The sequence below is a fragment of the Rhinolophus sinicus genome, chromosome 14, assembly GCF_057876585.1.
Source record: "Rhinolophus sinicus isolate RSI-liver-muscle chromosome 14, RSI-T2T, whole genome shotgun sequence".
In the NCBI taxonomy this organism is placed as follows: domain Eukaryota; kingdom Metazoa; phylum Chordata; class Mammalia; order Chiroptera; family Rhinolophidae; genus Rhinolophus; species Rhinolophus sinicus.
Window position 1 is genome coordinate 145,395,705 of NC_142514.1, and position 143,766 is coordinate 145,539,470.

Below are 143,766 nucleotides of genomic sequence, written 5' to 3' on the forward strand. Positions count from 1 at the left end.
GCACCACCTGCGGGGGGGACCTGAGCTGGGGTGGGGAGGCTGGCGCAGATTCCAGTGCTTTGTCCCGGGACAGGGTGGGGGCCAGCCCGGCCCAACCCTGAGGGGCAGGGGTTCGGTTCCAGCCTGGCCTCTCCTGGGCCCCTGGGTCCCGGTGCTGGGTTACACCTCCTCCCCCATTGGGCCACTTTGTCCTCCCTGGGGTGTCATCTGTCGGGCAGTGTGTCCTTGGGGCAGTTCAGTCCCATCCCCCCTCATGCCTTTGGGGTTTCCTGCTTGGGAAGGGGCTGGAGGGGCATCAGCTGGACGGTGAGAGATACCCGTGGGATCGGAAGGGGAGCTGCTGCCGCTGTGCAGAGCCTCCCTCTTCAGGTGAGTGTCTGTGCCCCGAGTGTGTGTGTGTGTGTGTGTGTGTGTGTGTGTGTGTGTGGTGGGGGGGGACAGAGAAAGGGCAGGACTGAGATCTGGGAGCCCCGTTGGCCAAGCTTCTCACCACCCCACCACTTTTACTCCAGCCCCTTGTGGCACCACCCCCAACCTCTGTCTAGGAGGCCGCAGTGAAGTGGGCTGGTAGTCCCTGGAGCGTCTGGTACTAGTTGGCAGTCTTTGGGATGAAGCTTTTAATGGGATGTGGCCTGGGTAGTGGAGCATGGACAGCCATTGTGGTGCGCGGTGAGCTTGGATTAAATAGGCAAATTGGGGCCTGGTGCACTGGCAGCCTGTTTTTGTGAATAGTTAAATGGAATACATACATCTATTTGTTTACGTATGGTCTATGGGTGCTTTTACACTACAGCCTCAGAGTTGAACACAGCTCAGAATTCAAGCCTCAAATATTTACTGTCTGGCCCTTTAAGAAGATGTTTGCCCACCCCCTCAGCTATTCCGCAGTGCAAGATCCCCTTTACCCTGCATGTGTCCATTCTCTTCCTTTCCCCCCACACCTGGGCACATTCCCTTCCTCCTCACTCTGCATCCCCCACACACCTGGCTTACCTCTCAGGCTGAGTGCTCTCTACATCTGGGCACTTTACCTTGGAGACAGACCACTCCCCTCACATTGCCTCACTACTTTCTCTGGCAAGAAAGGAAAATGATTGGGGCAACAGGAATTACAGAATCCAATAGGATATGTGAGAGCTGAGGGCTGAGCCGCTGCAGCATCCTTGCCTGACCCCAAGATGAAAATATGTCCCTTCCCAGGCCACAGGAGCAGAGTGAGTTAGCTGATGGTGAGCACAGCTTCTCTGGGACCCCCAAATCTATCACAGCACCTGAGAGGCTGAGCAGGCCAGTTCTGGGTGTGGGCTTCCTGTCACCTCTCCCTGTGGGTTGGGTCATGAGCAGGTGAGAAAACTGAGGTCCCAGTGGAGTGGGGGAGACCCTGCTGAAGGAGCAGATAATTGTGGGGTGCCAGTATTCCCTGGAGGGACGTAGGAGCTCCAGAGGCACAGCCCCTACCCTGCCTGCTACCCAGCGGCTTCCAGACCCTGGGGCCCATAGTGTCTCTTTCTTCCAAGCCCCAAGCTTTTGTGAACAAAGCCGAACCCCTTTCCTTGGCTCCCCTTTGCACAGCTGAGTTCAGGGGTCTGTTTCACGAGAAGGAGAGAAACAGGGAGACCCCAGGTCCTGAAGACAGAGCTGCATTCCTGCTGTCACTAGGTGGCACCCTTGAGGTGTCGGCGCCTGCTAGGGAGGGAGCTGAGTGTTGTGACACTTGCCTGCTGTTCACCTGTCCAGTTTCAGCCTAAAAGGCTGTGATCTCATACACTCTGAATCCCACCAGGCCTTACCAGCTCTGTCTGCCCCCAAGGCAGCTCATCAACATCTCCAGACTCTGAGCACTTTTACTTGGGACATGAGAAGGGGCCATCAGGGACTACCTGCAGTTGTAGTGATCTGTCACTACCTGCCTATTATCCTCTTTCCCCACAGGACTCCTTGAGGGCAGGGACTGTCTTATTTCCTGGCACAGTGGAGAGGGCACAAGGTGGTGAATGATACGCAAACAGGAGAGAATGTTGCCATCACTGTTTGCCACCGTAATGTGTCTTGTGAATGCTCTTTAGTATCCAGCTACCTCACTGGGAAGCAGGGGAAAGGACCCAAGCACATGTGTACCCTGGGAGGAGACCCAGCTCAGGCCATTCCAGGAAACTCCTAGTCTAACGGAACAACTGTGTGTGTCTGTCCAGGGGTCCCAGACAAAGGCTTAGAGTACTACATCTGTGTGGGGGAAGCCAGCCACGCCCCCAACCCCACCATCCTCCCAGCAACTGCTTTTGACAGCTAGGGACAGTGTCCACAAGGGACCCCCCACCCAGCCCCCGGAGGGATGGACAGTGTGAATAATGTCTGAAGTCTGGATCCAGCTTAGAGGCCCTGGATGATGGGTGGGCATCCCTTCCCGTGGCCATTCCTAGGAAGAAGGGTGGGTGTTTCTGTTGACTGTGTTCCATGGAGTGGGCAGAGGCCACACCAGCTTGGGCTCTTGGGAAGGGGCCCCTTGAAGAATCCTCTCCCTGATGGGCTGACATGAGGTGCCATTTCCCTGCCTAGAACAGGCTCCAGAGTAAAACTGGCATTGCTCACCGGTGTAATTACTGGTTTGGGTTCGATTTCCATTCAAAACAGTAATCCCAGCCCGAGCTGGGTGTCAGATCTGAAGGTTGATTATTAGTAACACTTATCAACAGCCTCTCAGCTTCAGGCAATTATAGCTAATCTGCCATTCCTGCTCCCAGTCGCGCAAAACTGCCAGCCTCTTCCCTGCTCGCCCACTCCATTCTCCTGTCTTCTTCTCCCTTCCCCTCCCTTTAGCAGCCAGCCTGAGGGAGGGCAGGAGATGGAAGCCCCCTTCTGAGTCACTGTCACCCCCGTATGTATGGAGGGGGCCCATGTGCTTGCTAGTCACCTGTGATCCCCAATAGCAGCAATCTTTAAGTTGCAAAGTCTTGTGAAATGTGAATCTGATTCTGTCAGAACTGAGAGGAATCCCTGCACTTTGCAGACTCCTGGCTCCTTGTCACACGATGCATTTTCACTGCATCAGGGTCCCTCCTGCCCCTGACTCAGTCTGTCTTCCCCTCCAGGCCTGAGACTAGTAAGGCAAGTGAGGCATTTACCTTAGGTACAAATTTTAAGGGACTGTCACAAAGCTCAGTAATCCAGAGAATATTTAATGTAGTAACTTTTAAAAATCAAAATGAATGCAAAAACATCCATAATGAACAAAATCAAAATTTCTTAAAGACAGGATCTAACCCTGGATTGCAGTACTTGGCCTTACTTGCCTCACCTTAATTCCAGCACTGTCTTAATTTAAACTTAAAAAAAATGTAGGGTATTTTTGCATCCATTTTGATTTGAATATTATTTATCTTGATCACTAAGTTGTTTGGCACCACCTTAAATTTTGCACCCCAGGTGAGTGCCTCATTCAACTCACCCTAGTCCTGGCCCTGATCCCCGACTTCCTGTTGGGCTCTACACCCCTGCTCCCTTCAGTTCTCCCTGCCTACTATCTCAGATTGGGGGCTCAGCTTCTATATGAGCTGGGGCCCCACCATGGGTTCTCCCTCCTGAATGCCCATCCTCCAGTCCATCCCTCTGGACCTGCTTCATCATTGGACACCTCCAAGAGGACTTGCAGGTTGCCATGGTAACTGCTGTGGTAATTTGAGGACAGAACATGCTGGGTTTGCTCCACTCCTACAATCACGTCCTGCCAGGGCCGGATAAGTGCAGGTATGCCTGACAGAGTCCCTGCTGCACGAATCTCAAAGGAAGCTAAAACATTGCTGGATGTGTATGGAGATGGAGAAAATTACATTTACCTGAATCCCTCCCAGGGGAAGGACAGCGTGTGGCTAATGGAAGACTGGTGATGTTTGTGACAGGGAGGCGAAACGCGGAAGTAAACATGGATGCTGGCTAACCAGCCTTCTGCAGAGGGTAGGTCTGATTCCCTGAATGGTTTTGTTTTGCTGAGCAACACCTGTAAGCTGAGGCACACCTGTCACCAAAGAATGCCCTCCCCGCCCCTCCCCCCCGCAACCCTACCTGGGTTGTGCTCAGCTTATCTAAAGGTTAAACAAACATTTCAGAAAGATCCTTGTTGAAGGGGTGCCCAGGATGCCAAATCATATGTGGGACTTGAGGCAGTGTCATGTGAAGGTCCAGGCCTATGTCACTTGGCCACTCAGTGTCCCAGGGCGGGCCATCACAGTGGGAGACCCAAGAGTCTCAGGTGGAATGCGTCAGAAGCACTCCGCCCTTGCTATTCTCCACCATCTCCCTTCTGAGGCCTCCATAGCACCGCAGAGCTGGCACACTCCGGCCACCCCGCCTGGAAGTGTCATCCAATGTGTTCTGTGCCACTGACTGGGCAAGTCACTTCCCCTTGAGCCTCAGTTTCCTCTTCTGTTAAATCTGAATAATAATGCCCTCCTTTGAAGGCTGAGCTCACCATTAAAAGAGCTAACATATGTATAAGTGCTCTAAAACTGCAAAGTGCTGTGACAGACCGAAGAGTCATGTTCTGCAGGGCCCTGGAAGACAGAACCAGAACCAAAGGGATGTGTTTGGGCTCGAGGTGAAGAAAAAATGGCTGATGGCAGAGGTGGAGGGCCCACTCTGGAAAGAGTGCACACCCTGATGCTGCAGCTCGGGCAAGAAGGGGACCAGGGAGGGAACTGCTTGAGAAAGTGCTGGCCTGAGTATTGGCTTTGAGCTGCCCTTTGATTCTGACTGGAAAGTTCCATTCTGCCCACAGCAGGACAGAAGACATCTGAGTGTTTATGAGAGATGCAGGGATGAGGTCTCCATTTCCAGGTGGGCACACACATACACTGCCCCACCTGGAAGCTGCTGTGTGCAGTATATCTGCGCAGAATCCCTCCGTGCGGCCTTTTCAATGCTGGTTTTGGAGCTTTGAGGCTTGTTGCAAAGTGGACAGAACAGCAGACTGAGAATTGGGAGACGTGGCTCTGACCCTTCCTCCCTTTGAGCCTGATTGTCACCATCTGTGTCATGAAGGGTAAGGGATGAGATGCCCTTCTCAGCTGACAGTCTGGGGTTCTGTTTTCTGGAGGCCATGAGAGTTGACAGAATGGGCTCACCTTTGCACTTTTCTCCCCAGCCACTTACAGTCTCCTCACATGTCTTTGTCTGCTTGGGAGACCTAGGGGCTCAGGTCTTCAGCGTCCAGTCAGAGTGGAATGAGCAATGTCTGGTTTTGCATCTAGGCATCATTTTCCCCTCAGAAATTTGAAGCTGAATCCCAAAGATTCCTAATTATTATTCTAAGTGTTCATGGACAATCTGGGTACAATTTTTATGAGTGTGGCCAAGGATGGACGGGAAAGGGGAAGAGGTGGGGCGGGAGGTAGGGAAGAGAGAGGTGGGGGTGACATGGCCTGGGAGTTAGGGTGAGTACCCCATAGTACGTGAGGCTGGAGCAGCTATCAGGACTCGGGCAGAGCACAGCAGCTTAGCCTGTCCTGAGGCAGTGGGGAGCTTCTGAAGGTGTAGGCGGGGGTGGGAGACATAATCAGATTTGCATTTAGGAGGCAGCTCACTCTGGTGTCAGTTAGAGGCTGGATTGAGAGGAGCAAGTTGGAGGCAGACACCATCCTGATGCCAGGTTCTGGGCAACAGACAGGGCAGCCCTCCCGAGGATGTGGGTCAAGGGACGAGGGTGAGTGCAGTTGGGAGATGCTTGGTAAGTGACTTCAGAAGGGCTTGATAGTTGTCTGCAAGGGCAGAGAGGGTTGTCAGGGGAAAGCAGGAAGTTGCTCTGGTGCCTGGGGGGCTGGATGTGTCACTCACAAAGACAGAATATATAAAATGAATGCTCAGACGCACAGGAAGTCCCAGGCTGCATACCTCAGTGTGAGGTGCTGTGGGACAGCTAGGGCGATGTGTCCAGAGAGCAGGTAGATGGAAAGGTCTAGAGCAGGGGTGTCCAAACTTTTTTCAGCATTTTTCACCAAAGGCCATATGCGGTAAACTACACAAACAGCCGGGCCACTCACTCGAGGTGAAGCACGTATTGCCTCACCTGGTTTATTTAAGTAAACTAAACATATTTTTGGAATTTGCTGCGGGCCAGTTAACAATGGATCATGGGCCGCAGTTGGCCCACGGGCCGCAGTTTGGACACCCCTGGTCTAGAGTTTAGGAGAGGGGTGGGTCCATGATGCAAGTGTGGGCACTCTATGTAAGAGTGTGGGAGATGAAGCCCTGTGAGGGGATAAGGCCACTCAGGTGCACTTTAGGGGGAATGAGAGAAAAAGAGGCTAAGAACACAGACAAGGAAACCCTAAATCCCACATCAGTCCCTCAGGGGGACAATGCACATATCCCCCAGCACAGAGCCTGCTCCTGACTCCTAGCACAGGGCTGGTCACAGAGAGCGTCAGTGACTGTGGCCTCTGGCTGTGGTTCCTTCAGATAGGGCCTTTGTCCTCAGTGCACCTGGCTCTCCCTGGGTTGCTGTAGTAACCACAGATGCAGGGATACACAGTTTGTATTGCTATGGAAACAAGCAGTTGGGCATCCATGAGTGGCATGGCCAGTGAGGCCTTGGGGATTCAGTCTGCTCCTGTAGAGCTTAGGAGGGAGACTATGACCAACAGAGAGGGTTTCCACTGTGCTAATGAATCAGAGATGGTTGTTAGTTCAACTGTTGTCACGGTGATGGAGGAAGATACCCAAGTGGACTGTGCTAATCTCAGCACTGAGCCAGTGACACAAGGAAGTACACCACGCTCCAGGTCTTTGTGTGCAGTCCCTCCAGGACCAGCCCCCAAACTCACCCCATCCTCTGGCCACCATGGGGCCCAGGACCCCTTTGCTTTCTTTCTGGATTTGCACGCTTTTGCCAAGACAGGGATTTTGTTCCCAGGAGGCACTCCCCGGCCCATGGGATCTCAGCATTCAAAGCAACACAGGAAACTTGGGCCCCTGAAACGGGGCCACCGAAGAGATCCAGATCGGTAAGCATTCAACACCCCTGCCTTTAGCCCACGGACCCCACATCACATCCACTCCACGCCCTCCCGATGACCTCACCCGTTTGCCGTTCTAAGGCCTCCCCTTCCCCATTGCCACATGGGATCCCACCACCCAGGCCTTCCAAAGCCTCGGGCTCTATAGACAGGGAAACCAGGAGGCTTTGTTCCTCTCCCTGCCCAGGATCTCAGGGGGTTCCTTTATCATAGAGTGAGGCCTCTGCCCTTGGCGGCTCCACATGGCTTCCCTCTGCCTGTTCTGGTGGGCTCCTTCCAGCCTCCACCCCCGCCCCCCATGTTTCATTCCCACAGCTCTGGTTCTTACCGCTCTCATTCTGGGCTGCCTGCCTGCTGTCCCAGGCCCCACAGAGTGAGCACCCGACGGAAGTCCCTCCACCCCGATCCCACTTAACTCCCACCTGAAGCGACTGAGACCGAGGCCCTGAAGGAGGCCTTGAGTGACCGCAATCTGGCCAGGCAAGGGGCAGGAATGACGAGGTGAGGCAATATGGGCGTGGAGTCACCCCTGCTTTTCCTCCTCAGGAGAACAACCAGGAGGAGGTACTGGAAGGAAGGAAGGGACATCGTTCGGTGAGCTGGCAGGGGAGAAGGGAGCACTGACTGGGGAAGGACCATCCACAGGAGACTGTGTGGGGAGGTGGTGGGCAAGACATGGGCGGATCAGGGGCGGACCCCATATGTGCTGGGGTGCGTGTGTGTCAAATGGGGTCCAGGGGAGGGTGTGACCCCTAAGCAAACTCTGCACTCATGTGGCTGTTATGGCCTTGGTTTGTTCCTCCTGGATCCTCCCGTGGTCCTTTTGCCCCACCAGCCAGGTGGTGCTGAAGAGAGTGCCCAGAGTTCTGTGCTCGGCTCCCCAGCCTGTCCTGCGACTCTCAGCCAGGCCTTCCCTGGACCACTGAGGACATTCCTTCCCACTGTCTGAGTACCCAGACCTGCCTCACTGGCACCCTCAGGCCTGTCTCCTACAGTAAGGAGATGTGTCTGTCAGGACTCCTGACCAGGACTTTATTTGTGTCCTACTGATGGCAGGGTCCCTAGGATGTATTTTTTGGCACAAAGGATGGGCAGAAATAGCTGCCCTGTGAAGGAGGGGACTCAGCCCTGTGTACAGATGAGAAAGATGCTGGGATCCTCTCCCCAGGTGCAGCATGGCTGCTGAAGATTCCCCAGTGCCTGAAGAATCTGCTTGCCCTTCCAGGGTCCAGGCCAGAAAAATAGGGGGCATCTGGGGCTCTGTTTTGCCTCCTCATGGGTGTTGGTCTTGGGTTTCTGATGGGGTCTGTGATGATGGGGTCCTAAAAAGGAAGCTCTGTGCAGAGCCATGGGTCTCAGGTATGGCCCCATAACCGGGACCTCCTGTGTCCTCCTTTTCTACACATAGCTTCAAACCAGGTTGACTTTTTAACCTGTAGAAAATCTCATGAAGAGAAATGGGAGGAGTGGTGTATCACTTGAGCAAACCTCAGAGGCTCTTGGGAAGGAGGGGGAGGAGGAGAATGAAGGGTGCAAGTAGTGCAACCCAGGGGGATGACTCTGCTGCATGACTCTAATGAGGCTGGAAGACTTCAGCTCCTCTGTCTTCTGCAGCTGCTGCATTTTGCCCTTTGTGAGCTGATGAGTCTCCTTTCTGCACCCACCACCCATATGCTGTTAAGTTTGCAAGAGCCTTTGAGATGCCACATCCAACCCCTTGTTTAACAGGCAAAACCGAGGCCTCAGAGCAGGGTCACACTGCAAGTTCATAGCAGAGTCAGGACTAGAAAGCAGGCCTCCTGCTCAAGGCTCTTTCTCTGAACTACAGACCAGGGAGCCAGCCTCGCTGTGTGGGAGGCAAGAGCCTTGCTGGAAATGAGTGGTCCTTTGGTTTGACCTTGCTTCCTGTGAACGGAGGCCCTGGGCACACGGTGGTCTATGTATCTGTAGCTGATGGCTGGCTGGCAGGGACTCCAGGCCATACTGGGTTTTGGGGGTGATACCCTTTCTGGGATTTGGTGCCTCTCTACTTTACCCAGGGCCCCCAACACCACTCTGGTTATTCCATGTTGAAAAGCTCTACCACTATCCCTTAAAAACTGCATTGATTCAAGATGCTGCCAACAAGTGTGATGTTTCACCCATTGTGGTCAGTCCTGTGTGAGCACACAGTGCTGTCAGTGGATGGAAAAGGGAAATGAGAACCAGGTGGACTCAGGGTTGAGAGCTGTGTTATAGGGACGCATCTCTGCAGGTTGGGAATAGTCATAATTAATGGCAAAGTTAGATGATCCAGCCATGTAGTGACATAGCATTCTTTCTCTCCTCTGTATTTTCTTTGGGCCCATTTTCCTGGTTCCTTCCGTTTGTAACCCAGTTAAGAAACAAAACAAAATTACCAAGGTATTTCCTACCCTTTTAATCCCAACCTATTGAACTCAAAGTGAGTGTTTGTTATCTCCACTTCCTCACCTCCTGCTGAGTCCTCAATCCACTGCAACCTGATTTCTGCCCCCACTTCATCACTGGTGTTTCCCACGCCTCCAGTCAAGTCTCCAGTCATTCTTAACGGTAAATCCGGAAGTCTTTCAATTCCTAGTTGATCTCTCAGCAGCATTTGACGTAGCTGAGTGCACTCTGCCTTTTGAAGCATTCTTCCCTTGCATCCTGTGACCCCACACTCTCCTTTTCTACCTGCCATTCTGTTAATTATTTCTGTTTTCTTCATGAGATTTTCTTCTTTTCACCCTGGAAATAAATGCTGGTGTGTCTCAGGATTCTGCCCTGGCCTTCTTTTCTCCCTTACACTGATCCCATTGATTACCCTGGCTTCAACTTCCATCTAGCTGGCGACTCAAGTTGCTCCCTAGACCTTTCTTCTTCATTTTTTCTTTTCAGTTCTATCAGTTTTTGCTTCACGTGTATTGAAGCATTGTTCTTGGCTACATAAACATGTAAGATTATGTGTCCTCTTAAGAGCTTAACCCCTTCATCAATATGATATATCTTTATTGCTGGTAGTATTTCTTGTTCTGAAGTCTAGTTGGTCTGAGATTAATATAATTGCTCCAGCTTTATGTTGATTAGTGTTTGTATGGCGTATCTTTTTCCATTCTTTTAATCTCTCTGTATTTAAAGTTGGTTTCTTTTAGAAAACATATATGTAATTGCATCATTTTTATCCAATCTGACAATTTGGCTTTTTATTTGGAGTGTTCAGATATTTAATTTACATTAAATATCAATATGGTTGAGTTTAAATCTACCATCTTGCCATTAGGATTCTATTTCCCCCACTTGTTCTTTGTCCCCTTTTTCTTCTTTTCTTGCTTTCTTTGAGAGTGGGTATTTTTTATGATTTTGTTTTTTCTCCATTTTTAGCTTGTTAGTAGAAATTCTTTTTTGATTATATTTGTTTTTCTTAGTGATTACTCTATGGTTTACCATATACATCTTCAACTTACCACAGTCTACCTTAATATAATATTATACCACTCCTCGTATATTACAAAAACCTTACACGAGTGTACTTCCATTTCTTCTCCTTGTCTTTTGAGCTGTTATTGTTATACATTTTGCATTTACCTATGATATAAACCCAACAATACATTATGATTGTTTTACTTTAAATAGTCAGTTATCTCTTGAAAAAAACTTTATTGGGATATAATTCGTATACCATATAATTTACCTATTTATAAAGTACAATACAGTGGGTTTTTAATTGTGCAACCATCACCACAATCAATTTTAGAATATTTTCATTTACTCCCCTACAAAAAACCCATCACCATTAGCAGTCACTCCCCTTTCTTCTACCCACTCCCAGCCCTACACAACTGCTAATTTACTTTCTATCTTTATAGATTTGCCTATTGTGAACATTTCATATAAATGGAATCATATATGTCATCTTTTGTGACTGGCTTCTTGCCTTAGCATAATGTTTTCAAGATTCATTCATGTTGTAGCATGTCTCAATACTTCATTTTTTTCATTGCCAAATAGTGTTCTACTGTGTGGACATACCACATTTTGCTTATCGATTCATCAGTTGATGGACATTTGAGTTGTTTCCACTTTTTACCTATTATAAATGATGCTGCTATGAACATTTGCAGACATGTTTCATTTCTCTTGGGTATATACCTAGGAATAGAACTTCTGGGAAACTCTTTGTTCAACCTTTTGAGAAACCACCAGACTGTTTTCCAAAGGGACTGGGAACCACCAGACTGTTTTCCCATTCCCACCAGCAGTATATAAGGATTGCAATTCATTTACATCCTTGCCATTACATATTTTATCTGTGATTTTGATCATAGCCATCTTGGTGAGTGTGAAATGGTAGCTCATTGTGGTTTTGACTTGTATTTACCTGATGAAAAATAATGACTAATGATGTGCCTATAGCCATTTGTATATCTTCTTTGGAAAAAATGTTTATTCAAATCTTTTGCCCAGTTTTTACATGGGTTGTTTGTCTTTTTATTATTGAGTTATAAACATTCTTTATATATTCTAGATACAAGTCCTTTATCAAACAATGATTCGCAAATGTTTTATACCATTCTGTTGGTTGTCTTTTCACTTTCATGATAGTGAAACACAAAGGTTTTAAGTTTTACCACACAAAAGTTTTAAATTTTGATTAAATATATCTATTTTTTTCTTTTGTTGCTTGTACTTTTGGTGTCATATCTAAGAAATCATTGCTTAATCCAAGGTTACAAAGATTTATGCCTATGTTTTCTTAGAGTTTTATGGTTTTAGGTCTTACATTTAGGTCTTTTATTAATTCTGAGTTAATTTTTGTATACCTGTGGTGTGAGGTAGAGGATCCCAAGTCATTCTCATTTTGGCTATTTCTTTGTCCCAGCACCATTTGCTGAAAAAAACTATTATTCCCCTATAAAATAGTCTTGGCATCCTTGCCAAAAATCAGTTGACTTTAAATGTGAGTTTATTACTAGACTCTCAATTCTACTGTGTTGATTTGTGTGCCTTATACTAATACTTCACTGTCTTGATTATTGTAGCTTTATCATAAATTGTGGAGTCAGGAAGTGTGAGCTTTCCAAATTTATACTTTTTCAAGATTGTTTTGGCTATGCTGGGTCCCTTAAATTTGCATACAAGTATGAATTTTAGGAACAGCTTGTCAATTTCTGCAAAGAAACCAGCTGGTATTCTGATGGGGATTGAGTGAATCTGTGTATCAATTTGGGAGTATTGCCACTTTAACAATATTTAATATTCTGACCCATAAACACAGGATACCTTTTTATTTATTTAGGTCTTATTTCATATTTTTCAAAGTAGCTTCCAATGAATAGTCTTACACTTATTTTTTTAATTCACTTCTCAGTATTTTATCATTGTTGATGCTCTTGTAAACTGAATTGTTTTCTTCATTTCATTTTTGGATTGTTCACGGCAAGTGTGTAGAAATATAACTGATTTTGTATATTGTTCTTATATCCTGCAAGCTTGCTGAACTTGTTTATTAGTTATAATAGTTTTTTAGTGAATACCTTAGGGTTTTTTTTTTATACAAAATCATGTCATCTCTGAATAGAGACAGTTTTACTTCCTCCTTTCTAATTTGGATGCCTTTTATTTCATTTTTCCCCCCTAATTGCCTTGGTTAGAACTTTCAGTGCAATGTTGAATAGATTGGTCAAGAGTGAGTATCCTTGTTTTGATCTCAGGGGGGATGCCTTCAATCTTGCACTTTTAAGTATGATCTTAGTGTTTGCTTTTTAGTAGATGTCCCTTGTCAGGGTGAGAAAATCCCCTCCTAATTCTAGTTTTTTGAATGATTTTATCATGAAAGGGTGTCAAATTTTTTCTGTATCTACTGAGATGATTAAATGGTTTTGTCCTTTATTCTACTGATATTGTGTATTATATTAATTGATTTAATAAATTAATAAAGATAAGACAACTTTGCATCCTTGGGATAAATCCTACTTGGTCAAGATATATAATCCTTTGTATATGTTGCTGCATTTAGTTTGTTATTTTGTTTGATTTTAATGAGAAAAAAATTATTTCACATGAACCTGCATATTTACCATTTCCAATGCTCTTCATACTATATATATTCAAACTGGCATCTAGTCTCATTTTCCTTCTCCCTGAAGGACTTATTTTGACATTTTGTGTAGTGCTGATCTGCTGGTGATGCGTTCTCTTAGCGTTTATTTGTATGAAGCAGCCTTTATTTTGCTTTCATCTTTGAAAGGTACTTTGTCCCAAAATAAAAATTGACAGTTTTTTTTTTTTTCATTTTTCTTTCAGTGTCTTAAAGATGTTGCTCTACTGTCTTCTGGTTTGCAATGTTTCTGATGAGAAGTGTGCTGCTTTTTTCCCTTTGCTCCTGTTTGCAGTGTCAGCCCCCACCCCCTTTTCTGGCTGCTTTTTAAGATTTTCTCTTTATCACTGGTTTTCAAAATTTGATTATAAGGTATTTGGTGTAGTTTTCTTAATATTTCTTCTGCTTGAGGTCTTTTGAGATTGTTGGATTTTTCTGTTTATAGTTTTCATCAAATTTGAAAAACATTTGGGTATTATTTCCTCAAATATTTTTTCTACCTCTTCCTTTTTTTCCTGCCTCCCCCTTCCTTTTGTTTTTCTATAACTAATTACATGTATGTTAGACTGCTTGATGTTGTTCCACAAGTCACTGATACTTTGGGTTTTCTTTTTTAAGTATTTTTTCACACTGAGTTTTATTTTGGAATATTTCTATTTCTATATCTTTGAATTCACTGGTCTTTTCTTCTGTGGTGTCTAATTCTGTGCCAGGCCACACTGAAGCCGGAGTTATTTTTCCAAAGCTGATATAATCATATCATCCCCCCTCTTAATGTTTTTCAGTAGCTTCTTTAAATCTTTAGCATAAAGCCCAATCTTAGTGGAGATAAAAGGCTCTTTCCTGGTTGGTTCCAGTTATGCTCTCAGGCATCTTCTCATCTCCTGCCTTTCCTTCCACCATCAGCACCAGTCTCACAAACTTACATGCTGTCTTCCATTTCAGGGCTTTACCTGTGGTCCCTTCCATATCTTCACCTGATAAAATTTCTCATCATTCTTTAGAACTTGATATCACCTTCTCCAGGAAGCCTATTCAGATGTTCTCAGTTACACACAGTGCTAAACTCTGTAAGTCTTAGTCAACTTTAATCATGGGTTATATTTGAATCAGCTGCTGGGCTATGACCTCTCTGAGGGTAAGATCCTGTCTTGCTTGGTTCTATACTCTTAGTGGAGGGCCAGAGTGCATGCTCAGTATAAGTGCACTGAATGAATGAAAACTGACTATGGAGGCATGGCTGGCTGAAACGAAGAGACCCAAGACCAGTTGCCCTTCAACGGTCTGGATGTCCTCAGGGCTTTCAGGCCCAGAGCAGAAGGACTCAGTGCACCAGACTCCCTCCCAGAGCTGGGTAGTACTAGGCTTGTGGGTTGGTGCTGTCTCCCTGCTCTACTCCACAGGGGCTAGACCTCCTGTGGCTGCATTTATCACTGCTTCAGAGGGAGCCCTGCTGTATCACCCCAGCCTGCATGGGCCTGAGTCCTGGGAAAGGTCTTGGGGTGGCTGGACTTTAGGCTCCACAGTAAAGCCATCTCTTGTGTGAGGAAATTGTGCCACAGAAAGCCTGATGTGTCACAGGGAATTCTTTTTGAAAAGAGATTTTAGAATAGGATGTGCTAAAGGACTTTGATGACTGGGACATGCCACCATACAATCTAACTCTGCTAGGAAAGGTCTCACTTGCTCCTCCATTTTAAAAATTACATACTTTACTATCATTTGATTATAAGCTCCATGAAGGCAGGGACCATGTCTGTCTTTTTCATTGTTATGTCCTCAGCCTCCAGTGCATATACACAGTAAGCACTCAAATAATTATTGAATGGATAATAATAGCCACAATTTACTGAGGATTTATAGTATATCACACAAGGTTCTATGCCATTTACACATATTAACTCATGTAACAGTCACAACCACCATATGTTCTTGTTCTCATTTTGCTGCTGAAGAAACTGGGACACAGAATGATTAAGTAAATTGTCCAAGGTCATATTGTCACATAGGTGGTGAGAAAAGCTTTCAAAAACTTGTATTCTTAATCTCTGTTGAATGAATGAATGAATAAATGGATGAATGAATGTCCTGATTTATAGTATCTACAAAAGGGGACCATAATAGATAAAAGTGTACTTCCTAAAACAAGCATCAGAACATCAGACTTCCCATAATTTGGACTATTCCTACTCAATATCAATTAATATATCTCTCTGTATTACATGTATATAGTGTTATATAATTACCGTGTTTCCCCGACAATAAGACCTAGCTGGACAATCAGCTCTAATGCATCTTTTGGAGCAAAAATTAATATAAAACCAAGTATTATATTATATTATATTATATTATATTATATTATACCTGGTCTTATAGTAAAATAAGACCGGGTATTATATTACATTATATTATACCCAATCTTATATTATAGTAAAATAAGACTGGGTCTTATATTAATTTTTGCTCCAAAAGCATTAGAGCTGATTGTCTGGCTAGGTCTTATTTTTGGAGAAACACAGTATATATAATATGCAACTAAATATAGAAGTACTATAAGTATGAAGTAATATTTACACATAGTATTTATCATTACTGTTAACACTGTGATCTTATTGCATGCCAGGCTTCGTATTAAGTGTTTTCATTTAACATTTGTAATTATGTGAAATAGGTGTTAGCATCCCTGGGAATTGTTATGCTGTAGGTAAGGCTGAGGGAGGATAAGCCCAAGGTCACAGAGCTTATTACAGAGCAGAATTTGGGCCCACATCTATTTGACTCTACATCTGCACTCTTAAGGGCTTTGCCATACTCCCTCTCCCATAGTCCAGCTAAAGCCTGGCCACCTGGGGCTTTCTAAGCTCTTTCTCTCCCAGGAAGCTTCCAAATCCTAGGGCATGGTCCTTACTTTACAATCCTACCCAAGGTGGACTGTCAGTGCCTGAGCAGGTTTTCCCAGGTCCTGTCCAGTAGGGAAAGCTGAAGCTTGGACAGTTCAGACACTCGTTGGTAGTCCCAGTACGAATTTAAGGGGTGCCATATTGGAGCCCACCCTAGATTAACAGAATCAGAATCTCTGGGAATGTGGCCCAAGAATCTGAATTTTTAAATAGCTCCCCAAGTAACCAATGTCCAGACAGATTTGGGAACCACTGGCGGTCCAGGCTCAGGAAAGAGGAATTAGACACTCAAGAAAGAAGTGGTGGTCTCTTGCCCAGGCCAACTTTACAACACCTGTTAGCATCATGATGGCATCATGTGTTGTGAACATATATTGTAAATTAACATTACAAAAATTTTAAACCATATGTTCACTGTAGTAAATTTGGAATATATGATATAAAGAAGAAAAGTAAGAGTACCTATAATCCCAACACCCAGAGGTAACTCCTGTTAATATTTTTATTTATTTCGATTTTTAAACTTTTTTGAAGTACATATAGTATGCATAACAATGCACAAATTTTAAGTGCACAGCTAATGAATTTTCACAGCTGACCACAGTCATGTTAAGAAAACACAGACTGAAAAGCAGACATTGCCAGCACCGCAGACATTCTCTTTGAGCACCTTGCTGGTAACTGCTCCCTCCTAAATAAGTTCTCCTGACTCCTAACATCACACATTAATTTTCCCTCTGTTTGACTTTTATATAAATGGAATAATTCATTATCTACTCTTTGCGTTTGGTTTATTTTGCTCAATATTGTATTTGTGAGATTCGTCTGTGTTAGGCATATAGTCCTCGGGTAGTTAGTTCATTGCTGCTGTACAGTATTTAACTGTGTGACCATAGCACAATTTATATGTCCATTCTACTGATGATGGGCATTTGGGCAGTTGAAAGCATTTGGCAATTGTGACTAGTGCCGCTATGAATATTCTTGGGCCTGTTTCCTGGTGCACGTGTACACACATTTCTGCGGGGGGGGGGGGGTGCCTAGGAGCAGAGTTGCTGAGTTTTATGTTCATCCTTGTCGATTCTGCCAGTTTTCCAAAATGGTTCTACCCATATGCTTCACCAGCAGCATCTGAGTCCTGGTTGCTCCATAGCCTCACCAAAACTTAGGCTTCTCTGTCTTTTTGTTTCAGCCGTTCTGGTGAGTGTGTAGTGGATGGTATTGTGGTTTTACTTTGCATTTCCCTGGTGAGTGATGAAGTTGAGCATCTTTTCCTGCATGCATTTCTTTTTAATCTTTTACTTATGTACCCACCCCTGGTAATCCTTAGTTCATTTTAAAAAAGAAAGAAAAGGAAAAGGAAGAAGGCCAAACCATAAAGCAAATGTGTGTGTGTGTGTGTGTGTGTATTTTGAGTAAAGTACTATGTTATCTTTCCCTTCAGTGAAGTACGTCATCTTAAAAATAAGTTCTAACTGTAAGACCTTGAAGAAAATGCATGCTCTGCCGTTGTTCCGTCTTTTAGCTCTTTCTTCTTTGCTCTGCTCAATCATTTAATTTTAGTTGCTGCACCAACAGCACTTGTATCCATTTGGGGATGCATTTTTATAAACTTTGCATTAATATTCTTTAAAGAAAGGCTATTGTGACAAAGGAAAGCTTCAGCTCAGGGTGAGGAAGGAAGCCTTGGGTGGCTAATGCCCAGAACTCGTTACCACTGTTGTTCCTCTGGGAGCTTCCAGTAGGGAGCTTTGCTGAGTGGAATGGACTGGAGTGGTGAGCATTGCAGAGTAGATTATAAAAATAAGGTTGTTTTGTTTTGTGTTGTTACTACAGAAAAGTGTTTCTTAATTGAAAAAAATAGGTTTAAACTCTCTTTAGGTGTTATTTTGGGAAAAAATCTATTTGGGTGCTATCTGAAAAAAATATGCAGCATGAGTGTGTTCACAAGTAGGAATTGCATATGCGTGTGTGTGTGCATATATCCTTTTAACAAAGTTGTGCAGAATGTTTTGTCATCTAAATTTTCACGCAACATATTTTCCCCATATCATTAAATGTAATTAGAAAAACATTGTTTTCAGTGGCTGTTGAATAGTTCTTTTTATGGACTTACTGAAATTTATTTAACCATTCTCCTATTTTACTTCAATTTCTAATTCTCAATGACGAACATCTTTGTATATACATCTCCATGCTCATTTGATTACTTTCTTAGAATAGCTTCAGAGAATTGAAATTAATGGCTCAAAAAGAATGACTATCTGAAAGATATTCATGAAAGTTCTTTGATACACTGACGTGGCCACATTTCCTTCCAGAAAAACTACCCGTCCTCACTCTCCCCCAGTACATGAAATGCCTCGCTCAGTGCACATCTGCCAACTTCGCATTTACTTCAATTGCAGTGTCTCTTGCCATATAGGAGACTGTCGTTTTTAACCTAATGAAATATGTATGGTTTCTGGATTTAGGACCATGCTTAGAAAAGCTCCCCTACTCTCTACACATGATTAGAAAAAACTATTCTCTAACATTTTCTATGTGTAGTTTTCTCTTTTTCTTTTTCCTAATAAATCTTTGATCCATCTGTAATTTTTTTTGTATATGAAATGAGGGAGGGGTAACTAACCCCCCACCCTACCCCCACCAATAGCAAGTTGATCTCTAAACCATTTAGTAAATAGTGCAACATTCTTCAGTGTCTTGCAAGGCCATCTTTATCATATACCAGTTTCCTCTGCAGACCTGGATCTGTTTCCACATTGCATTAGTCTGTGTAGTCATTCTCTAGTCAGTACCGTTATTTTTTGGTTATTTCAGATTCATATTACAGTTTGATAGATGGTGTGCTAGTGCCTCCTTATTCTTTTTCTTTTACAAGATTTTCTTGGCTGTCTTGGAAAGTTGGCTTATTTTTGCAGATGAATCTTGGAATAAATTCATCCAGTTAAAAAGAAAAAGTTCTACTGCACTTGTGATTAGAATGGCATCAAATCTATAAAATTCATTTGACAAAATTACAATGCCATCCAGGAATAGAGGCTGCATCTCCTTTTATTAAGGGTGTTTGTATAGTTTGCATTCTTAGAGTTTTAGTGTGTTTTCATGTATCTGAGACATATCTTGTGAAGTTTTCCTAGATATGTTATTGTTTTCTGTTGCTTTGGTGAATAAGGTCCTTGTTATAATATTTTTAACTATGTGTTTCTGCTACGTAGGAAAGTTATTTAGAGTTGGTGTGTCAGAGCTGGAGTCAGTATGTCAGAGATAAAAGGGTTAGGGTGTTGTGTCACCCTCACTGAGCCCTGCGAACACTGAGGCCAGAGGGTTGGAGATTTGCCCCAAGCTGCAAGGTGAGTCATGGCCAGTTTGAGTCTGGAGCCCAGCCTGTGTCCACTGGAAACCCTCCAAGTTAGACAAAGAGAAGGACTTGTTGTAACTCATTAGTCAGGAAGCCAACTGCTGTTGCCATGGAAACCTGAAGGCAACATCTTCTGGGAGGACCAGGATGCAGAATTCAGAGAGAACAAGCTGCACTAGGGTGGAGCCAGTCTCGGATGGCCCATCTCTGGGCCTCTGAGTGTGTGTGTGTGTGTGTGTGTGTGTGTGTGTGTGTGTGTGTGAGACACTTTCTAAAGAGGGAGGTGGCCACCTCACCTTTAGTGCTCAAAGGCCTGGTCCATTACTCTGGATCATTGCAGGGTGGTGCTGTAAGAAAGGGTGAGGTGCATGGAGATGGCTTCCCTGTGTCCATCAGGGCCCAGTCCAAAGCTGCTCTTAGAGCTGGACAGAAGTGTTCTGGGCAGAAGTGTTGACATCTGCCCTTCATGGGCCCTGGAACCCAGCTGGCATCTGACTTGGACACTGACTTCTCCTCCATCAGATGATGGGGTAGCCACACAGACATTGGGGTGATAGGAGCAGAGACAGCCCTTTACCCCAGGACTCACGCTGCTGCCGATGGGCCAGAGGGCAAGGACAATGCAGAAGTAGAGGATGATGGTCTGGGGACTGGACGGGCTGACCTGCAGGTGGAGCTGAGCATTGGGACCGCCAAGGACAGAGTGTGCCTCTGCCACAGCCTCAGTCTGGCATGACACAGGCAGGGGTCACCCCAAGGAGTCCCGCGAGCACCTGCGGAGTTTGTGGCTGAGCCCTGACTTCCCTGTTCACCTTCCCGCCGGCCCTCCCACCACAATCCTATGCCTCTAGTCCTCTGGTCCCTCCCGGTGAGCCCAGGAGAGCCTGAGCTCAGCATTCATTGCAGCCTGAGAAACGCCTGTGTGTTCTTATGGAGGCCTGCTCAGGCTGGGCAGGCACGGGAGAAGCTTCCTGAAGCAGGTAGGCATCTTAGTTTGGGGTTGGGGTGCTGCGGAGAACAGGAAGGAGAAGGAGCCACCTGTGGTACCTAAGGCTGGAAAACAAAGGTGTTTAGCTAGCAGACCTTGTCCCATCCCTTCCCAAACCTTGGTTGGCCTCCCGTGCCTCAGGCCAGGGCCTGACCTCCTGGGAAGTGAGCTGTCACCCCAGGGAAGCTCACCCCATCTTTCCTGCCTTATGCCACCAGGATCCACATTATGTTTCTGATCCAGGAAGTGGGCTTAGGGGGCTGGTGTGGGGGTTGTCTTCTGTCTTGGAACATGGGGGTGATATGGGAATTGCTGGAGTGTGTGAGCCCTGTGTATAAGATGGGCATGTTTGAGGCCTGTGATACGTGAGCGTGGGGAGAACTAGAGGTAAGTGATTGTATATATACATGCATAGTGTGTGCATGTATGTGTGGGTAGGGGAGGAAGTATGTGTGTTATGTCTGGAGTGTGGCTATGTGGTAATCTGGATGGGGGTGTGTGGCGGGTAGGGTGAGGTATCCACTGATGTGGGAAATGCCTTGAGTGAGGATAATTGGTATTTGGTGGAGGGTATGCATGTATGACGTATATGAAGGGTTTCAGGTATATATGCATGTATGAGTATTGTGGTTTAGGTATGTGGATAATGCGTGTGTATGAGATATAACTGGAGGTCAAATATGTATGTGAAGTCCCTGGGGTGAGGTATACACGTAAGCTTGTCTACGGATAGTATAGGAGGGGCTGACGTTATTGTATGTGGTGTGGTTTGGGAGCGGGAGGGTTATGTGTGGGTCCAAAATATGCGCATGGTATGTCTGAGGTAATGGCTGTGTTGGGAAGTGATGGAAATGAACCAACGCATGAGTGTGCAAAGTGTGTGCAGAAGGGGTAAGGGGGCACGTAATCCTCCCCACACTTAGGAGTTGGTGGGCATGATTTCCCCTCCAAATTGAGGAACCTGAAGCTCCGTGGGGAAACAAGCACCGTCCCACCTCTGGCAGCTCACAACCTAGACCCTAGAGGGTTCGGGGAGGGAGCTGGCCTCTGGTGGACCAGTGGGTTTTGGTGGGTCATGTTCAGTTCTTCAGGATTACTGTACTGGAGCTGGCTCGCATTGGCTCACGAGAATCAATTGCCCAATAAAGGAGCATTTTTGTAAGCCAGTTGTTAAACATAGCTGTTATTAAGAATTAAATTATTGTTTTGTTGTTTGTCTAGACTAAAAACATGATGGAAAAAATGTTACTAACACAGATTAAATTTTGAAGCTTGTCATGTCTATAGCTGCTTCATGTGACTAGCACAAAATATTAAAGAAATATTCTTGCAGTGTTCAAAAACTATTAACCAATATAGCACAGAAGCCACTCTAATCACTGATGAATGAGTGACGTTCTGACATGTCTTTGTTGTTTCACTTTAATCTTACTTGTTAAATGAAAATATCAACCAACATTCAAGTTGGAACGACACTCATTTGTCATTGCAACCATGGGTTGGCTCCAGATAAAAAGTAAGGCAAAAATCAATGAACGCATTGATTTCTCAGACAATCATCTGGCTATGTGGAATTTTTGTTTGTAAATTATGTGCTATCCATCCTTTATATCACCCAAATGTATAATAAACATATGTATCCATACAGGCCAACATTTCTGGGAGAGCTGGATTAAGCATCACTGTTGAAAGCTCCCGAGTAAGCGCTATGTTACTTACAGTCCTCACATGTCGCCTTCATTGTACATGGGCTGAGGTGAGGGGGGTAGGTGTAACCTGCAGAGGCACTGGGAGCAGCTTCTCAGATTTCCAGACAAGCTGTGGCTTGTCACTAGCTTAGCTGTGACCTCCGCCTGGGCATTGGGGCTCACCCGGAGGGCCCATTCACTCAGCACGCACGGTCTCAGCCCCTTGTCTGTGCCAGGTGCCAGGGACTTACAGGGAAGGGGAAGACATGATCCCTGCCTGCATGGAGCTCCCGGCCCAGAGCAGGAGACACCCAGGCACAGACAGTTACTCCCTGCAGAGCATGGGGTAAAAAGGAGGCAACTCGCCCAGCTGGAGAAGGAGGGAGGTGGGGACAAGGGGAGTTGGCTTGATATTGGTATTCCACCTAGAACAGTGTTTCTCAGCAGTTAGTGCACAGCACCCATGGGAACTCTGCTGAAAATGCAGTCTCTGTTGGTGGGTCTGGGCAGGGCAGGGACCAGGAGTCTGCAGTATGCCAAGGGATGGTGAAGCAGGTGAGCCTCAGGCCACACTTGGAGAAACATTGATCTGGGGAGAGAAGAGGGTGTGTGCAGAGGCAGAGAGCTGAGAAAGAGCAAGTTCCGTTGGGAGATCTGCAAGGAGACTGTCAAGGTAGCAAAGCAGAGGCGGGCCAGGCTGGGAGGGCAGAGAGAGGCAGGAGACAGAGCGGGGCAGCTCACGCAGCCTTGTAAGCCTCATGAAGGGGTTTGAGTTCTGTCTTGTGGAAGGAGGAGCCGTGGGAGGATCCTTGTTCGCAGACAAGTTCTCTGCTCAGATTGACTGAAAAGTGTGATGCTTGTGGAGCAGGCAGAATGGGAGGTGGGGATTGGAAGGAGGCTGGAGATATAGGAGGCCTGAACCCAGGCAGAGAAAGCACAGGGGGCTGATCGGAGGGCTTCTCGGGCCAAACGAAGGCGAGAGGAGTTAGGTAGCATCTAGGTTTCTGGGGTGATTGAGTAAATAGGAGGGCCATTCCTGTTGTCAGAAAACACAGGAGGAAGAGCAGGTCTGGAGTGAGATAAGTTCGGTTTTGGAGCTGGAGACTTAGGAATGCTTCTGGAGGGACTCAGGGGAGCCATTAGGACAGTGGGGGAGCCATGGGAGTGGAGAGGTCACCTGGGGCAACACAGAATGAGAAGAGTGTCAGAATAGGTGCCCGGGTCCAGTCCTGAAGGGCCAGGAATGTGGTGCCTGTCTTGGCGTCATTTCTGGGAGGGGTGGCCCACCAGTCGCCAGGTCTCTCCACGCCCGAGAGCCAGAGAGTGGGTGAGAGGTCGGAGGAGTTCAGAACCACGGTCAGGGTGGCTGACGCCTTCGGCGAGGAGCTGGCGGTCACAGTGGTTAGGAGTCATGGGGCCTCAGTTCTAGCGCAAGTCCTGGCTCTGCTACCAAGTTGCCGTGTGACCTTTGGCAAATTACTACCTACTCTGGGCCTCAGCTTCTTCATCTGCAAATGGGAAGGTTGGATCAGACCAGTGACTTTCAAATGACATTTGGAGCCCCAAAGTCACCCAGAAGTATCTCCAGGGAATCACTGGGAAGAAGGGAAGAGGCGGAGGGTGTGGCTCTCTAGCCCCCACCCTCCCCCCAGCTTCATCCAGAACCACTTGCCTTTATGTCTCCTCTGTTGGCTGCCAGCTGGGTCAGAGGATCCCAAGTCTGTGAAGCCTTGTCAACACAGACACTGATGGAGCCTGAAGAGTAATGAAACATGAGGAGAAAACCAAATATTCCCATAGAGATATTGTGTGAGCCTCAATGCCCATTTCCCACGTAGCACGGCTGCCCTTATGCTCACGGTTATATCGGACTCGGCTCTGCCTACTTGTGGGCAATTTCATCAGTTGATGCAGCTCAGCTTGCTCCCCCTTCCTGGCAGGTGGGCCACCAGCCTCAGCCATCAGTGTGCCCTGAGTGGGGTCCATGTGACACTGCCCTTTCCCACAGCTTCCAAGGACAATGTAGAGTGAGGCTGAAGCTCCAAGGGAGCCTCCCTGCCCCTTACCACTCTCTGTCCATTGTTTTTACAAAGACAGAGCAAGGATTCTCTAAACAGGACACAAACACTTGGGTTCTTTCCAAAGCCTGGCCCCAGGGACAGTGCCCACCATGTACTGGAGGCCTCAGTGGGTAGTACCCTGTTTCCCCCGACCCAACCCACCTTCCCCCAAATACCCCTGACAGCTGGGCACTAACAGTCAAGTGGAGGTGAGGCTGGGCCTAGGTCAGGGGAGGGCAGTGAGAGGAAAGGCCCTAAGAGGGGACAGAAATATCCTTCCAGGGCTCCCACAGGGAAAATGAGGACCTTTCAAGTTTATATGGCCTCATATCCCTGTGAAGCCCATGCCTGGCTCCCCTCCATCAAGGCAGAGCCTCTGAGCTGCCCACACCCTTGCTATGGGACCCTGTGGTGATGGAGTCTGCTCAGAGGGGCCAGAGGTCACCCTTATTTGTCCTGTGCCCCGTCAAGCCCAAGCTCATGTCCCAGCATGCACTTCCTCCCCATTGGTGGGAAGATTGTCCTGCCCTTGCCCCACCCTCTAAGGGATCTAGACCCCCAGATTAGGCCACACTGGGCCCAAGGACTCCAGGCTTGAAGACAGTGCCTTTGTGGAGCTCCAAGGTCCCCCAGGTCTCTACTACCTCGGGAACAATTTGGAGGAAGATCTCAGCGGAAGTGGCCTCCTCCCTGTTACCTCAGTATACTAGCTAGGGTTCAGGAAGTTGCTCCAGGGCCATTGGGAAAAGCCTCCCTAGCCCCCCTCTTTTCCCTGGAGTCCCTCTCTGATCCTCCCCTTGCTCTCTTGGTTCCTCAGGACCATGGAGGCCACTTCAACCAGTTCTCACTTTGCAGGGTGGTTGGATCGGGGCAGGGGTGACGACTCTCGGTGTTTCCTGATAACAGGCTGGGGGACTCAAGCACCAATGTGAAGCTGAAGAGAGTCGTGGAGACAGGGGGCGGTGAGACGGAGTCTGCCCAGGCCATGCCCGTGGCCAGGGTGTGGCCTTGGGCCTGGGGAGGGTCGCTGTTTGAGAGGAGGACGCAGCTTTATAAAATGACTCCGTAAGTATGGCCTGGGCAGGCGGGTCCACAGGCCCCACTGCCCTCCCTGGGACATGGGTGTGGACCAGGAGGCACCTGTAATAGGTGACTCTGCAGCATGCACTGGGGAACCCAGATTGCTGGGAGGCTACCAGTGTCAGGGAAGTGCAAGTGCTGGGGCCAGGGCAGAGGCTGGCTCTGGGCTTCTGGGGAATCAGGGAGCCCAGGTGCTCTCAGCAGCCCGTGGAGGGTCTGCCCCGATGTTCTAGGCCCCTGGGCTTGAGGCCTTCCCTTGAAAGGTGCGTGTGTGTGTGTGTGTGTGTGTACATGTGAAGGGCTGCAGTCTCTGCCATGACTGCTGAGTGTAATCTGGCCTTTAGCCCAAAATAAGAGCCCTGTGAACTCAGGAACCCAGGAAGGCAGGCCCATGATTTTTTTGCAAGGCATCAAGGCTCCAGAATGGTGATTTGCCTCATAGGAACCTCTGGGAGAGTTTTGAAAAATACACATTCTCAGACCCCACCCCCATAGATTCTAGGATGGGACCCAGGAATCTCTAATTTTTAAAGCCCTCCGGGTGGTTTTTTTTTTATTATTATTGTTTTTTAAATTTTTTATTGGAGAACAGTGTGTTTCTCCAGGGCCCATCAGCTCCAAATAGTTGTCCTTCAATCTAGTTGTGGAGGGCGCAGCTCAGCTCCAAGTCCAGTTACTGTTTTCAATCTGTAGTTGCAGGGGGCGTAGCCCACCATCCCATGCAGGAATTGAACCGGCAACCTTGTTATTAAGAGCTCGCACTCTAACCAACTGAGCCATCCGGCTGCCCACCCCCCAGGTGGTTTGATGGATAGCTGTAGCTGGGTGAGGAAACCATCGCTCTAGGGGGACACAGACGCTGGGCCAGTCTTACTGTAGGTGTGTGGAAGCCCAGGCCTCTGCCTGCAGTGCCACCATTAGACACGCATACGTTGACTCTTGAAGATGTTCTGGTCATCCAGAATCTCATGGGAGAGGAAGACCCAACGTGTTCTCAATAACCTCTTCCTGCAGCACAGAGGACAAAGAATGGCGCAGAGGCAGGCCCTTGAGGGACAAAGACTCAAGAAGGAGAAGGGTGAAGCCTAAGGAGAAAGGATTCCTGCATCCCAGGGTCCGGGGCCTCATGCGCAGTCCTCTGGCTCTCAGAGCCCAGGGCACTGGGTCCACACCAGCCCCAGCACAGCCCCCATCCAGTCCCGTGGGCAAGCCTGGTTCTTTTTGTACAAACACAAGGGAAAGAGAAGAGAGGTTAAAGACAGGAATTCTTGGAAGGTGAGCATGCTCGAGGGTAGTTATGAAATTTCATCAACGGAGTTCCTTTTTAACATTTTTAATCTTTTAAAAAAAGAACCCACTTAATTTAAAATGACCTCTAAAGCCCTCCTAATTAACATGAAGGTTACTGACTTAAATGAATCAACATGAAGTAACCAAGTGAACATTTATATGGTGAAGCTGGAGTCTGAGTTGGTCTGAGTGGTTTATTTCCCGTCTGGCCTGCCCAGGGACACATACTCATTTCTCCCGACACTACACACGTCCACACCTCCTAGCTGTAGAGTGTCCTAGGTGCTCACTCGACCCAATTTGCTTAGTCAGTCCCCAAGTGCTGAACCCTTGGGCTCTTTCCAATTTCTTGCTGTTATAAATATCACTGCTATGAATATCTCTGTACAAATTACTTCCTTAGTATTTTACTGGGAAGCATTCCCCAAGTGGAATTACTAGGTTAAAGGGCATGAGCAATTTTATAGTTCTTGTCACATTACTAGATAGTCTTGTGGAAATATTGAATCCCTTTACCACGGCACCAATTATGTATAGTTGACCTCATGGCTGTCCCATATTAAGGTTCATTGTTTTTATTTATTTGGAGCTGTGTTATTTTGTTTTGATATTCCCCTTTTGGCCATATTGTTAAGGAGTGGTGCTGTAAATTTGTTTTCAGTGTGTATTACTGTCATGATTGGTAGAGTGAGGCATTCTCTGAAGGACCCTGAGGACCTGATGGGCATTATTGGTCCTGCAGGGGTTATGGTGGGACCAGTCCTGAGTTGGAGAGCTGGACTGGGGCTGGGAAATGGAAAGTGTTGAGTTTCTAGACTTACTCAGTCCTCAGCACCCAGCAGTAGGGCAGCAGGCACACCAGAGCCACAGTTCAGGTGTCCTGAGGCAGAGCAGTGAGTGTGCTTTGAAAGCAGCAGTACTTGTGCCGAGTGGAGGGGACTGAGATAACAGAGAGAGGGAAAAACCGTGGCCCCATGCTCATCCTCGACCTGACGGGCTCTGCCGGGGGTCGGCACAGCCACCTGCTCTAGCTGTGGTCTTCTCGTGCGCAGATTGTCATGTGGTGCTTGTGGCTGTGGCCATGGGGAGAAATCACATTTGGGGCTTTGTACTACACTTGCTGGTTGTCGTGATCCTGATGACCATTGGGGAACTACACCAAGAGTTTGTCCACTGCCTGTCAAACCAGGGCTTTGATGGTGGCCAGAGAGGCTAGCTAGGTAAGGCCAGGAGGTCTGGGCTGTCATATCTTGGTTGAAATCCAACCATGGGGAGTTTTGGACAAGGAGTATGTTAGGGAACATTGACTCAAGTAGGGTTCAAGACAGTGGCCTGCATGTAATGTCAGGAGGGCTCATCAGTGATATCAGTGACTTAAGACAGAGACAGTGAGGTTCAGGGGCATGAAACCTGGTGATAGAAACTGGGGGTCATGGCTGGTGTGGTCAGGGCAATGGGGCATCCTGGGAGCTCAGAAGAGATAGGCCAGATAAGGGAGGAGAGTAAGTCCAGGCACATGTGGCTGATGGGCAGATGAAATCAGTGTCAAAGGACTCAGAAAACTTGAGAACAAAGAGTCAGATATGGACACTCAAGGTATTCTGGGTAGGATGGAGCAGTATGGCAGTTTTTGCAACCAAAGGGGTCTTGGTGTCCCCGTACCAAGGGCCTATCCATGTTAGAGCAGACATTGGGGGAGGGGAAGACACAGGGTCAGAATAAGATACAGACAATAGGGCCCCACCTCTTGGAGGGGAATTGTCATGGGAAACTGGCCAGGGTATCAACATTCCAGCCTAGCACCTGGATTTGGGGCAGGACTCCTGCAGAGGTCAGGGACATCGGGCTGAGGGTGAAGCATGAATGTTGCTGGGGTAGCAGGGAGCTGTCCTGAGATCACCAACGTCCTACAGGCTTTCGGCAGGAAGCAAACCCCCTTTCCCTTTCATTCTTGGCCTGTTGCTCATGGCGCCAGGGCTTGAGTGGGGCTGGGGCAGGTGGTAATGGACAGAGGAGACATGGCAGGGCCAGGACCACTCAAATGGCAACTAGAGAAGTGGTTTGGTGCAGCAGAAGTGTGGGGTTTCGATTTAGATAAGCTGGTCTGATCCTGGCTCTATACATTACTGGGTGACCTCAGTTTAACATCTGTGAGCCTCAACTTCCTCTTCTGTAAAATGGGGATATTCGTTATAAAGTGGTTGAAATGATTAAAACAGAAAAGAATACATGAAAGTGCTCAGCACAGATAGTTGTTTCTCAGCAAATGCCAGTTTCCTTCCTTTTGCCTCCTCTAGTACCTAGAGCAGGGTCGAGTGGCTCTGTAGGACCAGGCAGACTTACACCCTAGGCCTTGGACTGGGGAGTGAGGAAGCTGGGGGAGGTAGAGAGGGGACAGCATGCTCTCCAGTAAGTCCAGGAGCAGAGCTGGAATAGAACCTCAGCTTCTGGTTAATCTGACCTGGGGGTCATGGTGAATTTAGCCACGTGGACATACAACATGGGAAACAGCAAGTGGATGGGTAATCCTTGCAAGTTTATGAGCCTTGGTTTCCTTATCTGAAAAATGGGTATTTTAACACCTTGCTTCCAGAATCGTGTGAAGACTAGCGATAATGCATGGAAAGCACTAGCACTGCTCGTGCGCATAATAGGAGGCCCATACGCGTGTATATATATATATATATATATATATATATATATATATATATATATATATATATATATATATATGTGATAGTGTGGTTTCTGTGGCTGCTGACACCTCTATGAACCTCAGAATCATGTGAGGGGTTTCTCTCTCCAGCTTGGGGTTTTACAGACATGAACAGGGCATATGCGTGGGGATTGTGCTCTGGCTGGTTCTGTGGCTAATCGTGTCATCCTAGTGTTGGCTGAGGGGGGTGGGGGCTTCCCGAGATCCCTGGGACCTTTGGGGGTTCTGAGGATACTGCCAGGGGGCAGAATGGGCACATAGAAGTTCTTTTCTGAGAGTGGCAAGTGCCAGCGTCTACTCAGGCACTGGGCTGAGGTCTCACTTGGCACATGGTGGGGCAGCCTTTTCCCCTGTAGGAGCGTTACCAGAGGCAGGCAGCATGGAGATGGAGGGAGTCAGGAGGGGCGCAGCACTGTCAAGCGTGGGTGAGGATGGAGGTGACAAGCATGTCTTTGCAATCCAGAGGGAGCTGGGCCTGGGTTTGGTTCCTGGACCCGTCAGCTACCTGTGCCCTGGTCCTGATCCCAGGCCTGCCCTGTTACTGTGCACCGAGGACTGGGTCGTGGACCTCACTCTTCTCTGGGGGCAGAAGGACCATGCAGAGGGTCCAGATAGCAGGGGAGAGTCACCCTGAGGCTGCTTCAGACTTCCCCCATGGGTCTCCCTAATGGGTACCACAGCTCTGGGGCAAGAGGATTCTGGGGTTCTGAATCCCAGCCTATCACCTGCAAGTGGGAGACCTAGGGCAAGTCTAGTGTATCTGACTTGTAGTCTCCCTTCCCAGAAAATGCCTTCATGGGTCAGTCGTTGTGCTTGTGTTAGACATGCAGCGTGGGGCAGAATCAGACCTGGTCCCTGGGCCACTGAGCTCATGGTCTAGGAACTAGATTAGTTATTACATCAGTCATAGCTGCTGGTGTTTAGGGACCTCAGCGGTGGTTACAAAAGCACTCTGAGGGGTTGGGAAGCCACGTGTAACTGCCAGGTGTATAGCCCGTGCACTTTGCAAATAGCTTGCAGTCCCCATCCCCTCGGGATCTGTCTGGACCTGCCAGGATCTTCTGGGAAACCTGTGCAGCCCTCTCCTCAGTATGTGTGTACACACACACACACACACACACACGCATACACACACAGCCATCATCGTGTAAAGATGGGGCTCCACCCTCTCACTCTGTCTCTGACCTCCATTCTGAACTTCTCACTCCAGCTGGCTCTACTCCTGCTTCCTGATTGGCTCCCTACTCTCACAGTATTTGTCCGTCAGAAGTTGCTAGTTTGTCAGTGGCCTCAGCCCATAATTCTGACACTAACTAGGTCCTGCTTTTCCAGGTTACAGTCTGGGTCCCCTTTCCTGCAACAAAGTGTAGTAACAGCCACTCTTTATTGAGCATTTAGGAGCTAGTGCAATGGGATTGTTGAGGAGCTGCTTTTTTCCCCAGTTTACTCTCCTGTCCAGCAGGGTCAAGGAGAGCACCTAAACAAGTAACATAGCCCTGGGTTTGCTCCCTGCCTCTGCTCCTTGTTAGTTCTGTGAACTTGGGCAAGTTGCTTTACCTTCTGAAATCTGTTTCCTGATCTGTAAAATGGGAATAATAATAGTGCCTTCTCTACAGGGCTGCCGTAGAGCTTAAATGAGGCCCTGTATGTGAAGCTTTTAGCACAGTGCCCAGCACATAGTAGGTGTTTAATAAATGTTAGCCTCTGTTAATATTTTGTGCCTAAGAAAATATTTGGAGTAGACAACAGGAAGAATCACCCTCATTTATACTCGTACACTCAGCAAATATTTACTGATCTTCTTTGTCCTGGGGACTGGAGATACAGCAGGGAGCAAAACAGGAAAATCCCTGCTTAGGGAGCTTATCGCCTCCTAGTTTCCACAGCCACAGACTCACGCCTCTGCTGTCAGCCCTGTCCTCTCCGCTGAGGCAGCCTTCCCTGCTCTGTCTCCTTCAGCATCAGCCTCCGCCCACCCTCAGGACTCCCTGAATTTCATCTCCTGACCCCTCCTCTCACCAAGCTGGGCTTTTCCACTCACCTGGACTGCGGTGTCCTACAGACACTCAAACCGAGCTCATCCAAACTGGAACTCACCACATCCAACCCCCTCTCAAACCTACTCCTCCCCTTCTATTCCCTGAGGGGGTCCCTGTCCACTCCTGCCCCACCTCAAACATGCAACTGTCCCATCATCTTCTTCATCATCACCACTTAGAGAGCAGTTACTTAGGCACTGTTCGAAAGGCTTTCGTTCATTACGTTATTTAATCTCTTGGTATCTTTAAGAAGTAGTTCCAGTTGTTTGAAGATGAGAAAACAAGCCAGAACAGTGAAATATTAGGTTGGTGCAAAAGTAATTGCAGTTTTTGCAATTGTTTTTAACCTTTTAAACCACAATTACATTTGCACAACCTCATAAATACCCAAGGTCACACAGCAAGTCGGTGGCTGAGCCAGGATTAGGAGCTCCGACAGTCTGGCCTCAGAAGCTGTCTCCAGAGGCTGAGCCTTTCCGACCGCTGTGCAACCCTGCTTGAGTCCTGTGGGCTCCCCTCAGCTGGACCACTCACCCCAGTCCCCTGCTCGGCCATAGGCCAGGCCATGCTGGCCTGGGATATTGACAAGCCCACTCGCTGGTATCCCTGCTTTGCTACGGACCCTGTCCCAAGGGCTGCCTGTGGTCTCCCCACCCCACAGGTGGGACAGTGTCATTTTTCCCATGGCAATAACCCCTGTGATTTTCTGTTCTTGAGAGATTCAAGACCAAACACTCAGCCTGGCCCCAAATAACTACTCCATACCTTACTCATTCCCTGCTTGACACCATCCACCCTAACACTCTCCCGCCTCTGGTGTCTCCCTTTCCCACTGTACCTTTATTAAATGTATATTCAGCCTCAAATGCCATGTCCTCAAATGCTACAGAGTCCTGCTGACCCCGTGGCCAGACTCCATTGCCCTCTGGCCCCACGACTCTGCACCATCACCACTTGCTGGGCTGATTCACTCTGGGCTTATCGTTTGCTGTGTCTACATCCACCTGTGTCCTCCACTGCCCTGTGATTTTTACAGGCTGGTACCATGTCTTATTCATCTCTGGCTCCCAGGGACTAACAGGGTTAGGAACAGAGCACGTTTTGCCACTGAAATGACCAGAGCTGGCCTACCTACGCTGTCACTTGGCAATTTGGGATAGGAAAGGTCTGAGTGTCTTTCTTTCCCCCATCTAGTGCTACTGTAGAAACCAGAAACTGGGACTGATTCCCAGATTGTTGCATCCCAGAATTAATGAAATAGGAAGGCCAGTCGAGGTCACCTGTGTTAATCCTTTATCTTTGAAATGCTGGGCTGAGGCCCAGAAGGGGAAAGACCTAGCCCAGATCACTCAGCAGGGAGAAGTCGTGACTAGAATTCAGACCCCTGGCTTCTAGCCCAGGGTACTTTCTGCTTTGCTGAACTGTTCTATCTTTTCTTTGCTATTTCTCCACATCAACCACCTACTGTAGTAACCACAGTTACTTAAACTGAAAAACAACCACAATCTCATAGCTCTGGAATGTTTTCTTTTCCCATTCCAGGTAACCACATTCACACATTTGTCATCACAACTTTATACTCTCATTTTCTTATTTAGTATTTTTTGTAACATTTAAATTAAGTTCTTATAGAGAATGCAGTATGTTTCTGGGTTGTTTTTATCCATTGACGTTCATGTGAGATTCGTGTCTGTTACCACATTGTTTTAGTTTTGGTCACTTTATAATTTTTTTTAATATCTAGTGGAACTGATCCTCCTCTCATTAACCATAATGATGAGAATTTTCTTTGCTTCTCTTACCTACGTTTTATTTTCTTCCAGATAATCTTTACCTGGATTATGTAGAGGAATTAAGGGCAGGGAAATCGTTTATCCCAGGCTGACCTACTCTTGGGCATTGAAGGTCAATTGGACACTCTTAACTCACAGCTCTGAAAACGGAAAAGAGGCAATTGACTGGGTGAAATAGGCAAAAAAGGAAGTAGTCGCTCCAACTCCCTGTCCACCCACCTCCCTACTGCTGCTGTGCTGGGACATAGGGCAAGGTTCCCTCAGAGCGCACACATGCTCCCTAGGAATGCATGTAGCTGGGTGCTGGTCATGGCTCAGCGATTACGGCTTGCCCTGAGATGGGGAGCCCCCGGTCAGCTTCCTGTGTAGGATGGGGAGTCTGGGGAGCAGGCCCTACTCTGTGTCCTGTGAACATGCACCCCGGTGCTCTGCAGCATTCCCACCTCCCCAGGGGATTCCTGTGGAGTCTGGCTCCACCCCTAGATGTTTTTGCTTTGGTGTAAGACTCTGCCTCTCACTGCCGGCTCTCCCAAAGTTGTTATCTCAAAAACAACACCTTACCTCTTCCTAGCCTATTTACTCCTGAGAGCACTCACTTGAGGTACAAAGTGGACACGTAATGAATATCACCAACCCAGCTGCTTTGTGTGAGACAAAATTTAGCAACACTGTTGATCGACACTAGCCAGCAAATGAAGGTAGTCACTTTGGCTTTCTAATTATAGAACCTGCACTCACAAATGGTGTTGGAGCTTGCCCTCCGGTCCTTAGATCATCACCAAAGGGAACCACAGGAAATCCCTGTACATTATCAGGTTTCTGAATCCCTTTTGAATTTGGCTTTGGACTAAATGAACTCTAATTTAGGAAGAATTACTATCTTAAAAATAATCATATCATGTAGGAATATAGTAGGAATCTCCATTTATTCAAGTTCTTTTTATAAATCTCGGTTATATTTTATAATTTTCTTCCTGTGGATCACAAATAAGTCTCTTTAATATTATTTTAAAACATTTCATGCATAATCTTGTCATTGTAGATGAGCTATCTTTCTCATTTTCATTCTGTAAATGGTTATTATTTTATAATAGTAATAGAAATGTTACTGACTATTTTCTTTTTATCGGGTGACTTTATTGAACTTTCTGAATCAATTCCATCATTGATTCCTTTTAGTTTTCTCAGGATCCCAGTACAGAGCATCACTTGCAATAATATAAATTATGACTCCACCTTTCTACTATAGTAGACTAATGACTGTACATCAATGTCACCCTCAGGAACTTCAAAAAAAATACTGGTAGTTGGCCTGGCTCCATTCCCATTGAACCACAACTTTGGGGTCAGCAGTAGGGCCTGGGACCCCCCGGGGCCGAAGGGTAGATTCCAGATCGAGTAGACAAAATCTGCAGTGGTGGGAGAACGTGCGCTTGGCTTGTCTGAAAGCAGACCAGTGTGGTCGCAGAACAGAAGCTGAATCAGCTTTGTAGACTCTTACAATTTTTGGTCTGTGAACAAAGGATGTCAGTGAAGGATTTTAAGCAGCGGGGCCATGGTAGATTTGCATTATGAACAGATCACTCTCGCTGCCATGTGAGAGCAGGATCCAAGGAGGCCAGAGGGAAAGGGGGTGTAGATCATTATATAACAAGTAACTCATACATCTCCTTACTATGTGCCCGGTGCTAGGTGAAGTGGTTTACATGTATTAACTCTTAAGAAGCCCCCAGGTACACAGGGACTTCATGGCAGCGCCTTGTTTGAAACCACAGATCTGGCTCGAGTCTGCACTCTGAAGCATCCTAGCTTTTCACAGATGAAGTAGTTTGGATGAGGATTTTAAGCAGCCTTGAAGACGGTGAGAAGAGGACCGATTAAAAAGATACTTAGGATTTAATATCAACTGGACCTGGTGGTGGATTGGATATTGGAGGGAGGGGAAAATCAAAGTACCAGTTTTCCCCCACACCTGTGGCCATTTGGAGTTTCTCTGGGACTTGTCTGTTCACATTTCCATTGGCTTGTTCAGATGTGCTTATCACCTCTTTTCTGTTTCATGGGAAGGGAGGGAAGGAATTCAAACCCACTTTCCAGGGTACATTCTGCACCTCCCATCTGTCTTCTGGGTATCTGACTGGTAAGAAATGAGTCCCTGCACATCACACCTTTTGTTTGGGAGTGTGGGAGGGAGCTGTGCCTGCTGTGAGTGTAGTGTTCTTTACTCAGCTGTCCCAGGGAAGTGTGTAGTGGAATGTGAGACATGGGTGTCCTTTTCATGTAAATTGTCAGGCAGGGCCCTAGATAATGGAATGTTAGTGATACTGGGGGCCTTTGACATTAATCCAACCCTCTCACCTTATGGATTGATGCACTAAGGCCAAAAAAACTGGGAAGAGATTTGTCTGTGGTCATGTAGGAGGCCAGGGACTTGGGCCTAAATCTCAGATTTCCCAACACCGCAGACACAAAAAGCATCTTCGGATCAAGTGATGATGTTAGCCAGTGACATCAGCAAGTGTCTGGTCATCTGCCCTCGTGGGGGCCAGGGGTGGATCTTACTTTGTGTCAGAGCCAAGAGGTGGGGTGCGGCAAAGTTAAGAATATGCTCCGTTGAGCCAGAGCAATGGCTACTGATAGCTCATGGAAACCAGACGGGCTGAGATGCGAGTATAATGAGCTGGGACCCAATACAGAGAGATCCCTAGGGCACTTTGGAACAGGTAGTCAAGAAGCTGGGGCACAGTGGAAGGTGACCTGTGCTAGAGAAATACACAGCACCTCCCAGGGCCCTGCCCACTGGGTAATGGAGGCCTCAGAAGTCCATTCTGAGGACCAACACAGCTTTCCTGTCTCCAGGGAGACCCCAGAAGTCCCAGTGTGAGGGCCACGACAGGGCCATCTGGCTGGCAATACTCAGTTCAGAATTCGGGAGCTCGTCTCACTGAGAGGAGCCCCTGCCCCCAGGGCACCCACTCCCTGCTAGCCTCAGGGTGGCAGGATCAGGAAGGATCAGGGTGAGCGGTGCCTGCAGAGGAGACATGGGGGAAAGGTGGGCAATGATGAGGACCGGGAATCAGGGAGAGACATCTGAAGCAACCTGGAGTCAGAGGTAGATACTGCCCGCCCCCCCAGCCCACCAGCCCTGGGTGTGATCTCACCCAAAGAAGTCTAAAAAGGGGGCTGCACATGGCCTCCTCCCCGTGCGAGTGGAGAAACTAAGGTGCCCCCTCCTCCCTCCTAGAGCCCAGGCAGGGCAGCGGCTGGGACTGCCTGTTCTCATCCTCATCCGAGATGGGCCCTGGCCCCTGAGCTGAGGCTGAGTAAATCCTTGCTGTTGTGACCACCCACAGTGCTTATGCTTCTCTCTGTATAATAATAGCTCCTCAGGTTGGCTGTGAGCAATCAATGAGATAATACATGTAATGCTTCGCACAGTGCCAGCCCTACTCGAAGGCTTAATAAGTAGGAGCTCTAATTACTAAATGTTGTCACATCTCCGCGGTGCTTTGGACTTTCGACACAGCGGTCACAGGTTCACGTTTCTTCTCTCACTTCAGCCTCACACACCCTGTGCTGTAGACAACATATGCATTGTCCCCACTTAACAGATGAGGAAACCGAGGCAAGCCCACTGAGAGGTCCCTGGCCACCCAGTGAGTTAGCATCACAGAGAGGACAAGAATTCAGCTCTCCTAAGTCTAGCATGTTCTCACTGCTGTGTGATTCTTCTCTAAAATACAAAACTTTTATCCTTGTTTCAGGTTTGCACAAACTATAATCATCGTCTTTTGTCTCCTAACAGCCCTGCTATTGGAGAAATTTTTTAGTGCTGGAAGGTAGTCTTTGCGATTGGTTCACCTGCTGTTTTTCATGGGGCACAGAGAGGCTACATAACAAGGTCACACAGCACATTAGCAACAGAGGCAGGACTGGAATCTGGATGTTCTTTCCTCTATACCTGCTGCTTCTATAAGTCTTGGAATTTTTATCCCCATTTCAGAGATGGGAAAACCAAGCCAGAGAGATAAAACAACTTGACTAATCCCATAGCACCACCTTTCAGGACGTTGCTTCTTTAGTGACCTGGTGGCCTTCGAGTCTGATATTTATGAACCATTAGCAGCAAAAGAAAAGGGCCATGGAGCGGAAAGATGATGTCTGGGGGTCATAAACTTTGCCAACAGTTTAAATTGCATTTCTGGGTCTGATTCCTCTTGTTAGAGAGACGAGTTTGTGAATTCAGAGTAGGATTGTTTAAAATGCATTTCACATTTTAAATAACCATGGCTTTCTTATATGAGGGGGAAAAAACCAGGTCAAAAATGCAAACTCACAGGCTTTTCTGAAAGGTTACAAAATAAAATGTTCTTTGCTGGAGGATGTAAAGGCAGAGCCTCTCTGTTTGACAAAGGATAGGGCTCTGCCAGATAAATCCTGCATTATGAACAAATGAGAGCTCTCTCTGTCTCTTCCTGATCAGCTTAATTCCTGTAGCTTATCTGCAAATCCAATAATGCTGGTAAAACAAACCCCTCCTGCAGGCTGAGGCAGGGCCTGGGGCTCCTCCCCAAAAGCCTTTCCTATGTATAACCTTAGCCCCTTCTCCTTGGAGAGCTGGCCTTAGGAGCCCTGTGAGGACATGGGCAGAAGAACTTGACTGGCAATGGTGGAAGCTTCCCCAGGACTAGGCTGCTGTGCGTCACCTGTGGGTCTCCCAGTCCCCAGCCTGGGGCCCTCTGAGCAGGAAACACTCAGCAGACCCTCAATGGAGCTGGCAAAGTGGGGGAGGAGCAGATATTGAGGTTCAGCTCCCTTCTCCCAGTTCTCCTGCACTCCTCCAAGGTAAAGAACCTGGCTCAAAATTTCAGGCGGTTTTTTATGCCCACATGCATTAGACTGTGGCCACTTGGGTGTCCTCTTGGTAATACTACACTTAACTAAGGATATTTCAACTGCACGGCTTTTAAAATAGTATTTATTTATTTGTTTGTTTGCTTGTTTACCACACCCACTGTGCACCGACAGTGTTTACTGTCTGTCTCCCCAACCATGGTGGTTGGGGTGTTGTCGGTGCTGTTTAGGGGTCACTAGGAGATCACAAGAGCCAAAAGCTGGAGTTAAGAGGTAGCCCGAGCACCTGGAAGGGGCAGCCACATGGAAAGCAAGATGTGGTCCCTAGGATGGACTAGCTGGTAACACGCATCTGTCTTTCTCACCCTGGGCAACCAGTATGTGCCAGAGCGTGGAGCGTTTCTTTATAGGACTTGACACTTCCCTACAATATTGTATCCCATCTCATAAACCTGTTAATCTGTCATTAAATTACCTGGAAAGAATGCTTATGATCAATCCTGTGAACATAGAATTGGTTACTTAAACCACGTCCCAAGTGACAGACATCGTGTAGCCCCCACTTCTGCCAATTTCCCCATGAGAAATACAGCTGTGATGACTCTCTCTGTACATAAACTTTTGACTCCGTCGCGTATTTCCCTTGGCTAGTTTTCTAGAACAGGAATTACTGAGTCAAAGGGCTAAGGCTGTATCATGTGGCTTTCTCTAGAGGACAGCAGTTAAGCCTGTGGGCTCCAGAACACTCTGCTGCCTGAGTTGGAATTTGAACTTTTCCACTTATTATCAGTGTGACTTTGAGCAGGTTATGTAACCTCCTCTTCTTCATCTGTAAAATGGGGATAATAATAGTACCTACTTCACAATGTTGTTGTAAGGATTAAATGAGAGAAGCCATGTGTAACTGTTAGCTTGGAGAGGCATGACTCATGCAATGTAATCATAAAGCAAACCTTATTTTTGTCTCCTGTGTTATCTTTACTTTTATTCTATGGGGCTGTCCCCCACCACCCCCACAAACCTAGATGAAGTTGAGGGTAAGGCAGGCCCATGGCTTTTCTGGTCATTTGCAGGTAATCAAAAGTCATTCTGTCAGTAGTTCATATGTCCTGTCTATTATAATTTTAAAAATCTTTCAATTTCAGTGACAAACTCCTCTTGCCCATCACAGTCTGCTGCAGGCCAGTCCTATGGGAGAGGGTCCAGCTTGCAATTCTGACCCTTTCCAGAGTCTAAGGTGAAGTTAGGGTGTAGGGAGAGGGGAGGAAACAGGAGAGGAGGGGAGGGGCAAGAAATTTCTTTCCTGACTGATACTCTGATGAGCCAGTGTCACACTCTCTGGGCCTCTCACTGGGGTGCTTCTGTGGGTTCTTAGAGACCATTCCATCACTAGGGTGTCCCCCATGTACAGGTCCCTTGATGTGGGTGATGCTCTCTCCCCATAGCTTCATATACCACGGTGGTTCCTTTCTCAGGTGCTGGGAAACCTGGTCTTATTCCTTCCCCTGGTGTCACCTCCCCCCACAAAGGGGCCCTCTTTGACCAGCATCTATGACAATCACTTCTGGCCTTCATGTTGAAACCCCCATTGGATCACAGGAAATGCTTAAGTATCCTTTGCCCCGCAAACCTGGCTGCTACGGTTGACCCTGAAGCAGTAGCATCCTCTTGGCCATGAGGGCAGCCAGCTGCCACCCGTTCTTTGGATCTGCCAGGCATGAATCAGTTGCCCATGTATTGTGGCCCCAGCACTACGTGGTCACATATGAAGCTCTCTTAAGGAATCTCCTTCAAGCCCTACTCTCTGGATTTGAGGTGAAAGCCATAGCACCCTTCACCATTCCCACTTTAGGGGTCACTGGACGCTGAGGGCTCTCTCCAAAATTCCTCTTAAACCTCCAACAACTCTTTCTTCAGCCTCACTTTTTTTTTACGTACTAGGGATGGATGCAGACCCAGGTTTTTTCACTGCCTCTTTTCCAAGTCTCATTTGGTGTTATCTCACCTCACTTTGGAATGTGATACCTATTAGCTCAGAGCCTCAGTTGGAGAGCTCCATGTCATCATCCCATGCCCATATTTTTATGGAACATGTAAAGGAGTGCCTGGCATGGAGCATGTACTCAACAAATGACAGTCATGAATGATCCGATCTCACAGGCTCTGCATTTGCATTCACTTCATCACCATTACATTTGGTTTTATCCCTATTACCTTGTTTTATGCTTTACAAGTTTTATGTTTCCTTTAAACTATGCTTGTGGTTTCTTTCCTTTCTTTTTTTTTTTTTCTTGGTGTGGAGATTTTTATTTGCTATTATCTTTTGCAGTGATTTGGAAAATAGACATTGTTTCCAATGCTACTAGTGGTTGCCCTACATTTTTCAAAGACGTCAGTAAGCCTATGTTATCTTACTTTAATCATGTGTAACGGGACAGTGGTCTTTGTATATTCTGCAATTATGTAAATGGGAATTTCAGAGGGTGCTATCTGGCTGCCCACAGTTATGCTACCATCTTGGCATGATGTCTGCTTTGAAAAGGCACGGGCGCTGGTTTAAGGCCTGCTTGTCTCTGTCTAGGCTTTCCCAATAGCCAGCTAGCAGTTTTCAGTACCTCTGGCCTTTTCTCCCTTTATCCTCCATTTTGCTCTCAATTGTTGTCTTTCTAAAAGGCACGCCTGGTCAGGTTACACTTGGCTTATAACCCGTTAGTGATTCTCCTTGGCTATAGAATGAAATCCAAACTCCCCAGCCTGGTTGGTGTGCAGGGTGCCATGTGATCTGGCCCTTCCTTAACTTTCTAGGCCCATCTCTTGCCACACTGAACCATTTACTTATCTGCCACCACAGTGGTTTTCGAGTGCATTGGTCACACACTCTCACATCCCCGTGCCTTTGCTCACATCATCCTCTCTGGCTGGAATGCCCTTTTGCCAAAAAGTTTAGCACAGCTCCTAGCCAGTCAGAGAATCTTGGTAACTGTTAAGCTTCCGTCTATCTTTCTTATCAGTCTATCAAAATTCTACTCACCCTTCAAGGCCAAACTGTCATTCTTTTTAATTCTCAGGCATTAATTTAATTCTCAGGAAGGGCTTGTCCTGACCTGACTTCCCTCCCACTGGTTCCATTGACTGCCCTCCCTCTGTGCCCCCTCTCCCAGCATTGTGTACACCTGTATTATAACACCAGCACCTTGGTGCTTCCCATCTCTCCTGCCAGACTGGCAGCTCCCTGAGAGCAGGACTGAGCCTGATGGCTGCCAAAGCCCTCATGGACCTTTGAGCCTGGTTTGGATCTAGTTAATGTTTGATTGATTTGAATTACCTTCCGTAGCCTGCAAATATACAGCACCAAACTACTAGGCAGGGCATCTTGGGACTTGGTGCCCAATCTGAATAGATATTCATTTATTATTCATATCCTTTTGCTTCCAAAGTTGACTAGAGGTGGCCCAGACTCAATAAAAATGTTAAATTAGAAGTAGAAAATTTAAGACTCCACATGGAAATAGCAAGTTGCCAAAATGCTAACTTTTTTCCTTGGGTGAACTAGTCTTGCCGAGGCGAGCTTGCCCTGGGGTGCAAGGTGGGGAGCTGGGGGCTGGGGTGGCAGATGTGACGGTCTCCTTTAGGCTGCTTCAGTCCCCATGCATTCCTTCACCTCCCCCCCCCCCCCCCCCCCCCCGCACAAACCATGGCCGCGTTTGAAAATGCCTATGATGCAACGAAGATAATTTAAATTCACAGCAAATATCCCATCCTTGCACGATTTGGGCAGGTGGTGAGGAGGGTGTGTTGGTCCTGCTGTGTGGCAGTGTTTCAGAAGGGATAACCTTGTTTCTAGGGCTAAATTTGAAAAGCTTAGTCCCTTCTTCAAGGGTCACTATATAGCACAGTTGTTTTTTAACCATGGCCTAGTACAGTAGTTTTCACATGGTTTTTGATGGGAGACAAGGGCATACACTTAAAATGTCAACCCAGGAAGCCTTTGAGCAGGAAAACCCATCGCCAATTCTGAATTGAGTGTGCTCACACACCCCTTGGAACTAACAGAAGCACGCACTTCGTCCCTCCCCATGCACACACATTAACGTGCCATCCAAAAAATACTCTTTTGCCGAGCCATTCAAACTGCAGGGCCACCTCACACACACACACATACACACACACACACTCATGCATACTCACGCACACTCATGCATACTCACACACACTGATGCATACACTAGCGCACTGTCCCACTAGTTCCCACATACCCCATGTCCACACACACAGCCTCTGCAGGAAGAGGGACATGGAGATCCGTCTTATTTCTGCACCTCACTCTGCTTCCAGAGTTTGCTCCCTTAGGACAGAACCTAAAGCGTCTATTTAATAGATTCAATTACTTCAGGCTCCTGAGACTTTCCAACTTGATTCTGATTGCTTTAAGGTGTCAGATAATTTGGGAATAAAGGGGAAAAGCAGCCTTAAATTCTTGAAGGGGAAGGCTTCCAGGCTCTAGTCAGCTGCTGATTGCAGCTTTGGGAGGGGCAGTCTGGAGGGCGGGGCTGGCCTCTTGTTTCTCTGCAGGGCTCTGTCCGCGGGTCCTAGGTCTTGCAGGACAGGGGCCTCAGGTAGTGCTTTTCCATGCTGCCTTGGCTTATAAGGCAGGGATGAGTCCCTTTCCTGGGAGCCTGACCAGTGAAAACAGACACCTAGGTCAAGTGTCCCAGCAGGCAAGCAACAGCCCAACTTTCTGCTCCTGCACCCCACTCCAGGGTGATTATTTTGTCTGCTCTCTGCCTTCAGAGACAGTGATAGTTCGTGGAGGTTGAAATAATCAGAAGCCACAGCCTTCAGAGTGTCCATGCTGTACCAGACAGAGATGGATCTGGTGGATGTGTCCTGCACTCTGGAAGCCTGGACAGACAGGCTGGGTGTTTGTGCGTGCATGTGTACTACATGAACTGTGATAGGCAGGAAAGAAGCTAAGGGCAACATCTCTGGACCCAGACGGCTTGTGTGTGAATCCTAGCTTCACCACTGTCCAGCTTTGTGACTTGGGGCAAGAGCTTTGCCTTCTCTGTGCCTCACTTTCTTCTGCTGTAAAATGGGTATAATAGCACCTACGATGGTTGTGAGGATGAAATGAGTTACAGTATATAGATACACCTAACACCACGCCTGACTGATGCTTAGCAAATGCTCCAAATAGCTTGGTTATTGTTTTTATAGTTAAAGGCAAGGCTAAAAGGCTGGAAGAGTCCTGGGTGGAGTCCTGGCTGTGGACCCAGGGCAGCAGGATGTGGCTCTCCCTCAGGCCAGCTGGCTGTTCTCACACTTTCTCCCACCCGGTCATGATGGCCTTTTTAGCATCAGAGGAACCCGATGTGAACACTCTTCTGGCATGGTTGGATGGTGGTGGGGTGCGCATGAGGACGCCTACATGTAATGTGCAGACTGCATGGCAGCAGACCCCTCCCTGATCACCTGACTTCTCCGCGCTTCCACACCCCAACTCCCCACCCCCCACCCCCTTGTGGATTCCCTGCCCTACACCTCAACAGCCCATGCCTTGCTTTAACGTTTAAAAGTTGGTGCTGGTCACCAACAGGACCCCCTCAGCACTTGGAGACTTTGTTGAGAGGTCTTTGCTTCTTTTAATTGTGGCCCCTAAAAAGGGCTTTGGAGGACAGAGACTCTGGTTCCATTTTAGCTCCATCAGCTTCCTAGCTCGCTATGTTAGCCTTTCCAAGGCTTTATTCTATGGGAACTAAAGATAAGTACTTGCCTCTCAAGGCTATTGTGTAGATTAAATAATATAACTTTATAAGGGCCGGGAATGTAGTTGACAGTAAATGTTGTCCTCTTGACTGCTATAGCTTAGACACGGGAAGGACTCGTCTGCCATGAGGAAACACCTTTACTAAAACTGAAGAAGGTTCCTTGGGGCCCCTTTTGGTATCTGCTGGCATCATCTCCTTTCCGCACAACCGGATCCCACGCCCCACTTCTCCCCCTTCTCACCCCCAATAGGAGCAGCGGTTTCCCATCCCTTCATGGAGATAGGTAGGTAGGTAGGTGTTAGAATCATCCCTGTTTCACAGAGTAAGGAACTGAGGCTCGGAGGTTGGGGGAGCTGCCCTCCATTGGCAAGGTGGGCACTGTCGCGAGGGCCGGCGTAGTCACGTGTGTGGAGTCTGGATCCGGGAGGTTTCAGGAAGGGGGCTGGAGCGTTTGGGACACCGAGTCGCCTTGGGGGTGGGGTCTCCTCTGGGGCGGGGCGAGGGAAGAGGGGCGGGCACCGCAGCCAAGCTGCGCTCTAGTCCTTTGCGCTGGCTGAACCCTTTTAGCCGCGCAGGGCGGCGGGGCCCATCTCTCCCGCTTCCACGCGCGCGCGCGCGCGCGCGCCGCCCTCCCGCCAGCGGCGGACAGGAGCTCTCCAGCGCTTCTCCCATCGTACCGCGCCGGCAGCCGCTCGCCGAGCAGGCGGCGGGGGCCCTGGCGTGCAGCGCGGGCCTTAGTGGGGCCCAGCGCCCCGGCCCGGGAGGATGCGGCCCTTGGCGGCCCGGGAGCTGAGCAGGGCCCCCGCGCCGGCCCCCGCGGGCCCCGGCCTCCGGAGCCGCAGCCACCGCCCCGCCCCTGAGAGACATGACTTCCAAGCCGCATTCCGACTGGATTCCCTACAGGTACGCGGGCGCCGACCCCCCCTTCTCTTCAACTCAGGGGGCGCGGCCCACCACGCTTTAACGCTGAGGACGTGGGGTAGGGTCGAGGGCACCAGGCCGGGGGCTGGCAGGAAACACCGGGCCGGGGCACCTATACCCTCCTCTTCTAGCCCAACACCGGGGGCGTGGGTTGGAGGCTCTGGTCCTTCCCACCCCAACTTTGGGGGCCGGGGAGGATTGACTCTGCTCTCCCTGCTGTCTCTATCAACCGCCGGGGTTGCTGGAAGGGGCCAGTGCTCTCGGCTTGCGTGGGCTTTAAAACTGGGTCTAGCAGCTTCATGTGGCCGCCCGGGGAGGGAGCGTACACTGCCGTGAGCCCCCTCCTAGGCCCAGTTCCCCGGGTCACATGGCAGTGTAGCCAGGATAGCTGTGCGCACACGCGCGATCTGCAGGCATGCACCCACAGGACGTCCGCGCACTGGGCCACAGACGCTCCTGCTGGTCGCTTCACACACTCACACCGACAATTCCTGGAGACAGTTATTCGGAACCAAGAGCACAAGCGTCTGATATATGCATGCACCATGTATCCCCCCCCCCACACACACATGCTCACACAGGTGCAATGCTACATGTCTGTGCACATACACATCATGTATTTGGAGAATACCTGACACCTACTACCCATTCACAGGTACTACTCACATCTTGCAGAGACTCAGAAATCCACTTGCTAACAGATCTACACCAACGTACAATACCTAGAACTGCTTTTCCATGTGCAAGAGCACTCAAGAACCCAGGCACACTAAGGGAAGCACAGCCACCCTGTGTTCCCAGATATTGTCATCTGTCCCAAGGAGAGCTGGGCTTTCCCACCTATGTGGAGGTCAGGTGGGGGAGGGGTCTCTGGGGCTTCACATTGGTGCAGGCCTTTCCCCATCCACTCTACCCCATTCTCTCCATTACCTCTGGAAAGGAGCTCATCGCCATGGCAGCACTGATTCTTGGCCACCATTGGCTCCTTGGTTGCCATGGGCTACAGGACTGTCTCTAGGTCTCCCAGACAAGCATGTGTGTAAAAAGGGTCCCAGATTTCTAGGGTCCACTATGTTCTTGCCCACCCAGGTATACATGCCTGTGGGTGGTAGGAACAGACCTTCAGGATCCATCTTGTAACACAGTCTGCATTCGAGAAAGGACCTGATTCCAGTCACTGATGGAAAATTATTCTGACAGAGCCCTTCTGTGAGTCTGTCCAGACAGCATCCAAAATGGAAACCAGCTGAAACTGCCTGAGGCTCATTAAAGTTGATCTTTCTACAAACAAGCACCTGTCACTGGCCTGGGGATTCAGGGTTTCTCTTGAGAAATGTCTCTAATCTTGGTTCCTTTGGGGGCATCAGAGCTTCCCACGTTAGAATTTGTGGGTGCCCTTCCCACCAACACACACACACACACACACTACACAACACACATGCACACACACAAGTCACCCATAGGGTTTCCTGTGGACATATGCAGTCACATCTCAGAGTCTCACATAGACCAGGGAGATACTCCCATCAGGACTGGAGCTGGGCTGACTCAAAAGAGCTGTCACCCTGCACAGGGCATCTAGGCTGGGGGCACAGGTAGTTTCTGGAGCATCCTGGCTTTCTTGACACGTGCGAGCTGACCTTCTAGAAGACAGTGCAGCCCCACAAAGTACCGCTGACTTTTCCTTGCCACCCAGCAGAGGTGCCTGGATAGCGTGTGGGCTGAGTGGCCTCTGGTGCTGTGGAAGTACTTGTATGGGGATGCACGTGCAGGGTGGTGGCCACAGACCCACTTCGGAGGGAGGGACGGGCAGCACTTGTGGCTGTGGAGATGATGGTGTGTTTAGGATTTGGCAGACTGGGGGCCAGGCTGGCTCATGGTTCAAGGAAGCCTCTCCCAGGAGCCAAGGACCAAAGCAAGTTGTAGAGTGATTGCACGAGTCTTAGAAAAAGTCTCCCTCAAATTGGGGAGGCTTAAGCCTGCCTCTGGGAAAGGGGGACCTAGGGAGATGGAGTGATCTCTGGGAAATGGCTCTGTCCTCCAGTGGATGCCTGGGGTACTGCATTGTGCAAGGTGTGATTTGGCACTTGCTAGCCCAGGCCCACCTCCTGACCCCCAGCTCCACACCCATTCTTTTCTTGTACTCCACCTGGAGTACAGAATCCTGCCACCCTGGAAGCCTAGCCCTGTGGCCCTGCCCTGCTTGCTCTGCCATTGCTCTATCACCCTGCCTTCTTTGTGGCAGGGAGGGTAAGTGGATAGCTGGGGGCAGGCTGTAGTCAGAAGTCACCAGAATCTCTCCTGCCTCACTGGGTTCTTCCTGAATATGCACTGAGTCCAGGAAAGCCCCGGGCCCAAGCCCAGACTTGGGGTTGTCGGCTTCCAGAATGGGGAGGCCTGGGCTGAGAGGAGGAGAAGCACAATGCCTCTTGCATTCACTGGACTGCTGATTGCAGTCCCAACCACGTGCCTATTGGATCACAGAGAAAACGGGGGCAGAAGGCGGACAAGGCAGTTTTCTTGCAGATGAGGGGGATGGGCACATGTGCACATGCTTTGGTGTGAAGTTTCCCTAATGTGTCATTTGGTTTGGGGGCAAGAAGTGCATGGATTTCTTGTTAGCTCTTGCTGGTGGGGGTTCTCTCTCTGTGATGGTTATACCTTCATTCCCTCGGCCTGGCTCCTTTTCTTTGAAACAATGACAGTTGTTGATAATCTTCTTCAGGGTAATTGTAGCTCAGTTTATAATGATCATGTATTAATCTCACGTTCTGACTTAGAAGGGAGCCATTTCATGTACAAAGTTTGACAATTGCAATGATTTTTGCCTTTTATTTTTTTCTATTATTACAACTAATTCCATTTCTGCCATATTCTCTTCACTTCTGTTCTTGAGGAGTGTTAAATGCCCCTAGTTCATGACCTTACAACCTTTTATGGATTGTAGGTGGAGCACTGAGCAAGAAGAAGGGCCGTGCTGGGTGGGAATGATGGTTCGCCCTGTCCTCAGTGCTGTCTGTGTGGTCCTGCCGCCATTGCCTGGTGCCTCCATCACCAGGCCATGAACTCCTGGAGAGCAGGAACCTCATCTGGTGCTTGGCGGTGAGCCTGCATGACCCAGCATAGAGAAGATGCCCACTGCTTTGTATCAAAGTGGCATCCCCAGGCAGCCGGTAGGACTTCCTGGCTTGCCTGGCCCCACACCAGGTTCTCAGCACACCTGAGGGTGTCCTCTCCCTTCACAGTGGGGCTTCCCTGAGTCTCTAGGTCACAGAATGAGGATCTCAGGCTGGAAGGGCCCTTCCAGGCCATGGAGTCCTGTGGGGGAGCTCCCTGTGCGTCCCTGCAAACAGCCTTCCGTCAGACCCTGGCTGTGACCATTAGAAATGTCTTCCTGGGGATGAGCCTACGCATGTCCCTGGTTCCTCTCCTTTTGACCCTTGTTAGGATCTTCCTGTCACTTCCTTACTGGCTTTTTGGGGAGTAAAATGACTACCGATTAAGCAAGACTCCTGACTCTTGCATTTCTGCCTCTGGGGGAACCTCAGAGGTCGCCCAGACACTGTGGCCCTGGCGACAGGGAGGAGGAGCAGAACCTCTGCTACTAGATCCACAGGGACTCTCTCTCCACTCCTTCCCTGAGCCCCTCGGGCTGTCTTCTTGCTGCCACCTGGGGTGAAGGAGCACAGGAAACACTATGTCTATACAGATAATTTAGGGACAGAGACCCTGTGGACACCCTCAGACTGGTCTCTCCCCTCCTCCAGGATGGGCCCTGGAGCCGCATGCCGTGTCCCAGGTGTGGCCTGTCCAGTAGCGAGCAGAGTAAGCCTGCTGTTTCCTCGCTCTGGACCCCTGTTCCTGTTGCAGCCCTTGAGCCCTCCCCATCCCATGGGGTGGCTTGGACTCACTGATCAGTCACCTCTAGGCCTCTAAAAACCTCGAAGTCTTTCCTCAGGTTGATGTCAAGCCCTGTCCCCTCCATCCTGCCTGTGTGGGCAAGACCTGTGTCATGCAGGGTGACAGGCAGGGTCTCTTCTGGTGTCTCTAGTCCTGCTCCCCACGTAAGAAAGCAGGATATGGTGAGGCCAAAAAGGAACACCCACAGAGGCATAGATATGGGAGTCATACCACTATAGTCTCGCTGGCAGCTGGGTTGGAGACACAGGAAGCAGGAGCACACTGTCCGCAACCCCCCATCCACTTCTCTCTGCCAACGCACCTCACTTGCTAGCTGCAATCTGCCGTGCTAACTGCAATCCGTCGTGCTAACTGCAATCCACTGTGCTAACTGCAATCCGCGCTTGCTAACTCAGCCACCATCTTCTTGCTAGCCCCCATTTACTGCTAGCATAGCCACAGCAGTATATTAGTGGCCAATGGCTCACTGGTTACAGCCGACATCCAACTAGCCACAGCTGATGGCCATCCAATCACAGTTGATGGCCATTTACTACCTGAGCCAGCACCTTTCTATGTGAGGCCGAGAGCCTGGAAACTGCTCTCCTGGCTCTGTCCCCACACTCTGTGTGTTGGGACCCAAATATGAGACTTGACTTTCTCCTGTTAGGTTTCCTCTTTGCTAGCTTTTCAAGGTCTTCTGAATTCTACTGTCTTAGTGACCCGTTTCGTGTCTCTTCTACTTTGCATTACTGGTAGGCCTGCTGAGAGGCCTGCCTTGTCTTTGGGTCACTGATAAACACGCTAACCAAGAGAAGCGTGATGCTGAAAACCTTTGACTATGGCCTGACCCATTGTTGCAAAAACCTTGGAGTGTTTGTCTAACTGGACTAGTATGCCTCTTATGAGTACGTTGCCTCATCTTGCCCACAAGTTATCGTCGCTGGTCCCTGCAGTTGCACGTGGAAGCCTGGCTATACTGTCCTGCTGAGATTTCTGAGAAGCCTGAGGACATGTGTCCTGACTTGCTGGGAACTTGGGCTTGCTCCTAGTGGTCACATAACCCCCCCACCCCCAGCTATTCAGTGAACCCCTTCCACAGTCTTACCTGGGGCTTATGTTGACTCACTCACTGATCTGCAGACTATAATTTCTTGCCCCATCTGAACATAAGGCTGCATTTGCATACTTCCAGCCTTATAGCAACTCCCCTATTTCATTTGTTCCTCAGAGATGCCCAGCTTTGGCTTATGATCCCATGGCCGAGCATTAGAATCACCTATGTTACTTGCTTTAAAAGAGAGCGTGAGGTGGGGAATTGACTCTGGCATCTTACCCAACAATTCTGAATTACAAGTCAGGGCTGAGTGCCCCTAAGCAGTGTTAATGCACCTGGTAAGTTTGGGAGCCAGTGGCTGGAATGGAGATGCCCCATGGTGGGAGGCTGGAACTCGGGAGGAGCATGGTCCTCTCCCTTACGGAGCTGCACCCCCCTTCCCACCCCACCGTGTTTCCACAGTGTTTCAAGCTGCCCTTGGCAATGAAAGCCTGGATGTGCTGAGGGAAGAGTGTCTGGCATTGGGCGCAGGGGTTGCAGCCAGGCACCCTGGGTGGTCTTTCCTCCCCTGACAGCCCACTTCCCTGATTTTCTGGATCCAGTAGGGGCAGCTTCCACTATGACTGATGGGGGGGGGGGGAGAATGAGGGCAGGAACAGGGAGGGTGAAATGGGTATGGAGAGTGGGTGTGTCCCTAGATTGGCCTGGCCCCCAGGGTTCTGGTCAGCTCAGGTGGATTAGCTGGAACATGTAGGGTGAGTCTGGAACGGGGAGGGACTAACTTCCTCACTATGGTGGCTGTGTTCGGCATTTTCAGCCACTTGAGAAGTGCCCCTGCCCTCATGTATTGTCAAGCGTGCCTCACTCCTCGGATAGCTGTCTGTTCCCCAGGGAAGCAAGGGGATGCGGAGGGGCTGTTTCCCTGGAAGGTGAAGGGGCCACCCCGTTGGCCCTGGGCAGAGTGAATGGATCGGTGGACACAGCAGACTGGGTGTCTCTGACCCTCATGAGCCTGTGGTCGGGGCTTTCCTGGGCCTCCCTGGCCTGGCCCCCAGCAGGAGGTGTCTAAGGAAGGAGACCCCAGGGTCAGCTGGAAGACCCATCCATCAGTGCCCTGTCTCCTGTCCGAGTCTCCTGGCGGGGCTGCAGCTGGCAGCCCGGGCTTGGCAGTGATTCCATAATTGGAGCCCAAGTCATTAAAAAGCCATTACTGTTTCCTCTCATGGTTATCGTTTAAAGCTGCCTAGAACAGTGCCCGTCAGAAAGAGGCAGGCTGGGCGTGTTGGTGAGAAAGGCAGATGCCTAGGAAAGGTGCTGGAGTGGGAGACGAGGAGGCAGGGCCATCTGGTGGGAGGAACGGGCACGGTGGGGGGAGCCTGTGAGGAGGTGAGAGGAGCTTCAGTTCTGCTCTCCCTGGGGACAGCTGTCATTGTCATTGCTCTCCACAACACGCAGCTGTTTGCAGGGGATTTGTATTCACCAGGGACAGATGCCATGTGCTGCAGAGGGAAGCACCCACCCCCTACAAGCTTGCCCTGCCAGGTGATTGTGGGCCACCTCACACCTTTGCTCTCCTAGACAGCCTCCTGGACCAGGAATCGGCTTCACTGCTGTGCCTCCTCTTGGCGCTGCGCAGTTAGGTGGATTTCTGCCAGCCTCCTGGGTGGTCTCGCTCACCCAGGCATGTTCTTATTCACCAGGCACATATTGCTTCTCCCCAGCTGCCACCCAAGTCCTGCGTGCTGTTCGTCCCGCTGCTCCACCATGCTTGGTGGTGAGCGAGGTGGTGGGCAGCTCTCTGGGCACTTCCAGGGTACCTGGATTTCTGGGATTCTTTAGAAGCCAGCCCTTGTATTCGTCCACCTTTCTCTGAAGGCCGGTAGCTAAGTCTGGTCTAACTATAATCTTACCTGGGGATCAGTGTTATTAGAGCCTGTGGCTCTTTATCATTATCCCCCATCAGGGAATGGAGGTGGGGACAGGAAGAGGAAGTCATGTTTTCATGGAAAGCAGCCTCCTTCCCCAGGCGTAACTGTGTGGAAAGTCCAGGGCCGTGGCCTGTGGTAGGGAAATGCTCCCCTCCCCCCACCATGCAGGGATAAGGACATAGGGGAGCACTGAGCAGTGAGTCCACCGTGGCTGGAACCACCTTTCATCAGTCGAGCAGCCACTGTGACCCAGCAGTTCCGGAGGTGACTTTGCTAGCGTGAGCTTATCTCTCAGCTGGATGTCCCCTTTTGTAAATGACGCATGCACCATGGAAGTCATCTTTTTCCTGCTCAGCCAAGCCCAGTGCCAAGGATGACCCAGGTGACTGCCCCTGGCCCTGCCCTGTGAAAGTGCTTGCATCATCCCAGTAAGCCATGAAACAGCTTCTTCTACTGGCAGGAAGGGGAGCCAGCCCTGTGTTGCAGAGGTGACCTGGGCTCCTGTGGCCAGGCCACCAGCAAATGACTGAGATTACAGACTGCCCTATGCATGCCCAGGCACAGAGCAGAGCACAGTTGGATCTCAGGCCACACTGCGCCTGTCAGCCAGATGTCACACAGAGCCCCGAAATCCTGAGTGAGGATGCACTGCTCACATAGCAGACCTCGGTGGACAGTGGTGTTTGGGACTGAACCTTCGAAGGCAGTGTGTGAGCAGATGCTTTGCCCTTGTGTTACTCAGTCAGGCATTGACTTCAGGTGGAGAGACAAGTGGAACAGTTGTAGCCTCTCAGACCTGGCAGGGCCCCTGGGCATCCTGCTCACTCTAGTACCTTCCCCCTCAGAAGTCTTGCCGCTGCCCTCCGCGGTGGTGCGTGCCTTCTGTGATGGGACACGCACCATCCCAGCCAGCTTGAGTTTTTCGGAGCTGGTTCCCTGTCCTCTGATCCTGGCGATGCCCTCAGGAAATTCCAATGCCGCTGTGCGCTCTTAGGCAGGCGGGCAATTTTAGGAAGACAGGTCTGACTTAGAAGTATGTCTGTTGAGTAGTGTTTTTCCCTGTGCTCTGGCAGCTGAGGGTTTGGTGAATGAGGCTGTTCTGTGTACGGCCCCACATCACAGTCAGGGTGACCGAGTGCAGAGCAGCCTGTGGGTATCAGGAAAGGCCTTCCCAGATGGCAAGTAGTTATGGCAGCTGCCAGTTAAAAATACGCAGAATCCTCATTGGTTGTGGCAGGGAGGTGGGCTGTGATCCATGGACTTCCTGCCACTCTCGGACTGGGTCCCCCCAGCACACAGAGACACAAGTAGTTTGCGTGAGCTGAAGGGACATTTCAAGTCAATGATTGTTCCAGCGAGAAGAGCTCCAGCTGCTGTCAGGAGGAAGTGGAAATGGCTCCACATTGGCCTTGGGGTGATTTGACCTCATGTTTCCCCCTTCCATGCACGTTGACTTATCTGCACACGAGCAGGCCCACCTCTTACACAGGTGTTTGCACCTATGTATACCCAGTTATGTGCTTGCACAGGTAGATGCACTCACACATTTGGACACCTGGTCTGTGCTCGTGCACAAGATATACTTATAGCCTCACGCACGAACCTCAGGTACTTGGCTATGTCAGTGCCGGTACCCACACACAGGTCTGGTTCAGGGGCAGGCTCCAGCATACCTGGGCCAGGGTGGCCTGGGGGTTCCCAGAGCTCAGGTCCTCAGGCTCCAACCTCACCTCATACAGCTGCTCTGATCGTGGGTCTTACAGAATTTTGAGCCTAGGTCTCATGCATATGTCTGAGACTAGAAAGAAAGCTAAGTGGTTTGAGTTACCAACTCCCTACTTATGCTCTGCCTCCCTGGGAGGCAGAGGCAGTGTGAGATGCTGCTGCCTGCGGGTCTCAAGCATGTGATGCCCTGCTGCTGTGTGGTGCCATGTCTGTGGCCAGGGAAGGGCCCAGTGGCTGGGTGCTTGACCGTGTGTTGATGCGCTGTGTCCACTCTGCAGACGTCCCCACTCAGCCCTAGCCCTGCCCTGAGGGAACGTTTGGTCTCTTAGCCTCACTCTCCCAAATGAAGGGATACTCAGCCTCAGGGAGCAGTGTCAGCACCTCCACTCTGCCACCTGGAGAGTCAGGAGTTTGCTTTGAACTGATGGGGAGAGGGCCTGCCCCAGAGGATCCGGCCTCCTCCAGAAAGGATGGAAAGATGAGGGGAAGAGCTGCTGAGATCTGAGAGGCAGCCGGAGGGGACAGTTCCCTGGTCTGAAGCCTGGTCTTGGGCCTGGCTTGTGCCCAATGCTTTTGGACAGGTTCTCCTAGAACTGAAGCAGGCTCTGCTCACGGGCGCAAGGGGAAAGTCTCCTATACTTACTGGGGCCAGGCTGACTGGGAAGTCCCTGCGGCTGCAGGGATCCTAGCAGAAGATAAGCTCCCAGAGTGGCAGAAACAGGGCTCAAGCCTTTTTGTCTCAAGCAGATAGTAGCCTCCCAGATAGTAGCCTTCCCTTTCCTCCCTCTCCCATGTGCCCAGCAGCCATGATGGGAGGGGTTTAAAGAACCCAGATGTGCTGGGTGGGCTCTGGGCTCTATCCTGGCACCTCACGGGCAGGCCCTGAATACCCCTCTCCCTCCGCAGTGTCTTAGATGATGAGGGCAGCAACCTGAGGCAGCAGAAGCTTGACCGGCAGGTGAGTGAGGCTGGGGCCACGGGAAGGGTAGTTAGCACTTGCCATCCTTGCCAGAGTCTGGGCTGGTATCTCCAAGGGGAAATAGCGAGAGGGTTGCCCCCTTACTGGGTTCATCCTGACTGGTGGGGAGAGGGGACCCTCCAGAAGCAGTTATTTCCTTTACCAGCTAAGCATTAGCTCTGTGCAGTACGTGGGGCTTCTGCCAAGTAGACAGCTGGGGTGGCTGCCCTTGGAGGGCTGGACGTGCTGTGATCCTGCCAGAGAACAAGTTCTGCCTTCTTTTCCTGGACCCCAAGTCTGGGGGCACCAAGGACATGAGGCCTTGGTCCTGAGTGGGCTTTGGACCCCATTGCGGCTTCTAGAAGGGAGCCGAGCAAGCAGGGCCTTCCCTCCACTCCCAGTGTGGGAGCCCTCTTGTGGTTGGCGGCAGTGGGCTGCCGTCTGCAGTGCGCTAACCTCTATGCCTGTCCGGTGCCCTCTGTAGCGGGCCCTGCTGGAGCAAAAGCAGAAGAAGAAGCGCCAGGAGCCCCTGATGGTGCAGGCCAATGCAGATGGGCGGCCCCGAAGCCGGCGGGCCCAGCATTCGGAGGAGCAGGCCCCCCTGGTGGAGTCCTACCTCAGCAGCAGTGGCAGCACCAGCTACCAAGGTACACCCTGCCCTTAGGAAAACATGGGACAGCCAGCCTGGGGAGGACCCTGTGTGGTGGCTCCACACCCCTCAGGGACTTCCTGCTGCCCTGGGCAGGCGAGGGGTCATCTGTCAGGATGTGCCCAGGCTGAGTGTGGCTCCCAGGCCAGGCGGACAGCTGAGTGGGGCGGGTGGAGCGAGGGTGGCACCTGGAGCCTTGGGCTCCTGCATATAGTCAGGATGTCGGCTCCTGGATCAGGGTCCGGGACCAGAAGCTAAAACTATGGATCTGGGAGTTCAAAAGTCTATGTTCCTGGAGCGTTTCACTGAGAGCAGGAGGCAGCTGCTAGGAGCAGAACGGTCTGTTCCCCACCGGTGTTCTGCCTCCTGAGATGGCCAGGAGTCCATCTCAACATCTCACACCAGCCAGTGTCTCCTGTGATGGACACCTATTGCCCCCTTTCTCTGGGCTCCCTGCCTGCTCAGTCTGCGACCTGCAGGTCCCTGCACAGAGCCATGGGGACCAGCCGCCTCCAGCTCTCCCAGCTTTGCACACTGCTTCTCACCAGAGCCCACTTGGCAGGGAATTGTCTGTAGCTCATCCTGGGGATATATGACAGGATGGAGTGGCTCCATTGCCTCCCTGAGCCCAGGACCATCCGTCCTGCTTAGGTTACGTTAAGAGTATCCCAGCCCAGACAGAAGATTGGTCTCTCTGATCCCAGAGGGGGACTGAGACTCAGTCCCCACTGCCCTCTACTGGTGCAGGTCATCCCTGTGGTTCCTCTTTCTGGTGGTGACTCTCAGACGCTGGCAGGTGTCTAGCTTTTGCAGTTGGAAGGAACGTTAGCAACCGTGGTACTCCCTCCCTTTTGGGCTTCCTCAGGGCCTGCAGCCTCCAGCCACTTCCAGCTACTGGCGTTTGTCTCCCCTCAGGGCTGCCTGCCGGGCCCTCCCACACCCCTGACCCACAGTAGTTCAGGTTCCACTACTAACCAGCCCTTAGCTCACTGGTCCTCTTGTCTGTGCCTTGGAGGGCAAACTGAGTGCCCAGGCTTGGCACAGCACACTGGACAAGCTTGGTGCCCTCTGTGTGCCCTCGTCCCACTGAAAACCCATTTATGTCTAATAACAAAGCCTGTCCGTGGGCATTTGCCAGTGGCTAAGCATGGAGCTGTGGCAGGAGCTGTTACTTATTCCTCACAGTAACTCGTTATCCCTGGGTGATGGGCTCTGAGGGTGTCACCGACTTCCCGTGGTGAACGGCTGGTGAGCATCTGGGCGAGGCTGTGAAGCCAGGCCTTTTGGACTCCAAATGGCCTTTCCTCCTGTTATGTCACCTCCCTGACAGGAAGCTCCGTCCTGGGAGTGATTCCCGTGTGGGCTTCAGTTCAATACCTAGGGCCACATCTGGTATGTCTGTGCTCTACCTGAGAGCCTTCCGACAAGGGGCCAGCGCTCCACCCAGCACTGCCGCCCTGGACAGGCAGGCCCAGCTGCTCCACACAGAACTGGTCCCAGCCCCACGCTTCCTGGCAGCCCCCTCCTCACATTTCCTCTGTGAGCACCATCCCAAACGTGGGGCGCTGCCCTACAGGAAGGCCCTTCTGCTCTTGGGGGTCCTGTGGAGCCTGGCCTGCTGCCGTGTGGGCATCATAGCCCCTGCTCTGCCAAGCCTGGCACCTGACTGTTGGATGCTACATGTGGGCTGGGAGCCTGCCCCTGGGACTTTGGGCCCTGCCAGTTTGGACCAGAGGCCAACATTGTGAGACTTTGAGAGAGTCTTGCAAGTCACTGATGTGCGGTCATTTTGGCAGGTGTTGCTTGAATACTGAACTATGTGCCAGGGCAGTGCCAGGCCTGCAGAAACATCCAGAGTCGGAAGATAGAGTTTCCAGTCAGGCCACTAGCAGTCACCTGCTCACTTGTAACTGTGAGCAAATTGCTTCCACTTTCTGGGTCTGTTTCCTCCTCTGTGAGGAAAACCCTCTGTCTCAGGGCTTTGAACATTGAAGCAGCCGTGTTGTGTTCCAAGGTCGTCACCTGCATGCTATTCCCTGGTGAGACTCCAGAGCAGGCTGTGTCATGCTGCTTCACTGGGGACCCAGCCTTGCCCAGCTCCGAGAGGTGGGCAGTCCTGAGGAGGCTGCTGTGCAGGTGGCTGGCCAACCCCGTATTCGTGTTACCCAGAGCCCCCACCCCCACCTGCAGCATTAGCTGCCTCCTGCTCTGCCCTCTGCCAAGGGGATCATTCCAAGAGGAAGATAAGGGAGTTTGACAAAAATCAGAATGGATGGTTTATCCTGGTAAACAGATTTTGACCTACCGGCCATGCTCATTCATGTTACGTATTCATCTGGTTCTTGAATATTTATTGAGGGCCTACTTTGTGTCAGCTTCTGGATTAGAGGCTGGGGGTCCAGGTGAGCACAAGTGGGTGTGGTCCCTGTTCTCTTGTGGACCTTATGGTCTAAAAGGGGAGAGAGTTAACACAGATTGTCACAGGTGTGCCCTGAGGGAAGAGGCCAGGCTCTGTGCATGAATTGCAGAGTGTCTGCTCCCAGACTAGGCATCAGGGCAGGCTGCCCTGAGGAGCTGGAATCTGCAGAGTGAGTGGGCTTAGTGGGAGGAGTCAGCAGTCATGAGGGCAGTCAGGCAGTGAGACAGCTATAGCATGGCCCTCGTGCAAGAGGGAGTGCATGCAGTATGTACAAAAGCACTGAAAGAGAAAGGGGGTGTGGGGGGTGGCGAGATGAGGAGTGTGCAGTTAGACCAAGGCCAAGGGGAGGGAGACGGAGGAGCCATGGCAGGAGAATGTTGGTCTTCATCTTAAGAGAAACCATTCTATGACATGGAGCAGATTGGGCTTCTGACATGTGGAGAATTCAGAAGCCACCCAGCTGAGACCTCTCTGTTAGTGTGCGCAGCTGCCTGTGTCCCAGAATGAGTCTCCTGCCTCAGGGTGCTCTGGCACCCCAGGCTCCCATAGGCTGATCCCATGAGGGGCAGTGCAGGCTCCCAGGAGTGCTTGCCCTAGCTCTCCCAAGAGATGCAGTCTTTTCTGTCTTCACCCACCATCTTTGATGACCCACATTCCCCCAGACACTCTCCCTCCCCCCTGCCCAGGCTCACGTGGTTGGCTGGCCCAGAGCTTGGCCTTCTCTGCCTCTTAGTGGATCATGGTTGGGCCAGGGGTGGGGTGGAGGTGCTGCTTCCTTCCAGCTCAGCCTGCCCTGGGCACCTTTACATGGTAGATATGGGTGGTACAGGGGCCCTGGTGGGACGTGGGTGCTGGTGAGGGACCTGGGAAATGTGCTGGGAAGTGTGTCCGAGTTGGAGCTCTGGTCTCACCTAGTGCCCCTCTCACTTTCTCTCTCTCCCTCCCCCTCCCCCTCCTTCTCTCTCTCACTCTCGCTCTCTGGCTCTCTCCTAAGCAGTTCAAGAGGCTGACTCACTTGCCAGTGTGCAGCTGGGATCTGCCCGCCCAACAGCCCCAGCCTCAGCCAAGAGAACCAAGGCAACGGCCGCAGCGGGGGGCCAGGGCAGGGCCTCTAGGAAGGAGAAGAAAGGGAAGCACAAAGGTTGGCTTGCCTTCCCTACAGCCCTCCTCAGGAGGCTTGGCCACCACTAGAGGGTTGGGGGAGGCTTATCCTCCAGACTTGGAGGTCAGGGACAGGGTGGGAGGCCACAGTGAAGGCACAAAATGGCACCCAGGACCCCACGCAGCTGGCTCACGGGCCTCCTAGCTCATGGGGTACCTGGGCTGGCCTGTGGGTGTGGGCAGGCCCTCCATACTGCCAGGAAGTGAAGTCTAGCTTCCTTCCTGCCCCCCTGAGCACCCTCTCCTTCCATCCTCACTCAGGACACACCCTCCCTGGGTCTTACTGTGTCTCCTCCTTGTGCAGACTCCCAGCCATCATGTGGGCGTCTGCGGCTCTCTAGTCCCAGTTCTATCCTGTGGACCCACGGACTGGTCTGTTTCCTCTGCTGCTCTCTCCAGAAAAGACACCCCCCCCCCCCCAAATCAAGGACAGTTATGGTGGCCCCTGCCCCATGTCCTGTTTCTGCTGGCTAGACACCCTGTTTCCTCAACCCTTGCTCACGGGCAGTGACTTCCAGGCTTCTGGTCGTGCTTGGACAGTGGGGTGTCAGGGCCCATAGGCTTTTGGAGCTGCCTGCTGCATTTTGGGCATAGCCCAGCCTGGCAGAGTGGCTGCCACCTGTGTGGACCAGGCCTTGCTTCTGTTACTGAAGCTGTGGCAACTTAGGCAGGAAGGTTGACGTAGGACCGGAGGTCCTCCGTTTGGGAAGGCAAGGGTATGGCAAGCTGCCTTTTCAGGGAGCCATCTATTTTGAATGATGTGTGTTTTACTGTGTGTGTTTGTCCATGAGAGAGAGAGAATACCAGCACTGATGGCTTGTAGCTGGCCGCGTTTGTGAGTGAGTGGTGACCTCGGCTGTGGGCTGGTTGGATCCTTGCCCTCCATCTTGTCTTTTTTCACTGTGCAGTTGGTTTCGTAGGTGGCTGCCGTCTGCCTAGGGATTTGAGGCATTTCAAACCAACCCTCAGCAACTAATCTGGGGGAACAGCAGAAGAAAAGAGCCCGTGTCCCTTCATAGTTTATCAATCATTAAGAGGCTGATAGCAATCATTAGTTTTTGAAAAGTCAGTTTTGCAAATAAAGTTTTGCAAATGGTCCCCCCCCCCCCATCCCTCACCCACTTCACGGAAGTCTGAGGATCCAGCTTTCCCTCCCACCTGCCCCCAGACGGGACGCAGGCGTGTCCATGGCCTGCAGGCACCAGTGGGCCAGCAGCTCTGGCAGAAGACAAGTCTGAGGCCCGAGGCCCAGTGCAGATCCTGACTGTGGGCCAGTCGGACCACGCCCAGGACGCAGGGGAGACGGCAGCTGGTGGGGGCGCACAGCCCAGCGTGCAGGACCTCCGTGCCACGCTGCAGAGGAAGGGTGAGGCCCGTGGGGGTCCAGTGACACCCCCAAAGCTCAGTCCCAGGTTCTCAGATGCACCCTTCTTGGGGAGCATGGCCCTCCTGTGTCTGTTCCAGGCCCTCATGGGGGGCACACTTGGAGACCAGTGAGAAACTTGGGCAGGGGCCCCTGATTAGGCCAAGGTAAGGGAAAGAAGTGTGAACTAGGGTAACCAGCCAGCCCACAGCCCAGCCCTGTCTCCCCAACCTATATCACCTGCCCCCAGGGAGGCCCAGGTTTGGGGACAGATTTCCTTTCCCTTTGGTTCCTGTGGGAAAAAAGCTCATTTTGTAAAATGTTGTCCCTGAGCTAGGGGGAGCAGGACCAGGGTGCCGAGAGGCAAGGCAGATCCTCCCAGGAAACCTGCTGCCCTGATAGTCTCCCCACCAGGAGCCCTGCCCCAGGCAGCCCCTGGCACGGGTTGGCAGTGGCAGAGGGAAGCCCTGCAGTGCCACACGTTCTGAGGAATTGGATCAGGCCCAGCTTCCTGGAGAAATGGCTCCTGGGGCAGTGTGAGGCTGAGGATGGCATTCCGGGTGGGGAGAAGCACACAGACAGAGGCGTGCAGGCGGGCTGGGACGAGGAGCTGTCGGTGGGCCCTGCGCCTCAAGTTGAGTAAGAAGCTGGGCCTTTCCGGGCAGAGTCCACGGCCTGTGCTAGCCAAGACCTCGAGTAGGCCTGAGGCCAGAAATGGAGGCTCCCACAGCAGGGTCAGCTCAATTGAGGCCTCGCTACACAGGAGACAGCACTGCAAGTGCTAGAGAGGAGGGGCTCTGATGGACTGAGCTGAAGCTGGGGGCGGGGGATGCACGCCCCGAGGATCGTGACCGTCCCAGCATGCACCCGAGTATGTCCTTGTGTATATATGGATGTATGTGTGGGACAGCGTGTGCGTGCACATGTGCACATACGGCTGTGTGTGTGTGTGCAAGCAGGTACGGGTGACTCAGTGCCTGTGAACAGTGTCTGTCTGGGTGTGTATATACGACCACTCATGCCTTCCCACTCCTCTGCCCGGCCCAGGCGTCTCCAGTAGCATGAGCTTTGATGAGGAAGAGGATGAGGACGAGAACAGCTCCAGCTCCTCCCAGCTAAACAGCAACACCCGCCCCAGCTCCGCAACTAGCAAGAAGTCCACCAGGGTGAGTGGGGGAGCTTCCAGGCCCAGTGGGAGGGTGGCCGGCAGTGTTCCCAGGGCTGGTTGTCCAGGTTGGAGTCAGTGAGTATGGAGAAATGATGGTGAGTGGCTTTCCTGGGCCAGGAGCTGGGCCCACATCTCTGGCCTGGGCCATTCCGTCGTCCTACCCTGCCTCCCCTTCTCTTCAGCCCGGCCAGGAGGGTGGGGGGAGCTGGGGTTGGATGGGATGACCTCTGAGAACCTGCCCGATCCTCCGTCTCCATCCCCAGGGACTCCTGAGGTAGGGGAAGGGCTGGGGAGCTAGTTGCTGACCCTCAGGCCAGGCTGGCCAGGCCCACATCCCGGGACCGGGCCCTGCCTCCCAGCACCACCAGCACAGCAGGGAGCGACTCTGGATCCCAGACCCCCCCTTTCAGCTGTTTGGGGGGGGGCAGGCTCAGGTTCCTTCCTGTTCCCTGCCTGGTAGGAGGCAGCCTCAGCCCCCAGCCCGGCAGCCCCAGAGCCTTCCGTGGAAGTGGAGGTCCAGGATCTCGAGGAGTTCGCACTGAGGCCGGCCCCCCAGGGCATCACCATCAAGGGCCGCATCACGCGGGACAAGAAGGGGATGGACAGGGGCATGTACCCCACCTACTTCCTGCACTTGGACCGCGAGGATGGGAAGAAGGTGAGCTTGGCCTGGACGTGCAGCTTCACCTGGGCCGGCCTGAGGTCCTGGGGGCTGGAGTGTGACTGGAAGCCTCAGACCCAACACTGGCCTTTCAATTTCCCCAAAGAGACAAGCCCCACGCCGAGTCGGTGCATACGTGTTTGTCAGTGCGCACGTGTGTGCAGATCATGTTCAGGAGCTGAAGCGCGGTTGTGTGAGTGGCACCCATGATTGTGTGCAGACCAGAGGCTGGACCTGGAATGTGACCCTACTCTACTCCCCAAGGTGTTCCTCCTGGCGGGAAGGAAGAGAAAGAAGAGTAAAACTTCCAATTACCTCATCTCTGTGGACCCAACAGACTTGTCTCGAGGAGGGGACAGCTACATCGGGAAACTGCGGTACCAGCACTTCCCCAGGAAGGGCGGGCAGGCTCTCTAGAGGGCATCTCTTGTCCCTGAAGGACGTCTAGGCAAGGGGGTTCAGATCTCCCAGGATCCTCTTTGTCCATCAGGTCTAACCACAGGCTCAGATCTGTGCCAGCCGAGAGCCAAACTTGGAGATGGGCCTCACACATGCTACCCTAAGCTGTTCTCGGTCAGGTGGGCATAGGCCACCAAGAGGGATAGGTCAGACCCCAGGATGTCACCGATGATGCAGGCCTCCACAGAAGAGCCGCCCTGGCACCATGGTCAGTGCCAATGGCAGGGCTATGAGTGAGTCCTTGAGGGAAGAGAGAGCAACCTTGGGGTGCGGGGAAGGCTCTGAGCTAGCCTTGGGGAGAGGAGGGTTCGCTGAGGAGCAGAGTGCCGGATTTGGGGAATAGAAACCAAGCTTGAGGTAAGGAGCCACAGTCGGAGGTAGGGCTGGACCAAGACTCACAGGCTGGATAGGACAGAGGAAATCATCTCTTCCAGTCTTCATGGGGTACCAGGGCTCAGTGCTAAGTCCCCTCTGCAGTCTTGCCAGATGCCATTCTGTTTGCTCACCTCCCACATGGGAGCACTCCTGTTCCTCCAGGGAAATTTCTATGGGACCCAGATTTACCTCCCTGAACTTCCCTCACTGAACCTAGATCTTTGATTCAACTGAAAGCAAGTCCACGCCTTTTGCCCCCAAAGATAGGGATTCAGTGAGCAGTGTGCCCCCAGGTGTGCAGCTAGCCCAGCCCAGAATGCTTTGCAGGCTCCTCCCAGAACACATGGTGCTGTTTGCTGCGCCGGGGCACAGGGTGCATGGCCCTCTACTGATTGTGCCCGTCCTTCAGGTCCAACCTCATGGGCACTAAGTTCACCGTTTATAACAATGGAGTCAACCCTCAGAAGGCATCGTCTACTTTGGAAGGTGGAACCTTGCGTCAGGAGCTGGCAGCTGTGTGCTATGTGAGTCCTGGATTCCTTGGTCTCTGGTCTCCCAGGGTAGACATGACACTCAGGACTTATGCCCGACCAGTGGGCTATCCCATCTGTTGTGGGTAGACAAGACTACGTAGAGGTGGGCCACCCTCTGTGGAGTGGCCTCTGCCTGGGACAGCAGCCCTGGCCCTCTCTTTAGAGCTCAGACCACAGCCTTGGAGAGCTCTGGGAACCAGGCCTGGCTCTGTGCAACCCAGCCCAGGAGCCTCCTGGGAAGGAGGTGGCAGGAGGTCTGGGTTCTTGTCCATGCAGCTCGTCCATCCTCCCTCCTGCATCCTGCTTGGACCTCGAGGCCCTTTGCGTAATCATCTCACTGAATGCTTAGCCTAAGAGCTCGATCCTATTTTCTTTATTATATAGATGAGGAAACTGAAGCCCAGAGTTGTGGTCACTTTCCAGTGCCACACAATTCCTAAATGACCAAACTGGAATATAAGTACAGGGGATTTCACCTAATTTTAACATGAGGGATTGCTAGGTGACCACCTGGGCATCTGCACCTCACAGAGGCTAACTGGAATCCGAGGCTGTTTAGTGTGATCCTGTGGTGCCACCTGCTGGTCAACTCTGGGGAGGCAGCCCGAATCTCCAAAGACTGAACCCCAACGGCGTTCCAAGTACTGTTTGAGACGCTGAGGTTGTAGTAATGAACAATGAAGACAAATGTATACCCTTATGGGACTTAAACCCTTAGTGGGGAGTGTATAAAACAGACACATAAGCAAAAGAAATATGTTCCGGATAAGTGCTAAGAGGGAAAAAAGGCAGGGAAGAGGAATATGAAGGGTCCAGGTCTGTGTGAGGTTTTAGGAAGGATGGCAGGGAGGGCCTCCTGAGGTGGCACTTGGGTAAAACCCAGAAGGAAGTGGGAGCCAGCTGTGCAGGTGTTGGGGAGAACACAGTAAGTGCAAAAGTACTGGATGCCAGTCACCGGTGAGGAGGTGTAATGGGGCCCTATCACGTGAGGCCGTGCAGCTTGGGGCAAGACCTTCAGCTTTCTCTCTGAATGAACCAGGGAGGAAAAGATCGGACTCAACAGGACTAGCTGCTGCGTGCAGAAATGACGGGGGGAGGGGGGAGGGGGCCAAGATAGAAACAGGGCGTCCACATAAGTCTGTCACTGTGATCTCAGTGAGAGGCGGTGATGGTGAAAAGGGGATGGATTCTGGATGTAACGTGAAGGGAGAGCTGACAGCATTTGCTGATGGCGTGAGACAAGGCAAGGAGGACCCCAAGTTGTTTGCCTGAGCAAGGGAGGAACTGAAGCAAGGATGGCAGTAAGAGGAGCTGGCCTGGGCAGCGATTCATTCAGGAGCTCACTTTTGGACACATGTATAGAGACGCCTGTTAGACATTCAAGTGGAGATGGTGAGAACTAGCTCATCATGTTTGTTCCCTTCCCGCCAGGCTCTCCAGTAGTAAGGAGAGTCCTCAGACGGCCACTGTTGAGTTCTCTGTCTGTATTTCCCAGGAGACAAACGTCTTAGGTTTTAAGGGGCCACGGAAGATGAGTGTGATTGTCCCCGGCATGAACATGGTTCACGAGAGAGTCTGTATCCGGCCCCGCAACGTGAGTCTGTCCCCCACCTAGCCTTGCCCATCATCCCAGCCACTGCATGAGCTTCTGAAGGCAGAACTCCAGCTGGGGTGTCTGTGTAAGAGGCTCAGAGTGAGAAGCCCTGGGGACCTAGGGACATCTAAGGACCCCCACCCTGGGGCAGATTCCGTTTTGGGGTGGTCATGATGCCAGTCAGGGCCTGGCTCAGGTGAGGCTGCTTTCCCAGGAGCACGAGACGCTGCTAGCACGCTGGCAGAATAAGAACACAGAGACTATCATTGAGCTGCAAAACAAGACGCCCGTCTGGAATGACGACACGCAGTCCTACGTACTCAATTTCCACGGGCGCGTCACGCAGGCCTCTGTGAAGAACTTCCAGATCATCCATGGCAACGACCGTGAGTGTTTCTGCCCTTCCTCATTGCTGTCACGTGATAGCTGGGGCCCTCAGCTCAGGGCTCAGCTCCTGAGCCCCACCCACAGAGGCCAGAGCTTAAGGACACGGGTTATATGGCTTAGGTTAGATGTAAAGAACTTTCTAACCATAAAGACTGGGGGGCCCTGATCCGAGATTCTGTACACTCAGCGGAGTCTCGGGTGGGACGGCCCTGGGAATGGACTTTCTCCTTCCCCGTCTCCTGGTATCTGTATGCAACTTTCTTTCTCTGTTGCCATCTGCTCCCTGTCCTGTCCTCCTCCCAATTGGTCTGTCTTCCCTCCTTTGGGATCCCCTTGGTGTCGGCTTCTCGCTCCCTCTCCCTTGTGACTTGGGTGTGTGTCCTTCCCCATCCCCACCGTCCTTACTCTGCCTCTCTGTCGCGCCTGGCTCCAGCGGACTACATCGTGATGCAGTTTGGCCGTGTAGCGGAAGATGTATTCACCATGGATTACAACTACCCGCTGTGTGCGCTGCAGGCTTTTGCCATCGCCCTGTCCAGCTTCGACAGCAAGCTGGCCTGCGAATAGAGGCCTCCGCGTGCCCTGCGGTGTCGCCCAGCTGGAGTGGAGCCGCCTGCCTGCGGAGACAGCCCTGCCTCCCCTGTGTACATAGGCCTCCTGCCAGATGGACCTTGGGCTCTCACTGGGTTCCCGGCCTGGCCCACTGGGAACGTCCTCTGCCCGCTGTGTGGAGGCAGAGGAGCGCAGTGTGTGTGAGGGGACCAGAGTGCAATCCTTCTGTGCCCCTAGAGCAACACATACCCCCACTCGGGTTAGCATCGTGCTGCGGTCATGTTTGCCAAGCTGGGCGGCCTCTTCAGCTGGGAAGGCAGGAAGGGGTGCAGAAGGAGAGGAGCACAATGCAGGGCTGCTGTGGCCCAGCCATCCACTCAGCCCAGGAGTCAGGTGACAGGAAGGGGCACACGGAGCATGTGTCTCAGGCATCAGCTTCACACAGCAAAGGGCTTGGTAGCCAAGCATGGCCCTTACGACGGCAGAAAGTCCCGATTTCAGAAGGCCTCACCCAGGCCCGGCAGAGCTGCAGGGCTTGGGCAGGACGTCAGGATTGCAGGGGCCTGGCTCTGGGAATGGGCTGGTGGCCTGGGTTCTGGCTCATCTGATTTCTCTAGGTTTTCTCTGTGTGCAGAGGCACGAGGAGGCCGGCCCTCAAGGCCAGATGTGTTCAGAGGATGGGGCCTGCAGGACACAGGCTGAGTACAGGAGGTGCATGGAACAGGCTCCCTGGATCAGGGCTGTCCTGGGAGCCCTGTCAACTGTCCCAGGAAACAAGAGCAGGCCCCGGGCCACCAGCCCCCTGCGACACACACAGGTAGGCGGCCTGAGGCTCTTGCTGGTAAACTGAGGTGCTCGCGCCTGTGCTTCAGCTCCCACTGCGTCAGCTTAGCTCGTGGCTGCTGAGGGCTTTGTGTGGTTCTTCGTGGGTAGAAATGCGACAGGGTGAGGAGAGCAGGGAATAGTTCAGAATCATAATAGATGAGAGGGGGCAGGACCCTTAGAGATCAACTAGTACAATTCTGTCACTGTAGGCAAATCACTCAGAAAATGGTACTTGCCCTGGGTCACCTGGCTAGCTGGTGGCAGAGTTCAGAACTTCAGCTCACAGGATTTCTTTGTTCCTACCATCCCCTAAGAAACCGCTCTCCGCAGCCTTCCTGGGGTCCACTCCACATGCCCTCACCCTTTTGTCTGACTCCAGAGACTTAGTCAAGTCAGAGTTGATGTGTGAAATTGAAATCATTTCAGGAGATTGGCCAGTTTCCTGCTGAAAGCCGTCATGTCCGACTGAACAGGACTGGCTCCCGCAGAGCAGGCCTAGGGAGGCCGCTGCCCGGTTCTGTGTCTGCGTGACAGGTGGGGTGTGCGTGTTCGGGGCTGGGCCCGATTGCCCCTCCACTGCCACGCTTCTCCTTGGACTGCACCGTCTGCCCTGACGGCTTGGGGACTCTCGTCTCCTGCCTTTTTGTCATTGACCCTGGCAGAAGCTACTTGCCCAGATGGAGGTCAGAAATCAGTGCTTAGCAAGCGGGAGTCGTTCCTCACTTCAGAGTAGGTGTGTTTGGAAAGGCTACATAGAAATAGATTTTAAAAAATAAAGCCACACTTGAAGCATGTTAGTGAGGCTCGGTAGTGAGGTTAAGGAGTTGTGACGTAAGTAACGTGCTCTCGTTTCCTCGTAATCTACGTCTTCCGAGTAGCGTGCGTAAAGCAAGGCATACCTGTTCTAGCACGGCTCTGCCCACACCTTGGCCATAGGTCTCTGACCCCTCCAATGACCTAGTTTTTGTCAGCACCGTCTGGTTCTAGACAGCGCTTTACTTGGGGCCATTCTGAGGGCACCAGAACTCTGTACTGGGCTGGGCCGCTTCCCGGGACACACTGTGGTGCCACCTTCCTTTCCGTAGTCCCCGTTTGGCTCTTTCTTTTCTGACTTTGAGAAGAGACCTGCTGACATTTGGGATGATAGAAACTAGATGATCTCTAAAGTCTGGTCAAGCTGTTTGTCTGTCTGTGATTTTGAGGTAGAACAGGCTGGTTTGCGATGCTGGTGCGAGTGCAGCTCCTGGTGGCAGAGTGGAAATCAGAAGCACAGTGGAAAACTGTCCTCTGCTTTCTCCTCTTGTACACGACAGGGGTTGGCTGGATATTTTGGTGGCTCGGGAATGTGGGCCGAGTGTGCCAACCTGGCTGTGGAGAAGGGTCACTCAGCAACAAAACTCTGTTGGGCAGTGAGTGACAAGAGCAGTTGAGTCAACTGCTCGAGACACGAGCTGTGTTCTTGTGACCCCATTCCTGGTGATGCTGGTTTTTCTTGACCACTGGCCTCATAGTCATGGGCCCAATGATTCAAAGCTGCCAGGGCCTCTGGAGACCACCTGGGTCTTGCCCTTTACGCCCTCTATCCAGATGCCCCTTGGTTGGACAGGGAGCTCGATGATGGAATGAACCGTTCCTAAGGGTGTTGAGCAGCTGAGACCTTAGGCAGCTCTTCTGTGACTGCTCCTGGCTCTGTAACTCCTCCTGGGGCCACACCCCAAAACTACACAATCTGCCCCAAAACAGTTCTTCTGCAGAGTGGTGAAGCTCATGTCCCCAACGTTTCTTTCCTTTTGGCTCCAAGGTGCTCTGTGTCTGTCTGTGTCTCCGTGTCTGTGTGTATTTGGGGAAAAGGGCAATCTGCAAATAATCAACTGAGATTTCTTATGCTATTTCTAAGAATGAACAGGAAAGGAATAAGGATGTAGTGTACCTGGGGATTTTGTTCAATTCTCTTTGATAAGAAAGTGTACCTGGGAAAGTATCAGCTCTTTCTCCCAAGGTTCTGATTGGGAGGACACCATCTAAGAAAGTTGTTTTTCAGTTGCCGTTCTGCATTACCTAAAGAAATCAGAGTAATGCATGCATTGCTTTTGGATAAATTTGAACGTATTCTAGTGAATGTGCCTTAAAAATCACGACACTAGTGCAGATGGAGCATAGCGTGCAAGGTACAGACCCACGCCAAGGGCAGGAGTTGGAAGCCAGGGAGCGCGATAATCACAGGCTAGAAGAGAACCTTTGGAGCCCGCCGCCTTCAGTGACAAGAAGGGCAAGAAAATTGTAGAAACGAGTTTTTCTTGGCTTTGTAAATAGCAGGGCATTTACCTCTAAATAAAGTTGCCGTTTATTGAGAGGCAGTTCTAAATTTAACAAGCAACAGTGATGATACCAAACGAAGAGTCCATGCTTTCCTCCCAGTGGGTGTGCAGTGAGGGGAGGTACAGGCTGGCCATGGCCGCGGCTCTGTTACGCAAGCACAATTCCACCTCCCAGATGGAGTCCCTGGTTTTCTCTTATTGCAGTCACACTGGCCTTGCCCTCTCTCGAATTCCTCGCCCCAGTTGTGATAGCCGAGACCTCAGGCTGCCAGGTGGCCCTCAGCACACACTTCTGGACAGCTGAGTGAGTCTGCTCTCCTGCTGTGCCCTGCCCTTAGCCCCTAGGAACAGGCCAAGGGATGGACTCCTGAGTTTATCGGTTACCTGTCCTTTTGTACCTCCAGTTTGCAGTCTTCTGTCATCTCAGGAGAGCGGGGAGAAGCAGAGCTGAAGTACTGGGACAGGCTTGTTTTTTTTAATTTTCCAACCAAGTTGAGAGGCAAATTGGTCGTATAGAAGGCATTCCTGTACTTAGTAACCATGTGACTCAGAGCAAACCATGCAATTTTTCTAGGTCTGTTTTCTCATCTACAAAATGAGGAGCTCGGACTGACTGGCAAAGCTCACAGTAGGAGTCAGTGAATGAAAGTTGATCTTTGCTTTCATCACTACCTTTTCTAGCTCATCACTGTGCCTTTTTTCTTTCCTAAGAAAGATGTCACACCCCTTCCTGTTCGGTTCTACTGTCCCGCCCCTCCCCCCGTCAAGGTCCAGGCAGAGCTGGAGATTAATCCAGAGTTTCCTAGAGAGCACCTTAGAGTGGCTCAGAAAGGGAAGCCTGACTCTGGCCTCTTTAATCCTGTATTTGGTGACAAAGGGGACTTGGTTAGGATGGGTGACACGTTTCTTGCTGGGAACATACATTTAGCCAGTTCTCATAATGCTTAGAATGTGTATGTCTATTTGCACAAGACTGTCTCTTCCTATTTTGGAGTGGTCAGACATTTTATTTTGTTTAAAATTATCTGGAGTTTTAGATGAACTTGCAAAACTGCTTTTAAGTGACTTTTTCAATAAACTCTTTGGTATTCTGGAGCAAATGTATTTATTTATTGGTATGTGCAATGACAAAGTTGGTATTTTCCCATGTTGACGTTATGTATGTTGTAGAACTTAAGTGTTTGTCTAAATACAGACCATATATCAACAAATTAAACTTGAACTGTTTCAACACTACTGTGTCCCTTTTTTCCCTATAAAAGGAGAAAAAACATGTTTCTTACCTAAAAGTTTTTTTCCTACACCATTCATTCCTTCTGTCCTAAGAGCCTCAGGAGTGAGGAGGAGGATGGTGGTAACAGGGGATCACGGCCTGTTTGGAAACAATGACAGGCGGGTCAAAACGGACCTCCCTCGGGCCTGCGCTCTTCAAGTTGAAGGACGGCCAGGACGGCACGCAGAGGCCTGGAAAGCCAGGAAGACTGGTAAGGCCAGGGCCACGGGGATACTGACGAACCAACAACGCATTCTTTCAGTTGGCACAGCCCGCCCTGCAGAGGACCGCTCTAACTGAAAGAATGGGCTGTTGGTTCGCAGTATCCCCATGGGCCTGGCCCTTAGGAACCAACACAGGATCGTAGAGCTGGAAAAGGGGGCAAGGCCCAGGGTAGAAATAACAGAAAGACCCAGCTTCTTGATTCCTGGGGCCCTACCCAGAGCCTAACCTACTTAACAGGACTTGGACATGCTTGGGGATTTTCTTTTCAGCCTGTGGCAGCTCTGACATCAAAGACTAGGGAGCTGCAGCTGTGGCTGGAAGAAGACATGACAGCTAACACTCTGACCCTGAGGGAGACAGAACTCAGGTCACCCAGAGACTGCAGAACCCCGTGTGCTGGGCCACTGCCGGCAGTCAGGGTAACCTCAGAGGGTGGCACAGTGAGTGCTGTCACATGCTATACCCTGGGACAGATACCTTATAAACTGTGTTTCATGTAACCCTAACAGCCTTGCAAGGTGGCTATTATTCCAAATTCATAAATGAAGAAATTGGTCCTCAGAGAAGGAATGATCTAAGAAAAAGGAGAAACTTGTCCTATTTTCTTTGTATAAAAAAATGGGACAGAAAAAAATGAGGAAAGGTTAGGTACATTTTAGAAAGATCTGTATAAAAATGGTCAAGGAAAAGTCAGATACTTCCATGTTTTTCTCTCAATACTGCTGGATAGCTGAAGTACTAGATATTTCTTTGGAATATAAACAGTCTGGGCTTAAGTGTGTGGTAGTAAGTAGGGTTGGTTTGTTTGTTCCCCAGATTTGGCAGTTTTATGTGGCGAAGAGCATTTCCTGCCTGAACCAGCCTGTCTCCTTGAACCACGCCTGAGCCCCAGCAGATGCAGGGTATGACTAAGAAGGAAAGAGGTTTTTGTTGTTTAGTGAGGGGTCAGGTTAGGAAAAATCTTTTAAATAACCGTATGTTCAGAATAGTTGTAGTTTATGCCCATCATTATCCTGGCACAATTATTACGAAAGCTCCCAAGTGTCCCAGTTTGGGCCATCAATTGTCTGATCGCCCAAGCCATAGAAGGTGCAGAGAGTAGGGGCCTCCTGGGCCACCTTCCCTAGAGGCCGAAGGCACCCCCGACCCTTCCTGCCTCCCTGGGCCTAACTCCTGGAGCTCACACATCACTGGTCCCAGAGTTAATGAGGTGCTTTCCTTGTGCCTCTTGTTATAACCAGGAAAGAGATCTCCTGGCTAGGTCACCAGCCTGATTTACCAAGCCTGGTCCCAGGCAATGCAGCGGTTTCCTAGGCCAACTATCTGCCCCTAGAAGGATGACTGCTCTGCCACAGGGACCAAAGGCTGCTGCAGACCTAGTGCCAGGGGACCGATCAAGTTCCCAGCCCACACCAGTGCTGAGACATGAAGAGCATGAGGAAAGAGACACCAGGCACAATAATAAAAACCAATGCCATGATTTTGGTCATCCTGAGTTGTATATTCACATACAATTGTCATTTCTGGAGGATAAAATAATTCTAGACAATGGAAAAAGGACTGTCTAATCTGAAATTATTGAAAAGTACAACAAAATGTCTGAAATATAAATGTATTTCTGCCATATAAATCAACGAAGAGCTCGGGCAGCAAGAGCCATGAGGTCTCAGTACTTCCAGAATGAACTATTTTCATAAGCCCCTTCCCCCCAAAGATTAACATTCAACATAGTTGCTTATGCAACACCATACATAGCAACCTCATCAAAATATGTGAACATCCATGTACTGTCACACCCCACTGCTTTCTCCAACACTACTCTTTGTGCTAAGAATTTCTTCTCTTCCTTGCCCACATGGAGAATTTCTTATCATGCCTGAAGACCCAGTTCCTCTGGAAAGTTTCTTGGAAGTCCTCGGCAAAAATGATCTGTCTCTGTGCTCCTGTAGATTTGGGGCCATACCTCAATTACAACATAAAACTGTACAATAAAAGTAAATCAGCTACCACCTACTGAGTGGTTACCATGAGATAGGACAATGCTGCTTTACAGGCACTGATGCTTTCATTTAATCCTCATAACCACCCTGTGAGACCTGTGCTTTTACTCCCTGCTCTAGAGGTGAGAAAGCCAAGGCTCAGAAGAGTTAAGGAGTTGACGAGATTCTACTACTAGAATAGGGAGGGATGGAATCATGACCGACATTTCTCTGCCTGCAGAATTCACGATCTTGAGCCCTCTTAAAGTTTACACTTCATTAAAAAAATAAATTGGACAAGGCTCTTACATTAAACCTAGTTTTTTAAAGGTAGGAATGGAGCCTTCTGTTCCCACTGCCCAGCTCTGAGCAGTAGCTGCTGAATGAATGAATGAATGAGCCAAAAGGAAACATGTATCTCTAATAAGGGAATCTATCCTAAGGCAGAAAAGAAATTTAAAACAGGGATCCAGGAGTCCCCTTGTAAAGCAGCCCCTAATGGTGAATGAAGGGAAATAACAGAAACCAATTCCTTAAAACAGTGAAGAGCACCTATAACAACTTTTTACCTTTACCATTACGTTACATCTAGATTATTTTCAGTGCATTTTAAACTGCAGCTGTTAAAAGTGAATCAAATGTTCTACACAAAATAGATGCAATCTCCTTTCCACAAACTCAGTCTTGGACTTTTCTCTGTAATTCATTAACTATAAAGAAATGCCTAGTAGTAGCTGACACATCTTCCTACGATCCCACACTTTGATAGCAGTCTGTAGGCTTATATGTGTGATTTAAACTGCACTCCTGTCACCTTCCTCATGCCAGAAACAATGGAACTCTACAGGCTGTATCTAGCTATATAATTTCTTAAATGTTAAGTCTTCCACATTTCATGACTGGGAATGCCCTCAAGAATGTGTCCTCTTTAAACTCAGGTCTTACATGTAACCTGAATTCACTCATCCTTACTAGATAGAAGGTATGGTGCCATCTTGTCTCAAGAAAACACATGACAGATGCTACCTGAGAGACTAAGCCTGTACTTTGGTCAAATTCCTCCCAGTCCTAAGCTACCTCCTCCTCCTCTTCCCTGCTCTCTCAGAAGACGCAGATATCTGAAAATGGAAAAATAAATGTCTCTTCCCCTGGGCACTGCTACTTTGGTTCTCTGCCACACAGTGCAACTTCCCTGTTAGGTTGGCACTTTGTCTGCAAGCTCAGGCCTCATTTCTGTTTCAATTCATGTGGTTGTGAAAACAAACTTCCCAGAGGGCACAGCATTCAGAAACAGCTTCTAGGCCAGGACTGTCCGTAAGAGCCTAGGTTCTCTCCCCGTCCTGGCTCCCTGGGCTTCTGATCACCTCGTGGCAGGACCACCACTCTTGGGCAGGCTTTCCCGAGTCTTAGCAACCCCAAGCCTTGGCTCTGCAGGGAAAGGACTAAAATCTCTACCTAACGCTTCTTCTGGCCACTGAAGACCAGAGGCACACAGGTGCTTCTGGGTTTGGCAGTTCTGTGGAGCAGAACAGGGACAAAGGAAGCTAGAGATCCAGGCCAACATCAGAGCAAAGCAGTCAGTTCCCCAACAGGTCTCCGAGCTGATTTTCAGGTCCGTGGGAATCTTCTCCTCCTCTGCAGAAAAGCGGATCTGAGGCACCAGCGCTCCTAACACGGCCCTCGCTGAGAGGAAGGGCCTTCAGCTCAGACAGCAGTCCTACCCTGCTCTGGTGCCATCATCCCCACAAAAGTGTTCTCTTTGTGAACCTAGGGAACCACTGACCTGCTGAAGGCCCAGAGAATAAGGCAGCTTGGACTCTGAAATCTTCTCTTGCAACCTTAAGTCCTCGCCATGCGTAAGCTGATGTTCGTTCACAGGTAAACCTTCTGTTACTCCTAGCAGAGTCGGACCTCTGCCCTGAGTGGTCCCACCTGGAGTTTTAAGAGATCAAACAAATACTAACTCTCATGGAGGAAAGTCAGGAAGAAAAAAAGTGAAGCTGTCTTGTATTCCTACTAATCTCTATGATGTTTTACAAGGTGACAGTATGTGAGCACCAGGAAGAATACGTGATACCCATGGTCGTGACCTGACTGGCTATGATATTTAAACACAGGGAATGAAGTGCAGGGTACAGGACCAAGGATAGAAATCTGACAGGAGACAAAGGTCACCTTGGGACCAGAGTAACGATACGTCACCAAACTGGATGTTCTCACTCTAAGCCCTGCAGGTTCCGCCTCCTCAGTGTGTCATTTGTATCTGCTTTGTCAGTGCTGGTGCCCTGCCCCTCATCTCTGAAGTCCTGGGGCCACACTTTGGTGGTTTCCTCCTGCTCCCTGTAACTGTCGGCACTGAATCCAGCATTCTCTGCCAAGACAGCGGGATCCTCTTCTTCATGAAGACAGCAGGAACATGTTCCTGGCTCTGGGTCACGTGAGGTAACAGAATTATCTTCCCGGGCTCTGGGGTCAGTGGGCATTTCCCAACCTAAATGGTCAGATTCTTCTTCTTCTAGCACTCCCATTCTTTCAGCTATTTCTTCAGCAGAGGGCTCTTTTGGGTCCGGGTAATCCACCAGGATTGTTTCTTGCCTACGCTTGATGCAATCTGAAAGGTCATAAATTGGATAAGTCTCTTCAGGGTAACCTAGAGAGAAAAGGAGCACAAAGTCTTACAAAGAATGTCTCTTCCAAATAAAGTGTCAGGCTCAAAGAAGCTTCTCAGGCAGCAGCCATCTCATCCCAACAAATCCATTCAAGAAATCTCTCAGATGCCTAACAGTTCTAAGGTTTCACTTGAGTAAATTCGGAGAGGTCTGGCTAACTACCCCAGTGCTCTTTGAAATACAAACCAATTCAGTTGAAAATCCCTTAAGTGCAGGGTGCTTGGGGCAGAGTGTAAGTCTCACACCTCCTGCTTCTGCAGTAGTGAAGATTAAACAGACAACATGAGCCTTCAGTTAAAAAAAGAAAAAAAAAAAAAAAAAAAAAGAAGTACCCAACACCAGATGGAGAGAGCATAGCTCAAGGCTAATGTTTATAATTTCTATGTGGAACCATTTCCAAATCTTCGGGGGTCAGGGATGGGCGTGGGGAAAAGAAATCTAAGCTCTTTGAAAAATACACCACAAAGCTGTCTACTAATCAAAACAGTTGAAATGGCTTGTAAGTATCAGAAACAGAGCGCTTTCGCAAGACATGCCAAGACCCCCAAGGACAAGCACTGCATTTTCAGACAGAATTTCCATTGTTGGCTTCTTCATCTTCATAAAATGGAACAAAAGAAAACAATACACTGGTAAACAAAGTAAGTACTACTGGTACTGAATCCCAGCTATGATAAGAGAAAACGCTGCCAAATTAAAGAACGAAATGAAATAAATCTGTGTCAGCCACGCCTCGCCTGCGCAGCAGATGGCCGCGGGGAGCTCATATGCCAGTGCTGGCAACCGCAGCCGTGCTCACTGCACAATGTGGAAAGCCGGAGAATTCCAAATCCATTTGTACATTATGATAATCTGCAAATTCAACTCTTAATGTAAACCACTTTTTGCCTACAGATTCTGAAAGCCGTGGTCTTTTTTGGTGCAGTAGAGAGTATGGAGACATAGTTTTACATTTACTGGTTTTTTTTTCTAATTATAAAAGTCATACAGTCTCATTGTAGAAAATTTGAAAAATACAAGTTTTAAAAAGAAAACAAATCATCTAAGATCCCACCACTGATAATAATTTGTTGTATTACTTCTGGCCTTCCTATCATATATAAGTATGTATTTCTCTTTTTTTAAGAAAGAAGGCTTGTACTGCGTATAAAATGTTGTACCCTGACTTTTTTCACTCAACATTATATATCATGAGCATTTCTTAATGTCATCAGGCATTTTAAAGTTGGCTGTAAAATAAATATCCCATTACACAGCTACATAATTGATATGATTTACCATGCCTCTTGCGTAAGATATTCTTTCCAATTTTCCCTTATTATAAGTAACATAGCAGTTAAGATCTTTGAATATAAATCCATGTCTACTTTCCTATTTCTTTAAGATACACTTCTAGAAATATGAAAAACAGACCAAAGGAAATGAACATTTTCGAAGCCTTGTCACCCTAATAAACTTTAATTTTTTTAAAAAAAAGCCCTTCTTTAAAAAAAAAAAATTCTACCAAATTACTTTCCAAAACAATGGTGTAAATTTTTAGTCCTACTAGTGATGCAAAGAATTGTCCATCTTATCACATTGTCACTATCACTGATAGCAGTATGGTAAGAATCTTGGCCAAAGCAGTCTTGATTTCCGGTCTTACCTTACTGCGGATGGAATGCTAGGTAACATGGAGCTTAGCTACCTAAGGTCCTCACCGCCTCCGTGGTCAACAGCAGGGGCTGCGGAAGCCTACTTGCTACTTAGCTTCCAGCCACTAAACACTTAAGTCCATTTTCCGGCATGTTCCTGCCTTCTTCCCACACCAAGAACAAAGCTTACCTTTAGACTTCCATGCCTATCTGCTTTGGCTTAAGATGGGGAGGCTTGCTGAGGAAAATTAAATAGTAACTCACACAACTGCTGAGGTAGTCCATATCAGCTAATATTACTGGTTACTCAAGAGCTTCATGAAAAATATGAGCAAGCAAAAAACCTCAGTGGTCCTATGAGGAAATCAGCAGTTTAAAACAGGGGAACCCATCTAAGCAAACTATGTAAAGAGCCCCTAAAAAACAGTCAATGCAGGAAACAAGAGCTAATGTCAGTCAACTTAAAATGGATATTACCAGTAATATTCAGGATATTGTACCAATAAAACCAATCAGGCTTCAATATAAAAAATGGAGCAAACAGCAAATAAGAAAGAGCTATTAGAAAGTCGTAATTACAAAATACATTTAAGCTTAATAGAGGAAGAAAATAGCAGATAGAAATGGACATGGCTAAAAAACAAATTACTGTATCAGAGTCCAGGTTGAGGAATTCTCCTAGGACAGAGATAAACATGACCAAGAAATATAATAGAAATTATGAGAAAAAAGATAAGCTGTGTAGAAGACTGATCCAGGATATCCAATCTTAGAATTACTGGAATTCTAGAATAAGAAGGCAGATTAAGTTAAATGGAAGCAACAACCAAAGAAATTATAAAAGAACACACCCTTGAGCTAAAGACTTCAGATGCAAAAGACTCACTAAATGCTAGGTAAAAACACTACAAAAAAATCCACGCAATCATACATACTCAGACATATGTCAATGAACCTGCCCAAATTCAAATTTTAAGTATTAAAAAGAATACGAATTTCCAGACAGAAAACAAATTAGCTAACTAAAAACAACTTGCTTATTAAGAAAAAGAATCAGACTGGGATAAAATTTCTCATTTTCAACATCAAATGAAAGTAGAGAATGAAGTAATGTTTTCAGACTTAAAAATCATATGATTATATAATTTTATATCCAGCCAAACAATTATTTGCAAAAAGATTAAAAAATGACACATACAGATATTCAAGTACTCTATATGGGGGGAAGGTAATTAAGGAAGTATTCTGACAAATACAAAAATTAATCAAATATTTAAAGTCACGAAAGATACTGTATACAAGAAAGTGGTGAAACATAAGTAAGAATTATCAATGTAAAATAAGTAATTGTTGATAATGTGGTTAGAAATTTAATGCCATTGTTAAACACTTAAATCAGAAAAGGCTAATATCTTTAAAAGTTGTTATCACTTGTAGCTAAAATTCCACAACACCTAAGAGGTAGGTAGAAAATAAATGTGATAAGGATTTTACTGTATTTGGGAACAAGGTTATATAACGAACATTTACAATTTGGAGGAAAAATGGAATTCCAATTTTCATATTGATTACCAGTGAGATTGAAATACTTCATATATTTTGTAGCCAGCTGCATTGTTTTTCTTTTGTGCACTGCTTATACAAGAAGATAATCACTTTTCTAAATTAGTTATAGAATTTTTCATACATTAAAGATAACTTTTCAGTCATATTTGTTACAAATATTTTTCCAATATAGTGTTGGCTTTTAAACTTTGTGATATTCTCTGATCTACACAAGGTAAAACTTTTGTTTATTCAAGCTATACTATCTTTTCCCTTATAGTTTTCTGAGTTGCTTTAAAAAAAATTATTCTTTTTATTTTGAAATAATTGTAGTCGTACGAAATAATACAGAAATCCTCTGTAACCTTTACCCAGTTTCTCCCAATGGTGACATCTTGCAAAACTCTTACCACAATATCACGCCCAGGGTACGAGGTCTGACAATTAAGTTTGCGAACAATGTTGCTAATCTTTTTTGATGTCAGAGGGATCATTCATTATGAATTTGTACCAAGTGGACAAACAGTTGAACCAAGTTTACTATTTGGAAGTGCTGAAAAAGCTGTGTGAAAAAGTTAGACGACCTGAACTTTTCGCCAACAATTCATGGCTCTTGCATCACCATAATGCACCAGCTCACACAGCACTGTCTATGAGGGAGTTTTTAGCCAGTAAACAAATAACTGTATTGGAACACCCTCCCTACTCATCTGATCTGGCCCCCGATGACTTCTTTCTTTACCCAAAGATAAAGGAAATACTGAAACAAAGACATTTTGATGACATTTAGGACATCAAGGGTAATACGACAACAGCTCCGATGGCCATTCCAGAAAAAGAGTTCCAAAATTGCTTTGAAGGGTGAACTAGGTGCTGGCGTTGGCACATAGCTTCCCAAGGGGAGTACTTCGAAGGTGATCATAGTAAAATTCAGCAATGAGGTATGTAGCACTTTTTCTAGGATGAGTTCGCGAATGTAATTGTCAGACCTTCATTATATATTGATAGAGTCAATATACAAAATAATTCTATCACCACAAGGATCCCTTATGTTGCCCTTTTATAACTACACCTACTCCTTCCTGCCCCCATCCCCTCCTTAACCTCTGGCAACTATTCTGTTCACCGTTTCTGTAATATTACTATTTCAAGAATGTTATATAAATAGAATCACACAGTATGTAACCTTTTGGAATAAGTTTCTTTTTTCACTCAGCATAATTATCTGGAAATCCATCCAGGTTACTGAATGTATCAACAGTCCATTGCTGTTTATTGCTAAGTAGTACACCACGATAGCTATCGATGCACCACAGTTTAACCATTCACCTGCTAAGAATGTCTGGGTTGTTTCCAGTTTTGGGCTACTACAAATAAAGCTGCTATAAACATTCAGGTACAACTTTTATGTGAACACATGTCTTCATTTTTCTGGGATAAATGCCCAGGAGTGCAATTGCTAGGTTGTATAGTAGTTGCATGTTGTTTTTCAGGAAACTACCAAAATGTTTTCCAGAGTGGGTGTACTAAATATTTTACATACAACAAGTAATGTATGAGTGAATCTAGCTTCTCCACATCCTCGTCAGCATTTGGTGTTCTTATTCTTTATTTTAGCCATTCGATAGGTGTGTTGTGGTACCTCCCTGTGACTTTAATTTGCATTTCCTTAGTGGTTAATGATGTTGAACATCATCTCATGTGCTTATTTGCCTTCTCTATATCCTCTTTGGTGAAATGTATGTTTATATATTATTCCCATTTCCTAACTGGATTGTTTATTTTTTACTGTTTTTGAGAGTTACTTACATATTCTAACATGTCTTTTCTCGGATATATGGTTTGAAAATATTTTCTCCCACTGTGCAGCTTGTCTTTTCATTATCTTAACAGGATCTTTTGCAGAGTAAAAGTTTTTAATTTTGATAAGTCCAGTTTATCAATTTGTCTTTATATGAATTGTGTTTCTGATGCCAAATCAAAAGCACTCTTTGCTTAATCCTAGATCCCGAAGATTTTCTATATATTTCTAAAAGGTTTATAGCTTTATAATTTGCATTTATGTCTGTGATCCATTTTTAATTTTTGTGTAACATGTCGAACTTAGGTTGAGGTTTATTTATTTGCTATGGATGTCCAATTGCTCCGGCACCATTTATTAAAAAGGCTATCTTTCCTCCAATGAATTGCTTTTGCACCTCTGTAAAAAATCAGTTGTGCAATTTGTGTGGGTCTACTTCTGGGTTCCCTGTTCTGTTCCTTTTATGTATGTGTCTATTTCTGTACCAATGTCACATGGTCTTGATGACCTTAGCTATAGAATCAGGTAGATTGATTCCTCCCACTTTTTCTTTTCTAAAATTATTTAGCTATTCTATTTTCTGTCTCGCCATATACATTTTAGCAATCTTGTCTGTATCTACAAAAAATCTTGCTGAGGTTATGACAGGGATTGTATTTGTTTGTCGATTTGGGAAGTGCTGACATTTGTACTAACTTGAGTCTTCCAATCTATGGACATAATATGTCTTCTCATTTAGTTAGGTCTTCTTTCATTTCTTTCATCAGTATTGTATAGTTTTCAGCCCAGAAGTCCAGCACATTTTCTGTTAAATTTACACCTAAATCTTTTTTTTTGAATGATAAAAAATTAATTTTGATGTCAAATTTTTAATTTGATGTCAATGTGTTCATTGCTAAGATACAGAAATACAATTGATTTTTGTATGTTTATCTTGTACCCTACAACCCTGCTGAACTCACTTGTTAGTTCTAGGAGTTTTTAAAATAGATTCCTCAGGGTTTTCTACATATGCAATCATGGAATCTGTAAATAGGGGCAGTATTATTCCTTCTTTTTTAATCTGTATGCTTCCTCCCCTCCTTTATTTGCCTTACTGTACTACCTCGAACTACGCTGAGTAAGAGAAGTCATCCTTGCCTGTTCTCAACCTTAGGGGAAAAGCATTCATCTTTCACCATTAAGTGCAATGTTAGCTGTAGGTTTCTATAGATTCTTTTTTGTCAAGTTGAGGAAATTCCTATTTTTCTGAGAGTTTTTACTATGAATGGATTTTGCATTGCTTTTATGCTCAAAAAGTCCCATCCTGCTAAAGAGCCAGTACATATTTGCAACAATTTTTTCTAGTTTTTAAGGTTCTTCTCCATCCTTAACTATTTAGTGTATCTGGAATCATTATGCTGTATGTGCAGGCTCATATTTCTGCTCTGGCAATAATGGAAGCATGGAGACTCCTTCCATTAAACAACTAGAAAACCAAACAAAGAATATGAAGCACCAATTTTCAAACATTACATAATAGGTAGTGTAGCATGATCCCTGACAAAAGGTAAACAGAGCCCAGTGGTTTCACTGAGTTGGGAAGACAGATGAGAGTTGAGGGAGGCCAGGGCAGCTAGAATTTACGGGGAAGAAGACTAGAAAGAAAGGAGCTTCATAGAGCGAGAGCTCCAGAGATCTTCAGAGGGAACTCTTCATGTGTTTAGCTGAGCTCTCATCTGTGCATATATGGGAAAGAATTATCCAAGGCCAAGAAAATAACTACTGAAAGCATTAGACCTAAAAATCACTGGAGCTCACACATAGCTGAGAATAGCTCACGTCCCCAGTAGCCAGGTTGGAAAGACCTTGTGGAGAATTAGACAGACTCCTGAGAAGGGTACTGCCTTACTTGGGGAGCTAACTTAGCCACAGAGTAAAGGCTGCTCTGGACTCACCTTAACAAATTTTAGAAACAAGCCTTTAAGGGAACCAACTGATTTCTGGTAACTTAACTGTGTGACAGAAAGAAGTCCAACACTTTTTAAAGCACTAAAGCAAAAGCCAGCATCCAACAATGTAAAATTTGCAACACCCATCATCCAATCAAAATTGACCAGGCATGCAAAAAGCACAGGAAATTAGGACTCATAACAAGGGAAAACAATGATCACCAGAAACACACCAAAAAAGGACACAGATGATAAGAGCAGCAGCCAAGATTATTAAGAAGCTGTTATAAATGTGCCTCATATGTTTAAGAATGTAGAAGAAAATATGAATATATGAGAGAAATAAGATATGAAAAAGATGGAAGGAGACTAGGCTTTGGGTGGCGAACACACAGTGAAATACACAAATACCATATTATAAAGCTGTATACTTGAAATTTACATAATGTTAATAACCAATATTACCCAATAAACTGAACTATAAATGGCAAAAAAAATTGAAAATGAAAAAATACAGAGCAGAAGCTTAATAAATTTGGTTTCATTCAGTAACTGATAGACGTGAATAGAAAAAAATAACAGCCATGACTACTTTCCTGCAATCTATTTTATCTTATACATTTTCTCCAATGAGCATATATAATTTTTAATTAAATGTTAAATTATTTATTGAATGTATAGAAACTAGATTTAAATTAAGATCCTACGACAAAACATATTAAATAAAACTTATGCTGTAAGTAAATAAATAAATAAATAAATAAGTAAATCTGAAGACAGAGCAAGAAAATAAATTCAAAGACAGAGCAAGAAAAATTACGCAAAATTAAGCATGGCATGAAAAAACTGGAAAAAAGAATAGACTGTACATGACACGTGGGGCAATATCAAAGGTCTAACATATGCACAACTGGAGAAACAGGAGGACAGAAAGAGATCACGGCCAAATATAATGAAATAATGGCCAAAAAAACCAGATTGAGAATCTAAGTGTCCATCTTGAGAAACGAAGGGGAAAAAAATGGCAAATTAAACCCAAAGTAAGCAAAAGGAAGGAAATAGTAAAGAACAGAAATCAATGAAATAGGAAACAAAAATAAACAATGAAACCAAAATATTGTTCTTTAAAAAGATCAACAAAGTTGATACACCTCTGGCCAGTCTGATTAGTGAAAAAATTTAGAGAAAGAACAAATTACCAGTCAGTATGAGGAATAGAACAGGGTTCATCCTTACAGATCTTAGATACATTAAATAGATAATAAGAGAATAGTATGAACTTTATATTAATAGTAAATTTGGATGAAATATGTAAATTCCTTGAAATATACAACTATCAAAGCTCAATAAAAAAGAAACAGATAACTTGAATTGCACTATATCTGCTAAAGGAATTCAATTCATAGTTATGTACGTCTTCCCACAAAGAAAACTCCAGGCCCACCCACATGGTGTCACTGGAGAATTCCATCTAACATTTAAGGAAAAAATAATAGCAATTTTATACAAATTTTTCCATAAAACAGAAGAAACATATCCCAATGCATTTTATGAGGCCAGCATTACCCTGAAATCAAAACCAAAGAGATTACAGGAAAGGAGAATCACAGACTAATAAACACAGAAATAAAAAATCCTTAGCAAGTTGAATCTAGCCATATATAACATCATGACAAAGCAGAATTTATCCCAGGAACGTAACGTTGTCTAAACATTAAAAAATCAGTGTAATTCACTATATTAACAAAGTGAGACAGAAAAATTATACTATCTCAGTTGATCAACAAAAATTCGGGGCCGGCCTAGTGGCTCAGGTGGTTGAAGCGCCGCTCCTAATGCCGAGGTTGCCAGTTCGATTCCCACATGGGCCAGTGAGCTGCGCCCTCTACAGCTAAGATTGTGAACAATAGCTCTCCCTGGAGCTGGGCTGCCATGAGCTGCTGCAGGCTGCCGTGAGCCGCTGCAGGCTGCCGTGAGCCGCTGCAGGCTGCCGTGAGCCGCTGCAGGCTGCCGTGAGCCGCTGCAGGCTGCCGTGAGCCGCTGCAGGCTGCTGAGTGCTACGGCAGGCTGCTGTGCTGCTGTGCTGCTGTGCTGCTGTGCTGCTGTGGGCTACCAAGTGCTGCATGAGCAGCCGGTGGCCAGCGTTGAGTGGCTGGCAGCCAGCAAGAGCTGCCATGAGCTGCTGTGAGCTGCAGACTGACGACTGGTGACCGACAGCCTCAGCCATTGGAGCGCAAGGCTCATAATACCAGCAAGGGCCGGGGAGCTGTGTCCTACACAACTAGACTGAGAAACAGCGGCTTGAACCAGAGTGGGGTGGGGGGAGGCGGAAGAAAGGGGAAAAAAATCAATACCCCTTCATGATTAAAAACTCTCAGCAAAGTAAGACTAGAAGGAAGTTTCTTCAACCTGAAAAAGAACATCCATAAAAACCCAATAGCTCACATCACACTAATAGAGAATACGTGAATGCTTTCCCCTTAACATCAGGAAAGTAAGGATGTCTGCTCTCACCACTTCTATTCAGCCTTGTGCCAGAATTTCTCACTGGTGCAATAAGGCAAGAAAAATAAATAAAAGATATATACATTGGAAAGGAAGACATAAAACTGTATTCATAAAACTGTATTCATAATTTAATTGTCTATGTAGAAAATTCTATGAAATTTAATCCTAAGAAAATTTTTTTTAAAAAGCTACCAGAACTAACTGTGTTTAGGAAAGTTGCAGGATGCAAGGTCAGAATACAAAAATAAGTTGTATTTCTATTTAGTAGCAATAAGCAATTAAATATTTTGAAGTATCACGATATTATCAAAAGCATAAACTACTAAGGATAAATTTACAAAACATATGCAAGACCTACACACTGAAAACTACGAAACACTGCTGAGAAACTAAAGATCCAAATAAATGGTGGGATATAAAAGGTTCATGGATTGGAAGATTCAATATTGTTATGATGCCAATTCTTCAAAATTGATCTAAAGATTCAATGTAATGTCAATCAATCCTCTCTGTCTTTTTTGTAGAAACTGATACACTGATTCTAAATTTATATAAAAATATGAAGGGCCTAGAATAAGCAAAATAATTTTGAAATAAAAGGGAAAAAAAACCAAAGTTGAAGAACTTGTGCTACCCTGATTTCAAGACTTAATATAGACACTGTGATATTGGCGTAAGTATAGACACATAGCTCAATGAAACAGAACAGAAAATCCAGAATACACCCATACATACATGGTCAGTTGATTTAAAACCAACATGCCAAGATAATTAAATGTGACAAAATAAGATGGAACAATTAAATATCAATATGAAAAAAAAGTTAATGTCTGCCCTGACACCTCACACCATACATAAAAACTAATCAAAATGGATCATAGGCCTAAATGTAAGAGCTAAAACCGTAACATTATCTGGAAGAAAACACAGGCGGTTAGACAAAGCTTGGGTTAGGCAAAGATTTCTTAAACACACAAAAGTGTGAATCATGAGAAAAAAAGAATAAACTGAACTTTATCAAAATAAAAAAACTTCTGTTCTTTGAAAGATGCTGCTAAGAAAATAAAAAGGCAAGCCACAGACAAGTAGAAAATATTTGCAAAATACATAACTTATAAAGAACTTATATCCAGAATATATAAATAACTCTTACAGCTCAATAAGAACACAAGCAACCCAATTAAAAATTTGGCAAAGAATGTGAACAGACACTTCACCAAAGATACACAGATGGCAAATAAACACATGAAAAAATGTTCAACATTATTAGTCATTGGGGAAATGCAAATTAGAGTAACAATTGAGATACTACTACTACTATACACTCACTAGAATGGCTAAAGTTAGAAAGACTGGCACTGCCTAATGTTACCAAGCATATGGAATAACTACAATTCCCATACATTGCTGGCAGGAAGGCAAAATGGCGGAGCCACTTTGGGAAGCCAGTTGACTGTTTCTAATACAGTTGAACATACACTTACCGTAAAACCCAGAAATCTCATTCCTAGGTGTATACCCCCCACCCCCCCAAATACAAATATATGTCCAAAGACTTATATGCAAAAGTTCATAGTAGCTTGATTCATAATAGCTTAAAGCTGGAAACAATCCAAATGTTCCTAAATTGGCAAATGGAAAAACAAATCACGGTATATCTATACTATAGAATATGACTCAGCAGTAAAAAAATAAAGTGCTGATATACTCAACGCCTGAGACTCAAAAGCATTATGCTAACTCAAAGAAACCAGAAACAAAAAAGCATGTGCAGTATGACCTACTTATATAGAAAAGGTAAAATGACAGGGACAGACAACAGTTCAGTAGCTGCCATGGACAGAAGGAGGGAATTAGCTGCAAAGGGGGAGGGAACGTTCTGAGATGATGGAAATCTTCTATATCACGATTGTGGTGTAATTATACAACTCTATACATCTGTCAAAACTCATCCATTTATACACTGAAAATTGGTGAATTTTACTGTATATACATTACACTTCAGTAATAAAGCTGATTTTTTAAAAATCTGCAAGATCCCTTTTCAGGACAGAGAGCTAACAAATGAATGAGAAGACACTGTTTACCTTCCCAGTCCTCCATGTAAGGGGCCTCCTCAGCTTCTTTCTCTGGAGTGGATCTGTCAATGAATTGTCCTTCTTTCATGACTCTGGTGATTTCTCGGAGCTGATGCAGCAACTGTTTTTCTTGGTCAGAAGTCACAGTCTGTGCTCTGCTTAGAAATACCAGACAATCCATCCATTTAGTGGTAAATACTCTTAGGCAATGAACATAAACATCACTATGATCTGCCTGGATCCTGGAACAGGAAGTTCAACAGCAGCAGCAAATTGCTCTAGGAATTGAACGTGGAACAGCACAGTTGGCAACTAGACATGTTAATTCAATGTTCTGATTTTATAAATGGGAAAACTAAGGCCCAGAATAGGTCACGTGATTGCCTAAAGGTCCCACAATGAGTTAATGTCAACACTCCGATCAATCCCACAGATCTCAGCTTTCATTCAGTTCAGTGTTCTTTCAGTATACCTCACTGCTCTGATTCAGTAATCTCCAAGCAATTTCACTGTTACTTAATATTACTCCATTTACTACAAGCTGCTTTTCTTTTCTTTTTTTTTTTTTTTTTAAGATTTTATTGGGGAAGGGTAACAGGACTTTATTGGGGAACAGTGTGTACTTCCAGGACTCCCCCCCCCCCCCCAAATCAAATCTTAGTTGTGGAGGGCGCAGCTCAGCTCCAGGTCCAGTTGCCGTTGACTCGAGGAATTGAACTGGCATGAACTGGCAACCTTGTGGTTGAGAGCCCACTGGCCCATGTGGGAATCGAACTGGCAGCCTTTGGTGTTAGGAGGATGGAGCTCTAACCGCCTGAGCCACCGGGCCGGCCCACTTTTCTTTGAAGCAAGGTCACCAAAAGAAAATATGCTGGGCCATTAGTTTCAACTAGCCAAAAATATACTACTAGGCCAACCCTAGAATCACAGGATGCATATACTTGTGCAGAAATAAAGATATAACCTAAAATTTCAGAGCTGGATAATGCTGACAAATTATTCAACTAGAACAGAGAAACTGTGGAAACTGAGGCCCACAGAGGAGAAATTACACATTTATTCCTATTGCTAGCTAATGTGAGCACGTTAGCTAAAACTAGAGTCCCTCCTGACTTCTGAAGGCATTCTGTGCAGCTCTTAGGGCCCAGTGCTCAAGTTCCACAATTTAGAAAACCTGGGTTTGAGTCCCAACTTAGCTAGGAGGCTCTGCGCAAATGTCTGCAAAAATAAAGAGGAGACTCAGGGATAAAGGTATGATTATTTCTATTGAGAGGGGAGCACTGCATCACACTCACAGGCAGACAAGGCCCTACTCGGAAAACCGAGAGTTGCCTGCGTTGGGACCAGTTTTATCCAATGGCAGCATTTAACAGAGACAATTTATTTTCCCCTTAAAAATTCAAAGCATTTGAAGTCAGTGTAACACTCATGAAGGAAAAATGATACATTCTGGATCAGTCTCCCAAGGAGGTGCCATCTATTTTTCTCATTAGCCAGTCCTTAGCCTGCGTTCCTTTTTATGCTTAGCCAAACAAACTTGAGCCTTAATGACCAACAGGGAAAAAGAAAACAGTGTTTCTCCCTATAACATTAAGATGGGAACTGAGGAAAGTACAGGTGCACCATTTCCACAGCCCTCAGCGGGAAGAAAACACAAGCACCACGAGCTCTACTACTTCCACACTAAGTGGCCTCAAAGCCACTAAGCGGCCTCAAAGCCACGAACTGAAGAAGCCTATCTGTCCCACATTTAGGTAAAATCTTACATTTCCTGGGCCTCTGATAGCTCTACTCTTCCCATTAGTACAAGAGTCCTGACTTGCTGTAACTGCTCATCTGCTCTATGTAACCCCTAATTTTTACAACCCACTTTGTGGGGGGGAGGGGGCTCCTGGGGCAGCTAGGTCACCCCTAGCTAAAAGAGCCTATGTGCTTATCACAAAGCTCTTGCCCTCGGACTGCCCACGTTATTTCTCCTGCCTACTCAGTGTTCTCTGATTTTTACTGAATGAAACAGTCTGGATTCTCTGTTTCTTAACTTATGGAAAATCAGAACCTCAATTAAAAAGCAGGATGGCTAGGAGAAGCAGAAACAGACAAGAGAAACTTTCTCAGAGAATTCCACACCAAAGCATCCTCTTTTATCTCTGAACAAGTGTACTCATACTGTCCATATCATGCGTTAGGCAGCCAATCACAGCCCAGCCTATGATATCGCCTGAATTTATCGCAATGAACATTTTCATAGATTCCGTATGGTCTCAACCCGGTTTGATACTCCTGGAGCGCAGTGATTAACACATCATGACTGTATCGGCAGAGTGCCATGAGCATTGTCAGTGCTCAATAAATACGTGTTAGTTTGATTCGTCCCCATTTCACCATCGATTTTCTCCCACGTCCCTGAAATCAGGCTTCCACTCCATCATTTTACCAGAACTTGTGAATATCATATATGACCACTTTACTCTCAAGTTCTAAAGTCTTTTCCTCACATTCTTCATGACTTCTCTGGACTGTGGACCATCCTCTCCTTGAAACGTCCTCCTCCTTAGCTACTGAGACACTGCATTCCTCCCTCTTCTTTAACCATTCCTCTCATCTCTGATCACGGCTCACGTTCCTCCTCCCACCTCCTGAAACAAGGTTTTCCTGAAGGCTCAATCCTAGGACTCTTATTTCTCCATTCTTACAGTCATGTCCTCAGGAAGATGACGCAGTACCACAAATGAAACCAATCACCTCGACAAAGATGATGCCCAAACTCTACCTCTACTCTTTTGACTTTTTACACAAAGCCAGTCTCATTACTCCAGTTACCGCCTGCGCACTTCCACTTGGAGGCCTTGCCACTACACTGAAATGAACCTTAAATTCACCCTTCAAAACTAGGTCCTCGCTGGGCCCAGAATCGTGAGCAGCTGCGTGAGCAGGCAGGCGAGGACAGGCTGGGTATGGCACATTGCAAGAAGCTAGAAAAATAAAAGAAGTTGGGAGAGAACCTCACCAGATTTTTGAATGCTATAAATCCAGACAAATCATCAAGTTCTGAATCCAAGAGTTAAGCAGAGAGAGAATGAAACAGTGTCTAACCACACCATTCATGGTGAGAACAGGATTCAGACAAGCAGAAGACTGAAGGCTACTGCCACACAGCACAACGTGCCTCAAGGGCTGGGTGATCTCGTCTTTCCCTGTGGCTCTTACCCCATAAGCCCAGCCAAATGACCTCCAAAACTGAGTCCTTTATTCTGACCTCAATACCCACATTTCCTATTGCTGTTGTATGTTAGACATGGATGTTCTGTGGGCACCTCAACCATATTCAAAGGTGAATTCATGATCCCTATTCCAAGCCTTATCATCTTTCTCTTCTTTTCTGTGTCTTTATCTTGGTTGATGCCATTATTTTCTTCCCAGTTTGGTCTGTACATCTCCAACTCATCTTTATCTCTTTTTTCCTCTTCATTGTTCTTATCTAGTTAGTTTTCTCCTTTAGGGAACCAACCCCTCTTCCACTCACAGTACAAACGTTAGGGTGAAGCTGTCCATCCCCTCACCTCTCTTTCAAGGGTGGCCATGGGCCCCACAGCCAAGCATCACTCTTCACCTCCCTGGCTAACTGATCGGTTCAGTGACATACACGTATATACAAGACCCAAGTTGGGCCGAGTGTACTGTCTTCTAAAACTGGATCCTGAATCCAGCAAAGCCTGATCTGAAAACTTTTCATATTAACTCTTCCTGGCGGCAGTCCCTGAAGAGACTGTCCATTTGTTTCTGTCCCTAAATCCCTAGGGCTGCTCTAGTTCCCCCTCGTCCTGAAACCTGAATCTTTAGCTATTTCTCTGGTATTGTGAGCTATCCCGCATTCTCCCAATAAACTCTGCCGTCCCTTCCAAATATCTGCTACCCAGATTGGCTGCTTGCAACCAAGCATAACAGCCTGGGTTTTTTTCCCCTCCACGAAGTCCCCTAAATTTAGCCCTTCTTTTCCACTCTCACTGGCATATTTGTTACCCTTTGCTAGAAGATTTTCAATAAACTTCTAGCATGTGTCCAGTCTACATATCACTGTAAGAGGTATTTTTCTAAAGCACAGCAGATCGTGACACTTCTCAAAAGCCTTTAGTGGCACCCACTATACAGACAACGAATTCCAACCCTCTCAGCCTGCCATTCAGGGCTTTCCGCTCTGGCCCATTTATTTTTCTGTTTTTTCCTCCCTTTACCTACCTCTATCATTTACCCCACCCTGGCCTACTCCACTGCAGCTGCCTAGGACTACTTGCTGTTCCAAAAACACGCCTTGACTTGCTCACCTTGGGGCTGCTTGTGCTGCCCTTCCCTCTGAAACATTCTTCCCCCAAATTCTGCCTGAGGAAACCCTTCTAGCCTGTAAGGTTTATTCAGGTTCCCCCTTTTCCATAAGACCTTCTGCGGTAGGCAGACTAATAGTCCCAACCCCCCAAAGATGTCTGCATCCTAATCCCTGAAATTTATAATTATGTTACCCTATGTGTCAGGAGATTTAAGATTGCAGATAGAATTAAGGCTGTTAATCAGACAGATTTAAAATAGATTATCCTGGATTATCTGGGAGGGCACAATGTAATTACAAAAGTCCTTAAGGGGGAAGAGGTTAGAGTAATATGATGTGAGATGGTTTTAACTCACTATCGCTGGCTTTGAACATGGAGGAAAGGGCCCATGAGCCAAGGAGTGTGGGCAGCTTCTAAAATCTGAAAAAGGGAAGGAAACAGATTCTCCACCAGAGCCTCCAGAAGGGAATGCAATCCTGCCAACACCTTATTTTAGCCCAGCGGAGGACTTCTAACATACAGAACTGTGAGATAATAAATGCGTGCTGTTTTAAGCCATTAAGTATGTGGTAAATCATTACAGCAGCCATAGAAAACTAATACACATTCCTAGAGTACACTTTCCAAGATGCAATTCCTTATAGAGAAATAACACCTCCATTGACAACCACATAGGGCTGCACAGGGCAAATCAAAATAAGGAAGATATTATTATTGCTAAAAAATCCTGCTTGAAAGTACTTTCTTTAGAGCTATCTCATTCATTCCTTCAACATATACTGACACTGTCAATATGCCAGCACTGGGAATACAAGTTGAACAATGAAAAGTCTTCATGAAGGTTACAGGACATTAAGGAAGACAGAAAAGTTAACAGATGATCAGAAAGTAATATAATGCTGTAATATCCAGCAAACCTGGGTAGTGTGGGAGCACAAGTTTTGGGCTGAGGGAAGGGCTCTCAGAGAAAATGTCTAAGTTCAGACCTGTGAGAAAAGCAAGAGTTAAAATAAGTGTGCGTGAACTGGGGTGGGTGGGGACACCCAAGCAAAGGAGAATAGTATATGCGAAGTCCTATGAGCAACAGTGTGTAGGTATTTTAGAGGAACAACCAGGAGTCAGTGAGGCTGGACCACAGAGAGAGTGATGGAGAAATACAAAGCAACAGCAGGATGCAGGGCCATGTCACCCAGGACCACGTAAGCCATGTTGAAGATCCTGCACTTTATCAAGAGCAACAGGGACTTGTTGAAGGGTTGAAACAAAAAATATAATCCGTCTGTTTGAAAAGCAGAAAGTGAATTGAAAGGAGGCAAAATTAGAGAAAAAGAAACCACATGAGACAGTTCTGACCTACATCAAAAGTAAAAGCATTCATTCACTCACTTACTCTTTCTTCTATTTCAATTAATACTCTTTTTAGAGCCTACTACGGGCCTGTGCTAGACTCTGGGAATAATCCCTTCCTAGGAGAGCTTAGAGTCCTTCGCAGGCAGACAGACTTATTAATTAAGAAGACATGACAAGACATGGTGATTGATGAGACACAGGAAGTGAAGGAAAAGGTAAATCTAATGATGTCTAATTTCTGCCGTGGGCAACAGTAGATGGTGGAGCCAAATGCTGAGATGAGGAACAATAAAGGTAGAATAGGTTCAGCTGGGAGTAGATGATGAATTCCATTTTGGACATTCATTCACTCAAGAGACATTTTTTATTTGATGGGGATGAGGATGAGGATCTATGACACACATTCAGTAGGACCCTGAACATAGAGGTCAGGATATGAAGAGAGAATCTCAATAAGTAATGGCCATGATTTACTCTTCCACCAGGATACTATATGGGCAAATGCTTGTATCAAAAGTGAATATCTATTCTTTTTCAACTGTGTTTATTTAGTACCTACTATGTGAACACAGTGAACAAAACTTCTAAGCCTGTCCTCAAAGAGTTCATATGCCAGAAATGGATGTTAGAAATCTACAGTCCCACACACATACTCAACATGCTACCAAGTCTGTCTGCTGCCAAAGGGTGCACTCTCACTTCTCCCCTCAGGCCACGCCATGCTTCTAGGAGGAGAATAATTATAAATGGACATGCTGCTCTAGGAATGACACTTTGCTGATCATAAGGACATAAATGAGGACACTTCGATTCTGATTACTAGATCCTTCCCTTAATCTTTGTGTCCTTGGGCTGGATGTTGTGCTTAATATCAGATATAACATGGCACATTATTAACCTTTCAAGAAGCTTCATTTAAACACATGTTCAGATATATATTGCCCACAGGTGAAAGCTGTCTGAAAAGTTTTATTGGGTAACATTAAAAACCTTTTGCTATTTTTATTCTTACAAAAGCATTAATATGAAATTTCAGAAACTGAGTATTTCTGAAATTTTAAGCAAAATCTTGCAGATATGGAGCACATATTATATAAAAGGACTTAGATGGCTATACATGGACACATCTTCTTTGTCTTAAATGCTCTCCTTGATCCCAGAAGCATGGAGACGTGATAAAAGTTTGATCTGACAGAAAAAATACTTGGGTATTTTGGGCTCTTCCAATAATCATAAAAGCACAGACTTGTAGAACAAATGCCACAAAAACCGAAGGTAAAGGATATAAGTATAAAAAGGAAATACTGTAAAAACATGGCACTACCTAGCCCTGGCAGCTTTCAGGGTTGAAGTCCCATAGGGCCCATCCGTAAGGATAAAAAGTGTTGGATTAAGGAGCGTCAGACAGAAAGTCACATCTTTATGACTGGAAAATGAGAGGTATGGGAAAGAGAACCACAAGCTGTGCTCTCTTCAAGGGAAAAGGAACTGCTCCCTAGTTCCTGAGAGGGACTGTGGAAAATGTCTTACACAACCGTCGCCACGCAGCAAGCTGGAAAGAGTCCACAGTGCAGCATCCTGTGAGGAAGAAACATTTTGAGCTAGGACCTGTGGCCCCAGAAACAATGAGATGGCACAACTCCAGCTGCAGGTTGGGACAACTCCTCTGCCTTTGCACATAACACAAGGAGAAGTACCCCTGGCACAAAGAGGACAGACAGTAGTTACAGGTCACAGTATTGTGTTCCTGGCTTGGGCAATGGACAGATGGTGTACATGAGTTGGATGGTGGGGTTCTTTGATTTGAGCTAAAGAAGTCTGAATAGGAGTGAGTAATAGTGAGAAAATATCCTCATGTGCTTCTTATTCCAAGGCCCAGGATTGGGTCTCCCAGGTGGAAGGCCCTGCCCACAGGTATTCATTCATCTATGGCTTTCACGACCCTTAAGTGTGACCTGGGGCTTCAAGGAGATCAAGGCCAAAGTACAGATATTTTTTTGAGGCATGCAGGTCAATAAAAGTCTGGCAGTTCCTCACCCAGACTGTGAGTAGTACAGAGTAAGGGCAGAAAAGTATAGCTGCACAAATTGGTTTAGTCACACTTACACAAATTCTCACACGTTAGATAATGTATAAAAAGCATTTTCTTCAGTAAGTGCTCAATAAATACCAAATATTATTATACACTCACACAGATATACTCATGTATTGATAAGCACACATATCTATACCATTTTGGGGAACATTCCAGATAGTCACTCTGCTTTCTGGATCAAAAGAAGGTCAAGGCTCCTGGGCCCAAATAGACAAGGTTCATCCTCAAATGTCTTTTCAGCAGCACTGTAGCCATTGTAGGCAAAGCCAAGACAAGAGGCTGCAATTTGACGATGTTCATTCTTCTCCTATCCAGGCAAAGATGGGCAAGGCTGGGGCAAGGGAGCAGAGAAAGGGGCATGGGGCACTAGTACTACCAAGGAAGAACTTCTCAACATATTTCCTGCAGGAGATTTTACCCCTCGCCTCCATTCTTCCTCCATTCTTGTCAGAAGGCCTTGCTTAACGAAATCCCTCTTTGTTTTCCATCTCACATTCTGGTTTTTCCTTCCTGGCCTTCCTACATCCATGTTTTTTTAGTTGTTGCCCACTTCCATCAACCTCCTGAAGTTACCTTTTGAGATCCATGGCCAGCCCTGTACCAAGAGGCATGAGTCTTCCCTGTAGGGCATCCTAAGGGGCTAGGTTGGCTCCTGACATCAACTTCACACGTCTAATTCTGTTCCGGCATAGTCAACATGAAATACAAATGCCTAATCTGATCGTACTTGCTCTATTCTCTCATTTTGTCTCAAATAGAAAGCACAATATTTAATAATCTGGTTTTACTTAAAATTATGTCTTTTTTAGAGAGCCAGGAAATTTTAAAAATATGTATTTTTAAAAGCTAGTTATTTTACTCTGAAGGATTTGCTCACAAATTTACTCACAATACTGTGCATAACACTGGGCATATGCTCTTGAAAACTGAGATTGCTTGATAGCATAAAAATGGAAATGTTACGTGAGAAACAATATGCAAATGACAAATAAGGTGACAGCTATGTAAAAATGAAAGTAAGTGGCCCAGAAATCAAAGAAAAGCAAATTTTTGAATTGATTCTCTAAATGGGACATAGTCTGAGTCCTGAAAACCTACCTTTCACCATTAGGTCCCACTCTGTTGATTAATTTTTCCATGGCTTCCTCTGTCTCCTTCAGTTTTTCTTGCAATTGAATAAGCTCAAAATTGGCTGAAAAACAAGCATCAATCTAAGAACCATCATACACAATGCCCTAAGCTCTTCTCTGAAACATGGCTGGCTGTGATGCTCTACAGTAATCCAGGCTAGCCCCGAGACTCAGAGAAGGGCCTGAGTCTTTCTCGCTAATCCAATGAGGATACAAAGGGGGACTGCGGTCTGGGCACCAAGATCTAAAGGATACACGTTTAGTGAGTGATGAACAAATCACTCTCTTATACACAGAAATACAGCAGGACCAGCTAAGAAAACACCTAGGAATGAAAGCGTACCTCTACACAGTCACCCAAGAAGAAATGAAGAAGATAAACATACCCAAATACAATTAATAATCAATGTTATATTCATTTCAGATATACAACATAGTTATTCAACATTAATATACCTAACGAAGTGATTACCACGTTTTGTTTAGTAACATTCTGTCATTATACAAGATTATGATATTATTGACTATATTCCTTATGTTGTTCCCATCCCTTTGACTTATTTATTTTATAACTGGAAATCTGTACCTCTTATTTACCTTCATCTATTTTGCCCTTCCCCTCTGACAACCACCAGTTTGTTCTGTGTCTATGAAACTGTTTCTTCTTTGTTCTGTTTTGTTGGTTTACTTTTTAGATTCCACATATAAGTGAAATCATACAGTATTTGTCTTTCTCTGTCTGACTTATTTCACTTAGTATACGAGTAATACCCTCCAAGTTCATCTATGTTGTTGCAAGTGGCAAGACTGCATTCTTTTTATGGCTGAGTAATATTCCACTGTATATATGTACCACATCTTCTTTATCCATTCATCTATTGATGGACACTAAAGTTACTTTCACACTTGGCTATTCTAATCCAAATGATGCTCGGGGGTAAAGTACCAAACCTGTAAGGTACTTTAGAAAAGGAGTTAAGACCCTTAAATGAGCAGTATTTCACCTACACCTAAGGCTGAAAACATATCTGGAAGGTAATAGTTTAAATGTTATGTTTCTTCAATAGAGGAAGTTTTGAACTAGGGCTGACACCTCCCTGCCCAAGGTTTTCTGCCCAAGTCATGTGGAGTGATGTGATGTAACCTGCCTCCCAGAAGTAGTCTCCTCAACAAGGGTCAGTACAGAGCACATCTATCTACTGAAACTAACATTAAGACCTTAAAAGGAGAACAGAAAAACAAATCCCTAAATCTGAACATGAAATGAACTTTAAAGCAGTAGGAAAACAAAATGTGGTTCATTATGTAGGTGATTTCGTTTTTCTGTTTCATGCCCAGCTACCATTCTACGCAGATATATTTAAAGGATCCTTATAAATGTGATATTTCAAAGGCCTTTTACTACTTCTGGAATAAATTCGTATTCATGCAGCTAACATCTGCAACGTGTCTAGGGGACTGTGCCACATAAATGTTTCAGTTATTTTTATTTTCTGCATGATTCAGAATTGAAGGAGAAGACGTGGATATAACTGCTACTACATGATAAAACAGCTGCTCCTAGGAATTCATTTTATTTACTGATTTCTGTTTTAAATGCATGATGTGACAGGATACAGAATTTGCTACCCTTTAGAGAGTCCACAAATCTTTAAAAAATTATTTTACTGATGCATTTACCATTACTGTTAGGCACTATCTCCACTAAGACCACAGAAGCTTTCTCAAAGAATTCCCTGAATAGGATTTCCAAAAAGGATGCAGAATGGGACTGGAATACCTATTTCCACAGAGAATCCGGAATAAACCCAAAAAGCAATTAAGGCCAAGGGCAGATGCTCCTGTGGTCCAGCCTCACATCATTTTGCTAATCTTTTTTTCTTTTTTTTTTAAGAAGCCTCTGATGAGGCTTCATTATCCACAGGATAAAGCAGTTTGGCCTCCAAGGCCTTCAGCAACATGGCTTAACCTACCTCCTCTTCGGGCCTTCTTTCCCACAGCTGCCCTATGTCAGGCTGTGTCTCACTCAGTCCATCCCATCTATCTGACCAGACCACCTTCACAGACACCCAGCTAGAAGTGATTTCCCATAAGACTTTCGTCAAGTCCCTTCTTTCTAGGTAGTACACTTTTCACAAGTTATTTTTCCGGACATCCATCTTAGACTATAAATTCTTAGAAGAAAGAGCCATGCCATATACATTTCATTTCCCCAGAGAGCACAGAATATTCTAGTTGGTTAGTAAATATTTGATGATCATGTTTCAAGAGCCAGAAGTGTTAAACTCTGTCCCTAGATCTAACAACTGACTTTGGCAATGACTTCATCTTTCTGCTTCACTTCTCCTCCCTATGAAATAAAGATATTAGCTACCAATATTCTGAAGTCTGAAAATGAGAAGTAACCCATTCCAAATGTGAAATGTTAATTTGCTAACATATAAAAAAGTAAACCAGCGGTTTTGCACTTTTTGTAACTATTTTTCCCTTAAAAGCCCAACATCAATATAGACACTTTTCAGAATTCCCAGAGCTAAGGTTAAAAATGACATCAGATTAACTTGGTGCAAGTTTTGAGAAATGCTTTTAAGACATATCCACAGATCGTCCCTCTGGCTGTATTATAGCTGTCTGACACAATAAAACTTGTGACTAAATGGAAAAGGGCACTTACTAATTTTCCTGTGGGTGTTTCCAGGGGTAATGGTAGAGCATTTCCGATCCTCTGCAGTTTTTCCCTTTGAAAGCTGAGAATTGAAGGAGGTACAGCACATCAACAGCAGCTCAGAACCTCAAAGTCACGGAATCCCTCATATTAAATGAAAAAAATAAATAAAAAGAAAGAAAAAAAAAGGTTGGGAGACAAAAATTAAGTCAGAAATCCAATCAAATAGCAACATTAGAGAAACATCTCAAAAAAAACAAACAAACAAAAAAAGCCAACAGAAGGTTTCTAGGTAAAAATTTATCAAGGCACAAGGAAAAAAAAATCTCTCTATAGGTCATCTGCCTTGCCCATGCTCATCAAAGACTCAGCTTGGGCTGCCTGCAGAATTCCTGGACAAGAACTTGCCTCACTCTAGTTAGAATAGCAAAGTGAAGTTCCTGCCTCCACTGCACAGGCTGAGGCCCATGGCCTGGCAAAGCCTGCCTGAAGGTGGAACTTAATTAGGAGTCTGCTTGTAAAAGACCCAAACCATGTCTCCGTGGAGGTAGGAAATATTAGGCTTAGGACGTGGCAATGCTGTTTCAGGAGAATTACTGGACATGATGTTAAAAACAGCACCTCATACTCCTGCAGGGAAAAAGAAGGGCAAAGTGATGTTGATACCTGTCGTTATCTGGTCTCACAGTGGCTACCTGGAAATCATGTGCCAATCCTAATACTAAAGCTCTTCTTGGAACAGCTTTATGCCTTTTCAGTTTGCAAAGATGCCTAGTCAAAAAAAAAGGAGTGGGGGGGGAAGGGCTTTGAACTTCATTGCTAACTGGATTAGGAACTGAAGATCCAGGGTCGAGTCCTGGGTCTGCAGTTTAAGTTGTGAATTCTGGGGCAAATCATTTAAGCTCCAAGTGACGACTTTCTCATCTGTAAAACTGAGATAACAGCTATCCTATACACCTTATGAAGAAGAGGCAAGGTTTAAAGAGATGATAGATTTAAAAAAGGGTTATGAACTGTAAAGGGTTTTAATACTGAAAATGATTTGTAGTACAATGATATTAGATTGTCGTTGATGTAACATGATCAAGATGATTCCACTTACCTTAAATAGAATGTAGAGTATGTACAAAAAAATCCCAAAACCATAGATTGGAATAATCTGCCCCATCAGGCCTCTCCCACTACTTCCTCCTCCTCCGGGGCCTCCGCCTGATCCTTTGGCCTTTGCAAAGGCCTCTGCAAGGTGAGACCTCTGGAAACGAGCCCCAGGGGCCTGGCCGTCTGCGGGTGCCTGGTGATGACGCATCATAGGTGGAAATCGACCCAACTTGCCTGAGAAAATAAATTAATCTGAGTTTATTCCTTCTACTCTTTTAAACATGACTATTATGAAAACACCTCTTGCATTGATGTACAAATAACAAAGTCAAGTCAAAGAAGTTTAAGAAAAAACAGGAACTTGATTATAAGAATACAGAGGTATCACACAGATAATATGATGTGGGAATTTCTAGCTGTTCACCAAACCCATTTTTTCTCTTCCTTTTGGGTCCACAGCTAGACAACATTTTCCAGCTTCCCATCCAGTTAAATGTGGCCATGTGACTGAGTTCCAACCAAAGGAACGTGGGGGAAATATGCTAGTTCAAGGCCTGGCCTATAAGACATCCCATGTATTGAACTCCATGTTCATTTCCTGTCTGTAGGCTGGATGCTGACACCTAGGAAGACCCTGAAAGTCAAGTGATGAAAATGGCAGCGCCTCCAACAACCTGGGTTACTGAATAACTGTGTGGCACAGAGCCCTCTACTGCTGCCACCCTGCCAACTCAGAACCATCTGGACGTGTTTATGTGAGGAGAAATAAACTTCTATTGTGTTAGGGCCATTATACACTTTAGAGTCTGTTATAGCAGGTAGCCACCCCTAACTAATACAGGCAAGGAAATGCAATCGGGTCTCAGTGGAGAATAGAGCTGGAAACTGGAAAGCCATCAGAATCCAGGACAGCTACTCTCACATTCTACCTCATCTTTCTCCCTCTCTATGGAGCCATAAGGCTTTTTTCTCTGTTTCTCTGTGCGTATCTTCTTCATTCTCCTTTCTCTGCAGACCATTTCTTTAGTTTCTTTGCGAAATGGGAGAAGATGGTCATCCCCAAACCCCTCCTTTGCATGTCCTTCAAGAGGTCAGCAGAGACTGGTCATCATTTCAAATTCCTTGGAGGAAGATTTTACATACTCAGCTTGCATAGGTAGGCATCCCTTTCTACTCAGCTGTAGCTGAGCAGATAGGATTTACATAGTACAAACAGGGTCACAGGGGCCCATCCCTGTGAGTGAAGGGCAGGACTTAGAGAAAGGAAAGTGTGCATTGGTTTTCTTGCATTTTTTCCCTCCATCAGAAGCAGCCAAACATTAACACCAACTGCCAAGCCTACTGAGAGCCAGAGGTGAGAAAGAAAGGGAAAACATCTCTTCAAAAGGCCATGTAAACAGGCTTGTGTGGAAAAACCACAGGGAGACAAACTTATAGAGCAGAAAACACTATCGAGAGAAAGGCTTCACAAATCAGACACTACAAATACAAAACATACAGTGAAAACCTGTTGGATTTGACTTCATCAAAATTACAGATTTCTGTTCAATAAAGAATACCACGAACACAGTTAAGACAGATGACAGACAAGAAACAGCTTTTGTAACATCTGAAATTGACAAGGGATTAAATACCTAGAACGGACAAAAATTCCTACAATTGATATGAACATCACAGGAAACCCAATAGAAACATGGTCAAAAGATATGAGTCGGGAACTCCAAGAAAGAAAAGCGTAGAAGATTTTTTTAAAAAGTACATAAAGAGATGGATCAAATTCAAAGTAAAACCAATGAGTAAAATATAAATTAAAACAATGAAGTAGCACTTGCACCTCTCAGAAGGGGAAACATGGGAATGGTGGATAACAGCAAAGATTGCTTTCCAGAACTGGGAAGATGTGGGAGGCGAGACCCCGCAAGCACAGCGGGAGAGAATGAATGGACACAGCCATCCTGCTGAGTTGTGTGTCTGCACTTAGCGACACTAAGTGTGCCTATGCCTTGTGGTCCAGTGATCCACTCAGGTGAATCAATTCCAAAGAAATTCTCAAATAAGGATGTCTGTACCCAAATTGAATTATACTTTATAGACCCATGAGAGTGTCTGCTGCGATGATGAAATGGCAGGGGGCTTGAAGAAACTTTGCTTTCCATAACTGGATGAATGCAAAATCAGTCTGGAGTAGATACAAACATGGAATTCTATAGAGCTTTTAGAAATCACACTTTAGATGTACCTACAGCAACATGAGTACATCTTAAAAAGAACAGCATTGAGTAAAAAAATAAGCAAATACCATCATGCAAGCAGAAGACACCCATAATTATACTACATATATTTTTGAGCAGCTATGTGGAGGTGTAAGGTCATAAAACAAACACATTAAAGTGGGTGCATGTGAATGAGGAAGGGAATGGGCATGTGGATTGAAGACAAAGGGTTAAAAAGTAAAGACCAACACAAGAAAGGAAGCTTGTACTGAAGACGTTAACGAGGCGCTAAGAACTAAGGACTGTCTTTAAGCCAAGGCTGCTCCTGAGGTAAGAAGGAGAGCAGCGGACGGGCAGGTGACACAGCGCGCCACTGACCGGGGAGCACCTGCGGCCTTCGATCCTCTCAGTCAAGCGCCACTCCCCTTGTTCCTGATGCTGACTTTGGGTGACACGGAAATTACGGGAAGAAACGCTTCTTTTTAAGAGAAGGTCATCAACAGAAGTCCTCACACGGCTTCAGACAGAAGAAGACCAGATCACCACTCCGTATTCTGGGCACGGTGACCGTGCTGCTGTGGATCTTAACATAGTCAATGGTGAGTATGGGCTTTAAAGTTGTAATGCACCTTCAAAAAAACACCTAGCCAGCATCCAAGCAGCTAAACTTTCTCTTGAAAGAAAGCAGATATATTGGGTGGCCAGTGCTCAATAAACTAGATCTAACATTTGTAGTAATACGTTGAACTTCATTTTACTGTACTGAGAACACTGTCTTCAAAACTTGGCATAAAACAAAAAAATTAAAACCTGGTAATGGCACAAAAAGCATTAGTTTGCATTTCTAAAATTAAAAAATGACGATGATGCTAATCATTCCACATCTCCCCCCAACACTTTTACAGATCTGTCAGCCAGGAAGGTTTATTGGACAGTTATTATGTTCAGGACTCTGTGCTGGACGTGTGAAAGGAGGAAAAGCCATAAACACAATAGAAACAATAGTTCCCACATGGAACGGTGCTTTTAAAAAGCAGCATATTCAAAACAAACAACAAAAAGGGCAGGGTATTCCTAAAAGATCATGTTCCAATCTATTTAATAGATAATTTTTAAAAAATAAGCTATTTTTTTAAAAAGGTAGGGTATCACGGACCTTATTACTGGACAAACTAAGTAAGGAAAGAATGCAAAAAGGAAAAAAAAAGAGGAGAGGAGTCAAATGCGGTAATGAGACTCAGAATAGCAGAGAAGCAAAGGCGCACCAGGAGGAAAGAAAAGTGTGCGCAATGAGGAAGAGAGGAGAACAAACAAAGAATAAACAAGGCTAACTACCAAATTAGTTTGGCTCCATTTAGGGAAGTAATAAGAGATAAGGGAGGGAAGTAGAGGTGGGATACTTAAATGCTAACTTGTGGTGTATAAATTCGATACTGTGGGTCTAGGATCAGGGAAATGACTTAATGAGAAACGGGTTTGAGGGGGTTAATCTAGTAGTTGAGCACAGGGCCTGCCTAAATGGAGAGAAATTAGGGTTTGGGAAATTAATAAGAAAGCAGCAATTCAGTTGAGATACAAGGGCTGGAGGCTCTGGCTGTAGCTACAAAGAGGAAAGCACAGGTCCAAGGGCTCTTACACGTATGCAATGATCAGCAGCATTTAATACTGACCAGAATACAGAGCTAATGGGAGGGGGCGTCAGAAAGGGGGACAGAAAACTCCAAGGTCAGGAGTTTAAGATACTAGCAGAGGACAATGAGGAAACTGGGAGGGCTCATGATGAGGGAAAGACGGAGTACACACTTTTACATGTTAAATTCCAGGTGTTGGGGGCACATTCAGAAGAAATTGTTATTAGACTATAGCTTGGCTTGAGAAGAGACTCCACGCCACGTAAATGACAAAGCTAATGAAAATTAGGTGAGTGAATGGCTCCCAGGCCAAAAAGGCTGGAGGGATATGTGTACATATGTGCAAAAAGAGGAAGAAAAGGAAACTGAGTTGGTCAAAGAGGACCAGAAACAAACCAGTATCGTAAAAGTCAAAGGAAGATAGACTTGAAAGCAACTGAGAAATCTGGAGGAAAAGACCAATGGCAATCCCTGTTTTTAGACACAAGGAGGGTGCAGCTCACAGTGGCCCAGGTGGGGATCGAACCAACAACCGTGGTGTTACCAGCACCACGCTCTAACCAACTGAGCTAACGGGCCACCCCTAGACACAATGTATTCTTGAGAAAAGGGTGGCCATCACATGAAACCCTGAATGCCTACCTGTTTAGACAATAACTGAAACAAATGTACTACAAAGCATTATATAATAGAATCTTCAGAGTCAGAAGGAGCTTTAAAAGTCACTCAGTCTTTCAACAAATGGTATGGGAACAACTAGATATCCACATCAAAAGGATGAAGTACACCTCATATTAAATCTAAAAACTCAAACTGGATTAAAGACCTAAATGTAAGGGCTAAAATTATAAAACTCTTAGAGGAAAACATAGACATAAATCTTCATGACTTTAGATTAGGCAATGGTTTCCTAGATATGACACCAAAAGCATCAGCAACCAAAGAAAAAAAATAGGTGAATCGAACTTCAAATTTTAAAACTTTTGTGCTGCAAAGGACACCATCAAGAAAGTGAAGACAACCCACTGAATGTGAGAAAATATTTGCAAATCATATATCTGGTAAGTGGCTAATATCCAAAAAATATAAAGAACTCTCACCACTCAACAACAAAACGACCCAATTAAAAATGGTCAAAGGCTCAACAGAGATTTCTCCCAAATATATAAATGACCAATAAACAAATGAAAAAATGTCCAACACCACGAGCCATCAAAGAAATGCAAATTAAATCCACAATGAGATACCAATTTATATCCACTAGGATGCCATAATCAAAAATATATAACAAGTGTTGGTGAGGATGTGGAGAAAATGGAACTCTCATACTCTGAGGGTGGCAATGTAAAATAGTGCAGCCACTTTGAAAAACAGTTTGGGGGTTCCTCAAAAGAGTAAACAAAGTTTCCATATGACCCAGCAATTCTACTCTTTAGGTATATTTCCAGGAAGAATATCAAATAAGATAACACATACAAAGCACCCAGCATGCACAGTAAGTCTTTAACAAATTCTGATTTCCCCTCCCTAAATAATTCCTAAATAACTGAATTCCATAATCTAGTCTAAACGTACCTCTTCACACTTCTTTCCCATTACATTCTCTTGATTCAGCCTAACTAGACTTCTCACCATGCTTTGAGCCTACCCTGTGACTTTTTTTTTTAAAGGAGGACGCAGCTCACAGTGGCCCATGCAGGGATAGAACAAACAACCTTGGTGTTATTAGCACAGCGCTCTAACCAACTGAGCTAACTGGTCACCCCTGCCCTGTGATTTCTTGCCTCTAAGCCTTCGTACTCCAGGGGTTTTGCTTTTCTCTCCAACTCCATAATATCTAAATCCAGCCTATCTTTCAAGGCCAAGGCCAAATATTGCCCTCATCCCAAAGCATTTTCTCATGTCACCCCATGTACTTAGAACACACTCCTCGAACCTCTTTAATTGCACTTGTACCTGGCTTTATTCAAGAGTTACATTTGTGTCGCACAGCCTCTATGGGGATGGACTGGGAAACAGAAATAGGTAACATGCCAGACCCAGGGCGCGCTCTGGCTCTCGCACGCTACACACTTGGCTGAACTAATTGCATGACTAACACTGTGCCTGTTGGCCTTTAATGGAATCTCAAGACTCAGCCCAGTCACTGTCAAGGCTAAAAACCGTTTTGTACTTCACTATCCTGAGTGTTTTCAATTTCACAGTTTTGAGAATAGAAAATGGCAGTCCAGGTAACTGACCAAGGTACTACCCACAGATCACCCTCCCTCACCTCTAAGTTTCTGAACTTCTAAAAGCGCCTAATTTACACGCATTCACAGGCTCTCAAATTGTCCCTTCTCTTCTTTGGACACTTTCAGGGTAAATAGCTCATGTTTTATTAGGAGAGAAGAAAAAGTTAAGGGACCAATTCAACACATTTATCCTTGGCCCTTACATACCAACATAAAAAGAGCTAATTTAAGATAAAGAATTACATATGCGTGTGTTATACTCATATATGTGTGTGTGTGTGTGTGTGTGTGTGTGTGTATATATATATATATATATATATATACACAGATGTGTGTGTTTGTATTTTATCTCAAGAGAGCTCAAGACTCAGCAGGCATGACTCCCTTGAGGAGAACTTGGTGACAAAAGAGTCTGAGCTATTTCAGAAGAACAGGGCTACTGGGAAGGGACTGGGAAGGAACCCTATATATAAGCATTCAAAGGGAGACACTCACTGGAAAATACAGGCCAGCAGGCTCAGCAGGAGATGCCAGAAATGACATTACTGTGGGAGCTTCACTGGCCTAGTCAAGTGGACGTGGTGCGTTGAACCCCACCCCTCACCCCTTCCCCCAAAGCCAATTCTAGCCCAGAAGCAGCATACTGTCATCTGGGAGGGCTTCAGCTACCCCGGCACCTATTCCAGGTCTCAGTCAGCTAACACTAGAACAACTGACAAGCTCCTGACATGGTGTGCTGACATTTTCAGGTTCCACATAAGATAAAAGCAGGGGAACTGCTACTCTGGCCAAGAATACATTGGTTGGTGGAATGAAAGCAGAACTACAGGAGAAAGAGTCCATGTCAACTTAGTATTTGTGAGAATAAAGAAGGTACTTTGTGTGGCATAGGCTCTAAGAAGACAGAATTAAGAAGTTTTGAAAACACAGTTCCAAGGCATGAGTTCATGTCTAAGAGGAAATCTCTTAAAATGCATTTGTTTGGGTATTTCAAAAATTCTCAAGCAGGTAGGAAAGGCAGAGGGGAAAAAGTAGATGTATAGGGAACTCTTCTAACAGAACAGAGAAAAAGATGAACAGAAAGACACATAAGCAATCAGCACGAAAGAGTGGCAAGACTTGGAAGAACCATACAAAGAGGCCAAGGTCCAAAATAAATTAGGATTTACGAAAAGAGTAGCAAAAAAAGCAATTTGCCTGATGGTAAAATGTTATGCTAGCAGAACTTCTCAACCTCGATTTTGCTTCCACATTTCTCTACCAAAGGGAATGCATTTTGGGTTAAATGTAAGATAATTAACAATCCTAAGAAAAATAAATAAAATAAAAGTCCCAGAAGGGTGAAGAGACAAGTTCAAGTCTATTCACTAAATAACTTCTACCAAGAAGATTGGGAACATTTGCAAATGAGATCACTGAACTAAAGACAATTTTAAGAAATTATGTTGATAAAAAGAGAAATCTTGAAAGAATGGAGGTAGTAGATAACTACTGCTCCAGTATGCAAAAAGTAGAAGGTGGATGGTGGACTTCTCAACTACAGGAAAGTGAGTAAGTTGTAGCAATTAGGCTAGATTCTAAACAGGATTCCCCCGCCTTTTATTTTTTTTGATGGAGTAAATGTGGGAAGGAACATTATTTTTTTCCTTATTATAAAAGAAATACATACCTATGGAAAATTGAGAAAATACAGAAAAGTGTAAAGAATAACAACCACCCATAATTCATCCAGATAAACCACTGTTAAAATGTTGGCCTATTTCTTTCTAAATATATAGTGAGTACATCTTTATTTTTCACGCATAGCATATAATTCTCCCATACCATTTAAAACTCTTCATGAATATAATTTACTGGATTCATAATAGTCCATCACATCTATGCACAACAATTTATGTAACAATAAAGAACACAATAAGGTAATAGCTTACAAATGCTAATAGAGGAAGCCATAGTCCCTAGGAGCCAGCATTCATTAAATCACTCAAGTTACTCATTCTTTCATTCATTAATATTTGTTGTCTATTATGTGCACGCTTAGTCTAAAACTGGAGATAGAGCAGCAAACAACAAAAATCCCTCGCTTTGTGGAACCTCATTTATAAGTGCGAAAAGAGACAATAAACAAGATAATGATCAATACTAAGGAGAAAAAATAAAGCAAGCAAAGGGGATCAGCCATGTTGGAGGGAAGTTAAGCTTTTAGCTGGAGTGGCCAGAGAAAGCTCAGGAGATGTCACTCAAGTGGAGACCTTAAGATGAAGGGAAGGCACATGGATATTCAAAAAGAGCATTTCAGGCAGAGAGAACAGCAAATGCAAAGGCCCTGCGATGGGAGTTAGCCCTGGAATGCTCAAGGGACAGCCAGGAGAGGCCAGTATGGTCAAAGCAAAGTAAGGAGGCAGGAAAAGTACAAGGAAATGGGGAAGAGCATTAAGTGGGGCCTTTTAGGTCAGTACAGACTGTCTTTTCATCTGAGTGAGCCAGGAAGGCACTGAAGGGTTTTGTGGAGAGGAGAAACTTAGGTCTGTCAGGATCAACACGGCTGCTGTGTTGAGAACAGACTGAAGAGAAAAGGGAGGAAGCAGGCAGACCACATTCTAAGACAGAATAAGATGGAGTAAAGTAATCAAATGGCCGACTGGTTGAATGATTTTACACAAAACGTTTTAGTGAATTGACTGGTACAATCCTAAGAGCAGTTTCAAATGACTGATACATTTTAAAAAATAATTTGAATGATCTATCAAGAAGACATGATGATCATAAGGGTGAAATTGTGGGGGGAAAAAATCATGAGGCAGTGAGAGAAATTTGAACACCGACCGGATATAAATCACAATAAGGATTGTTTTACATGTGATAATGGTATTGTGGCTATGTTTTAAGAAGAATTCTTATGTTTTAGAGATGCATACTAAAGTATTTAAGGATAAAATTATCCAATGTCTGGGATTTGCTTCAAAATAATCAAGTGTGTGTGTGGCGGGAGGGAGAGTAGTGGAGATACCCATGACGAAAGATGATGGTTGTTGAAGCAGGGTGATACTGGATTCATTTTACTACTGTCTCCACTTTTGTTTAGGTTTGAAAATGCCCTTAACAAAAGTTTGTATGTGTGTGTTTTGTTTTCTTTTTTAAATCAAAGATGGCATATAGCTGAGAGAGATGGTAAATAAATGCGCTGAATAGAAAAATTTCAAATGGCTAGAATTCTAGACCACATTTAAACAGATAAAATGCAATAAGAAAGACTATAAAGTGGTATGTTTGGTTCCAAAATATCAAGCAAACAGTGCAAGACAGACAAAACCTATTTTTTAAAGAAAAGCTTAGGATTCTAATATACAATGAGGTCAGCAAGTAAAATGCCAAAAACCCAAAGCTATCCCCAGGGTGCATTAAGTATAGAATTTTAAAGAGGAATGTGGGGACAGGCAATAGGCTGCTCTTCCACGAGTGAATTGGCTTACACCTGCTGTTATTTGCCTTCCAAGAGGGGTGCACTGAGATACTTCCCACTATGTCAGATATGTCAGATGAGGAATGCATGAGGGAGCTAGAGATGGCAACGTAGGAAAAAAGACTGAAGAATGGGACATGATACTAGTCTTCAAATTCCTCAACTCACCATTTTCCCCTTAAATATACTTTTCCTCCATCCTGTTGTGGTGAAGAGCATCACCATATGTCTGTTCACCTAAGCCAATGACCTGAGAATAATCCAAGACGCCTCCCTCTCCCTTACCTTCCACTTCTATTTTAAAATGTCTCTTAAACGTGTTCTCCTACCCAATGTCGACAATCTCCCCTGCTCCATTTACTCCTCTTCCTCCAGTATCCCTATCTCCCTTTGGGAATCATCACTCTCAACTTCAGAGCAATCGGCATATTCTTTCTACCAACAGCACTGAAAGTAACTTAATTCAAGCCATTAATATGGGTGGATATTAGCTGGAACTATTGGGAAAGAATGGGGGGCAGTAAGAGTGAGGTGGGAATGAGGGAAGAGTTTAACAGAAAAGACACTCTTTCTCCGGAGAATAGAATGTTGAGAAGGTGATGTCTGGAACTGTTGCACCCAATTGCTGCTATCCTGAGAGAGCAGAGGATAGAGCCAACTTGAGAAGGAGCTCAGGAGAGAAAAGGACAAATATCAGAGCTACAGCCCTGATGAGATTGTGAATCTCTGGATCAAGCAACATTAGAGGCCAGTTTCCTTTATACAAGACAATAAATTCTCTTTCTATATTAAGACAGTTCAAGTTGAATTTTCTGTCACTTGTCATGAGTGTTCTAACTGATGAGACACTGGCTTAATGATGCTCATGATGTCTCAGCTGGGTCACTGTACAGTCTTCTCCCTGAAGAAATCCTCAACATGCAGCCTCTATACTGCTGCCAGGGTGTCTTTGTGTCTTTTCTAAAACCAGAGTGGATGTCCCTCTTCTATTTACAAACTTACAATGGCAAATTCCTCTACCTAAAAATAAAATCCAAATTCCTTAAGTATGGCAGAAACAAATCTTCAGTTTGGCCCCTGCCAATTTCTTTGGTCTCACCTCTTACAACTCTAAAGCTATTTTAAGGCTCTGATTTGTTTTTATTTTTATTTTTTATTTATTCCCCCTCTGTGTTCCCTTTGCTTAGGATGACCTTCTTAATCTGGCTGAAAAAAGTGCTTTGTTTAAGTTACTGCCTCAATTTAGCCAAGGAATGCAAGGTTAGTTTAATATCCAAAAATCAATTACATTATAAATTATATCAATAGGATGAAGGACAAAAATCCCATGAACATCTCAATAGACGTAGAAAAAACATTTGACATAATTCGACATCCCTACTTAATAAAAACACTCAACAAACTAGGAAGAGAAGGGAACTTCCTCAACCTGATAAAGGGCATCCACAAAAAACCCGCAGCTAATATCGTACTTAATGGTACGAAAGCTTTCTTCTTTGGATCAGGAGAAAGACAAGAATGTTCACTCTCACTACTTCTATATTCAACATTGTCCTAGAGGTTCTAGCCCAGACAGGCAAGAAAAACAAAAGGCACGTAGATTGGAAAGAAAGAAGTAAAAGTGTCTCTATTTGCAGATGACATGATCATGTGTTAGAGTTAATAAACAATTCAGCAAGGATGCAGATTACAATACACAAAACTTAACTGCATTTCTATAAACTAGTAATAAGCAATATGAAAATAAAATTAATAATTCAAATTATAACATCAAAAATAATAAAATACTTGGAGATATATTTAACAAAAGAAGACTTGTACACTGAAAACTACAAACTTCTTTGAAAACAATTAAAGACCTAAATTAAAAGAAATCCTGTGTTCATAGACTGAAAGACCTAATAAGGTTAAGATTGCAATATTCCCCAAATTGATCTACAGGTTCAACACAATCCATCTTCAACACAATATTAAAATCCCAGATGGCTTTTTTTTTTCTTTCAGAAATTAGCAAGCTAATTCTAAAATTTATATGGAAATGCTAGGTCATAGGACTCAGAAATCAATCTTGAAAAAGAACAAAGCAGGAGGACTCACACTTCATGACCTCAAAACTTACTATAGTAATCAAGACTGTGGTACTGGCACGTATATATATAATATATATGTACGTATATAACAATGGAACAGATTTGAGAGTCCAGAAATAAACTCTCACGTTTATAGTCAATTGAATTTCAACAAGGTTATCAAAACAATTCAATGTAAAAAGAACAGTCTTTTCAACAAATGGCGTTGGGACAACTACATATCCAATTGAAACTGACCTAACACTATATATAAAAATTAACTCAAAGTGAATTAATGACTTAACTGTAAGAGCAAATACTATAAAACTTGAAAACATAGGCATAAATCTTTAGGACCTTGGATTTGGCAATGATTTTTTAGATATAACAAAAGCAGAAGCAACAAAAGTAAAAAACAGATAAACTGGACTTCATCAAAATAAAAGTTTCTAATTAAAAGGACACCATCAAGAAAGTGAAGACAACCACTGAATGAGAGAAAATATTTGCAAATCATATACCTGATTTGTATCTATAATGGATTGTATCTAAAATATATAAAGAACTCTTAAAACTCAACAATAAAAAGTAAGCCAATTTAAAAAATGGGCAAAAGATCTGCGTAGACATTTCTCCACAGATAGACAAATAGCCAATAATAAACACATTTAAAGATGCTCAATGTTATTAGTCATCAAGGAAATGCAAATAAAACCACAGTGAGATACTACTTCACACCCACTAGGATGACTATACTCAAAAAGGCAAACAATAACAAATATAGGCAAGATGCAGAGAAACCGGAACCCTCATACACTGCTGGTGGGAATGTACAATGGTGCAGCTGCTTTGGAAAAGAGTCTAGCAGTTCCTTGAAAGGTTAAAGCAATCAATCATATGACCCTAAAATTCCACTATTAGTTCTAGCCACACTAACATGCTCACATTTTCCAAATGTATATACCCAAGAGAAATGAAAACATATGTCTACACAAAGGTTAATAGCAGCATAATTCATAATAATCAAAATATAAACAACCCAAATAGCCATTAAGTGATGAGCAGATAAATAAAATGTGGTATGTCCACACAATGGAATATTATTCGGCCATAAAGTAATGAAGTACTTCTTATACGTCACCTAAAGAATATTAAAATGCTTCAATCCTGGGTGAGGAGAGGAAGTAATGAAGTACTGATACATGCTACAACATGGATAAATCATGAAAACACTGCTAAGTGAAAGAAGACAGTCACAAAAGATCACATGTTGTATTATTCCATTTGTATGAAATGTCCAAAATAGAAATAACAATAGAGAAAGTAGATTAGGGGCTACCTAGGGCTGAAGGGGCGGGGAGGATGTTGGAGGGTGATGGCTAAAGAGTATGGGTTTTTTGTGGGGGATGATGAAATGTCTAAAATTGATTGTGGTGATGTTCACACAATTCTGAGTATATTAAAAACCACTGAATTGTATGCTTTAAATGGGTGAATTGTATGATATGTGAATTAACTCTCAGGGAAAAAAGCACATCCTCTCCTCCTCTGACACCTTTCTTGCCCCCAATAAAACTGACAGTTTTAACCACGTGTCTCCACCATTCCCAGCAAGGACTTGAATGACTGCAACTGACAGTTTTTTGCACTTACTTGTTTGTTTTCCTCTACTAAGTTGTGGGTTCCTCAGCAGAGATTTGGCTCATTTTTTCTTTGAATCCACAATATCTGTCACTGTGTGCATTCTATGTGAAAGGGTATATCATAAATATTTGTGAAAAGACAATCTTAATGGTTGTCATGGGGAAAAGGGACTGTGCTTGTTTCACATACTCCAAATGGCAGAAATAAGAAGCTACAATGAAACAAATTTTAAGAATTTTCAAATAATTGGGGCTGTCCCATTTATTCAAAGCAGGGGTTTCTGGGTTCTGTGAAGTCTCTGAATTGATACTTAAATTCTGAATGTATATATATATATGTAAAGTATGTGCATTTTTCTAAGGAGAAAATCCATAACTTTCATCAGATTCTCAAAGGGGTATATAACCCCCAAAAAAATGACTTGGCGTCACTGTTTTTAAAATGTTATTGTACCAAAGGCAGGGATTTTAGTTAGCAAATTTCTGTTACCAGAATGTATCATTCAAGGTAAGTTTTTGTTTTGATTATACTACTTCAATAACTAATGCAAAAAGAAAATTCACAATATAGTAGCTTCATAATCTTAAATTAGTCATTGAAAAGTATTTAATGGCTGCCATTTCAGCCAGGTGGTAAAACAAGACAAAGTCCCTGCCCCCGTGGAACTTACATTCTATTCTAGAAGACAGAAACCAAAAAAATGACTACACAAAGAAAATTTCGTATCATATAGTCATCCATGCAATAAAGAAAATAAAACAAAATGATGAAATAGAAAGTGGAAGGAGAGTTATTTTAGTTAATGTCCTTAAGGAAAGTCTCTCTGAGGAGGTTACATTTGAGCTGAAACTTGAATGATAAGGAAGTTGAAGGGAAGTTGATAAGGAAGTTCAGGAATAAAGAGAACAGAACATGCAAAGATTCTAAGATGAGAACACTGAATACCAGCACTTGAGTTCTTAAGGAAAAGAGCCATGTCTGAGTTCTACTCTCATGAAAATACATTCAGAAGAGTGTCTCACAATGAATAGAACTAATTCAAGACAATTCAGCATAATGGGAATACAATTCAGTAAAACATTGTTTGAGAACAATTTTTACTGCTCAAGATCATCATAAATTTATTTTTCTTCAAGACAGATAATATGATTAGACAAGTGAGTAAAACCATTGGGTTTTGTAATAAGACAAAAAAAATAAGAACAAACATATAAAGATTTTTTTAGAAGTCTCTTCCAGATTTTACAAGCATAGAGATTATCACGCAAATTCTATCAACAGAATTCTGGATTCAATCGGGCCTCCACCCCTAAAGTTTAGTTCTCTGCATCTAGAGGGTTTATAACCTATTATGTGCAAGAGGGTGGAGCTACAGCCGGTGTGCACAAACTAAAGGGGATTTCAGTTTAAAAGGAGCTGTCCAATAATCAACAGGTTGAACATTAGGGAAGTGTTTGGAGACTATAAAACCATGTCTCAAGGATGTTAGAGATAATTTATAGGAGATAATTGGAGTAGAACTTCATGACCTACATATAGATAATTGTTCTAGTTCCCTCTCCCAACCTTTGGCATCCACCTCTACACTCATTCATTACGGGCAGGCCCCAGAATCCAACCAACAGAGTGGAGTTTTAAACACTATATATATATAGTTATATATAGTTATATATAGTTATATATAGCTATATATATATATATATATATATATATATATATATATATCATGCCACTAACAAAGGATTAACAAATAAATTCTTAAATAAGATTACTGTAGTGATCTGTTCATCTCAATATTTGATACTTGGATCATTAAAATCTTCAAGATACAGAGATACAGGCATACCTCGTTTGATTGTGCTTTGCTTTACTGTGCTTTCACTAGTGTTGCTTTTTTGTTTTTTAAACAAACTGAAGGCAAGATCCTCCACCAACAAAAGATTACAACTCGCTATATTGCCATACTCGCTTTTTTAGGGTGATCTGGAACCAAACCCACAATATCTCCAAGGTCTGCTTGTATATTACAAAAGGCACACAAAGAGCCTGAAGCAGTGAGCACCTAACAACATCAAATTGAAACTACACGAATTAAGGTTAACAATACCACTGGCTTCATTTCATATAAAAGCACGACAGAAAGCACACGGAAACCGTAAAGAGAGAACCCAAGTGGGAGCTCTCCTGAGTCGAAGCACCTGAACGAATTGAGTTCAGCCAGTGAGCGGAGGGGGCTGCGACTAATGGGTGTGTGTAAGCCCCCCAGAGAGTGCCCAGGCCTGTGTGCACGTATTCCGGGTCCCTGATCGTCAGTCAGCAGGGGCTGCGGGAGCTGGGGGGGCTGGGCTGATACCCGTGGATGCTAAGGGAACCGCGGGGCGTGGCACCTACCAAATGCCGTCCGGGCCGGTCCGCCTTCTCCCGATTTGCGGATATCTAGCTGGGGACCGGAGACCCGGAGTCATCCCTCCCGCGAGCAGCGTTCTCCCTCCTCTTAGCGGGGCTGCCAGGCGGCTCAGGGGGAGCTGGCCTGCGCTTACCTTCGGGCGCCGGGGGCGGCTCCTGTCGCTTCCCACGGGACAGGAAGGCCTTGGGCAGCAGCAGTGACACAGCCAGGACAAGGCCCGAGGCCAGGGCCAACCTCTGCACCGTAGAGTACGCCATGGCCGCGGGCCCTCGCCCTCGCCTTCGCCCTCGCCGCAGGTGCAGACGCGAACCGGAACCGGAACCGCAGCGCCGGCGGCCTCCTCCGAGCAAACCGCGGGCAGCGCCGACGGCGAGCGCGAGGGACAAGCGCGCGTGGCGCCCGCGCCTCCCACCAGCGAGGCGATGCGGGGCTGACCCGCTCCTCCCGCGAGGTTTCACTGTAAATGGTCCCCGCGCCCTCCCGTTACTACAAACTGGAACCTCCTTCCTCCCCTTCACGCCCCACCTGCTCCTGTGCGTTGTACCAGCTCAATAACCGGCACGCGTGCCCTCCTCTCCATCCCCGCTGACCACCAGTGCTCACTACCCACCCACCCCACCCCATCAATTTCCTCCTTATCTCGACGAACTCATCATAGTCTTCCAGTTTCCACCCATGCCCCTCGCATCTGTTCTCCATCTGCAGCCAAAGGGGATAGTGCTACAATGCAGGTCTAATGACTGCTCTCCCCCGCTTAAAAGCTTTCAACAACTCTTCTTTATCGTCAGAACAACTGTCAAACTCCTGACCTCAAGGCTGGGCATGGTCTGGTCTTACCAATTCTCCATCCAAACTAGGTCATTTGCTATTTCCCCAGCATATTCCTTGCTTTCAGGGTAGCTTTGTTTGTCCTGTTCCCTCCACGTGGAAAATTCCTAAAGCCATCTCCACCTGTTAAAAACTTTCTGAAGAACAACTGAAAAATACTACCCTTGTGAAACTTTTCGGTCAGCCTCTCCTTCCTCTGTTATCCCCACAGTTCTTCCTTACCGTCTTTATTCATTCATTTAATAAACATTCTTTTAGTTCTTCCTATGTATCAAACCCTGAAATGGCACTACAGGATCTGATGAGTAAGATGGGTTCCTTTTTGAAGCAGATAGGTATCTCAAGAAAATGTAGGAAATATCCTGGACTCTTGAGCAGTCAGCTCAACTGGAAGGAGGAGGAGTCAGGAAAAGCTCCTGAGAATAGGTGAAATTTGAGTGAGCTTTTTGAAGATTAAGTTACTAGGCAGACAGGTGGGACAACATTATGAAGTAAGCAACATTATTATATACCCATTTTACAGATGAGAAAACTAAGGAACAGAAAACTTAAGTACCTCAGCAACAATTATGCAATATTAATTGAAAGCTATTATTTGAATTCGGGTGTGCTTATTCCAGGGCTTGTCCTCTTAACTATGTACCAGTTTTACTCTCTGCAACCAGAGAAGCACTGGACTCATGAACAATAGGTGCAACTTAGGGAGGTGGTGACTGATGGTATATGACTTCTAAGAGGTGCAGAGAAATCTGGGGTGACCCCCTAAATTCTGGCTTGGGTTACCGGTTAGACATTGATTCCATATAATATTTTGAGAACAGAAGAATCAGGTTTGTGAGAAAGATAATGAGTTCAGAGTTTGACTAGTTGAGTTTGAAGTTCCATGAAATATCCATGTAGGGCTATCCAGTTGGATGTCTGGATATGCAGCTCAGAAGAGATGTTTGGGCTGGAAACAAATATGGAAGTGATCTGCCATCAATGGTAATAAAGTCTATGAGAAGATAATATTAACAAGATTGCTCAAGAAAAGTGATAAGAGGCCACGGTGGAAACCTAGGTTACACCATTATAGTGAAGTTCCCAACAGAACTTGGGGCAGAAAACCTATGAAGACAGAAATGGGGCAGAAAAGGTAGTGACTAGGTGTTAACCTATTGAATGAATGAGGAGTTTCTGGAAGATTGGAAGGTGACAGGAACAGGGGGTGGAATGAGTATCCAGATGACATGCTTTTCTAAGGAGTTGTCGTTTGTTTCAAGAGCAATGGTAGCCGTGGCTCATAAGCACACATTTAGGTACTTTACATACAAAAATGCATTGATGATGATACAAAACTTCCCAAATAAATGCCAGCTCTTATCAGTAACCACTTGATTTAATACTGTTTTTTTCTTGTTCTACACTCAGAACAAACCTCTTTTCCTCTCACCTGTAATTCCACTGTCATGGAACTTGTAAATTGCTCCCTAGTAGCTATTGCCTATGTTTCTAGTGTTTTTATCCATATGCCAAACACCTTCCCAACATTCCTGATTTACCTCCTTTCCGATTTCTTGACATCCAACTTCAAGCAGACACAAACTGCTCATGGGCTGCAAGACGCAGGGAGGAGAACCTTTTTTTCTCGGGTGTGCAGTAGAAGGCAGAGAGGGGACCTCCCAGCCTTAGGCCCCCTGTTTGCTCCTTCTCCTTGGAATCTATTTCTACTCTGCCTTGTAATGACCAGCAGCGCTCCCTGATATAAGGCCCTTGAGGCCTACAGCTAGTCCCGCTTAACTGCAGCTGCTGCCAACTGTGCTTGGCTGGGGGCCCTGAACTGTTCTTCACTGAGGGTCATCAAAAGTCACTCATTGTGAAGTTGGCATATACACAGTCATTGATCATAGTCTGACCTTTAGCCCGCTCTCAAATAGGCTATTGACTTACTTCTGTGACTTACATTAGTGATTCTCAAACTTGATTTTTTCTGATGACAGATCTTGAGTCCAGAAAGCACAATAAGCAGAAGGTTTGGGAAGTCAGAGAATGGTAGGAGCTGGAGTCAGAGTGAAATATGTACTGAGCAGTATGGGCGTTGGAAGATGGATGGTCTGGGAGGCTTGGACTTTGGATGGTGGCCAAGGTGGATGGGCAGGGCTCATGATCACATTAGGCCTGAAAGTGGCCTGGAGCAAGGTGGAAACAAGTTATAGTCCAGAGTATTTAGCTGAAGCCATATTCATTGTTGCCAAGTGGGGTGGGGGCCTGGAGGAGACCGGGGCCTCCTCTGGGGGGGCAGAGCTGTTAGGCAGCTCATGGGGCTGGGGAAGCTGGGCCTGAAGCCTGAGATGGCTGCCCTCTGGTGGCTGGTGGCACTGAGGAGCAGGAATGCATTGTGTATGGTTCAAGGCTTCTTGAAAAACTCACATCTTACCCCCGAAGTGAGGGCTCAGTTTTTCCAATAAAATATCGGTGGAGAACTGAGATCAGAAGGCTGGCGCTACATGCTAAAGCAGGAGTACATGACAAGGGAGTAGAGGTGGCAAGTACAGCCCACACTGCACGGAGCGTGCAAGGAAAGACAAGATAAAAAGCACAGTGATAACTGGAGGGTGCCTGACGTTTGAGGGAAGGTTGTTATTTTCTAAACAAAGAAGAGGCTTGAATATGTTTATATAATTTGGGGAAATATATTAGAAAAGGGGAGATGGAGACTATAGGAGCGGAGACACCAGGGATGCAAGTGCACAGAGGAAAGGGCATGTGAGGACATGGTGAGAAGACAGCCGTCCTCAGGAGAGAAGCCTCACGAGAAACCAAACCTACCAACACCTGGATCTTGTACTTCTAGCCTCCAGAATGTGAGAAAATGCACTTTCTGTTGTTTAAGCCAAAAGAAGAAGGAGAAGGAGAAGGAGAAGAGAGAGAGAGAGGAAGGAGGGAGGGAGGGAGGGAGGGAGGGAGGGAGGGAGGGAGGGAGGGAGGGAGGGAAGGAAAAAAGAAAGAAAGAGAGAAAATACAGGAGCAGGGGGACCAGCATTGGAGCAAAGCCCAGATCCTGGAGCAGACGTGAAAACCAGACATTAAGAAGCCAGCAGCAGGGATCAGCTTAGTGGAAAGAAAGTGGGAAAGAGCTGAGGCAGGCATAAAAGGAGTGGCGCAGGGACAGCACACCAAGGGGTTTCATTTCTCATTGCCTCAGGCCTTCCTGGTAAAAGACATGGTGGGACCATCATCCGAGAACGAGCTGGGGGGAAAGGACTTGAATGTGGTGAAGGTTTGGCAGTCGGGTAAGAGGTGCTCAGAAGCCACTCCAGCGTAGCAAGGCAGTTCCCACGGAAGCTTAAAAACAGCGAGGGAGTTCCTGTTCTCTCTCTCTGGAGATGAAGAGCATCTCCCGAGCAGCACATTCTGGGCGGGACCTGGCATCTCAAAGTGTCTCCTGAGACTGGCAGCCTCCAAGGGATCCACGCTAGAAGAACGAAGGCGGCGGGGAGGGGAGACTGGAGAGGCCCTCAGAGATCAGTCAGCTAAGCTGCCTTGTTATTGGACCAAAGGAAGAACTGAGATCTGCCAAGCGGAAGGGATTTGCTGTGGGTCACCCTAATGATCAGTGGCTGCACCAGGACTGAAACCCAGGTCTCCCAATTCCCAGACGAGACTTCTCTCGGCATGTCACATGATTCCTGCAAGTCTGCCAGTTCTTTGGTGCAGTAATGAAGAAAACGTCTTCAAAAGTAACAGGTAGACCCTTCATTTGCTGAATTTAAGAAATCCATTGCCTAAATATATATGCGTCTCAAACAAATTTGAGCCTCTCCCAGGAAGCTCTCCTGGACACTCCAGCCCATGCTGACTCTTCTTTTTACTGAATTCCTGTGCATACTGTTTCTCATGGATTTTGGGGCCGTTTCACCTAGGCAGGAACCACATGAAGACAGGGTTGCTTCTCCCCATGGCACAGTTGAGCACAGAACCCTTCAGAGTAGGTGCTTACTAAAGTAGGAGGATGCTGGTCTCACAAACACGCACAGATTCTGCCACTGCTCCAAGCAACTAGACATTTTCCAGGAATCAACAGGCAGAATTTCCTTGAGGAGTCATCCCCAAAGGTACAAACTTCCAGCTATAAAATAAATAAGTCCTGGAGATGTAATGTACAGCATGGTGGCTGCAGTTAACAATACTGTACTATATAATTAAAAATTGCTAAGAAAGTAGGTCTTAGAAGTTCTCAAAAAAATGTGTAACTATGTGTGGTGATGGTGTTAACTAAACTTATTGTGGTGATCATTTCACAATATACACAAATATTGAATCATTATGTTGTACACCTGAAACTCATATAATATTACATGTCAGTTATAGCTCAATAAAAACAGACATGGTTTTTTTTAAAAAAAGTCACCTCAAAGAGTCTCATTTCAAAAAGTCCCTGATTTTGCTCACTCTACCTTGTCCACCAAATTTTCCCCTTAGTGACTGTGATGCTTAATTTTATGTGTCAACTTGGCTGGGCCACAGTGCAAAAATATGTGGTCATGCATTATTCTGAATGTTGCTGTGAATGTGTCTTGAATGAGATTAATATTTAAATTGGTGGACTTTGAGCAAAGACAATTACTTTCCATAATGTGGGAGGGCCACCCAACCAGTTAAAGATCCGAATAGAACAAAGACTGATCTCTCTCGAGGGAGAGAGAATTTTTCAGTGGAAGATGATGCTTCCTGGGTCTCTAGCCTGTCAGCCCACCCTGAAGACTTTGACTTGTCCAAAGTCTACCAATTTCTTAAACTCTCTCTCTCTCTCTCTCTCTCTCTCTCTCTCTCTCTCTCTCTCTCTCCACACACACACACACACACACACACACACACACACACACAATTGGTTCTGTTCTCTGAAGAACTCTACTACAGTGATTTTGGCTATTTCCAAAAATGTAATTACGCCTGTAATTGAAGTTTTTCTATCCCAAAGGAGATATCAGGATGTACCTTTGTCTCTGAAAACAATTTAAAGACGAGCCCATAAGGAACCACAGCAGCCTCATTGTAGAGCGTCATGGACCCTTACTATAGTCAGGAAATTGGGGTGGTTAGCATGGAAATGAGACCCAAGTACCCAGCACACTGAGCAGAAGGGAGCGAGGCCTGTCCCACCAAAGCCCAGAATGAATAGGCTAAAGAAGGAAGGCAGGAGAGGGACAGGATGCACACAGAGGGTACAGGCCCAAGACCTGGGCCTTGAAAGAGAGAACTCCCATCAGGGATAAGGGGACTGTGATAAACACCTGTCAGTTGTGGATGTCCAAAATCTTTGACTACCCTTTCATTATCTGATCTTCTTTACACTGAGACCCTCACGTTTTCCATATAGAATCCAACAAACTAGTGTCATGGAGCCTGGAAGGCAGTCATGTGAGAGACTAAAACAGCAGCAGTAGCGGCAGCTTAAAGGCAGGTGGGAAGGAAGAAAATTCAAATCAAAAAAGGGAAGACAGTGTCAGAGGAAAACCTGTAGGGAGAGAGCCTCTAGGAGGCCCATATTCCTTATGTTTTCCATAACACTATACTGATTTCCCTTTGTTATTAGGGTGCAGATACAGAATGCTGTTTTTCCATCAGACATACCCATGCCTGACTTGGATTTGGAGGTTGTCTCTGAGTGGACACGGCAATGCCTGGACTGCCTATTTTGACAGGTGTAGGTGACAGCAGAGAAGGGATATATCCCTGCGATTGTTGGTGGCCACAATCAGCTTCCTGACAGGCAGAGTGGAGGCCACATAGGTCTGGGGTCAGAGACAGGAGAGTTTCCTTACGAGGCCAGTTCTGTGGAGTGGTTCTTAGAGTTGTTCCGAGCTGTGGAGCCCCAGTGGACTCATCTGTGAAATGGAGACTGTGCTGCTTCTCTCCCCTGAGGTAGTGAGTGTGATGGAGCCTGGAAGGCAGTCGTGTGTGAGACCGAAACAGCGGCAGTAGCTGCAGCTCAAAGGCAAGTGGGAAGGAAGCAAATTGGAATCAGAAAATGGAAGACAATTTCAGAGGAAAACCTATAGGGAGCAAGCCTCTAGGAGGCCCATTTCCTCACCCTAAATAAAGCTTTATCCAACTGGAACTGGGTAGGTAAAGTCAAGGTATGAGGACCCAGGCTTCCTGGTCGTGAGTGGTGAAGGTGAGAAGGTCCTCACTGCTTTGCTGTCAACAGCCCTCAATGGCCCCTGCCCCTGGTGGAGGCAGAGCAGAGAGAAGTCACAGTTGGATACCTTGGCCCTTTCTGCCTTGAATGAGAAGAAATAGTCTTTGGCTTCAATTAATTAAGCAAACTGATAGAAATTTCCCTCTTAAGTCACACTTTGCATATCCATAATCTCTGCACTACATTTTCTGTATACTTTACCCCTGGGTAAAAATTGGTGAGCATTTAAATGCTTCCTCACATAATCTTGCTAAAGCACACTCTTGCCTATAAATATTCATGTCACTGCCAAAACATTTGCAAGCTTTCCCCAAAGGTGAAATGTGTGTAATGTACTTTGTCTTCTGGGTATAAATATTATCCAATACATTTTGGTTAATATGAATACACTAATTATTCCTGTAACCCTTTTAAAAAGGGTCATCTTCATGATGTGAATTTTTAAAAAATGTAATTACAGTAATTGGATACTTAATCTAATTAAAATTTGCTTTATCTTTAATGGGAATTTTTCTAAAGAGGGAGAATGACAATCGGCTTTTTGATAATGACTGTTTTCTTTCTGCAGGAGGATCAACTTGGTGCACACTGGAGAGCCAGACAGTTTTGTGTCTGTCATTGCCTTTCTTCTTACAACTCAGTATTTCCAGAGTGGATATGGGTTTTAGTTGCTGAAGAGGGTGGAGGAAAGGACTAGGGGAACCTTTTCTATTCTAACAGATGAAACTGTCCCCCTTCCTAGGAAGCAGCCTTCTAATCCCCTGGACCTGTGATTGGGCAGGCTTGCTGGAGCTGGAAGAGAAGCTGGTCCATGCTGCTTTGGGGCACCTGGTGCTGGAAGGAGCTGTAGTGGATGTTACAGCTGTGCCAGCCATATCTCATTGGTCCACCCTTGAGGTCACCTGCAGGCAGTTCCTGTACACCAGTTGGGTTCTATGTCTCTCTGCATAATAAGGCCGTTCTCTGGCTTGGGGGGCAAGGTAGGCCTGCTGGAGAGCTATCACCCCCAGAAAAACTCTCAAATGATGAGGGAGGGGAGCTGGTAGGTAAATACCTCACCTTCCTTGCTCTTCAGGCATGCACACTGCGGGGTTGTCTGCACCTTCTTTCTGAGGCATCCCATGGGATTAAGCTCTAGTTGCTCCAGCCATAGCCTGCTTGCTTCATATACCCATTTGGGGCTTCCTCTCCTTTCTTTCTCACTTCCCCACTCCTTCATCATGTTTCTTGAGATCATCCCTCAAATATAGTGCACCCAAACTCTTACCTCAGACTCTGTTTTGGGGGAGCCCAAACAAAGACAGATGCAAAGTTGGGGTGTCCAGGCAACTATTTTCTCCACCATGTGGAATAGGCCTATGAGAAGATGAAGCCAGCAGAAACAAGAAGAAACGAAGTGTGTGGAGGGTAAGCCTGGTGGTTTTGAATCTTGGCTCCACCCCCAAGACTCTCCTGCTCTTCCTTTGATTTTGTGAGCTGCTGTCAACACCTTCCCAGCTATGTGAGCCAGTTACATTCCTTCCCCCCGCCTTTTTTTAGTATGTGTTAAGCTTGCTTGAGCTGGATTTCTATCTCTTGCAACTGAAAGTATCATGACTCTTGCAAAGAATAAGTGTTTGCATACAAAGCACTTACAATCGAGCTTACCTCAGATTAAATGCTACTACCATCACTACTACTATTATTATTAAGTGCATATTGCTATGATCCAATGCCTGACCTGCTTCCAGAAGGGAATATGGATCAAGGACCTAGAGCCTAGAAAAGAGTCACAAAAGAAGTCAGTTTAATTATAATTTCCTCTCTTTTGTCTTTTTTCATGACTTAATCGGGTTGCCGCCCACTTTCTTTCTCACTGGGAGACATTTCTGCAACCAATACCTATAGCTTTATTGACTTCTCATTGATCGCTCACAATGAGCAATTATAATAAATATTATTCTATTTTGCGTAAGGGTCACATGATTTTGCTATAATTTTGTGACCAAATCTGAGTGGCGTAGATGAATTGCTCAGTGCGAATGCCCCAGTCAGGTTCAAGTCATAGCAAGCCCTGCCTGGCTTCAGGACCACATGCGGACTGTCGCCAGCCCTGGGTTCTGCTCGGATGGCCCATCCTCCAGAAAACATATTTAAACTTACATCTTATGACTATAGTAGTATAAAAACAAATATGTTAATATTACCTGGTAAGACATTTTATACCTCAGAATTCACTTTGTCTTTCTGATTTTAAGAGAAATGAAAACAGTTTAGTCATGTAGCTCCTGCTTTACATTTTCCATAACACATAATAGTTTTTAATTGTCTCAAGCATCATAAAAGTAAACAGTTGCCATTTTTAGAAAAGTTGCAGACAGATGTTTCTGCCTTCGAGGGGTGGTGGAAGTCTTGGTCTCGGCCTAGAGAAAGTGCTTCCATGAATCTGGTTGGGCAAATGTGAGGCCCAGAGGGTCATCTGGCCCGAGTAGGAGGTGAGCCAATGAGGACGAAGGGGCTTTCCAGAATAAATTCGTGATTTCCTTCAATGAGAGGTGGTCACGTTGTAAACTTTGGGACTTCTTCTGGTGGCCCAGAGAGAGGAATTTGACAGCCTAAGGACTGAGGAAGAGAGGGCAGGGTTTCACGGCCTGTGGTTTATGGAGGAACTGAGCCTAACAAAGAGTCAGCCAGGAAAGAGCTGTCTGTGATGGGCAATGCCCAGCGGGCTATGGTTGTAGTAAGGTCATATCCAGGTTTTCCTCCTGCACTGTGTTCCTCCTACGGTTCCTGCCTATGACAAACAGTGGGCCCTGTCATTGGTGCTAGGAAAGAAGGGAGTGGACTGGTCCCTGCTTGTGGCAAGAGACTCTCATCTTGTAAAGCCAGGGTGGAGGTAGCAGCATTGACTCAACAAAGAATGCTAATCCCGACAGCCAAGGTGACTAGAAACAATGTGAGGAGAGGGCTGTGGGGCAGCCAGGTTAAACCAGAGAAGCAGGCTGTAGTGTGTCTGGCCAAGAATGCATTTGAGACAAAAGCTGTTTCTCCCAAATGCACTGGAAGAGGGCGATCCTTGAAGGAAAAGGGGCAGACAAAGGATTGGATCCAGCTGTTACGTAGTTAGGGTCTGCAAGCAGCCAGAGTTTGCGCACACCCTCGCCTCTCTGAGCACATCTCCTTTATGTCTCTTGGCTTCCAGTGCCAGACACAGAGACCTCCTTGCTCTTACTCACACAGGCCTGGGCAGCACCCGCCTGAGCCCTTGCAGTTGTGCTCGCTGCCTGGGATGCTCTTGCCCCAAACATCTGCTGGCTTGACCCCTCACCTCCTTCAAGTCTTCCCTCAAATACCATCTTTCTCGGTGAGACCTTCCTTGGCCAACCGAGTTAAGGTAAAACACTCCTTACCCTCCTGTTCTGTTTCATTTTCCTCCACAGCACTTGTCTTAGCCAATTCAGGTTGCTGTAACAACGTGCCATAGACTGGGGGGCTTATAAACAACAGAACTTTCTTTCTCACAGAGCTGGAGGCTGTCAGTCTGAGATCAGGGTGCCGGTAGATCTGATGTCTGGTGATGGAGCCTGCTTCCTGGACCATGGATGGCTGTCTTCTCCCTGTGTCCTCACATGGTGGAAGAGGCAATGGTGCCCTCTGGGTCTCTTTTAGAAGCTAATCCTACACACAAGGCTCATCACCCTCATGACTTAATCACCCCCCAAATGCTCCACCTCCAAATATCATCACATTGGGGAGTAGGCTTCAACATACAAATTTTGGGGGGACACACACACTTGCAGTCTATAGCAGTAGTTATCACCTTTTACAGCTTGTTACTTTTGTTTCTCTCCTGTCTCTCTCCTGTAGAGTATAAGCTGCATGAGAGAGAGTTTGGTGATTTCGCTCACTTCGGCGTCCCCAGTGTCTAGAACAGTGCCTGGCCCATGGTGAAATTCAATAAATATTCTTTGGATGGTCAATGAAGATGACAGCTTCAAGATTCTACAGATGAAGTGCTCTGAAACAGTTCCTAAATAGCACCTAAGTTTCCATGCATATTACATAGCAGCTGAAAAACAGTCAGGTAACTTAAGTGGGAACAGGTTTACACCAATCACTGATCGCCTCCATTCTCAGTTTGGCTTAGAGCAGGGGTGTCCAAACTGCTGCCCGCGGGCCAACTGCGGCCTGCAATCCATTTTTAATTGGCCCGCAGCAAATTCCAAAAATATATTTAGTTTACTTAAATAAACCAGGTGAGGCAATACGTACTTTACCTCGAGTGAGTGGCCCGGCTGTTTGTGTATTTTACCGCATATGGCCCTTGGTGAAAAATGTTGAAAAAAGTATGGACACCCTTGGCTTAGATGGTGTTTATCATGTGGGAGCTGGGCAGTCTTTAAATGCTGCTCTGTAGAGAGTCAGGGGCTGTAGGACTTCCTTCATTGTTTGTTCTTAATTTTATTTTCAAATATATTTTTAACTATTTTGAGAATAAAACAAATACTTGAATGTGTTAAGTCATTTGTTTTAATGGCTTCTTGTCTAATGTTTTATGTGTGGCTGAGACAGTACTCATTGGATACATATGTGCTATTCCCCTACATGTCACAGCATCCCTTGAAGTTTGGTTTTAGCCGCTGGACTGAGAAGTGATGTAAGTTTTGTGTGGGCTAAGACAGTTAAGAACCTGTAAGTGTTCTCCATCCTCTTCCTTCTGCTTTTACCAATCCTGTAGTCCATGTGTTTTAGATGGCCCAGCTCCAAGGCAGATGATCCTCTATCAATCTACACCCCTAAGTGATTGTTTGAAACAGGCATGTAGCGTGAACAAGAAATAACCTTTATTGTGTTAAGCCGCTACAATTTGGGGGTTTGTCTGTTGTGCTAACTATTAGTTACTTATCTTGTCTAACAATGTATTTGAGGCTATGATTCTTCCTCTGAGTATAGCTTTAGACATATCCAAAGGTTTTGATATGCAATTAAAAGAATGATTCATTTTTTCCTGCTCAGAGATATTTTTACCATTTTCTCTTTGGTCAGTCTCACAGCTGCAGGATATACCTACTCAGCCCAGTTCTTCAAATTCCAGTCTGACTAGAACTCCAGGTCTTTCCACTCTATTTAAGTCAATCAATAAATGCAAACTGTGATTGCCTGCCAGGCCCCTCCTGGTCTGCTGCATCTGCTCCTGACTCACTTCTGTTCAAATGCCAAACCCCACTGGGTTACCAGTTCTTGGCTCTTTCTCTCCTTCACAAAGCCGCTTCTCCTCCTTTGGTCTTGGCATTTACAATCCATCTGTCTGGTGGCTGGAGGCTTTCCTATAGACTAGCTTGGATTTGGCTCACTCCCTTCAGATGGCTTCAGGCAGCGAGTGCCCCAACCGCCTGGCCAACTCAGGAAGGAGGTGTGGGGAAAATGCCATCCTCAGATTTCTCTCCAGACCCCACTATCTCTCTCATTTCTCCTCCTTCTCATGCTCCCTCTATTGAGGGTGAGATGCACATGCTGCTCTGAGTGGGTGTTTGGGGAGGTATAGGTAGTCTCAGCCCTCAGCTTGGCATAAGCAGGGCTTTCTGCAGCTCTACTGGGATGTCCAAGGGGGGATGGAGACATAGTGCCACTGCCACCATTGTCAGAGCTTTGCAACAGTCTGTATTCTTGGGCCTTTTGCTTAAGAGGGAGTGTGGGAATACATATGATTTATAATGTAAACAATATACACTGACAGGATGTGCATGAATAAAAGATGAAAAAATAAAAGTGCAGGAATAAATAAGCCTCCTACCTTGGCCTTGCTCTGAGCAGTGAGGGAAATGGTAGAAACATCACACAGCAGGGCAGGGCAATTGGTGTCTTCTGCCTCAGCATTCTTCCTCATCAGAAGGCTGGTCAGCCTCCCTGCCTGCTCCATCCCCTGGAGCCCCCCTTTTCTCAAGCAGATCCTACATTAGGAGCTGACCTCTTCAAAGTGGGGCAGTTTGGTGCACAGAAAAATCTACTAACTAGCATCGTAACCTCAAGCAAGTCAGCATCCCTTCCTCCTGTGACCCTCCAGGCCTTGCTTTCTCCATCTCTATAAGTGAAAGGATTAGACTAGATGTCCTCTGAGTCCTTCAGGAATGAGCTTTCATAGTCTCTCTTATCAGGAGGGTTGGTATGATGCACCTTATTTCTAGGTCTCAGTTTTCTCATCCATAAAATGGGCATTCTGATTGGAGGTCTCAGAGGGTGTGTCCCTCTCTGGTGCTCTGCTAGGTGGCTCTGACTCCCTTGGTTTCTTCTCAGAGTTCTAGGTAGGGTCACTCCCTGATCCACCCCTCCTGGCTTCAGTGCAGCCAGCTCTGGGATGGGCCTGGTTGTCTGGGCTGGCAGTCCTTAGGCAGACTGAAGCAGCACAGCCATGTGGCCTCCCCTCCACACCTATAACAGGCCCCATGGCTACCTATCCCCTCCCTGGTCTTATTCAACATGACAGAGCGGACAGACATCATCTCCTGCCTGAGGGGCCTGTCCCAAGGCCCCTGCTCTGTGTCTATACCTCTGTGCTTGGGACCAAATCCATCCTCAGGAAGCAAGTACCTAAGGTGAGGAGTTGGGGACAGAAACCCAAGACCTAACCCAAACCCTAAGAGGGTGCCAGAGGAAGCAGGCAGGGAGTCAGGGAGGGAGGTGGGAGACCTTCCAGCTGGAGAGAGGGGCTTCCCTAGGAAAGAATTTCTGGCTTGGGCCCAAATGCAAAGCAGCCTCTGGGTCACTCCTTCGTCCTTCCAGCAGATGGCAGTGTGTGTATGGCAACCAAAGCGACAGCTCCTGTGATCAGCAGCGAATGATTTTGCAGGCGAGAGAGCAGGAAGAGGACCACTGCCCCTCTTGTCAAAGAGCTGGATGACCAGATAAGGGAATAAGGCACCCTCTGGCCTGATGAAGAGTCACCAACTGCCCTAGTGAGCTGTGAAGGGGGGGCTTATCCAGGAGTGCCGGACTCAATAGTGGTGGGTCCCTTCTCTCCCTCAAGGGTCAGATCCACCCTGCCCTTCCCAGTGCGTAGGCTCCTGTGGGCCTGGGTGGGGACAGGATTGGTCACAGGAGCTCAGGGCATCCCTGTGTAACCCGCTCTGTGGCTGCAGCTTGTCCCTAGCTCTCAGGTTAAAGCTGCTTCTGGGTAGCTTCCCTCCATCCATCTGTTCCATCCTGTCTCCTGGGCCCTGCAGCATGGCTGGGTCATGTGGGCCTGAGCCTGTTCTCAGTGGCCCCTACAGCTCAGCCTCAACTGACCTGGCCCCTTCCCCAGATACAACTCTATATGTCCCCTACAGTGCCCTGAGGAACGGGGTCCGGAGAAGCAGACAGCAGGCTCTTGTCTCGCCCCAGATCCCCAAGCTGGCTCCTCAGTCCAGACTGTAGACAAGAAGGTTAACAGATGGGCAGTGACAGGGTTCGCCTGACTTTGGATCTGTGAGGCCTCTTTTGTTTTAGTCGGGGGCGGGAGGTGGTATACAAGGAGCCCCAAGTCAGGGAGGCAAAGAGACAGGAATCCGTGTCTTCCAGCAACCCAAGGACAGGAACGTAATGGTGCGGGGTGTCAAGAGTCTGTACTGGAAGCTGGTCCCAGATCCCTGACCGCTGGAGGACCTCAGTGGCAGCTCTTCACATTGCTCGCTGTTGTGCCCTGTCACTAGCCCAACTGAGCCATGCCCTGTGCGCCCGCTTCTCCTCTTCCACATACCATCCGTGTGTCTTCTGAACTTCCAGCTCCTTTTACTCCTAATTCCTCCATTTTAGCTCCCCATAACCTTCCATGGTGCTTCAGGACACATGGCCCCATCCATACTCGACTGCAAGGCCTTTCCGGATGTGTCTTTTTAACCTTCTACTCCTATTACTAACTGGTTTTCTCTACATTTTATGATCCAGATTCCAAAAGCAAGAATCTGATTTGCCATCTCCAGATCAGATACCGAATTCTTGTCCAATGGGTTCTGTTGGGGGATTACACAGTACAACACTTGCTGTTTAGAGAGGGCAATTTCACACACTGTGATGTCATGTATGGAGGCCACTTACAATTGGACAAGTAGTACCCTGCACGAGGGTGCCTGGCTGAGGGCGAAGCAGAAGCTGTTGTTCCATCTGCATGCTTTGGCAAGCCATGCAGCTGTGTGTGGGACTGCGTCAGCCAGAGGAAAGGAGAAGGGGCGCGTTTGTCAGAAGAGAAGTGGCCCTGTGGTGTGTCAGATACTATGATTAGCACATAATTTTTTTATTACTTAGGAAAATGTATCTCTTATTTCTTCTTTATTCTGCCCTGTATCAGCTAGTATTTGCTACATAACAAACCAACCCTCCCTGCTATGGACTGAATGTTTGCATCCCCTCCAAATTCATATGTGGAAGCCCAGTGTGCCCAATGTAATAATATTTGGAGGTGGGACCTTTGGGAGATAATTAGGTCATGATAGTGGAGTCCTCTTGAATGAAATTAGTGCCCTAATAAGAAGAGTCACAAGAGAGACATGTGATTCTCTACTGCATGTGAGGTTACAATGAGAAGGCTGCCATCTACAAACCAGAAAGAGAATTCTCGTCAGGATCCAAACCAGCCAGCACCTTGATCATGGACTTCCCACTTCCCACTGTGGGAAGTAAGTGTTTGCTGTTTAAGCCACCTGGCCTATGGTACTTTGTTAAAGAAACTCAAACTGACTAAGGTACCCCTCCAAATTAGTGACTTAAAAAAACAACCACTTATTATTTCTCATGAGTCCATGGGCAAGATGGGTGGTTCTGCTGACTTGACTCTGGTTTCATAGGTCTAGGCTAAGCTTCTTCATGTGTCTGCCCTTGGCTGGAGGCTCAGCTAGGGGATGGATGACCCAGGATGGCATCACTCACATGACTGATAGTTCTGCTTTTGGAAGCTGGCTGGCTGTCAATTGGGGAAACAAGGGCAATGGGGCTACATGTCTCTCATCAACTAGCAAGGTAGTCTAGACTCGTTCACATGGCAGCTCAAGGTTCGAAGAAAGCGAGCAGAAGCATGCACGGTCTCTTTTGGCGCAGGCTCAGAATTTGTGCAATGTTTCTTCCACCATATTCTTTTGACCAACAAATCAGAAAACCACCCCAGACTCAAGGGGTAGGAAAAAGACTCTTGTTTCAAGATGCTACAAGTCACATTTCAAAAGGATGAAAAAAGGAAGAATAATAATTTGCAGCCATTTCTGCAACCTACCACATACTACCACCTCTGACTATGAGGTTCCATTGCAAGCAGGGAAATGGTGACTAGAGAGGTGACCTGAGCATAGCCCAAAGGAGCTCTTCTGAGCAGAAACACACAGGACTGCTCCTAAGCAGATCTACAGATCTCATGATCTTAGATACAGGCTTAACTGGGTGTTGGCGGGGGAAGAAAACCATGGATCTCCTTTTTCACTAAGTGCCCTGTCTTTGATCTCACAATTCACATAACATGAAATTCTCATAGTTGTCAATGGCTCCCTGAAACTTATGCCCTCTAGAACACACTCTTAGCCATCACTGGGCATCGGGTGAGAGCCTCTGATATCTATAGGCAGGTTCACTCATACCCCGAGCGCTCAGCGTCTCAGCCTTTCTCCATCTGCACGTGGCTCCACCCTCCTCTTCACCCCACTTTAGCAACCCTTGCCCAGAGACACACTCTTGGCCCTGCCCTTCCAAAAACTGCTTTACAGTTGAAGCTGTATACTCTAGAATTCCCCTGTGACTACAACCTCATGTTTTTTGGGTGTTCACACTTCCTTGCCCCTCCTTCTACTATTTTGATCCTTATTGTGCCCGGCAGCTCTTCAGGTCCTTATTTTCCTAGAAATATGTTAGTCATCTCCTGGCTTTAGCTCCTCTTGATTCTTCCATTGACCCATCACTTTTACCACTGTCTTGTCAACACACTCAATTTAATTGACCTTTGTTTTCCCACTGCCATTGTTAGTAAACTCCTAACCCTAGGTTAATCCAAGCCTTCACCTTTCCTTCTCTGCATCCAGGGAGCTGAGTGCTACTGTGGACAAACATAAGAACCAGAATCCTACAAAGTATGGGGTCCTTTCTGCCAGGTTCTCCACACTGCCTATCACTCCCTCTGCTGGGCACGAGTATCTCTATCTCCTGCTTTCCACAGAAACTAGTTCAGAATTTACTCCCTTTCCTTTAATTTCCCTCTACTTCACTTACAGCAGAAAACCCTAGGGATAGAAACCTTCAGACGGCACCTTCTTTGATGGCCTTCTCTACCAATAACAAATTGCAACCTCTCCCAGTCTGTGGGGTCTGGTTTAACTAGTTCTCAAATTCCAGATTTTCCTTCCTCTCCTAATGAGCCACTTTGAAGATATGCCCATACTGATCTTCTGCTTAGGTTTAGCCTACAGGGGACACAGCCAAGTGGCTGATGTGAGGGTCTGGGTGCCATGTGGGGGCTCCCATCCAACACAAGACCTCAATAAGACCTCATTTTAGGAAAAATCAAATTTCATGCACTAGAAACACCCAGAACAAACTAAAAGTCCAAAAGGATCGTGGCAGGAGCAGAGTTTGGGTTATAGCGCAAGAGTGCAGAGTCGCATGAGATGGTGTCACAAGGAAAAGCAGATGAGGAAGGAACAAGGAAGAATGGATCTGAATGATTTCTCTGAGCAGCCTGGGAACATCCAGATAATCTTTCTTGGTCTTTGGGCGCCATATGCCAAAGGGATGGAGGTATAGATGGACTTAAATGTGTGGGAGAAATAGAATGAGACCAGGTTTCCCCGGTCTCAAAGAGAAGGAGGATGTTCCCAAGAAGAGAGGAGGTGGCTGGGGCCTTCTGCCTTCCTTCCTGGCCTGTCCCTCATTGACCAGTGCACTGAGTTGTCCATGGTACCGTCACTTCTGGATTGTAACAGTCAGACTGAGGGCAGAAGAACGGAGATGGCAGTTTGGGGATTGTGACAGGATGTCTTCCACATCCAGGATGTCCTGTAGGATAGTGTATGGCACACAGTAGGATCTTAGCTAATATTTATTGAATGACCCAGTACACTCATACAGGAGTGGGCATGTCTGGAAGATGATTTGTCCATTTGTTGCCTTTTTTCATCCAGATGAGGCTATTTGCATCCTGGCTTCATGAAGACTCATGCTCTCTGTGTGGGTCCCAAAGGCCAGGTAAGTTCTACCCTGTTCATACCACACAAGCTTAATCCTAGCAGAGCACCACCCCTTCCCAGGAAATACTGTGCTTTTGTGGGAGGAGTTATGGACTCAGAATTAAACATTGGTGTCATGGTTCTTTCATCATCACTAACTTGTTGAGTGAGCTTGGAAAGGTCACCTATTCTTGGGACCTCAGTTTCCCCTGGGAATAATGATCTCTGCCCTTATAGAGTCATTGCAAAATTAAATGATCTAATGAATTGAAAGAGCTTTACAGATCATAAAACATGGTGCCTGCAGGTAGGACTATTATGGTAATGATACCGAATGTGGCACCCAAGACAAAATAAGGTCTTAGCCAGGCAAAATATGCAAGCTCTTTGAGTGCAGAATATTGGGTGATTCTTCTGTGTATCCCCCCAGGACACAGTAAGAGCAGTATATAGATGCCGAGTAAGTCTTTGAAGGGACCTGAATTTCTTTCTTCAGAAGACCCTTAGTACTGATCCAGATCTGGAGGTGTTAGGCCCCACGAAGGCAAGACTCTTCAACACCTGCTATTCCCCAGGGATTATCTGTTCTTCCTTTAGCTCCTATCCACCCATCCCTCTGGGCCTCAAGGAAATAGCCTGGAGTCTGAAGCCTCCATCTTCACCAAGTGCCTCCTCTGAACCCTGTAACTATGAACTGCTATTGTCATTACTTATGCCGTGTGGGTCGCTACCCAAAGGGAAGCCAACCACATTAGTTTAGCATCAGCATCTGCTAATCAACCACACTCTTGTGGAAACACTACTCAATGCAAAACCAAAAGCAACAATTACACTATCTTCATCTCTTGTTATTGGAAGCTATTCAATAGGGGAGCTATAATTATTGTGCAGCTATGTGTCATTTTACAGCTTTTGATTTCTTAGTTATATTTGACCGGAAACGGATAAATACATAACTTATAGTCCAACTCACTGATTCATACTATGCATAAGATCATGGAGCGCCCTCTGGAGCTGCCATACCAGTGCCCCCAGGCCTTTCCCTCCCTCTCCAGTTGGTCACTGAGGATGCCCAACCTCAGCCCCTGGCCGTTGTCATGGGACAACATTAAGAGAAGAGAAGAAGCTGAGGTTTGGGTGGCTGTGCAAGGGCAGATTTGACCTGAGCCCAGAGACAGACCTAGGACTCAGAGATTATGGAGTCCAAGTGCTCCAGAAGTAGATGTGGTACAAGGACTGTCTGATATTAGTGGGCATTTTATAGCCTGTCTGCAGCTGGTCCGGATGGGGAATCCAGATCCAGGGAGGCTCTAGTCACGGTGGCTCATGGCATGATCGTTCTGCTCACCCTCTTCTCCATTCCCCTCTTCTTCCAAAATAACCCGTTCTAGGGCTCTGCCTTGACAGCCATGTACCTCTGGGTCTACCTCCTCCCCCCATCCTGCTCCAGCCATGTCTGGCCTCATATTTGAGAATGAACTTGGTAGTGGCGGGGGGATGAGATTGGGAGAAGAGAACGTGAGGATCTCAGCCAAGTGTTCAATGGCTCAGCAGTACCTGGCCAGCCATTCCTGTACACCATTCTGATATTAGAGCCTCAGACACCTCAGCCTGAGGCTGTAATCAGTTCTTTACTCTTATGTTTACTTAATAAACGTTCACTGAGCCCACAGTGTGTACCAGGTTCAGTTTAACAACATCTGTTGATTGAAACATATGAAATGCTATGGGAACATTTTGGTAATGAGTAAAATGTGAGGGCTAGACGCCTACGGAGTCAGAGCTCTTGGTTTTCCAAAGATAGTACCTGGCCCTACTTACTTGCTCTGTATTTGAGTAAATTATTTCATTTCTCGGTGCCTTGTCTTTCTAACATGTAATATGGAAAGAGTAGTATCAATGGTAAGGGTCTGGTAAGAATTAAATGAGATATTAGGTTGAACCATATAAAATTGCTACCAGTTGGCTACTTTTGAACTACAAAAATACTAATTTCCTGTGGTTTAACCTAACAAAGTGCTTAGCACAGGGCTTGGTACAGAACAGCTGCGCAGTATGTGGTACCTTTGCTTGTTATTATCCAGATGGTACATGCTTAACAGTGAGTTCTCTCACCTCCACTGTTTGTCTAGGGCTAACATTTGGAGACGGAGCACTTTCTAGCACCACCAGGAAGGTTTTGACTCAAGGTTTATACACTCAGTGGATTCGTTTTACTCAAAGCTGGGGACAATCTTGTTAGAGCAGACAGTGATTGATGGCAAAGACTAGCCAAGGAACCACCTAATGGCATCTAGGAGTGTCTCTGGGTATTATTTAAAGTGGTACACATCAGTTAAACATAAAGTTAACTATTAATGCTAATTAATACTCTCTCACTTATTTTAACAGAGTTTTATTTCTAGGAAATCATAGTGGAATGGGAATTGTCTCTCTACTTAATCACAGATAATGCGTCCATTAATCACTAATACATTATTGTAAGTGCCAGGAAGAGGGAGAAGCAGGAGCATGTTGACCACAAGCTGGGAAGAGTGCAGTCCTCAGTCCTAGAGGGGCAAGAAAGGGAGTGGGAACAGAGATGAAAGACTATTTTCCAGAAAGTTTGAATCCAGGAGGAACACAGACACTGGAAACCAGGCCCCTGGACTGTGCTCTGCTTTCTCTGCATCTTTTTCTCTTGAATGACCTACTCAGGCAGCCCTGTCACTGGAAACACTAAAGAAGCTACCCTGCCAGAAACCAGGCCACCTAACCTTGTGTCCAGAGCTTCTCCCATGGCAGCGCTGGTCTCTGCTCTGAGGTGCAGAGCTACCTAGCATCTGTCAGCTTTTCCATGAGCACCTGTGTGCAAGGCAGCCTTCTCAGGCCTTCAGAGAATTTCTCAATGCCCCGAGGGCTCTCCTTGCATTCCCTCCAGCCAGGACCCAATTCCTACTTTTCAAGGAAGTGAGGCAAGGCTGCTAGCTCTGCAGTCTCCTGGGGCTTTCTGGCTCGGCAGAGCGAAACCGTACCAATGCCTGCTGCCGCTGCAAGCCCCTTCCGCCTTTTCCTCATCTCCCTCCTCCAGCATGTTTCCAGTCCTGAGAAAGAGCATGATGGGGACCTTGAATTTCCTTTGGCTTTTAAGAAAGAGGCTGTACTTTCATTCACAGAGTCAACAAGCTGAGTGGCAAAGAGAAAACAGAGATACACTGGGGTTTGCCAGTGACTGCTTTAGAGCAGGAAAGTCTCACCCTACGTGTTGCACATGAGGCAACAGAGGCTCAGAGAAGGGGAGGGGCTCAGCCAAGGTCACACAGAGAATATCTTTTCCTCGCTCTAATAAGCTTTTCTTTCCACAATTTTGTGTTAAGTGCCAAACTGTAGGCCACCCCCAGAGAAGAAGAAGAACAAGAGAACCAATCTCAAAGTCTGCATCTCAGCCATAGAACCCTCTGTGTTACGAGGCCCCAGGGAAATGCAACCCCACAAGTTTGAAGTGAGGAGGCCCCCTCTTGAAAAATCAGTTAAAATGCCCTCCTTTATGCATATGCCAACTTTGACTTCAAAAAGACTTTATTCCCAAGGATAAACAACCCCATGTTTGTGTAATATAATTAAGTGAAGGCATCTTTAAATGTCATAGTAGCTTGTGCCCATTTCAAATTGTTATGCATCAACAGAACTTAACGAGATAGCCAAGCCTTCTCCGTGCTGTGAGACTGAGATAAGCCACAGCACTGTGGGCCCTTTAATAGATTGCCAAAATAAAGCATTTTCTATGCAAATTATTCATGCAGTGGGACAGTTAATCGCTTGCCAAGAGCCCGCCCACTGCCTCTCTGCAATTAGTCGTGAAGTTGAAGGAGCTCCAAACTCCACAGGCGCACTCAGGGCCTCCTACTCCTGGTTTTCAGGTGAGCGGAGACTTTGTTTCCCTGGTGGTGGGCCCTGGACTCCCCCGCAATGGAGACAGGTGAAAGGAGTGCGGGGGTGGGCAGCAGGTAGATAGCGAAAGGTGAAAGTGGAGGGCTGTTCCTGGAGTGTCGCCCTCACTAGATATGCATGGTGTGTACTTGTGCAGCCTCAGTTTCCTTTTCTAGTTGGGGTGGATACTGGTCTGAGACTCCTAATAGTCTGGTAATTCAGGGACAGATGGCAAAGGGAATTGGGAGCAAGCTCAGCTCTTCCCCGGCTCACCCACTTTTGGCTCACAGGAAACCAGAGATTCAAGACCAGAACAGGGATTTGGATTCAGGAAAACCTGCAGGGTCCCAGCCTGTCACCACTTCTGTCCTGGCAACTGTCATCATAGACACAGGAAGTCTCTGCGGCAGCCAAAGGAAAGTCCCAGGTAATTTAACCAGTGACTAGAACTCCCCATCACTGTCACATAAAATCACTCATTCCCTCGAGGTCCCCTCGCCCAAGTCTGTCTCTGAGTCTCTCTGTCCATGTCTCTGTTCTGTCACTGCCTCTCACTCTCTTTCTCTTTTTCCCACCAGCAGTTGGCATAGGAGCCTCTCCGGGGAACGGGGGGTGGGGGCAGCATCCAGTCACCTTCTGAAACATAACCAGAACAGATTTAATCTGGGAAAAGAAGATTGAGGTGCCTTGCTCTTGGACTGACTTGTGCAGTCCTGGTAATTCAGGGACAGGTGGCAAAGGACATTGGGAGCAAGCTCAGCTCTTGGACTGACTTGCACCCTGGACCTGGAATCACATGTTCACTCCCCAAAGAGGACGGAGCCAAGACTCTAGCCGACCTTTGGCCTCTAATCCCAAGATTTGGTGACATGGGCCAAACTCAGGTTGTCCAAAGGAGCAGACTTGCTCAGTGAGGGACCAAGAAGCCCCATAAGGGTAAAAGTCATGGGTACGCACACAGGTGGAAGAAGGAAGGGACTGTTTTGGGATTCTGGGCAGCTTTAGAGGCTCATGACTCAGTTGGTGGGTTAGGACCTAGGCAAATCCCTGGGTTCTCAAGTTGATGCTTTGCTTATTTAACACAAGGTGATTTTTCTCATTAGGGTTTGTTAATACATCAAAATAGCAGTCATTTAACTGAGCAGAGTGAAGGATGATGGATACTTGCCTTGATATTCTCTGACAGCCTTTTGATGCACCGAGAGCCCCAGGGAGGACGCCGATGAAAGATCATTTGATTGGGACCCTGAGCATCGGCTATGCTCCTTCCCACGCTGAGTGCTGGTGACTCTGACAGTCGAGCCGAGCAGAGCAGGTGGCTGAGCTCCCGTGGCCAGGCCAGCTCCAGAAACACCTAACACCTGTCTACTCCTCAAAACCAAAACGACTTGAGAGGAGCAGCTTATTGAGCCCTAGCTGCTGAGTCACATTAGAGACAAACTGCTCAGGTCAGCCAGTTGCTGCTTCCTTGGGCTTCCTTCCTTTCTCTCTCATCGGCCACTAAACCCCAACTGTGGCCTCAGTGTGGCCCAGGAGGTGTCACTCTGGTTTCACTCAGTAATCACATCTGGTCCTTGCCTTGGACTCCAGGGCTAACCACTTCGTCCTAAGTTGTTATGGGGCTCAAGGCCCCACTGGGTCACCTGCCCAGGATGCCATGTTCCTAAGCTTAGAGCTGCTCTTCGCTCAGACCAGCTTTGCCAGCCCCACCCCTAGCTCCTGTGACTGGGGCCCTACCACTTGCTGTTGCTCAGCCCTCCTTGCACCTGGCCTTGCTTCTCAGAGGAGCACAGCCCTGAATTCCTATTGCTAAGCCCAGCGATCTGCAGATTCCTCCCCCAATGCATGGGATCAGGGGCACGGAGCCCATGCTGGGGTATGCCTGGTGTTTGCCGCTACCTATGGCCTCCTGGTTCCAACTGCATGACTCTCAGGCAGCATCTGACAGCAGGTGGGGTGTGACCAAGGTGGGGATTCTTCCTACTTCCTCATCCTGGGCTGGCTCCAAATCCAGGCCCCCTAAAGTCCTTCTCCCTCAGTGACTCAAGCTTGCTTTTCACATGTACAGACACCACCAAGCTGCCCCTTGCATGCTTATGACTCTGGACATGTAGGTCTGGACTGGGGGAAGGCAGGGAGAAGGCAGAACTATGGGACTCTGAGCCCAATACGGAAGGGCAGGCCTGAGAGACTGCAATGATAGAGGATAGTCCAGAGGGTGAAGAGAGAAGACGAGGCAGGATGGGAATGCAAGATACTGAGGAAACTTTACCCACTCAGAAAGTAGCCAAGGCATGATGCTGTGTTGTCAGCTTTGGAAAGAGAATAGATAAGTTCCCCTTCCATCCTCCTCTTCCCTTCCCCATCCTATGGCCCTTCCTACAAAGGAGTTTGTCGTGCTGGGCGGCTTGCGGGGTCTCTGGTCCCGCTCCCCTCATAACGCAGGACATGGTGAGGCCAAAAAGGAACACCCACGGAGCCATAGGTAGGGGAGTCATACCACTATATTCTCTCTGGCGGCACTATACTCTCACTGGAGGCTGGATCCACACTGTCCGCAAACCGCCATCCACGCTTGCCAGCCCAGCCGCCATCTTCTTGCTAGCCCCCATTCTTTCTCCTCTCCTCCCTCCGTAGCCGCAGCAGTTATATTGGCGGCTAATTGGCTAACTGGCTACAGCTGACGGCCAATCAGCCACAGCTGACGGCCATCTACTACCCGAGCCAGCACTCCTCCACGTGAGGCCGAGAGCCTGTAAACTACTTTCTGGGGCTCTGCCCCCACAGAGTTGTACTGAGATAGCTCTGTTATGGGTCTCACAGCATCTAGGGCCTAGCCTTGGGACCCATCCTCCTACATGGACATTGTTTCTGTAGAAAATGCATTCTGAACACCTAATGGCTCCCAAATGGGTTTCTGGAGCCTAAAACCTGTATAGCCAGAGCTTGTCTACACTGCTGGACACATGCAGGCTTGTTCCACACTGGATAAGACCCCTGATGGACCATGATCATGGCAGCCTATTTCCCTGCCTCTTTGCTGGCAAGTCCTAGTGTTCCCAGAGTGCCCACCAGAGCTCAGGGCACACCTCAACGGGTAAGAGAAAAGTGACTTTATACGCACCCCCCCCCACGACCCAGGAATCTGTATATTTAATTCCATCCCTCCTAGGTGATTCTAAAACACTGCCAGGTGTGCGAACTCTGATCTTGTCAACTGCTTCTTAAAATTTAGTGTGCATCAGAATCATCTAGAGAGCTTGATGAAGCATAGATTCCTGGGCCCCACTTCTTGAGATTCAGATTCAGGAGAACTGAGGCTGCACCCAAATAGTTGCGTTTCTAACAAGCTCCAAGGTGATGGATGCTGCAGGTCCATGGACCACTCTTACAGTAGCAAGAGGCTGATCCAACCTCTCAGCAAAGCAAGAGAGGAATGCTCAACCCACGTAAATGCCCAACTTGATGAGGGCTTGGGTTCCCACTTGAGGAGGGCAACAAAACTCCAGTTAAACCCAAGCGGGCCATGTTACCACGTGCCATGCCTCCAGCCTGGCCCAGACGGCCAGGGCATCCATTAAGACTGTGAGCTCCTGCCATTGGCTGGTCCCTCATTGACAGATTGTCACTGTCGGCAGAAGCTTGGCCAATGGCAATCAATCAGCAGGCCAGAACTGCCTTAAATACCAGCAGAGCAAACAGCCTCAGACAAAGCTGCGCCATATATCAATTACCAAGAGGCTGCATGCTCCTCTGGGCGGAGGGAGCCAGAGCAAGCGGCCAGGGCTGCTGCCCCAGCTGATAAGGGCCCGCATTGTTCAGGGACAGCTGGCGCCCCGATAAGGGCCTGTTTGCTGGAGATAATGGCAGTGGGCAGGCGCCTTGCGGCAGTTTAGAATTTCTTGGGTCTCCAAGAAAGGTTCTATTAAGCCCACTGACCCCAATTGAATATTAATTAGCTAATTAACGGATTTATTGTTCCACGCCATTTCTGGAGAGGCCATTTTTTTCGAGTGCCATTATTTTTGTAAATGATTTTTCGCATTGTGCATAATTGAATCTTTGCAGCTGCCAGCATCTTCTGCATGATTTGGCAAAAAAAAGGAAGCAGAAGCACTTAGGGTTTTTTTCCCCCTCTCTCTCTCTGAACAAATGTTTTCAGCCCCTCCTGCTAATGCTGAAGCGAGGGGGAAGGAGGGGGGCTGGCCCTGTTTCACAGGTTTATTTTTTAAGCTGAACTGCAAAGTCCGCACTCCTTTGCCTTTCCTTTTGTAGGCAGTTGAGGGCTGAGGCACTCCGGGCGGTCCCGCATTAGGCTTTTGTCTGGCTCTCTTCAAACTGGCCATACTTAGCTTTTCTCAGCCCAAACTCCGTAAAGCATTGTGCTTTATATTAGGGGGTAGGTAGAGGGAATAAGGCCTGAGCTTGTCCCACCAGAAGCTCCTGATGGAGGGTGGCCAGCTCTGATCAGCAGGGCAGCATTTTCTGTGGGCCCTGCCTCCGATCCTGCCCTTACCTACTCTAGCCGAGCCTTCCCCTCACAGGAGCCTCCCCTGGGTTTAGTTGCTCTGGGGGAACAGAACCTCATCCCAGCACCTCTCTGCTGCTCTTTAATAAGTCTTTGCTCCAAATTCCACACCAGAGCTGCTTGATTCCCTGGAGCTGGCAACTGCCCATAATGAGTTGACCCGGACAGTCCCACAGGCAAATGGCTGATTGAATCAAACCCATTCCTTAGCAGAGGGTTTGGAATGGGGGTGGGGGGGTCCATGTGTTGGGATGGGGCTGGTGTGGGCAGCTCAGCAATATTGTCAAGCAGCATTGGGCAGCCCCCTTGGACCTCTCATCCCCTTCAGCATCATTAATGAAGCTGGGGGCAGGTGCGGGCTCCAGGAATATTAGTCAGGGCCCCCCAGTGGGTGGGTCTAAGGAAGGCTTGTGCCCAGGACCTACCCCTGACTGCCAGGAGCTGCAGAGCTTTATTGGGATTTTTTATTAAGCCACCTCTTCCTGCCCTCATCCCTGTCCCCATCCTGCTGCTTGTGCTCAGAAAGAGGAATTCTGAGGGTTTGTTTGAGCAGCGAGATGAAACAAGAAGGAGTTCTTGCAACCTCCTCTGCAGACACTGGCCAGGACCACTCCATCTGCCCATTTCCTTTGCTCTGGACTGAAATAAATGCCCATTGGACAGACTGACTGACGGTCATGGGCAAAAGTGGAAAGGACCCCAAAAGTCTGGCTAAGAACTGGAGTGGCCCTTAGAGTTGGGGAGGGGGTCTTTCAGCCTGTTTGAATACCTCCGGGCTGGGAAGTTCACAAGCACTGAGGCAGTTTAATAATGAGAAGGGTTGTCCTTCTATGGAGTCTACGGCTCTTCCCTAGAACCACCCCAGAGTCTCGTTCTCCTCATGACAGCCATTCAGCTAATAACTAATAATCATAATAGTATCTGATACTAATTGAGGAACTACTATATGCCACACACAGTAGTAGGTGCCTGTATATCCCTAATATACATATAATATACTTAGCCTAATATCCCTGTGAGGTGATGGGATTCTGAGGCACAGACATGTGACATAACTTAGGCAAGATCACAGATGAAAGCAACAGCACCTGACACTAAACCTCACTTTGCCAGACCCAAACCCCTGACCACTCTCCTCCACAGCCAGGAACACCATGGCCCCGAGCTGCTCTCTGCAGGGTAAACAAGCCCGCTTGCTGCAGATGCTCCTTATTACCAAGGTCTCCCTTCTCTCTGCTGTCCTGGACCTTCTCCCTAAAGTTCAAAGCCCACAGGTGGTCTGGCCAGGAGAGAGCAGAGTAAGTCTATCACCTTCCACATTTTATACACTGTACTCTGGTAATGCAGTCTGGTTGGCCAGAAGGTTCTTAGCGAGGGGTCACGCCCCTCTACTACACCTCCTGCCCTCCAAGGTTCAGACTCATTGTTTTGAAATGGAGCCAAAAAGATTAGACTTGAAGAACAAAGACATCAGAAGTAGGGCAGGCCCCGAGTGCCTACTACCAGCAGCTTAATGAAGCCATAGGTGTTTCTGTTCCTTCATTCTGCTTTCCTGGGTGTCAGCTTCATTCTAAGGATTCTTTCCTTTGTGTTTGTCATGCAGGGTCTCTGGTCCCTCTCCCCGCACAAGAACGCAGGATATGGTGAGGCCAAAAAGGAACACCCACGGAGCCATGGATGGGGGTTCATACCACTATAGTCTCGCTGGCGGCTGGGTTGGAGACCCAGGAAGCAGGAGCCACACAATCTGCAGCCTGCCATCCACTTCTCTGCCAACCAACCCACCCCTTGCTAACTGCAATCCTAGAGCTTGCTAGCTCAGCCACGGCAGTTATATCAGTGGCTAATGGCTAACTGGTTACAGCTGACGGCCAACTAGTCACAGCTGATGGCCAGCTACTACCCGAGCCAGCACCTTTCCACATGAGGCCGAGAGCCTGGAACCTGCTTTCTGGGACTCTGTCCCCACTGTATTCATAAGGTGATTCCAGTGGTAAATAGGGTTACCTGTTTCCTTATTTACACACAAAAAGAAATACAGAAAACCTCTCTTCCAGTCGTGGAACGCACTCATAAGTCCTTCGTCTGATCAGGGCGACGTGAATACCTGGGCCAATAATAGATACCAGCTACACATGCTTGATTTAGACTGAGCACCTGTGGAATGGAGGTTGGGAGTCAAGCAAATGTCCACCACAGAGGGGTCTTGGGTAGATGGTCCCTGTTGAGAGGAAGATGTTCATGCTTTGGCTCTAGTTCAGTCTCTCAACCAGACGTGCTTTGCTTCCTCCTCAATTTGCCAAAGAGAAATTCACCACTGCAGCTAAGCTGATTCTCACCAGAGGACGGCATATTCCTCCTCGTATACCAATTTTTATTTCTCTCCAAGAAATATGACCTAGAATTATTGTGCTAAGGAAGTGTTTAACTCATTTCTGATCCTGGTTTCACAGGGTCCTCCATTTGCAGAAAATGCCCCCACCTGAGCCATTTGGGATATTGGCACCATTCTCTATTCATTTCTCCACAAGCCCCGAATGTCTTCCTTGGTAATGGGGGGCAGAGGAGGTGGCCACAGTTTATCTCAACGCATAGAAATTGTT

General features: G+C 46.6%; 2 protein-coding genes, 1 long non-coding RNA gene and 1 other non-coding gene across 9 annotated transcripts; 2 read left to right on the forward strand and 2 right to left on the reverse strand.

Moving 5' to 3' along the window:
- Nucleotides 1-6,817: 6,817 nt before the first annotated feature.
- On the forward strand, nt 6,818-69,830 carry TUB (TUB bipartite transcription factor). The gene is given in 14 exon segments (XM_074335943.2): nt 6,818-6,868; nt 6,871-6,995; nt 7,554-7,601; nt 54,082-54,133; nt 54,618-54,780; nt 58,199-58,342; nt 59,531-59,728; nt 60,773-60,891; nt 61,354-61,551; nt 61,819-61,931; nt 62,798-62,912; nt 64,417-64,515; nt 64,730-64,901; nt 65,336-69,830. Coding segments are annotated over 14 exon segments (1,716 nt in total). The 5' UTR covers nt 6,818-6,832; the 3' UTR covers nt 65,470-69,830.
- Nucleotides 69,831-71,575: 1,745 nt separating this feature from the next.
- RIC3 (RIC3 acetylcholine receptor chaperone) lies at nt 71,576-115,027 on the reverse strand. Of its 6 annotated transcripts, none has more exons than XM_019728386.3 (6): nt 114,695-115,027; nt 98,905-99,134; nt 97,812-97,884; nt 95,106-95,199; nt 86,250-86,398; nt 71,576-74,685 (listed from the first exon to the last, which is right to left on the reverse strand). In XM_019728386.3, the coding sequence occupies exons 1-6, from the start codon at nt 114,816-114,818 to the stop codon at nt 74,291-74,293; spliced, it is 1,065 nt and encodes a 354-aa protein (XP_019583945.3). In that variant the 5' UTR covers nt 114,819-115,027; the 3' UTR covers nt 71,576-74,290. The 6 variants fall into 6 exon arrangements, with proteins under 6 accessions (XP_019583945.3, XP_074192045.2, XP_019583924.3 ...); XM_074335944.2 differs by having other exon boundaries at nt 86,250-86,395; nt 114,695-115,021; XM_019728365.3 differs by having other exon boundaries at nt 71,576-74,724; nt 114,695-115,019.
- TRNAT-GGU (transfer RNA threonine (anticodon GGU)) lies at nt 103,250-103,323 on the reverse strand. The gene has a single exon. It is a non-coding gene; the product is annotated as a tRNA-Thr (tRNA).
- A 21,527-nt stretch (nt 115,028-136,554) lies between the features above and the next one.
- On the forward strand, nt 136,555-143,219 carry LOC141572448 (uncharacterized). The gene is made up of 3 exons (XR_012497805.2): nt 136,555-136,625; nt 136,926-137,062; nt 142,767-143,219. It is a non-coding gene; the product is annotated as an uncharacterized LOC141572448 (long non-coding RNA).
- The last annotated feature ends 547 nt before the right edge of the window (nt 143,220-143,766 follow it).

What these genes read in the sequence shown, in the direction of transcription:
- RIC3 (XM_019728365.3), bottom strand. Translation starts at nt 114,818, where the DNA reads ATGGCGTACTCTACGGTGCAGAGGTTGGCCCTGGCCTCGGGCCTTGTC. An exon ending in GCCGCCCCCGGCGCCCGAAG is followed by an intron (nt 99,135 to 114,694) that starts GTAAGCGCAGGC and finishes TTATTTTCTCAG; the next exon opens with GCAAGTTGGGTCGATTTCCA. An exon ending in AAACACCCACAGGAAAATTA is followed by an intron (nt 95,200 to 97,811) that starts GTAAGTGCCCTT and finishes CTTGTTTTTCAG; the next exon opens with CCAATTTTGAGCTTATTCAA.